Source organism: Megascapheus bottae, chromosome 10 (genome assembly GCF_031878675.1).
Source record: "Megascapheus bottae isolate mThoBot1 chromosome 10, mThoBot2.hap1, whole genome shotgun sequence".
Taxonomy (NCBI): domain Eukaryota; kingdom Metazoa; phylum Chordata; class Mammalia; order Rodentia; family Geomyidae; genus Megascapheus; species Megascapheus bottae.
The window spans coordinates 27,461,212-27,605,390 of record NC_143518.1 but is presented as its reverse complement, the minus strand read 5'-3'; the positions used below and the strand labels follow the sequence as shown (position 1 = coordinate 27,605,390).

The following is a 144,179-nucleotide window of genomic DNA, read 5'->3' as shown; positions in this document are numbered from 1 at the left end:
CTGGATGACTGGGTAAATGCCAAGTAGTAAACTAACTAGGAAGCCTACAGAGTGGGAGAAGATCTTCACCAACCATACAACAGACAAAGGCCTCATATCTAAAATATATCAACAGCTCAAAAAATTGAATCAATCCAAAATTAATCTCCAAAGTAACAACCATCCCATTAAAAGATGGGCCAAAAACTTAAAGAGAGTCTTCTCTGAAGAAGAAACAAAAATGGCCTATAGACACATGAAGAAATGCTCAACATCTCTGGTCATAAAAGAAATGCAAACCAAAGCAACTCTAAGATTCCACCTCACTCCAGTTAGAATGGCCAGGATCAAGAAAACTAATAACAACAGATGCTGGAAGGGATGTGGACAGGAGGGATCACTACTACACTGTTGGTGGGAGTGCAAACTCGTTCAGCCACTATGGAAAGCAAAAGACTAAACATAGAGCTCCCCTATGACCCTGCACATGAACTCTTAAAGTATAGTTTCCAAAACCTTAGACACAACCAAGACTTACAATAAATGAATGGACAACAGATGTCTATACAATGCCTTAGTAGTTAGTAATCAAAGAAATTACCCTATCAAATTACAAAAAAAAAAAGGATGGAGAAAACCTAAATTCATACTTGTAATTGAACGAAACCAGATAGAAAGGCTAAATAGTCTATGATTTCAAAGGTATGCTCATCTGGAAAATAAATATCATACAGAAATCATACAATAAATCACACAAAGATCAGTGACTGTCTAGGGCTCCAGGAGGGGAAGGATGAATTGGTAGAGGACAGGGGATTTTTTTGTCAGTCTTGGAGCTTGAACTCAGGGCCTGGGCACTATCCTTGAGCTTTATCAAGGCTAATGTTCTACAACTGAGTCACAGAAGCACTTTTGGCTTTTTCTTTGTATGTGGTACCAAGGGTTTCGTGCATGCCAGTTGAGCACTCTACCACTAGGCCAAACTCCCGGCCCAGGACAGGATATTTAAAAAGGAAAATATCTATATGACTTTTGCAATAGTGGATTTAAAAAGTATTATACATTTGGCAAACCCCATAAGACTCTACAATAGAGCCAAGTGGCTCCAGCCTACAGACCTAAATTATTCAGGGAGCTGGGATCTGAGAAGCCAGCTCAGGCAGAGAGACTCTTATCCAATAAACTAGCCAAAAGCAGGAAGTAGAAGTACACTCAACCTTGACCAAAAAAAGGCTAAGCAAGAATGCCAGGCCCTAAGTTCAGTCCCAGTACCAGCACTCTAACAGTAGTGTGACCCCTAATGTAAAATGAATGAGTTTCCTGAAGTATTGTAACCAATGTATCATGAACATAAGATGTTAGTAATATGAGAAAATGTGTTGGGGAGACAAAGTATGTAGGAACTCTTTACTTTCTGCTCCGTTTTTCTATAAACTTAACTTTTGCTTTTTTACTTTTTTTTGTGGGTCATGGGGCTTGTACTTGGCCTGGACACTGTCCCTGAGCTCTTCGGCTCAAGGCTACTGCCCTATCCCTGGTCTGGGCCTTGTCCCTGAGCTCTTCAGATCAAGGCTACCACCCTACCCTTGAGCCAAACCCCATTTCCCATTTTCTAGAGGTTAACTGGAGATAAGAGTCTCAGGTCCTTTTGTACCTGGGCTGGCTTTGAACCTTGATCCTCAGATCTCAGCCTTCTTAGTAGCTAGGATTATAGGCGTGAGCCACCATACCGGCAACTTAAGTTTTCTCAAATATATTTTTTGCCAGGCCTGATGCTTGAATTCAGGACTTGGGCATTGTCCTTGAGTTTTCTCAAGGCCAGCACTCTACAATATTGAGCCGCAGCTCCACTTCAGGCCATTTTTTGTTGTCTGCTTGTCTGTTTGGTAGTTTACTGTACATAACAGTGTCCTGGATTTTCTTGGCCACTGGCTGGCTGGCTTTAAGCATCAATCCTGATACCTCAGCCTCCTGAGTAGCTAGGATTACAGGCAGGAGCCATCAGTGCCTTCTTTTTTTGTTATTTTTTTTTTTTTTGAGATAGGGTCTCAAAATAATGATCCTCCTGCCTCAATTTCCCAAGTGCTGAAATTACAGGCATGTATTGCCACAAAAAGTTAAAAATTGAAAGTTAAATAAAATTGTAAATATCCTCAAAACTATTCATGTCCCTTTACTGTTCTACTTTTCTATGTAGTACTTTCTATCTAAGCATGCATGTGTGTTTGTGTGTGTGTGTGTGTGTGTGTGTGTTTCTGTGTGCAGTTTGTTCTTTTCTTTTTATGTACAGAGTAACACTGTGTAACCCAGGTTAGCTTATAACTAATGAGGCAGTCTCCTGCTCTTGCCTCCTGAGTGCTGGGTATTACAATTATACACCACCATGCCTGGCATATGATCTATTTTATTGTTATCTGATATATCACTCACTCCATCCACCGAACTGAACACAGTTAAGTCTTAGTAGGGCAGTAAATTTTTAATATGTTATTTGGGTATAATTTAAATTACAGAAATCTTTTCATAAGAACAGATGGGGAAATTCCTCTGCGTGTGTGTGTGTGTGTGTGTGTGTGTGTGTGTGTGTGTGTTAATATTAGGTTTGAACTCGGGGCCTCATGTTCAGCTCTTTTACTCACAGCTTGCACTCTACCATTTCAGCCATGCCTCTATAATTGCTTATATTCTTTATTTAAATTCTCCAGATACTCTGGGCACGGTGGCTCATGCCTGTAATTCTAACTACTCAGGAGGCTGAAGGATCTGAGGATCAAGGTTCAAAGCCTACCCAGGCACAAAAGGACCTGAGACACTTATCTCCAATTAACCTCTAGAAAACAGAAAGTGGGGCTTGGCTCAAGGGTAGGGTGGTAGCCTTGAGCTGAAGAGCTCAGGGACAGTGCCCAGGCCCAGGGTTAGGGCAGTAGCCTTGAGCTAAAGAGTTCAGGAAAAGCGCCCAGGCTGAGTTCAATCCCCATAACCCACAAAAAAAAAGAGTAATTCTAACAATGAAACAAGTAAAAATCAATTTTGATTGGTCCAGAAAGGCACAAAACATTGCCCTAAAGAATACTTCTACCAACTAAGCAAGCAAAAGTCAATTTTGGTTGGTCCAGTGCCCATCCATACTTTCAATGAATGGGGAAAAAAATATGAATCATTTGGTTTAGAATGTTAATAAGTGAAAAGCCATGTTAGAAGTGGAATTTTACAGTTTGATTTTAAACTAAGTACAATACATTTTAACTTTGAAAAAGGAAAGAATTTTTCCTTTCAATGTCTAATAAATTCTTCAGAGAAACTTAAACAGTCTCAGCAGTTAACAGCTTACTCCAGTTTTCCATAATGAAAAGCAGGGGAAAAGCCCAGCCTTTGAAAATAAATCATTGAAGCGGTAACTCTTTGGGAACCAGCTCCTTAGAAAGCTGGACAGAAAGTTACTAGGCTACTTCTTCAATCTAGCAGTGACAGAGGATCTATGTAGTTATTTCTCACATCCTCTTGGGATTTTTATTAGATCGATAGATAATGACAATAGGTAGCTGACTGAGTGTTAAGTATATTTTCTCATATTTAGAAATTCTTTTGTAGAGAATTTTGCAATTCTTTTTGTGTGGTGTAAATGGTTGCCAGCCAGGTGCTAGAGGCTCACACCTGTAATCATAGTTAGTCAGGGGGCTGAGACCCGAGGATTGAGGCTCACAACCTGGCTGAGCAGAAAAATCCTAGAGATTCTTATCTCCAAATAACTACCAAAAAAGCCAGACAGAGAACTGTGGCTCAAAGTGATAGAATGCTAGCCTAGAACACAAATATTCAGGAATAATACCCAGACCCTACAGTCTAGCTCCAGGACAGACACAATCATTCAGTCAACTGACACCAGTTTTCATAACCTATAATTTGCATCTAGGTTCCTATTTTCTAAATGTTTCTTCATGTCACTCTTATATAAATTAGTATTTCAAGGCCAAAATTTTAGTCCCCCTTATAATAAGAAAGTTTGCAAGCCACACACACACAGTTCTAAACATTTACCATATTAGCATGGTCAAAAGTGGAATTCCACCATGTGTATGCATCACATAGTAGGAAAGTCTGTGTAGGAATAGGTCAGAGTCAACGATATCACATCCAAATGAATGGTTTTACTTCACCAAACACTTTTGGAATAACTAATTTAATTTCTTATACTTCTCCTCAGTAGTGCTGAGTTCCTTTCTAATATTTTTGGCAGCATTCCCTTTACTGGAATTGGTCATTCTTTCCATGAGCATTGTGGGAAATTTGAACCACACTTGTGCAGAGCAATACACAAGGAGTTAACACATCTAAGCTCCTGTTCATTGGGAACAGAGTCAGAGTGAACCATGTTTCACTCCTTAAAGTCTAGGAGCAGCACCATGGTTTTCCACTGAACAGGTTGGAAAAGATGGAGCCTCAACACCCAGGAATTTTATTCTCCCCATTTTTTTTTCATAGCAACAAATCAACTGCTGCCTTCCCAGTTAGACATAGGCACCAGCCTAACACTTTTACCATGCCATTTTTATACACAAACAGCCCACAGGGAGCACATAATAACATCTCCTCCTCTCACCTCCTACTCCTGTCTAAGGAATTAAACACTAAAAGAAAATGAACATGTGGATAAGCTAATTTAAGAAATTGTGGGTGAAGTTTGAAGCCTATTTGGGAATGCAAGAACTTCCAAGCTTGCAGCTTTCCACACCACAGAAAACTATGGTTCTTAATGTGAGAAGTCATGCGACTTGTTTATATTAATCAGATGACAATAGGACTTGCTTAACATTCACATTTTCTTGGTGTTTAAGAAAGAGATGAAAATTCCTTTGTGAAGTAATTAATTTTCAGGAAGATTTGTTTGTAAGTTATGTCTTTACAAATAAGCATGCAATTAAAATAAACGACTGGCTCAAATAATCTAAAGGAAACTTACAAATAATGTAAATAGTCATTAGTAGGTATGGTCACTCTCAGTACCCCCAGAGACTAGTTCCAAGACCCCTCTCTCTCAACTTTCTAAGATACTAAAATATGTGGATGTTCAACTTGCTTATATAAAATGGTAAAGTATTTGCATGTATTTTAAATCAACCAGTGACTGTTCCTAAAACATAGTGCAAAATAAATGCTATGGAATGACAATAGTTATAGTGCATCTCTTAGAAGGAAAGAAAAAGTCCAAACATGCTCAACATAAACACAACTGTTGTTCCAGTATTTTTGATACCAGGTTGGTTAAAGCAACAAACTTAGAAATCTTGAATCCAGAGGGTGCCCTGTCAGAATGAAAACTCAACAATCTCAGGACATTTTTCTCCCTCTTCCTCTGCTTTGCTCATTATTTAGAATGTAATAGGAGTGCAATATTTATTTGTTGAGCAAATAAATATGTTTCACTACCTCAATGCATTTTTTCCTCTCTGAGTCTGTGTGAGCCACCTGAGTCTATCTTTGCCTGCACAATATCTCTAACTGCTTTCCTAATTCACTCCAGCATTGCTTTAGAGAGATTGAACCATGGGGTTCACTAACAAATTGACTCGAAGGTATTCCCCTGGCTCCACTGCTGTGTCATCCAAGTTAGTTATTCCCAAGAGTTTTCAGAGTTTTCCCTTGATACAAATCTACAGCATTTACAAGAGGTGAGTTTACACTACCTGATGACTCTTGGAAAATTTACAAGTTGATAAACTATTCAAACCAATAGTTACTTCTCTCTCCTCTCTCATGGAATCCTCAGTTCACAATATGAGCATCAGCAGATGCACAGAAGCAATGAGCCAAGCTTGTCATTTGTAAAGACAGAGCCAAACAGGATTTTTTCTAAGCTACAGTCAGCCTGGAAAGAGAATCAGACTATTTTAATCTGTCTATTTCATCCTCTCTGTGTCTACATAGTGATTCACAAAAGCAAGAGCGGCTCTGAATCATGGTGGTTCTTAGATGTCAAATCTACTCGTGTGCATTAAACTTCTCTCATCATCAATGTTTCTCACACTCCAATCTTATCCAAACTTCTGAAGAATAATCTTGGTGCCATTTTGACTCAACTTTATTTAAATGGAAATAAAAGAAAGTTCTTTTCCAAACTTGCCAAAGTAGAAATATATGTGTGTGTGTGTGTGTGTGTGTGTGTGTGAATATTTCTTTTTAAATGCACCGTCCAAGAAACTGCAAAATGATCATAGTTATGTAACTCTCCAGTCTCCTGAAAAGCAAATAAGGGAATAAAGAAGGCAATAATACACAGAAACAAATATATGATGTGTGTAATACTTATGGCAACACGATCCACAGTAGTCAAAATATGGGGAAAACACCAAAGACTACTTTAAACAGGAAAAAAAGAAATGGAATAGTAAAATCAGGAGTCAAAAAAAAAAATGGGGGAAAAGAAACCCAAGCATTCAACAACAGATGAATGGAAAGGCAAATGTGGAGTAAACCAATGGAATATTATTCGCTCTTAAAAGGAATGAAATTCTGATATGTACTATAGCATAAATACTGAAGATAGGGGCCGGGAGTTTGGCCTAGTGGTTAAAGTGCTTGCCTAGCATGCATGAAGACCCGGGTTCGATTCCTCGGCACCACATACATACAAAAAAGCCGGAAGTGGTGCTGAGGCTCAAGTGGTAGAGCTCTAGCCTTGAGAAAAGTCCAAGGACAGTGCTCAGGCCCTGAGCTCAAGCCCAGGACTGGTAAAAAAAAAAAAAATACTGAAGATATTACACTCAATAAGCCATATACAAAAGTATATATGTATAATTTCATTTACACAAATTCCCTATGGTAGTCATCATCATAAAACAAGAAGCAGAAGTGTAGTTACAGGGATGGAGGGCTAGGAAAGAAGGGAATGGGAATTAGCACTTAATGGGTAGAGGTTCACAAAAACTATGCATATGGCCATATAGGATAAGGCTAAGCAAAATGATCTCCAAGACAGGGAAACAAGAGATGTATCCGTGTAGTTGTTTTTAATATATGTGAAGTTCTTTCTTTACCCTTTTTTTTCTGTTGTTGTGTTTTGTTTTTGTCCTTGGGGTTTATCTCCTGTTGTTTTTTATCTGAATTTGGTATCTAGTGCACTGTATATACATTTGAATCAGGGAAGGGAAGGGGGAAAACAATGAGACAAAGCACAAAGGGTGAACCTGTGTAACAGTGACATTCACAGGACAATATGTTGGAAATGAACTTTACAACTTGGGAGGGGGTGAGGAGAGGGAGGGAAAATGGAGGAAAACAGGGGAAGGGGTAACAGTGTTCAAGAAGTAATGTACTCACACACAAAAAAGAAGTAATATACTCACTACCTTATGAATGTAACTGTAACCCCTCTATATATCACTGACAATAAAGTAAAATAAAATCAAATGGATATAGTTTCAATATGAAAAGAGGCATCTCCACATATCTGTAAAGTCACTAGTTGTAATAGTTATAAGTGAATGTAAATAATGCTAAATATAAATAATGCTATAGTACTGTAAACATAAACATGATTAGAATCGTGAATAATACATTTTATACTTTAAACATGATTTAAATATATTTTGTACATATTATTTTATAATTATAAGTAATATACATTAAATATACACATATGTACATATAATATTTTCATATATATGTACATATTTATATATTTATTTTTGCCAGCCCTGGGCTTGAGCTCAGGGCCTGAGCACTGTCCTTGGACTTTCTCAAGGCTAGAGCTCTACCACTTGAGCCTCAGCACCACTTCTGGCTTTTTTCTTTGTATGTGGTACCAAGGAATTGAACCTGGGTCTTCATGCATGCTGGGCAAGTACTATACTACTAGACCAAACTCCTGGCCCCATATGTACATATTTATATATCCACGAAGAAGCTCATTGTAACACTGTGTGCCTGCCAACCCAACCACAGTGGTAAGTGTAAGATAGAAAGATCACAGTGTAGGTGCTGGCTCATGTAAAACGAATGACATTTAGCCAGACACTAGTGGCTTACACCTGTAATCTTGCTATGCAAGAGAATGAGATGTGAGGGTCAAGTTTGGAAACTAGCCTGGACAGGAAAGTCCAGAAAACTCTTATCTCCAATTAACTATCCAAAGAAACAGAAGTGAAGCTTGTGTGATCCAGGTGGTCAAACACAGCCTTGAGCACAAAAGCTCAAGGATAATGTCCAGGACCTGGGTTCAAGACTCAGGACTAGCACACACACACACACACACACACACACACACACACACACACACACACACACATCAAAATAAACAGCACAAAATTAAACTGGAGTCATAGCTTAGCATTAGAGCACATGTCTGGCAAGCACATGGCTCTGACTTAAATGCTAGTATTGACAAATAAATAAACCATTCCATTTCAACAAGACTACTTAAGAGATAGTAAGAGCTGGGCATGGTGGCAAAACATGTACTAAAGCAGCTAAAAAGTGCAGGGAATGTGCCTCCCCCCTTCAAAAAAAAAAAGGAAAAACAAATGAAAAGAAAACCAAACAGAAGAAAGTGAAGGGAAGTGGTAAATCTCTTGCCTAGCATGCACTAAGCCTGGGCTTTATCTCTAGCCCTGTGTGAGGAGCAGGAGGAAGAGGAGGGGGAAGAGGAGGTGGTTATTGTAAGAAACATGACTTGCTCAGAGTAAGTAGATCACATTCCTTTTGAATTTTTCCCTGTCAGCAACAGCTGCATTATTCAAATGTGCTGAGCTTGTATGTATGAACAAAGAATAGGAAGTAGAACATCCTTATTAACATTCTACACGTGCTTTTGGAACAAGGCATTATGCAGTAAATGTTTCTACCTACCAAGTGTCATATATTAAAGCCTCAGCCTCTAATTCAGTGGTATTTGCACTTCAGGAAGGTAATTAGATTTAGAGGAGTTTATGGGAGCCCCCAGGATTTGATCAGTGCTCTTACAAAAAGAGACATGATTTCTCTCCTTACTCCCACAGCTGCTAGAAGGAGGGACATTAGCTAGTGACTTGTTGTTGTACTGTCTGTCCTCAAGCCTTGTGAGAAATGAGTATGTTTGTTGTTTAAGCCATCCCATCTATATTTTGTGACAGCAGGATGAGCTCGAAACATTTCTAAGAAAAGTTGTAGGGAAAAAAAAAAGATGTAAAATGTGTTATGGAGAAAAACCTTTCAGAAAACATTTTATTGTGGTAAAGTTTAAAATTCATGAAATGAGAGAATATAATCACATCACATATTTGTAGCCCACTTCAAGTAATTATCAACATGTGTCATCTTGTTGCAGGTGGTTCTGCCTTTTTGTTTTGCTTTTGTAGAGTACTTTTAAAGCAAAATCTTAACATAGAATCATTTTATCTATATTTCTGTAAATATCTTTAAGAGATGAGCCACAGCTGAGCCCTGGTGGCTCATACCTGTAATCCTAGCTACTCAGAAGGCTGAATTCTGAGAATCCAGGTTCAAAGGCAGCCTGGGCACTAAAGTCCATAAGACTCTTGTCTCCAATTAACCACCAGAAAACTGAAGTGGCACTGTGGCTCAAAGTGGTAGAGTGCTGGCCTTGAGCAGAAGAGCTCAGGAGCAACACCCAGGCCCAGAATTCAAGCCCCACAATCGACCAAAAAAAAAAAAAGTAATTGGGCCAGGAGTTTAGCCTAGTGGTAAAGACCTCACCTAGCATGCGCAAAGACCCAGGTTCGATTCCTCAGTACCACATACATAAAAAAAAGCCTGAAGTGGTGCTGAGGCTAAAGTGGTAGAGCTCTAGCCTTGAGAAAGTCCAAGGACAGTGCTCAGGCCCTGAGCTCAAGCCCAGGACAGGCAAAAAAAAAAAGTAACAACATACCATATATCTTATAAAATTATTGACAAATCCTTAAATTAGCTAATGGCTCGTCCCAAAGAACCTTAACTTTGTAAGCATATAGACAAAGGGATTGAGTTGACAAGCAATAATTTTTCAATGAATCTAAAATCTTTTAAAAAGAAAAGCTTAAAATTAATACTTTAAACCCTTTTACTAATTACAATAAAAAATGCAAAAAAATTAATACTTTAATGTCATTTTTTCTATATTGCCCTAAAAATACAAATTGGGTGTTCGAATTCAGGAAGAGTATAAAAATAGGCTGTGAGCCAGTATTATACTAAATGGTGAAAGACTGGAACCATTCACCTTAAAATCAAGAACTAGACAGGGATGCCCACTCTCTCCACTTCTCTTCAATATAGTACTGGAACCCTTAGCCAGAGCAATAAGGCAAGAAAAGGACATCAAAGGGATCCACACAGGGAAAGAAGAAATTAAATTATCCCTATTCGCAGATGACATGATTCTCTACTTGAGTGACCCAACAAACTCCACTCCCAAACTTCTAGAATTAATAAACTACTTTAGCAAAGTGGCAGGATACAAAATTAACCTTCAGAAGTCAGTAGCCTTCTTGTACACCAACAATACACAAACAGAAGGCCAAATCAAGAAAATTATCCCATTCGCAATAGCCCCCAAAAGAATAAAATACTTAGGAATATACTTAACCAAAGATGTAAAGGAATTATTCAATGAAAACTATAAAAGCCTAATGAAAGAAATTAAAGAGGACACTAGGAAATGGAAAGACATCCCATGCTCGTGGCTAGGGAGAACCAACATAGTGAAAATGGCTATACTGCCAAAATTGATATACAAATGCAATGCAATCCCCATCAAAATCCCAAAGACATTGTTTACTGAAGTAGAAGATATAATTCAAAGATTCATATGGAACAAGAAAAGACCTAGAATAGCCAAAACAATTCTAGGCAAAAAGAGCAATGCTGGAGGTATTACAATACCAGACTTCAAACTCTACTATAGAACCATAATAACAAAAACTGCTTGGTATTGGCACAAAAACAGACCAGAAGATCAGTGGAACAGAACAGAAGACCCAGAAATAGAACCACATACCTATAGGCAACTTGTATTTGACAAAGGAGCCAAAGATATACAGTGGAACAAACACAGTCTATTCAATTATTGGTGCTGGCAAAACTGGGCAGCCACATGCAGAAAACTAAAAATTGACCCTAGCCTTTCGCCATGCACAAGCATTAACTCAAAGTGAATCAAAGACCTCAACATCAGACCGGAAACTGCTACATGATAAAGTAGGAGAGACACTGGAACTCATAGGCACAGGCAAAAGATTCCTGAACAGAATCCCACAGTCACAACAGATTGGAGAGAGACTCGATAAATGGGACTACCTAAAAATAAAAAGTTTCTGTACAGATAAAAACGTAGTTGCAAAAGTAGAGAGACAGCAACCAACTGGGAAAAGATATTCACCAATAATACATCTGACAAATTCTTAATATCCAGTATCTACAAGGAACTCAAGAAATTAATCCCCCCAAAACCCAATAAACCATTCACTAAATGGGCAAGGGAACTAATGAGAGATTTATCAGAAGAAGAGATTAAAATGGCAGAAAAGCATATGAGAAAATGTTCATCATCCATGGTCATAAAGGAAATGCAAATAAAAACAACCCTAAGATACCACCTTACCCCAACAAGAATGGCCAAGATTTTGAACTCAGACAATGACAGTTTCTGGCGGGGTTGTGGAGAAAAAGGAACCCTACTACACTGCTGGTGGGAATGTAGACTAGTTCAACCACAGAGGTTTCTTAAAGAACTGAAAATAGACCTTCCCTGTGATCCCGCCATACCACTTCTGGGCATCTACCCTGAACATCATAACCCAAGGTATGATAAGGACACCTGCTCAGCTATGTTCATCTCTGCACTATTCACAATAGCCAGGTGATGGAAACATTCCAGATGCCCTACTGCAGATGAATGGATACAGAAAATGTGGTATATATACACAATGGAATTCTACATAGCCAACAGACAAGACAAAATAATGGCATTGCAGGGAAGTGGATGAATCTAGAGCGAACCATGTTGAGTGAGACAAGACAAGACCTAAGAAACAAAAGGCGCATTGTATCCTTAAAATGTGGCTATTAAATCCAAAGAGTACAAGAGTGAGGACTCAATATATGCATATACAATGCTATGGACATGGTAATGGAAATATAAACATAACTATATAGACATAAAAATCTATGACTCTATAGACACAATGTTTTATTTCATAAATTAATATGTTTCTATGACATACAAACCCTTAGCCTAATTTTGATTAAGTTCTAAATACTAAGTCCCAGTGATTGTAAATAGAGATTCCCTTCATGAACACTCATGTGTTAAACCTGTCATTTAAAATATGATATAAAAATCAACGTTAATAAAGAAAAAAATAGGCTGTGAGCCAAAACCATTAATTATGTCCTATTATTCTTAGTTATCAATTTCTTTCTGATATTTTCATTATACTTTTTCAGGGAAAATGTTGTAGATCAATCATGGAAATTTTTGACCATAAGTGAAAGCTAAAGTGAAAGCAAGGTGTTTTTAAGAACCTGTCTCCATTTCCTTATTTACTTAGTCCTGTGTTGATAGTCTGTCTTATAACTCAACCATCTGTCATAGACATTGTACAAACCAATCTCAGAAACTTCACATCTAAAAATGTAAAAATTACAAAACACAAATGATGGTTGGCAGCATCCCATAGTACCCTCCATACTACAAGTAGACAATAACAACAATTTGAGAGCCCATTGGCTTATTTAGATGAATTTGCAAAGTAAAAATAATTATTTTTTAATGTTTTTATTATCTTTAAGTAGTTGTACACAGGAGTTGCTGTTCAACAAAGTAGTTTATGAGTACAAATGCATCTTGATCAATATCAACCCTTTCAACATTCTCCCATGTTGTACTGCACGGGTTCTTTAAAAAATGGACTGAATTTTATTGGAACTCCAACATAAGAACTAGTAAACACTGACTATAAAATTCATTGCCTGGGAGCTAGGCATTTGGCCTAATGGTAGAGTGCTTACCTAGCATGATCGAAGACCCAGGTTTGATTCCTTGGTACCACATACATAGAAAAAAGCCAGAAGTGGTGCTATGGCAAAAGTGGTAGAGCTCTAGCCTTGAAAGCCAAAGGACAGTGCTCAAGCCTTGAGTTCAGTCCCCAGGACTGGCAAAAAAAATTCATTGCCTGGAAGTGAGTAGGAAAAAGCTTTTCCCTTATTTATACATACTTTTGATCTGCATTCAGTGCATTTCCTGCCATTACACAGTTGTACATTTACACTCAGAATCTTTAAGCTGTTTGGCACTGTGACTAAATGCCTATGATGAATAACTTATAGGAAAGAGTGGGGGAAGGGAGAGAGGGAGGGAGGAAGGGAGGGAAGGAAGGAAGGAAGGAAGGAAGGAAGGAAGGAAGGAAGGAAGGAAGGAAGGAAAAAAGGAAAAAAGGAAAGAAGAAAAAGGAAGGAAGGAAAGAAAGTTAGTTTATTCTGGCCCACAGTTTCAGAAATTTCAATCTATGATCCATTGGCCTTGATAGGTTTGGTCCTATGGTGAGACAGTACATCACAGTGAGAAGGCAAAAGATGCTTATTTCATGGTTGCCAAGAAGCAAAAGAGAAAAAAAATAAAAAGATGTGAGGCCAACGTCCTCATATCTTTTTCAGGGGCCATGTTCCCAGTGACTTCCTTTAGACTTCTCTACCTTTTGAAGCTTGTACTTCCTACCAACAATACTGGATGCAGATGAGCAGGCTTTAATATATGAGCCACATCTCAACTACAGCAAGATTCATGCTACATTTATTTGTGTGTGTGAAGACATCCTGCATCCATACATCACTATCATTCACAAATTGCAGGCAATAAGTCATAACAGGGGCATTTTCATTATGGAAGGGCTCTTCTCAATACTATTTATGTATCAGTGAAGTATAGATTCTTCTGAATGAACAGACAACTTGATAAAGATGTCATACCCATCAAACCTAATGCCTGAATTTGCCAGATCTAAGAAGTTTATGTTATAATATATGTTGTTAATCAATACCAGCTCCATCACCTGGAGCACTGTTCTGTAGGACACTTTCATTCTCAATGATAATAGCATACATAAAACATAGCTGTGGGGCGCTGGTGGCTCATGCCTAGAATCCTAATTACTCAGAAAGTTGAGATTTTAGAATCATAGTTCAAAGTTACCTAGGCAGCAAAGTCTGTGAAACACTTATCTCCAATAAACTACTCAAAAAAAAAATTGAAACAAAAGCCATATAAGGAATGATTGTTGTCCTTAATGTGCTATGTTATCTCTCATCTCCTTTGCTGTCCCTTGGGTATCTCATATTGTTACAGTATCTCACTTTGTTATCTGATATATTGAATTTATTTGTATTTGGTTATTTGAAATTTGATAGGGAAGGGGGGAAAACCAACAAGGGGTTGGGGGAGGGGTGGGGGAGAGTAATGGGTACCAAGAAATGTGAAAGGGTATCAATGTATGTGAATTAATGCACCTTCTATTTGGCAAATATCATGTAACCCTTTTGTTAATTACAATAAAAATTACATTAAAAAATTTTTTAAAAAAGCCTGAAGTAATACTGTGCCTGAAGTGGTAGCATATTATCCTTGAACACTCTCATAGGCCCAGGGACAGTGCCCAGGCCCTGGGATCAATCCCAGAACCAGAAAAAAAACATCAGTTGACCTGTTACATGAAGTTTTAGGTTATCTTTTTCAGCCCAATTTTTGAAGTTAACTTTTCTTTTTTTTTTTTCCTCTGGTTCTGTGAGTCATGGAGTTTGAGGTTGGCCTGGACGCAGACCCTGAGCTCTTCAGCTCAAGGGTACCACCCTACCTCAGGGTCTGGGTGTTGTCCCTGAGCTCTTCAGATCAAGCTACACCCCTACTCTTGAGCCAAGCCCCACTTCCCATTTTCTAGAGGTTAATTGGAGATAAGAGTCTCAGGTCCTTTTGCGCCTGGGTAGGCTTTGAACCTTGATCCTCAGATCTCAGCCTCCTGAGTAGCTAGGATTGCAAGCGTGAGCCAACGAGCCTGGCTAACTTTGTTTTCTTCGTGTCATATTTACTTCTCTCCTAGTCATGTGAAGAGGAATAGAACATTTGTCTTATCAGAATGATTTTTGTGTGTGTGTGTGTGTGTGTGTGTGTGTGTGTGTGTGTGTGTGTGGTGATACTGGAGATTATACTCTAGACCTCATGCTCTTCCTCTTGCTTAGCTTTTTAGATCAGGGATGTTTTTTGTTTTTTGTTTTTTTCTTGAACTATACCTGGATAAGCTGGTTAATTGATAACAGATTATTCTGGGCTGGTTTTTAAAACACAATCCTGGGACCAAGAAACACAACAAATCAGAGAAAGGCTGGATAAGCGGGACTGCATTAAACTGCAGAGCTTCTGTATGGCAAAGGACATAGCTAGTAAATTAATTAGGAAGCCTACAGAATGGGAGAAGATCTTCACCAACCATACAATGGACAAAAGCCTCATATCTAAAATATATCAACAGCCCCAAAAAATGAATCACTCCAAAACTAATCTCCAAAGAAACAATCATCCCATTAAAAGACAGGCTAAAGACTTAAAGAGAGTCTTCTCTGAAGAAGAAACAAAAATGGCCTATAGACACATGAAGAAATGCTCAACATCTCTGGTCATAAAAGAAATGCAAACCAAAGCAACTCTAAGATTCCACCTCACTCCAGTTAGAATGGCCAGGATCAAGAAAACTAATAACAACAGATGCTGGAGGGGCTCTGGCTAGGAGGGATCAATACTACACTGTTGGTGGGAGTGCAAACTCGTTCAACCACTATGGAAAGCAGTATGGCAGTTCCTCAAAAGACTAAACATAGAGCTCCCCTATGACCCAGCAATTCCACTACTAGGCATTTACCCAATCGTCCAGAAACAAGGACATACTAAAGCCACCAGCACAAAGATGTTCATTGCAGCACTATTTAGCATAGCAAGGATCTGGAACCAACCCAGATGTCCCTCAGTTGATGAGTGGATCAACAAGATGTGGTATTTATACCCAATGGAATTCTATGCTGCTGTCAGAAAGAACGACATGGCCCAATTTGTAAGGAAAAGGAAAGACTTAGAAAAAAATCATTAAGTGAAGTAAGCCAGTCTCAAAGGAACATTGGCCCAATAGTCTCCCTCATTTGTCATAATCAGTAGAAACCTTGGGCTCTCCTAGCAGAGATTTACAATAGAACAAAATCTAGAGACATTAGGCCAAATAGTATGACACCAAATGTAAGAAACTCCAGGATAAGGGAACAAAAGCCATATAATGAGTGACTGTTGTCCTTAATGTGCTATATTATCTCTCATCTCTTTTGCTGTCCCTTGGTTATCTCATATTGTTACAGTATTTCACTTTGTTATCTGATATATTGGATATATGCATATTTGGTTATTTGAAATTGGATAGGGAAGGGGGGAAAACAAGATAAGGGGTGGGGGTGGGGGGGAGGGAAATGGGGACCAAGATATGAGAAACGGTATCAATGTATGTAAAGTAATGCATCTTCTATCTGGTGAACATAATGTAACCCTTCTATTAATTACAATAAAAAATATATGAAAACAATAAAAAAAACACAATCCTCAAACTAGTATCCTGTACATGAAGTTGTTTTGCTTTTTGTTTTTGCCAATCCTAGGCCTTGAACTCAGGGCCTGATCATTGTCCTTGGGTTTTCTCAAGGCTAGAGCTTTGTCATTTGAGCTACAGCATCATTTCTGGAGTTTTTGGTTTTGGTTTTTCTCTGTATGTTGTACTGAGGAATTGAGCCCGGGTCTTCGTGTACACTAAGCAAGCACTCTACCACTAGGCCAAACTCCCAGCCAAAGGTTTTTTTTTATTCTTCATATTTGGGGAGAGTGTGTGTGTGTGTGTGTGTATGTGTGTGTGTGTATTCACCAAACAGCCCAAAGAAAACCTAGAGTGGCCCATACCTATAATATCAGCACTAGAAGGCTGAGCCAGAGGAATGCAAGTTATGAGGCAAGCCTGTGCAACACAGAAAAACACCTTCAGAACTTCAGAATAGTCCTCAGAAGAGGTGACCATTTACACTCTTATTAACCAGTCATCGTACAGTGCCTGTCTATGAAAGAAGGCATGACTTTGGGCCTGAAACTACCTCTCCAGGGTGATCCTATTTGAGGGCAGGCCCTTCCCAATCAGCACTCCAGAAGCCAGAAAAATGAATCATTGTTTCCCAAAGGGAGAATTGAGGAACATATCTCAGCTACCAAGATGGTGGCTTTCACACAGACACGCAGAACACTATTTCTCAGATTGATAATATGGAATATTGGAAAGCTGTAACATCAGTTGTTAATAAGATTTTGATACCTACAAAGGAGTCTTTTATAATCACATCATTGAAAGAATAGCTTCCAAGTTTCCTTAGATGATAAGGATGAGGTTTCTATGTAATTAAAACACAATTTGAAGAAGCTGGCTCTGCATACTTATCTCCATCCAGACTTCATTCAACAGCCCCTTCTCTTTCCAGCCTCAGCACTAGTCCTTAGATTATCATCAGAGCCTCCTACTGGAGCTGCTTAGGTCCAGGCAAACCATCTTTGGCATTAGAGCCAAACAAACGTTTCACACAGTTACCCTTTATATCTCCCTCAGCTGGCACAATAACTAATACACAGTGCAGCCTCAGTATCTGTAAGTAAATAAACCATTAAGTACACATAGTAGTATACATTAAGCTATATTTCACATGTAGTATCAATAAAGTTTGGCTAATTTACATAATATTCTAGATAAAACATATCCATTGGCTTTCTCTACTGGAATAAAATATAAATTTAATTTATCAGACTATTCGGACTCTAGTTTCTAACTACCCTTGAAGTTCTTTTTTTTCCCTTTTTCTCCCTTTTTATTTTTCACTTTCTAAACCAGCACTATTAGGAGACTTTAAAATTCTGAAATGCCAGTGCTGGTGGCACATGCCTGTGATCAACGCACTTCAGGAGTCTGTAATGTGAGGACTGTAGTTTGAAGCAAACTCTGGCAGAAAATTTCCCACAACTCTTATCTCCAGTTAACCACCAAAAAGCTAGAAGTGGAGATGTGACTCTAGTAGTGAAAAAGTCAAGTGAAAGCATGAAGCCCTAAGTTCAAGTCCTAGTACAGGTACACACACACACACACACACACACACACACACACACACACATACACACACCACACACACACAATTTGGCTCCTGGGAGTTTTCCAACAAGATGTTTACTCTCTCTAGAACATTCTCAATCCCTCTCTATATACAAACTGCTTCCCTTTCCACCAAACATCACTCTATTACAATCTGCTATATCTGCATGTATGCACGGGCATACAGGCATTCACACACACACACACACACACACACACACACACACACACACACACACCTGGTTTGTTTCTCTAGAATACACTTGACTGGTATCACTTTTATTCATAATTGCTCATGAATTTCTTTTACTTCACACCACTCCCATCCCACTCTGCTATAAACTTCCTGAGAGAAAGAATTCAAATTGTCTTATTCATGTTTACATCTCCCATTGTTGAAACTGGGCCTAGTATACATATCTTCTTAACAAATATTTGTTGAGGGTGAGGTAGGAATGTACCTCAATGGTACAGCAATTGACTAGCATATACAAGCCCTGAGTTCAATCCCTGACATCACCAAAAAGGGGGGGCAGGAGTATTTATTCTCATGAACAAACTTCTAAAAACAACATTTCTTAATGAAAGCATGTACTTCACTGGTCAGCATGAGATCAAAAATAAGTTCAAATGTTTGTTAGAGAAAAATTACATTTGGTATAACATGTATAAGACCTCCATACTAAAAATTAATAACATGCATTTAGGACATATGATATGACATGGGCCACCTGATTAGAAACCAAAATTGATGGCCAATATAAGCCCAAATTCTTTTTAAGTTGATTGTTTCAGACATTCTGTTACAGTAACAAAAAGGTGGATAGCACATTGATCTCACCAGAATAATTCATGTGGCCTCTACCTCTATGGGTTAGGAACGTAGCATCCAGCACTGTAGTTGATGTCATAAGACAGGAGGAAGAAAGGCAGGCCATAGTGAAGAATCTGAGGAGTATGCAGGAATCTTAAAGTAGACCCTGGAGGCTGGGGAGTGGCTAAAGGCATGAGTGCTGTGTGAAGTTAAACCTCAGATCAAACACCAACTATGACACCTGTTACCATCGTGATTTCAAGGCAAGTCACTTAGCCTCCCAAAGCTCAGTTTGATCAGCTGTATTACAAGCTGCAGCACAACCTGCTATGCATTGGGTCATTGGTAACTACAAGGTAGGAGAATCTACAGCAAGTGTAGCCCAGAGGGATGGTAATAGCACTGTGTCACACCATTCCAGGGGACAATTCAAACCTAACTTCTTAGTTCCCTGCAGCCTGCTCCCCATGCTCTCTCTCCACACACACACACACACACACACACACACACACACACACACACACACACACATACACACACACACACACACGCCCCTTCAGGATGAATATCTAGCCTTTCTCTGATACCACAGGGGACTCCTCTTGTTAGTGGTCCCTAAAAAGACCATCTTCTCAGGAAGAAAGGACAAACCAGAAAGGTGAGTTTAATGTGAACTAAGCCTAAGACTACAATCTAGAATTTCCACTCCATTGTGACCATCATAGGGTAACCAGCTGTCTTTTCCCTGGAGCAAAAAGTTTCCTGGATCATGGGCCAGGAGTTTGGCCTAGTGGTAGAGTGCTTGCCTAGCATGCACAAAGACCCAGGTTCAATTCCTCAATACCACAAACATAGAAAGAAGCTGGAAGTGGTGCTGAGGCTCAAGTGGTAGAGCTCTGGCCTTGAGAAAGTCCAAAAACAGTATTCAGGCCCTGAGCTCAAGCCCAGAACTTGTGAAAGCAAGGAAGGAAGGAAGCAAGGAAGGAAGGAAGAAAGGAGGAAGGGAGGGAGGGAGGAAGGAAGGAAGAAAGGAAGGAAGGAAGGAAGGAAGGAGGGAAGGAAGGAAGAAAGTTTCCTAGATCATGGGACCATCTACGTTAACCCAGGGCATGAAAACTTAGATGGACAGCCACTCAGCCATCACTTCTAAAAACTGGGCAAGTGGTATGGTCACATGTAACCCAACAGGTGTACAACTTAATCATTATAGTGATTGAGGCTTCCCAGTTAAAGTTGCACAGAGTAAATTATTATAGCTTACCCAGGTTGTTAAATACCTGAGACACTTTTCAGTGTTGTGATTCCTATTATTGCTCCTACCAAGACAATGTACCATATGGATTTAACAATAGCACACAGGATGGAGTGTTGTATTAATTCCCATCGGAAGCAATTATCTCACCAAGATTCTCAGCAACTCAAAGAAATATTTCTGAAATAACTATTTAATTAACCCCAGCAGAAATAATGGAGAACATAAACAAGCAAACAAACAAAATAGAACTAGGCATGAGCTGTAGGCAGCTTTGTTAACGCTTGGAATTCTCTTTTGCTCAGGTATTATTCAAAATACCTCCTTCCAGTGCTAATGAAGAAATGTACTGCCAAATTTATCTCCCTAGTTTTGCATTTTGAATGTGAATATGTTATATTGGAATGAGAATTATACATTCAACCTTACTTCTCTTATTACCATGAAGCCATAAAAGAATTGCAACTAGGTAATTTCACTCATAATTGCTTGTATAATTGGTTAGGAAGGAAATTAAAAAGTGCCTTATACCTTGAGAAATGTTAGAAGCAACAGCCAGAATTGCAGTTTCAGAAATTGTTATTGAGAACTGGTCATAATTATATAAATCAGCACTATCTGAAGTTTCTATGCTCTGACCTAAAAATTTAACAAACTTTCTATTCTCCTTTTAAACTTTCTTTTTCTGTTCTGCATTTGCTGGACTAGTACTACTTTCCCCTTGCTGAGACAATTAATGACAGACTGGTAAGTAAAAATATTTATCCAACTTCATATTTAGTGCAAGATTTTAAATATAATGACAATCTTGGTACATAATTTCTTACAAGTTGGCAAAAGATACTGACATCACTATCTTCATTTGCAAACTTACCACTTCTGGCAACATTTATAAAACGAGATTATATTTTCTTGCAGTGTTTGGGAATTATGGTGTTCTTTTGGGGGGGGGCAGTAAATCAGAGCCTAAGCACGGTCCTTGGGCTTTCTCGAGGCTAGACCTCTACCACTTGAGCCACAGCACCACTTCTAGCTTTTTTCTATGTATGTGGTACCAAGGAATCAAACCCGGGTATTCATGCATGCTAGGCAAGCACTTGCCCAGTAGGCCAAACTCCCAGTCCCTATGGTGTTCTTTTTTTTTAATATGCCCTTTTTAAAAATTTGTCTTTTTTTTGCAACACTGAGGTTTGAATTTATAGCATCACACTTTGTAAGCAGATGCTCTACCAAGTTTCATTATATCTGGCATATCATGTTTCACAGTAAATATGGCTAACTAAGCCATTAATACGGTGGAATGAAAATTGTTTTGCCTATATAAGCACTTAAGGAGCACTATTATTTGCAATGTAGATGCTAAGGGCTCAGGTCTATAATGCTAGTAGCTACTCAAAAGTGTGAGATCTGAGAATATCAGTTCTTAGCCAGCCCTGGCAGACAAACCTCAGAGACTCTTACCTCCAAATGAAGAAATGGAGGTGTGGGTCAATTGATAGAGCTCTACCCTTGAGAAAAAAAAAATCCACGTGATAAATGAGGTCCAGAGGTCAAACCCCATAACCAGCATACAAAAAAGGAAGACAATGAAAGCCTTTTTAAAATCAGTTGTGGGATTTGAACTCAGGGACACTGTCCCTGTGCCTCTTTGCTCGAGGCTAGCGTGCTACCATTTGAACCACAGTGCCACTTCTGGTTTGGGTACTCCCAAATTGGAGATAAGAGTCTCTGAGTGACTTTTCTGCCTGGGCTGACTTCAAACAGCAATCCTTTGTTAGATGCCAGCCTTCCAAGTAGTTAGAATTATGGGCATGAGCTACAATCCCATAAAATTTCAATGCCTACTGATTCCTATTTATGAAATCAATTCCAAAGAAAATGTAGAATTAAGCCAGGCACAGTAGCTCACTCCCTGAGTAGCTACTCCTGAGTAGCTCCTAGCTACTCAGGAGGCTGAGATCTGAGGATCAAGGTTCAAAGCCAGCCTGGGCACAGAAGGACCTGAGACTCTTATCTCCAATTGACCTCTAGAAAATGGGAAGTGGGGCTTGGCTCAAGGGTAGGACAGTAGCCTTGAGCTGAAGAGCTCGAGGACAACACCCAGGCCAACTTCAAGCCCCATAACCCACAAAAAAAGAAAGAAAAGAAAAGAAAAAAGAAAAGGAAAAAAGAAAATCTAGAATTAGTTAAAAAAGAAAAAAAAAACACTTACAAAGAAGCCCGAGCAATCACAAATAGGTCATACTGTTTAGACTATTAATTTGATCTTGGGAAGAACCTAGTTTGCCTGATTTCTTAACACTAGGTAACAATTTGACAATATTACCCCCAAATTATCATTTAATAATCTGTACTGAAAGTTAACTGGTAAAATTTCACTTAATATGCCATGAGGTATTATTTGTGTGTGTGCAGGTACTGGGGTTGGAATTCTAGGCCTCTCAAGCCTGGAGTTCTAACAATTGATCCACAGTTCCACTTATCACACTTTGCTAGTTCACTTGAGATGAGTCACAGAGATTTTGCTGCTGAGTTGGACTTCAAATAGAAATATTCAGATCAGAGTCTCCTGCGTAGTAAGGATTACAGGCATGAGCTACCAGCACCCAACCCTCATGAAGTATTATTGTATCACATCTATTTCAACTGATGGAGGGTTAGAAGTGGTACAAATAATCTAAGACAACATTATATTTTAAAACATATTTATTTGGTTTTTGATTTTGTACCAATACATGAAGGTTTCATTCAGATTTTTCCCCAAGAAACTGAAAATAAAGGAAATAAGCCTGAGAACTACAATGGAAGATTTTGTACTATAAATAAATGTAGAAATAAGCAAAGTCACATTTAAAGCACAAATTGGCCTGACTTAACTGTTACTTGATTTTTATTGAAAGAACATTGCTAAGAGGTATCCATGGAAACAGAAGAAGGAAGATACACAGGCACCCCAGGACCACTGGCCATCTAAGCGTTGTCAAGGAGAAAAGGAGTTTAAATCAAGAACATAGCTGGAATGTCCCTACAGTATTGGAGATCAATGTAGAAAATTGCAGCCAGTGGAAATTGAGTGCTTATTTTTACCTCTGGATCAAAAATAATCCTGTTGTGAAAATAGGAATTAAAGTCTATTCATATCACTCTACTTATTCTGAATCTGTGCTACCAAGCACCTTTGGATCACACATTTAGTTTACTGAGTAGGTTTAGCTACTCAATAGCTACTCAGATGTCCAAATTATAGCTCTTGGAAATTAACACATAATATACATGCTTGTATATGACAGTCTCATAACTTTGACTAGTCTAGCCAGGAGCAGTAGTTCAAGCCTGTGACTTGAAAGGCAGAGACCAGGGGATCACAGTTCCAGGGAAGCCTTGGTATAAAAGTCTCTCTCAGCCAATGGCTGGGGTGAAGGGGGAGGTGCATCCCTTATCCCAGCTACAGGGTGAACACAATGGCTAGATACAGTAGTGTACACTTGTCAACCAGTGGTGACAACATAGAGAAGCACACACAGGAGGAGAGCAGACCAGGATAGCCCAGGCATAAAAGCCAGACCCTACCTCAAAAATAAGCACACAAAAAGAGGCTGGAGGCATGCATGTCTCAAGCAGAACAGCAACCTACTTGCAAACACAAGGCCCAGTCAATCCTGTGTTGATTGAATCCCACCAAAAAAAGTTTTGCGTTTTTTTTTTTCAAGACTGCAACACTCTAGACCAGGTTCTAAAAATTCATCAAAGTTACTTTTTTGTTGTTCTCTTGGGGACAGACAGCAGACTTTCCCTTGATAATAATATAATACCAATCTGCAAAGCTTTCCTAGTTGCTATGTAGTTCAGGGCTAGAGTACCTGCCTGATGCGCATACAAGACCCTCTAGCAAAATCAACAAAACTAATGATTGCAATATGAATTAGGAAAGGGATGCTATAATCTACCTTTTATCCTCTCTGTCTCCCTTCCCTTCCTCCTCCCTCTCTACCTCCTTTCCTTTTTTTCCTTCCTATTTCCCTCCCTTCCTTTCTATTTTTCAGTACCAGGGCTTGAAGTCATGATCTCATACTCTGACTCATATCCTGCATTCTACCATTTGAGTCACACCACAAACCTGGTATTTTTGCTGGTTAACTGGAAATGAAGTTTCATAGACTTTTCTTCCTGGTCTGGCTTTGAACCTAGCTAGATCCTCCAGTTCTCAGCCTCCTGAAAAGCTAGGATTACAGGCATGGGCCACCAGCACTTGGTCATCTCTTTATTATAATTATTGTTATAACACTTGGTTGCTAAAACTCAGCATGGATGAATCATACTGTTGCTTTCCCTGTAACTAGTAGTATCAAAGAGAGCTAGACATTGCCAAAGAAATCACATTTAAAATATCAGAATGACAAGCCGGTGCCGTGGCTCAAGCCTGTAATCCTAGCTACTCAGATCTGAGGATAGAGATTCAAAGCTAGCCGGGGCATTAAAGACCCTGAGATTCTTATCTCCAATTAATCACTAGAAGTGGGGCTGTGGCTCAAGGAGTAAGGGTGTAGCCTTGAGCTGAAGAGCTCAGAGACAACACTCAGGCCCAGAGTTTAAGTCAGAATGACTTCTTTTTCTCCATAATCACAGATGTCAAACATGCCCTCAGAACCCATTCTACTGCTCACACTGAGGTTACCTTTCCACTGCGAGCTCACCTAGATCTTCACACGTCAGGCCTTCTCAGCCTGCTTCCTACTTCCGTGGGAATATTCTGACGAACTACTGTTCGTAGTTTTATATCAGTTGTCCATTTCACGGAGGCGTACCGATTTGTCATCGAGTTCTAGAACTTTCCCAGGTTAAAAGCTTTGTCCTGCAATGTCTCATCTAGATGCAGGAACTGCCTATTTCCAGTAGGAGGCGCCATTTCCTTCCGTCAGTTCGAGGTTGGGCGGGGAAGGAAGGGCCCGCCACGGAGGCGTCACGTGATCCGATCGCCCCTACGCCCAGAGGGCGGTCTTGCGGAGATGTACTTTACGTACGTGCGCAGCGTCATGACGTAGTACGTCGGGGCTGGCTGGCCGCCATCTTGCTTCTTTTTCCTCGCCCGCTCTCTCCCTCTCGGGCAGCAGCGAAAGTGCTTTTGGCGGTTTGGACGTCCGTGGCCTCGGCTCTCCGAGTCCGGAGGCCCTTCCTCACCACCCTCCACACCTCTTCCCCTCCCCGGCGTGCCCTCCCTCTCTTTCCACCCGAGCTCGGCTAGACCCTCGTGCGCAAGCTTGACACTCACCCTGGCGGGTAAGGAAGGCGCGGGCGCCGGGGCCGTGAGGAGGAAGGGCCCCGTCGAGGAGGGCCGGCGTGGGGCCGGCCTGGGGTCCGGGAGGCGAGCGGGCATCGTCCTCCGGCTCGGGGGAGCCCCGGGAGCGCGAAGGCCGAGGGGGCCCCGCCCCGTGCGCTGTGCGGCGGGAGTCCCGGGCGGCTCGGCCCGCCGGCTCCCACCCGGCCTCCGGACCCCCGGGCCTGGGGCCTGCGGCGGGGGGGGGGGGGGAGGAGGAGGAGGGAGAAGTGGCGGGGCGAGCGGCGGGAGGACTGACCCTCCATCCCGCCCGGCCCGCCGGGCGCGCGGTCTTTTTGTGTGCGACCGTCTCCCTTTCTAGAATGGAGGTACGCGGCTCGAGGGCCCGGCCGCAGGCCCTGCGCGCGCGCGCGTGTGCGTGCGCGTGTGGTTCTCCTTTTCTAGGATGGAAGATTGATCCTGTGAACGAACCCCGCGAGGGCCTAGGCCGGGGGGGGGGCGGGGGTCCTCCTTGTCTGTGCTTTGGTGTGTGTGTGGTTAATGGTGGACTTGCCATGAGCACTAGTACAGGGAATAGAGGGGAGAACTCCAAGTTAAACGCCGTGGTTTGGGCGAGGGAGGGAATCTGAACAAACCCCTCCTTCCGCTAAGGACGGTCTGTTCTCACGCTAGGCCGCTCCATCCCACCCCACCCCACCCCCCTTCCTTGTACCTCCGGGTGGTGAATCCCACTCGGGTCCCGCAGACTGCGTCAGTGTCGATGGCGGAGGAATGGTCTCGCTTCTTGTGCACCGGAGGGACGCGTCTCATGAGGACGCGTCTCATGAGGACGCTTATTTGTTTGGACCTCCTTGGAGGTCTTTCGAGGGTCCGATGTGCCTGATGATTTCTGGCTTCTAAAGCTTCCCGGATTTCCGCCTTGGCCGGTCTTCAGCCCTAGGCTTATAGATTCATACCTAGGCTGAATGTTTGGAAGCGTACAGTAGGCGGCTCTTCTGTAAGATTTCCATTTGGAATGTACCAGAAGAACCGAAGGATGCGAAGGATGCTTGATTAATTCCTGGCTGGATCTCTTCCTCCCCATCCCCCATCTCTAACCCCAGCAATTTAAAAAAAAAAAAGTAGGTTTAACCTCCTGTGTTAGTAATTAAGGTGTTGCTTTGGCGGGAGCCATCTTTAGGGGTGTGTGTGTGTGTGTCAGTGTCACAGACGCACTGCAGCATCCTTTCAGACTCACGCAAATACACAGATTCTCAAAATGTGAAAATGGAATTTGCAGAACGTAGGGTTTTTTGGGGGGGAGGGTTGTTTGTTTTTTTTTTTAATCGTTGATGGGGCTTGAACTCTGGGCCTGGGATTGTCCCTGAGCTCTTCACTTCAAGGCTAGCACTCTACTACTTGAGCCACAGCACTACTTTTTTTTTTTTCTTTTTTTGCCAGTCCTGGGCTTGAGCACTGTCCTTGAACTTTATCAAAGGCTAGAGCTCTACCACTTGAGCCTCAGAACCACTTCCAGCTTTTTTCTATGTATGTGGTACCGAGGAATCGAACCTGGGTCTTCGTGCATGCTAGGCAAGCACTCTACCACTAGGCCAAACTCCCAGCCCCCAAAAGCACCACTTTTAATTGGAGAAAAGAGTCTCACCAGCAAGGACTTTCTTGCCCAGGCTGGCTTATGAGATCCTGAGATCTCAGCCTCCTCCTGAGTAAGCTAGGATTACAGGTATGAGCCACCACACCACACATTTAGGTTTAATTCCGAGAAATCTTAGGAGGAGGTTCTCATCCTTATTTTACAGACAAGGAAATGAATTCAGATTAAAGAAATTCGACCATGGTCATATAGCAGTTACTACTGGTGCTATATACTGTCCAGACCCATAGGTGACAGATCAAACTGCCTCCTTGTTCCTATTAATTTTATATCTTAGTAACCATATGTGCACCTGTATTACTTTCATTATTGCAAAGGTGAACGTGTTTCTGGGTGTCAAAATGGGCTATAATCTACTTTGTGAAGTGTGCGTGTATATATATATATTTTTTTTCTCTATTTCGGCCAGTTGAAGTCTTAGTGATCTACATTGTATATAATTTTAAGAGTTTGAGGTAGTGGTGCCTGAATATTTTCTCATCTGTAAAATAATCCTCAAAGACTTACAGGGCAGGTTAAAATATTATGTATGTAAAGGGCTCATTTCAATTTTAGTACATAGTAAAGGTACTAATAATCAAGGGAGAAGGGCAGAATATCAAAAGATGCATCGCGCACTTTTTATCTTAAAGATTTTTTTTCTTATTCTATATAGGAAATTGGCCTGAGGTCATTTTCGTAAAAGGGGAAAAATGCAGTATTTCTACCTTCAGTCCCTCCTCTTTTCTCTATCCCTACCTCCTGGGTAAAAAATGTCTTTGAAGGTTATGTTATGCCCCCAAGTGTCTCCCACCCACATTGTTCAGTTTGTAAATTTGTTTGGTAACTTGTGTTTTTATACTCTTTATGTCAATATGTCGATAAGGAGTTGATCATTGGTAAAAATTTGTACAGAACTATGTTCATAAAAGGAAATCCAGAAGTTGTGTCTGAATTATGACTAACATTCTTTTTTTTTTTTTATTTTAGTAAAACAAAACTTGTCACTTTAAGCATTGGCTAACAGTGAAAGCTTATCTCAGTTATGACACTTAAGTTTTAGGGCAATACCATTGGTGCATCTTCAGTCACAACATTTTTGTAATTTAGTAGTCTTTGTAGTTTTGTAGTCTGTAGAGAGTAACTTCAGCTTTTTTCCATGAATAAAGACAGAAATACCTTATACTTCAAATCCTGACTTTGCTCTAGATTTATAGAATGTTAGCCATGTTTTGTGGCTTGTGTCTGCATATATTTGTTGCCATGGGCTGAGTTTCAACTGGGAACTTGTTTCTCTTTGGCAGACATGGTTGACATATACTGTCTATGAGTCTGAAATTATTGCTGCCAATATGATGTGCCCATTTAGGGTGGTGTTCTAGGTGCACCACACTAAAAAGGGGTATAATCAACATTTACAAATTACATCTAGTATTTTTTAAGCACTACTGAGTATTCCTGTAGCGTGTTGTTTAGTAATTTTTCAGCTTGCTTTCTGTGTTTCTAAATTAGTTTGTTTTCCTTTACTAAGCTATTGTTTTCATCTTGTGTAGTAATTGCCATATAGAGTTTTTATAGATTATTGAATGATTTCAGGTTTGAAATACCAAAGATCTAATGATAACTAATATTTGTATTGGAGCAAAAGAGCATCTCATCTTGTCTGTTGCTTCCCTTTATTTGCCCATTAAGAACAGTATTGTAGGTATTTGTTGCATATAAATGTGCAGTGAGATTTACTTGCATCACATTTTCCTTAATTTTTGGTTTTATTCGAGGATTAAACATTCTCAGGGCTCTGAGTTTGGCCTAGTGATAGAGTGCTTGCCTAGCATGTCTGAAGACACGGATTCAATTCCTTGGTACCACATACATAAGGAAAAAGCCGGAAATAGTGTTGTTGCTCAAGTGGTAGAGTTCTAGTCTTGAGAAAGCCCAAGAATAGTGCTCATTCCCTGAGTTCAGAGGCCCACAAAATCAGGGAAATAAGGTTCTAACAACATATTCACAGTCTTAAAGGTTAATATTAAATGTTATGTTGGAAGTAGGGATGTTAGAGTACTTACTTGCCTAACATGTTTGAGGGCCTGAGTCAATCCCCAGTACTGCCCTATCTCCCCTCAAAAAAACTTTTGAAATCCTGCCAAAAGATGAAAACAAAGGTGTGTAAGAAGATAATGGGAATTTGGTGAAGATAAATTCATAAGTCGAAAAATGTCTAATAGTTAAAAGAAAGAAAAAGAAAAAAAGGTAGGCCTGGTGTAATCCTAGCTACTCAGGAGACCTTGATCTGAGGATCAAGGTTCAAAGCCAGCCTGGGGTACAAAAAAAAAAAAAAGACTTATCTTCAATTAACCTCTAGAAAATGAAAAGTGGGGCTTGGCTCCGGGTAAGGTAGTAGACTTGAGCTGAAGAGTTCAGGGACGGCAACCAGGCTGAGTTCAAGCCCCATGACCCACAAAAAAAAAAAAAAATTGGTGGCTGAAGGGTAAAAATACTTGCAGTTATTTTTTTGTTTTATTTAGGCTGCCTTGAACTTAGGATCTTGCCTCAGGGCCTCAAGTGTTGGGGTTTTAGGCTTATGTCATCACACCCAGCTAGAAAGGATTTTTAACTCCTTGCCCTCTTGATGTAGATCATCAAAGCCAGAGTCTTGCATAAGCAGCAAATGCTCCGGCACTGGAGTTGAGAATGCTGGAGGGGAGGGAATTATCTCTAAATCTATACTGGAGTATAGATGATGAATTTATCTTATTCCCAGTACCCCACTTACAGACAAATGTAAGACAGATTTAAGTAATGTGATCATGGTTACTTGGCAACTAGCACATGATAGAAGTGGGATAGATTGGCCAGTATTTTTTAAATTGAAGGGATTCACAAGTTTTGCTTATATTCAAAGTCTGCTACTTAATAATTTTCTTTAGTTTCATCTATTAAAAAAATTCTGGGGCCCGGAGTTTGGCCTAGTGGTAGAGTGCTTGCCCTGCATGCACGACGACCCAGGTTCGATTTCTGAGTACCATATACATAGAAAAAAGCTGGAAGTGGTGTGGAGGCTCAGGTGGTAGAGTTCTAGCCTTGAGAAAGTCCAAGGACAGTGCTCAGGCCCTGAACTCAAGCTCAGAACTGGCAAATAAATAAATTCTGGGTCTTACTCTGTGGGTCAGGCTGGACTCTAATTCATGATTGCTCTGCTTCAGACTTCTGAGTGCTAAGTGGTTTGAGTAACCCCCTCCCCATTTCAGTTTACTGTAGCTTAAATAATTTTTTTTTCTTTTACTGGCTTGAGCTCAGGGCACTGTCCTTGAGCTTTTTCAAGGCTAGTGCTCTACCACTTGAGCCACAATGCCACTTTCAGCTAGGGTACCAAGGAATTGAACCCCGGGCATCATGCATGTTAGGCAAGTGGATTCTACCACTTGTCTTTTGTTGTTGTTTTATTTTGTAGGCTACTACTCTATGCCTTGAGCCACAGAGCCACCTCCGTTTCTCTGGTGGGTAACTGGAGATGAGAGTCTCACAGACTTAAGCACCTGGGCTGGCTTTGAATCTCAATTCTCAGATCTCAGCCCCTTGAGTAGTTAGGATTAAAGGCTTGAGCCACCACACTCAGCTTTGATTGTCTTTGAATAGGAGCTGAGCCCTACCATAGCACATCTAAGTGGCAATTTGATCTCTATCAGAACTACATCTTAGCAGTTGTGAAACTGGATAGTTATTATATAATACACCCAATAGTACTTAAGTATTAAAATATATTTTGTTACACCATTTGTTTTTTTTGTTTTTTGGGTTTTTTTGCCAGTCCTGGGCTTGAGCTCAAGGCCTGAGCACTGTCCTTGGACTTTCTCAAGGTTAGAGCTCTACCACTTGAGCCTCAGCACCACTTCTAGCTTTTTTCATGTATGTGGTACCGAGGACTCGAACCTGGGTCTTCGTGCATGTTAGGCAAGCACTCTACCACTAGGCCAAACTCCCGGCCCACACCATTTGTTTTTATTCACTTATAGACCACATTTGGTATTGACATTCTTGACTTTGATTTCCTCTCTCAAAAATGAGAATATTTTACCTTTTTTTTCTTCATCTACCTAAACTCAACTTTTTTCTTTGTTTTAATTAAAGAATTTATTAACATTGATTTTTACATCATATTTCAAATGACGTGTTTAACAAACAAGTATTCAAGAAGGGAATCTATACAATCACTGGCACTTAGATTTTAGAACATAACATTAGGCTTAGGGTTTGTATGTCATAGATACATATTAATCTATGTAATAAAACATGTCATAAATTTTTATGTCTGTGTAGTTGGGTTTATATTTCCAATACCATGTCCATAGCATTGGGTATGTGAATAATGAGTCATTGCTCTTGTACTGTTTGGATCTAATAGCCACATATTAAGGATACCATGAGCCTTTTGTTCCTTTGGTCTTGACTTGTCTCACTCAACATGATTTGCTCTAGATTCATCCATTGCCCTGCAAATGCCATTATTTTATCTTGTCTGTTGGCTATGTAGAATTCCATAGTGGGGGTGTGTGTGTGTATGTGTGCGCGCCACATTTTTTTGTATCCATTCATCTGCAGTAGGGTATCTAGGTTGTTTTTATCACCTGGCTATTAGGAATAGTGCAGAGATGAACATAGCTGAGCAGGTGACCTTATCATATTTTGGGTTATGATGTTCAGGATAGATGCCCAGGAGTGGTATGGTGGAATCGTAGGGAAAGTCTGTTTTCAGTTCTTTAAGAAACCTACACACTGCTTTCAGATAGTCTTAATACTTCAGTGTACAATTTGAAGTTATCTACTATGCCATTATTTTCTTGTATTCTGCTCTTTGATAATACATAATTGCACTAATGTAAATGCTGCATATAATCAGGCAGCAGTTACCGTCATTCAAAGCCAGAAGTGGGGAAGACCTAGATTGATATAGATTCATGAAGCAAGAATTGGCAGTATTGAAATTAGGGCCTTAATTACATACTTAAAATAATCATGCTTATGGTGCATTGCAAAGGAGTTGCTCCTTAGGTAAACAAAATAGATTGCCTATAATAATCTGTCAAGAGAAAAAGTGAAGAAGGGGGCCACTGCAGAAGAAAATAAAAATGCAGTTATTGGAGGCAAATGTAGGAGAATCCAGAAAAATATATACAAGAAGTAATCTTTGAATTTGGCCAAGAGATTTTTGGTGACCTTCAAAGAATTTAGATCAAGCTGTTGATCCTAAAAGGTAGGTTAAACTTTGGCATGTTCAAGGCCAGTCTATGCTACAGAAGGAGAACCTTGTCTCAAGAAATCAAAAACAACATAAAAGAAGTGAGGTAGTGAGGGTAAAAGTTTTAAGGGATGTATCTGCTTAAGTAGTCAAGCTTTTTTCTTTAAATGTGTCAAATACTTGAACTGTGGGTCAGGCTTTTAAAACTTAAATGTAATCAGTTCTGTCAGTTGGTCTCACCTGTTAATCTTAGTGCAGGGCTCTTAGCTTTCATCTATGAAATAAGAAAGATTTGTTTGCCCTACTGCCTAGGATTGCTGCAAAGATAACATTGTGTTTCTCTATCTGGAATTTAATAATTAAGTCTTTGATATCACTTGATATCAAGAAGAGTCTTATTCTTATCCAACTTCAAAGCAGAAGCCAGAACTGTGCAAAAGAAGTGAAAAGATTGCCTGTTACAAAATCCCTCCAGCTAGGTGTTGATGTTCAAGCCTATTTTCCCTGCTTCTTAGAATAAGAGCTGTGTCTTGAGGCCTAGACAGAAAATTGAAAGGGATTCCCATCTTAACAGAAGGAATTAAGGAAAATTGTCTGTGCCTATCATTCCAACTATTATGTGAATCCTAAATATAGTCAGCATATCACCCTGGAGGCTCAGAAAGAAAGCAAGACCCTGTCTCAGAAATAACTATTTGCTGCTGGGTGTTGGTGGTTCACGCCTATAGTCCTACTCAGGAGGCTGAGATCTGAGGATCATGATTCAAAGCCAGGATGGGCAAGAAAGTCCATGAAACTCATCTTCAGTTAAAAACCAGAAAACCAGAAGTGGCACTATAGCTCCAGGGGTAGAGTAGTAGCCTTGAGCAGAAGATCTCAGGGACAATGCACAGGCCCATGGGGAGGAGATAACCTTGAGCTGAAAAGCTCAGGGATAGCACCAGGCCCAGAGTTAAAGCCCTACCACCAAAAAAAAAAAAAAAAAGTAGGGCTTTGAGACATTGTAGAGTTCCTTTCTAGTAAGCACAAAGTCCCTGAGTTCAGACCTCAGTACTGCCAAGAAAGCCTTCCAAGTCTTGAGTCTACAAGAAAGTGAATGTGTGATTATGTAATGGGTATTTAACTTAAAAACTGATCTTAGTTGGTAATTTGAAAATGCAGAACTCTTATACATGGTTATGTGATTTGTGGGGTGCACAAAAGTACTAAACAGGAGTCCACAAGAACTGGAATTCAGCCCATATTTGCTGTGCCCTGGCTTAGGTCTCCCCAGAGGAAACTTCCTCTACTTCCAGACATTAGCTCCTGCCTAGAATATCTGTATCTCCCCTCCCCACCCCCCACCTATCCACCTCCAGCCCTGGTCCTATGAAGGCCAATGTAGTTTATGAGAAAGCTCCTTAGGGAAAAATTAAAAATACATTTAGAATAACACAAAACAAGAAAAACATAAGAGACTGGAGATGTGATCAATAAGGAGCTAAGATTTATTTAAGTATTTTACTTAGATTATAGGTGGCTGAGGCATTGTGAGTTTCTAATGTATCTTAAAGATAACTACTATACGTGATTAAAAATGTTTAGTAATTGGGAAATAGTATACTAAGTACTAAACTATCACATTTCAAAGAAGCAGAAGAACATATGAATGCAGTTAATACAATATATTCTTCAGACAGAATTTTTTTGTTTAGATTTTGTGGGAAATGTGGATATTGTACCTTTGTGTATATTTGAAGTACCTTGACATTAGATTTTAAGTTTTATAAGCCTTAATTGGAAGAGTACAACTTGAGAAGTACAGAATTACTTCTGAAGTTTAGGGAAACAGAGCAGATGGAGAAATTCTAGTTTAAAAATAAGGGAACTGGGAGTGTGGCCTAGTAGTAGAATGTTTGTCTATCATGCACGAAGCCCTAGATTTTCCTTGATACCACCTGCACAGAAAAAAAGCTGGAAGTGATGCTGTGGCTCAAGTGGCAGAGCCCCCTAGCCTTGAGCAAAAAGTGTCCAAGGATAGTACCCACGCCCTGAGTTCAAGGCGCAGGACTGGCAAATAAAAATAAGAAGACTGGTTGAAGCAGTAACACCCACACTGTCCTCGAACTCACTGAAGTCCTGCCTCAGCCTACCCTGTGCCAGCATTACCAGATATTTGTGCCACTATACTTGGCTTAAGGGAAAACCATAGCTGAATGGAGGTTTTGTATTGCTCTATGAGTTTTAAAGTGTGTATTAAGAAAAAAATGGACTCCCTGGTTTTATAGTTCTGCCAGTTTTATCACATGGATTTGTGTAGCCCCCACTACAGTCAGGATATAATATAGGGTGCAGAAAAATAGAACACTTCTCAGCAATTAACCTGTCTTTTTGGCATTTTAAAGGCAGAGAATTTGTTTGCTATTGTTTTGCTTTTTTTTTTTTCCTACATGTGCTGGTGAATTTTCTGACAAGAAAAAGTGAAAAGCTGATGCCTATATTTAAGAAGTCAGTTTTTAATATTTTTCTGTAATACTATTAGTATAGAAGCATTTGACGTATGGTAGTATCTTTTACTTTATTATAGCAGCAGATAAAACCTTAAGACCATTTCACTTTCTGTACACAGAAAGGGTAAATGTTTGAGGTGGTGGTTATACCAGTTATCCTAATAGTCATTACTCATTATGTGTGATTATAAGGTAGTTAAAAATAAATACTTAAAATCCAATTGATGTTAATTCTAGATTTTAGAATTACTGATTATAGCAAAATTTAGAATTACTAATGGATTGTAACAATTAGAGATGAAAGAGACCTTAGTAAGTTAGTGAGTTCAGCTTTTTATCCAAGCAAGTACTATCTTGATAATAGATTAACTTGATTTTGTTTGGGTTTCTCAGGCTCTTCTCCCCCCCCCCCAAAAAAAAATATGGGGGGGGGATCATGGGACTTGAACTAGGGGCCTGAATGCTGGCTCTGAGCTTTTTCACTCAAGGCTAGTGCTCTTCCACTTAGAGCAACAGAGCCACTTCCATTAAGTCTCACATATTTTCCTACTCCAGCTGGCTTTGAACTATATGATCCTCAGATCTGTCTTTCCAGTTAGCTAAGATTATAGGCCTGAGCCCCTGGCCCATCCTTTTTGAAAGGTTGATACTGATAAACTGCCTTCTGAATTCTAAACCTTTTAGAACTATCTATTTGCTTTAAACGCATTGACTTCCTTCTTTGCTCCCTTCATTCTTCTACACTGGGGTTTGAAATCCTGTACAGTTTTAGAGTGCTAGGCAGGCAGTCTACGACTTGAATCATACTAACACTGACAGTAATAGGATTTTAACTCAGGATTTCACACTTTTAGGAAAATATTCATTACTTGAGCTGCACTTGCAAACCCTTTCTTTAATTTCAATGCTTTTCTGTTAGAACTGTATTAAAAGACAATATATACTTTTTGTGCGGAGTTTGGAAAATGTACCTGTTTGTATCAGTTCAGTGAGAACTGTTGAGTTTGTTTTTCTTTTTGGTATTGCTGGCTTAGAGTTAGAGACTGGGTTAAACAATGAAAGGTGTGTGTGTGTGTGTGTGTGTGTGTGTGTGTGTGTGTGTGTGTGTGTGTGTGTGTGTGTGTGTGTGTGTGTGTGTGTGTGTGTGTGTGTGTGTGTGTGTGTGTGTGTGTGTGTGTGTGTGTGTGTGTCCGTGTCCAGTTCTGGGCTTGGGGCTCCGGGCCTGAGCATTGTCCTTGGGCTCTGTCAAGGCTAGAGCTCTACCACTGAGCCTCAGCAACATTTCTGGCTTTTTTCTATGCATGTGGTACCAAGGAATTGAACCTTGGTCTTCGTACCTGCTAAGCAAGTACTCTACCACTAGGCTAAACCCCCTGCCTGGCTCTTTTTAAAGGCTTCCCCCCAAGACTGATTCTGGACTGTTAATAATTTAAATTTAGATTTTTGGGTGCATGGTCAGCAAGATAGTAATCTAGAAATATTGTTAATATTGTATTAGTAAGGAAAAGCTTTTTAAAGGACTATGGTTTCTTTTGATCCCCTCTAGCTGATAAAATTTGAAGTCACTTTGGCAAGCTGAAGACAAATGCTCCTATTGAGTTCATTGTTTCAAGAGTTTTTTAGTGTATTAGCTGTAAGTGAATCAGTTTACTTAAGCTGTGTTTGCTACATTGTGTACAGCCATATATTTAACAGTTGAGATTTTTCTTTTGACCCGTATTTTCCTCCATTTACTCTTGACAGTATTTACAGTAAGTACTAGGGCAATACTCTTTGTTAGCCTAGCAGACGCTTAAGTTTGACCTGTTTATTTTGGTTGCATCTTCTGGCTCTCTTCTTTAGGCATAATTTTTGGCTTTACACTAGATTGAAGTTGGTTTATTTCAGAAGTTCCCAGTTGTGGCTGTACTGCAGATAGACACTGTTGGGGAACTTATTAAAGAATGCTTCTTAAATTATTCTGTCATACTGTCAAGATGTTCTCCCAGAAGTTCTGCTTTGTCTGGCATGGAGCCTTGGAATATATACACCCACACACACGTACACACACACATATGTTGTTGGATAGATCTGTGTTGTCTGGGTTGAGAACTCATATATTTGTTTGTTTACTTTTGGTCTGTCATGGGGCTTGAATTTTCAGCCTGGTTGCTTTCCCTGACCTCTTCAACTCAAGGCTACCTACCTCTCTACCCCTGGAGCCAAGCCACTACTTCCGGTTTTCTGGTGGTGAATTGGAGATAAGAATCTCATGGACTTCCATACCTGGCTGACTTTGAACCATGGTCCTCAGATGTCAGCCTCCTGAGTAGCCAAGATTACAGGTGTGAGCCACTGGCACCCAGCTTCACTTTATTTTATTTTTTTTCTTAATTCATGTCACCTCGTCAGAGAAGTCTTACTGATCTTTACCACCCTATCTACAAAAATCCTTCCCCTTTTTGTGACACTTTACCCACTTTGTTTTTTTCTTTACTTTGTTTTCTTGTTGAAAGTTCCAAATTGCTCTAGCAGGTTTAAATACTTTCATGGCTTAAGGTTGTAGTATCCAAAAGTAACAACATAACTGTAGAAAAGTGTATTATCCTTTAAAAACAGTCATCCATGTGTATTAGGTTTTCATGCCAGGTACACTTAGGCATATGCACCATGATGGAAGAAGAGTTAAAGGCAGTGATAATAATCAATGTTAAGGTAATTGTATGTATGAGTTTATAAATAACCTTTTCCTGTTTTTATTTGTTGCATAAGCATATAAGTCTAAAAAAATAAGTCTTTGCTCATCAACTACCGTCTTGCAACTAGTTGTGGGTGTTTTTGTTTTTCAAATCGCCATGCCCTTAAAAAATTGCAGGTTTGTTTGTCTCTTGCTTTCTGTTATAAAAGCAATGAATAGCTGGGTGGAAAGGCTCAAGCTTTATAGTCCTAGCTACTTGGAAAGGAGAGTTAGGGAATCAGTGAGGCCAACCCAGACATAAAAGTTTGTGATGCTTCATTATAATGAATAACTGGATACAGTTAAGCACCATCAAGTTATGGGAAAGTACAATGGCTGGAGAAAGTGTCCTGTTACCCACAGTAGTTGCTAGGAGGCACAAATGGGGAATTTCTGTTGAAACAAGACAGCTAGAAAGCAATATGCTACCTTGCAAATAACCAAATCAGAAAAGGTGCTGGTGGGAAAAATAGTATGTGCTTGCTGAGATTATAGTGAGTGAGCCCCAGATTGCATTCTCAGTACTAAAAGAAAACAAAAGCAACATGTATTTACTGTATATATTTAGATGTTTCAACAAAGGTTAAGAGTATCTCATAATTAGCTTTTCTTATTAATAATTTGTAGTATTCCCTCCTAGATTTTTTTTATATTTGTCCCATTTATGTATATTTCTTTTTTCTTTCTTCCTGGGGCATGATCTCTGGGCCTAAGCACTGTCCTTGGGCATTCCCAAGGCTAGAGCTCTACCACATGAGCCACAGCACCACTTCTGTCTTTTTCTGTGTATATGGTACTGAGGAATCGAACCCGGGTCTTTGTGCATACTTGGCAAACACTCTACCACTAGATTTTTTTTTATTGTTTTCAAGCTCCAGTTTAATAGCCATGACTGCTTTATTTGGACTATTACACTGTTTGGACTTTTGCATTAACAGTCTATTGCAGGGTTTTGTTGTTGAAGGTGGTGGTCATGGGGCTTGAACTCTAGGCCTGAGCACTATCCTTGAGCTCTTCAGCTCAAGGCTACTGCCCTACTCCTTGAGCCACAGCACCACTTCTGCTTTTCTAGTTAATTGGGGTTAAGAGTCTCACCAACTGTAGTGCCCAGGCTGGCTTTGAATTGCAGCCCCCAGATCTCAGCCTCCTGGGTGGCTAGGATTATAGGCATGTGCCACCATGCCCAGCTCTGTTGATTTTTTTTTTTTTTTTTTTTTTTTTTTTTGCCAGACCTGGGCTTGATCTCGGGGCCTGAGCACTATCCTTGGGCTTTTTTTCTCCTCACAGCACCACTTCCAGCTTTTCTAGGTATGTGGTGCCGAGAAATTGAATCTGGGTCTTCATGCATGCTTGGCAAGCACTCTACCACTAGGCCAAACTCCTGGGTGTTGAAATTTTTTAATCCTTGTAAAATTACTGCCAGAATGGTTTCTTCTTAAAAAAAAAAAAAAAAAAAAAAGCTATGCCTCTGTACTTTCACATCCATGTTTCACTGTGGTACTACTCAAAATAACCAAGCTATAGATGGCCAACAACACATGAATGGATCAATCTGGTATATATACACAATGGAATATTACTCCGCCATAACAAATGAAACTATATCATTTCCATGTAAATGGATGGACTAGAACCATCATAGGAAATGAAGTAAACCATACTCAGAAGAACAAACACATGGATTCCCTCACATGTGAGTGCTATGTGTAAAGTACAAGAATACAGGATTGTGTGTGGGGTGTGAGTCTTAGTATAATATGTACGCATATACGAGGCTCAATGATGTAAGCCCTTTGAACGATTAGCATATATTTAAAAACAGGTATACCTCTGTTCAGAATTCAGTGGTGTCACCTTGCTTTAGAAAATATAGACTATTTGTTCATAGTTGCTTGCTAGTTTTTGAGTTCAACTCCCAACTTCTCAAAACACAAAAGGAACTGAAATTTTTCTCTTTTCATTCTCATTAGCTTTTTTTGTTTAAGCATGATTAGCATTTCAGGGCCTTTGCATTTGCTCTACTTTTGAAGTTGTCCTCTTCCTCTTTCCTTTGAATACACATCATAAAAACCTATTGGGATCTGTATAGTTTAATTCAGCACACTTGTCTCTACCTGAAATAAACTTAGTTAAATCACCACACTAGAAAATAAGACCTACTGGTTTATTAGGGTAAATTTTGTTATCTACTGTCCATGAAAATATTTAATCCCCTCTCAACTACTGGAGAGAGTTCTGAGATCCCTAGTGGGCCTAAAACCTTGGCTAGCACCCAGACCTATAATTTTAGTAATGTATTTTTCATTTTAGCTAAACATGCATAATAAGTACACTGCAGTTTATAGACATGGGCAGTCAGAATGCAATAGTAAAGCTAACGCGTTTCTTTATGCCTTTGTATGATTGTTCTTAATGGAGGTCTTAGCACTTTAGCATAGGATTTTTTTTCATTTTGATAACTATGCAATAGACTGATGGGTGGGAATGTATATTTTATGTAATTGTCAAAGGCATAGTTAAAAATCTTAGGCAATACAGAGCAGCAGGGGTCATGTCACTCAAAACAGCACACAATTTAAAACTTATAAAATGTTTATTTCTGGCATTTCCCAATTAAAAATTTTAGACCATGGCTGGTTGACTCAAGGAAAATAACCTGAGAAAAATAAGCTGTAAGTATAAGTTTACTCCAGCAAGCATGGGGCCAGGATTTTAGTGCCTCCAGAAAAATAAAGAATATAGAAACTCTTAGCTCACAGGCTGTATTTGGCCAGAATTCAATGAAGCTTTCCTGGGCAACTCAACACATAAATTTTATTTGCAAGAATAGCCATTTACATAGAATTAGGTTACAAACATCTTGTTTTAACCACCCTATAAGGCAGACAAGTTAGAGGGTGTCAGCTCTATTCACTGGCCAAAGTGGAAGTGTGAGCCCAGGGCCTCACATACTAAGCAAGCACTTGCCCACTGAGACAACTTGATTTTTTTGTTTTTGTTTAGTTTTAAATACAAATTTGGTGATTTATATTTTTCTGAACACTCCTTGTTTCTTAACCCTTCTTTCTATGTACCTTTTATGTCATCTTTCTAATTAGCTTTGTTTATTATTATAAGAGGGCCAGGAGTGTGGCCTAGTGGTAGAGTGCTTGCCTAGCAAGCATGAAGCCTTGGGTTTGATTCTCTGGTACCACATACACAGAAAAAGCCAGAAGTGGTTCTGTGGCCCAAGTGGTAGAGCATTAAGCCTTGAGAAAGCCAAAGGATATTGCTCAGGCCCTGAGTTCAAACATATAAAAGCTACAATTCTAGTTATAATCATCCTGAGATGTATCCTTGTTACCTATGTCTGTTCATTGTTTGCCAAGATTGTACACAGATCATATGAAAATCAGTTTCATTTCTTTGTAACAGCAATAACCCAAAACTGAAAGTAAAATTATTAAAAAAAAAAAACACTTGGGAATCTATTCTGTTGTCAAGATCTGTATATTAAAAACTACAAAATAATAAGGAAACCCTAGATAAGTGAATGTATGTCCCCATGTTAATGGATCTCAAGATCCAAAATTAAAATGAGAGTTCTTACAAATTTACCTTTAGATTTAAAACAGTTCCCAAAAGAAAGCTCAGAAGAAAAAACTGGCAGAGAGAGAGAGCAGGCATAAAAAAAAGTATGTGGGGGGCAATTAGGTATGTATAATATAGAAAAAGAACTGAGTGTGCATAGTTTGAGAAGGCATTTCATTATATATCTCAGGCTAACAGGTATGTACATCAGGCATGTTTTACTACATGTATTTCAATCTATTCCTGTCTTTTTTTTTTTTTTTTTTTTTTTTTTTTTTGCCAGTCCTGGGCTTGAGCTCAGGGCCTGAGCACTGTCCTTGGACTTTCTCAAGGCTAGAGCTCTACCACTTGAGCCTCAGCACCACTTCTGGCTTTTTTTTTTCTATATGTGGTACCGAGGAATCGAACCCGGGTCTTCATGCATGCTAGGCAAGCACTTTAACCACTAGGCCAAACTCCCGGCCCCTCTATTCATGTCTTTTATATCGATTTTTTTCCCCAGTCCTGTGTCTTGAATTCAGGGCCTACGCACTGTCTTTGGGCTTTCTCAACGGTCACCACAGCACTATTTCTGACTTTTTTCTGTAGATGTGATTTCAAGGAATCAAACCCAGGACTGTTGCATGCTAGGCAAGCACTTTACCACTAGCCCACACTACTGGCCTCTGTATTCGATCTTGTTGGACAAATAGTAGGATGCATTTATAAAATAACATTCCTGTCTACTACTACTTATGGCATCTGCAAAGTTACTGAACAATTTTCATTTGATAGCTCTCTTTGTTTCACACCTTCCTGCTTCTTTGCCTACATGTATTTGTTTTGGAAACAGTGATTTGCTACACAGACTAGTATTCTTTAAATTTGTTTTGGGATACACACACCATTGTTGAATACTCAAGTGTAATTCTCTGCAAATCTGTACCATTTTCTCTTTGGGCTTTTGTAACTTCCTTGCTCTCTCTGAACTGTCAGCTTTAGCTTTTTTTTTTTTTCTTCCAACTTAAGGACCAACCAGCCTTCACTTGTGCCAAACTTAGATAATAAATTTAGGCAGCTGGATGGCTTGACCTTGTTTCCCAAGTATTATTTCCTCTCTGTCCTTTTTTGCTGATGTTCAGTATCTTAACCTATTGGATATATATGCATTTATATATGTGTGTTTATCTGTACATATATATATGAAGTCTAATTTTTGAGTTGTTTCAAAAATAGAGGAAGTCTTCTTTTATACATCTTTACTGAATATATAAGACTATTAGTGTTGATCATTATTAGTTTCTTAGGAAATTCTTAAGTAGCCATGATTCTTTGGTTCATTCTAGGTATCCAAGCAGGAGTCAAATCAAGATAAGCCCTAGTGTGGTATCTTTTCTGAATTGCTTGGATTCTTTTGATAGTATTTCCTACAAGCACTCTTCATTTTTAAAGACTTTGCTATTGTTTTTCACATGTGTAGAGTGAAATTTCCTCCTAATTTAGAGTTTCTGGGTGTTCCCAAGCCTTCCAAAAGGAAGATACCAGAATGGAAGAAGGTTAAACTTGGCTGTAAACTAAAAGCACCCACAACTGGCAAGCAAACCATTATAGTGGAATTGGCCTTTCTCATTTATCCAGTCACATTCTTTTGGGGGGTACAGTAATTCAATAATTCCCCTTTATCTTTGATTGAATATTCTTTTATTTGCACTTGTACTGTGATCATGTGTTCTTTTTGATCTAATCTTTTTCTAGTATAGTAGGAACTGTAGAACATAGCCTCAAAAATCATAAATTTCTCTAGTGTTTTCAGTAGTTGATTTTTTTTTTTGGCCCCCCCCCCCCTTCTCTTTCTGGCACCGCTCGCTCCGGCCCCTTCTTCTCGCTCCGGCCCCTTCTTCTCGCTCTGGCCCCGCTCGCTCCGGCCCCGCTCGCTCCGGCCACCACTCGGTTGGGCTCCGCTTGCTTGCTTTTGCTCTCTGTCGCTTGTTGCAGTCTCGTCTCTGGCACTTCCGGCTTGGTTGTGTCTCGTCTCTGCCACTTCCGGCTTGGTTGTGTATGTGGGATACCGAGGAATCGAACCCGGGTCCTTGTGCATGCTAGGCAAGCACTTTAACCGCTAGGCCAAACTCCCGGGCCCAGTAGTTGATTTTTTTATGCACTTTTCTAACTTTAGACTGTGTTTGTTCATAGTGAAAAGGGAGTGACTTTATAGAATTTCGAGCTGAAACGAACTACTCATCGTAGCATAGGAGCTTTTACTTTGGCTTTATGTAGAACCTTCGTTTTGTGGCTTGTAGGAATAATTGTATGCTCCTTTTTTTTTGTATGCTAATTCCTTATGCTCTATTGAAAACTTTGTTTTGCCCTAACTTTTCGTGTGTGTGTGTGTGTGTGTGATGCTTGAAACACTGTAAAATGACTACTGCAGTTAAGCAAACTAACCTATCCAGGATCCATGGTCATCACCTAAAATTTACTCAACAAAATTGAAGTATACAGTACTCTGCTATTAACTGTAGCCCTTACATTGTCCAACAGATCTAAGTCTGTCATTTTACATAAGTAACTAAGTTGTTTATTGTTTTATAGTTCCGTATCCATCCAAGATTGTGTAATTTTTGTAATGTTCTGTTTGTGCATCTGGTTTGCTTTACTTAGCATAATGTTCATCCATGTTGTTGCACATGGCCATGTCATGGCCATATGCACACCACAATTTTTTCATCCATGAATGGACGCTTAGATTGTTTCCATGCCCGGGCAAATATGAATAAAGCTACCATGAACACGGGAATATTGTGTCCATGAGGTGATAATGTATTTCCTTTTGGAAAAAGGAAAAGGCTTTACCTAGTCATTTAGTAGTTTCAACTTTTTGAAAGCATGCTATACTATTATAATATCAATACTAAAATTACATTGGTACCAACAGTATGCAGAAGTTGCCTTTTCTCCATACTCTCATCAACCTATTTTAAAAAATAATGACTGTCATAGTTGGGTGCAGTGGCTCATGCCTGTTATCCTAGCTATTCAGGAGGCTGAGATTTGAGGATAAAGGTTCAAAGCCAGCCTGGGCTTGGCTTGAGGGTAGGGTGATAGCCTTGAGCTGAAGATCTCAGGGACAGTTTCCAGGAAGAGATCGAGCCCCATAACTCACCAAAAAAAAAAAAAACAGAATGTGTCATTACAGGTATTTTTTAATTGCATTTCTTTAGTAATTGAGTGCTGTTTCAAGTCTATTGGCTACTTATATCTTTCAAGGAAGATGTCTATTCAAGTGTCTTTATTTCTGGACTCTTTATTCTGTATCATTGGTTTTTATGCTAGTACTACACTATTTAGATTATAACTGTGTTATAATTGGAAACTTTCTCTTCCTCAAGATGATTTTTGGCTTGTTACAGTTGTGGTTGGCAGGCTTGGACTGGAGAATTGTTTGTACTCAGGAGTTTTAGAATAGCAACTGGATAACATAGGCAGATGATGATCATTTCATTTGTATCTTTAATTTGTTTAATAATTTTCAGTGTACAGATTTTTCGCTCCCTTTGTTAAATTTGCTGCTATGGTAAATGCAATTGCTTGATTTCAGGCAGTACTGGTAAAAAGAAGTGCAATTGATTTTTGGGGGGTCCTGGTGCCTTACTGAATTTTTATTTATTTATTTTTTTTATTTATTTTGCCAGTCCTGGGCTTGAGCTCAGGGCCTAAGCACTATCCTTGGACTTTCTCAACGCTAGAGCTCTACCACTTGAGCCATAGCACCACTTCCAACTTTTTTCTATGTATGTGATACTGAGGAATTGAACCCAGGTCTTCATGCGTGCTAGGCAAGCACTACCACTAGGCCAAACTCCCCGCCCTGAATTTTTTTTTTTATCTTTAGGATTCTTATGTATTATCTGCAAAGAAACAATTTTGTTTATTTCATTCTGGCTTGTATTATCCCCGCCCCCTTTTTTTCTTTCATTGTTCTTTGTTGAGTAGATATGGTTATATGACATCCTAGATTTATACCACATCTTTTTTTTTTTAATTGTAATTAATAAAAGGGTTACATGATACTTGCCAGAAAGAAGGTACATTAATTCACATATATTGATACCCTTTCACATGTCTTGGTCCCCATTACCCTCCCCTCCACCCACCCTCCTCCCCCCTCCCCCCCCCGCGTCTTATATACCACATCTTAGAGGAATTATTTTGGGTTTTCTAGTCAACTCTGATGTTAGCTTTGATAATTCTCTCATGGTGCCGCTACTTGTGTATCTATTTTGTTGAGAGTTTGTTATGAAAAGATAAGAGCTTTTTGTGCGATGACCAGTATTTTTATCTTTCTGATACATCACACTGATTTTGTTTCTCTGGTAAATCACATCTGATCATGGCATATTATCTAGATATATTGTTGAATTCAGATTGCTGTTGTTTTCTATACCTTTCTTGTTGGTGCCTTCATCTTCCTGAGTTTGGAAGTATACCTGTCCTTTTAATTAAGGGGAGAATTGAAGGATTGGTATTTTTGGCTTACATTTAATTAAGGAAATTATGACAGCTAGAATTAAAGCAGGTACTATATTGTATGATGTTCACATCCTACAAGAAATGACAAACAGGCTGGGAGTTTGGCCTAGTGGTAGAGTGCTTGCCTAGCATGATCAAAGACCCGGGTTCGATTCCTTGGTACCACATACATAGCAAAAAGCCAGAAGTGGTGCTGAGGCTCAAGTGGTAGAGTGCTAGCCTTGAGAAAGTCCAGGACTGGCAAAAAAAAAAAAGAAAGAAATGACAAACAGCCTAATACCTTGTTTTGAATTTTTTTTTAGGTATGAAATTGGTTTTAGTGCATTTGCTTGCTAGTTTTTGTGGTAAGGTATTTAAGATTTAATTATTAGGCCTCTTGAGTGTGACAGGCTGGGGAAGGTATTTACGTTTTCTCAAATGTTTATATTCCCAGTCAGTGGCTTACCATGTTCTTATGCTGCTAGTCAGACTTTGATATGAATAGATGTCTTTGTTCTAGTTCAAGTGAAAATCTACTGGAATTGAAACTGCTACTGATATAACTGCTGTAGCAATAAGGGAAAAAGGAATGATGCAAAAAGTAGTTTATAGATTTGCTCCTAGGAAGTTGTATTGTGATATTGTATCTAGAGAAAGAAGAAAAGAAACTATGTTCCAAGATTGTTGCTTGATGGTGGTGTTAAAAGAGGTCCAATGTTGAATAATTTTTAGTTATTAACGATCAAATGAGTGTTAATAGAGAGGGCTAAAAGCAAAGTTGACTTTTTCTTGATGCATTCTTTTTTTTTTTGTCGGGGTAATGTATAGAGGAGTTACAGTTACATTTGTCGGGTAGTGGGAGCATTACTTCTCGAACATTGATAACCCTTTTCTGTTTTTGTCCCCCTTTCTTTTTCCTCAAAACGCTAGCACTGTACTAGTTGAGACAGCTCCTCTTCCAGCTTCTTGGTGATTAGAGATGTCTTACAGACTTTCCTAGCTTGGGCTAGCTTCAAACTGCAGTCCTCAGATCTCATGCCCAGGAAAAACAAACAAGTAGGGCTGGTAGTGTGACTTAGTGGTAAAGTGCTTGCCTTAGCATGCACAAAGCCCTGGGTAAGATTCCTCAGTACCACACACAGAAAAGGCCGGAAGGGGCTCAAGTGTTAGAGTGCTAGCCTTGAGAAATCCTAAGGATCATGCCCAGGTCCTGAGTTCAAGCCCCAGCACTGGTATAAATAAATAAACAAACATACATACATTTATTTATATTTATAAGATGGAAATGTAACTCAGCAGTAAAGTGCTTGCCTGGTTAATATGCACAAGAGAGTCCCTGGGTTTTAGGACTTGTTCTCTGATACCTGATTTATATTTTGTATGATTTTGAAAGATGTATATGTGGGGGCCAGGAGTTTGGCCTACTAGTAAGAGTGCTTGCCTAGCGTGCATGACGGCCTGAGTTTGATTCCTTGGTACCACATACATAGAAAAAGCCAGAAGTGATACTGTGGCACAAGTGATAAAGTTCTAGCTTTGAGAAAGCCCAAGGACAGTACTCAGGCCCCCTGGACTGCCCCCCCCCCCAAAAAAGATGTATATGTGGAAGTTATACTATCTTTAGTTCTACTTCTATTGTCAATGTCTTTACTGATGGTTTCAGTGGTGGAATTAGCCACTTATTTCATCTGTAATCGCCAGAGCAAATGCTTAGGTTGTAGGAAGTAAGTCTGTATGGATTCGGTGTGTATATGTAGGCTGATGGTGCCAGTCATTACAAGCCTCCTAAATTGTATTAATCTTTATTAAGTAGACAGTCTCCACAAATTCTGTATATATGAAGCATTCATTCAGTGTTCTCTGTGGTGTCATTAAGTGTTTACAAACTAGATAGTATGCTTGTGTTTAGCTGTTTATGTTTATTAACTTTGGCACATACTAAAGAGGTTGGTGAGGGGCCGGGAGTTTGGCCTAGTGGTTAAAGTGCTTGCCTAGCATGCATGAAGACCCGGGTTCGATTCCTTGGTACCACATACATAGAAAAAAGCCAGAAGTGGTGCTGAGGCTCAAGTGGTAGAGCTCTAGCCTTGAGAAACTCCAAGGACAGAGCTCGGGCCCTGAGCTCAAGCCCAGGACTGGCATGCATAAATAAATAAGATAGATAGATAGATAGATAGATAGATAGATAGATAGATACATACATACATACATACATACATACATACATACATACATACATAAAGAGGTTGGTGAAATATTGATGTTAAATTACTGAAGATTGGTACCTTCATTTCTCATTTCAAGAAATCTGTTCACAAATGAATATATTAAGTCTTTACTCAGCTAATTATAAAATGTTTCTTGCTTTTCTTATATATGTATTGAAGACTGATTTTAAGGGGTGTGTCAGAAGGTTTTGGACTCGATGAGTTTCCACCGAAATGTCGGAGAAGTCAGGCCAGAGCACAAAAGCAAAGGATGGGAAAAAGTATGCAACACTCAGTTTATTTAATACTTACAAGGGAAAATCATTAGAAACTCAGAAAACTACAGGTGAGTAAAATCAAGTGGCATTTAATGTTTTTCTGTGCTTTTGTTACGGTAGATGGCACTCTGGAGCTACTTATTAGAAGTTGGGGTTGGGGAGCCTTATTTACATGCCTTTTTATGAAGGCATGCAGTTTTCAAGAGATGAATTGAATATCTTAAAATTGAAAATTTATTCTGCCATGGAGCCTTTTTTATTTCTCTCTTTGTTGTTAGTAGAAATTAGTAAAACAATATGATTCCAAAGTGTAATTCAATCCACAAGGTTCTTAGACACTAACTATGTATTGGTAATTATTGTCTGTCAAAAGAAAAAACAGTAGGGACTTTGAAATAGTCAAAATGACTTGTTTTATAAGCATTTTCACTTTGACTTATGTCACAGGTTTGTAAGCTGAGTCTACAGATCCTTGTCTTAGTACTAGGAATAACCACCCATTCAAATATTTTGTTAATTCTTAGTGTTCTATACAATTTGAAGAATGAAACAGATAATAAAATAGACGTTCTAAGAAAATTGATGTTACTGATCTTTTAGTTGCAGCTCGACATGGGCTACAAAGTCTTGGGAAAGTTGGTATTTCACGGCGTATGCCTCCACCAGCTAACCTCCCAAGCCTCAAAGCAGAAAACAAAGGCAATGATCCTAATGTGAACATTGTGCCTAAAGATGGCACCGGATGGGCATCAAAACCAGAGCAACATGAAGAAGAAAAGTAAGTCTAATTCTTACTCTGGAGTGAAACCTCCTTTCTTTGTGGGGAACCTTAGGTTTCCTAAATGTGCTAAATTGTTGTGTATAACCATAGTAGCTTTTGATTAATTTTCCCTTTAGTAATAATATCTTTGTCAGGGTAGAATAGATAATACAGTTGCTAATCAACTTTGCTTACCATAGCCTATATCAATCTCTCCTTTTTCATTAAATCAGGTGATTTGATATCTGGTTCTTTCTCTAATATGAAACAGTTCTGTTAACCTAAATTCATTGATGCTAAAGACTTTGGCCTGCTTGGTTCACTGTATATCTTTATCATTGACATTGTACATGAAGCATTAAAAATACTCTTCACTGAATATAGAGCAAGAAAGCTGAAATCAATTTTGTAGTGTCTATTTTATCTTAGTCATGATTCATTGAAATAGTTATTCCTTATCAAGCATTATGCAGAACTTTTAACAACCCAGCTAAATATTAGCAATTTTATTTTTTTTTATCAGCTGTTGGATATTTGATGGGGTTTGAGGGCTTATAAATATCTATTATCAGGCCCGGTGCAGTGGCTCATACCTGTAATCCTAGCTACTCAGGAGGCTGAGATCTGAGGATCAAGGTTTAAAGCCAGCCTGGGCACAAAAATACCTGAGACTCTCCAATCAACCTCTAGAAAACAAGGAAGTGGAGCTTAGCTCAAGGGTAGGGTAGTAGCCTTGAGTTGAAGAGCTCAGGGACAGCGTCCAGGCCGAGTACAAGCCCCATGATCTCTCCCACCTCACACCCCAAAAAAAAGAAAATAGGTTATCAGATTCCTGCCTTGATTATCTAGTAAATTTGATCACCTGTGTAGAAGTTTGTGGACTTGATTTTTCTCTGAATTTTAGTTGTAATAGAATTATTTTATAGTAACTAGTCTATTGTAGGTCTGAGTATACTAGAACAATATTAATATTTGAGTCTCTTAACTATTATTTTTAAGCATTACCACATCACAAGGATTTAGTAAAACTGTAGGCCATTTTAAGTATCTTTTCCTCATGTGAATGGATCTGGCAAGTTGCTGTTACCAATTTGAATTATAGTAATAAGTATAGTGGTGAGCCAGTTGACTGTCAAGTGGAGAACTTGCCTAGTCTTAGCCTCTGCATAATTGTACAGATTGTATGAAAAAATGTATATGCACATAATCATATGTAATTATTTATGTATACTTATTTCTGTTTATCATTATTTACTATGGCTATTTTTAATAAGAATTCAACAAAATGGAAAACAAAGCTGTTGTTTTTACCATTATTCAATGGTAAAAGACAAATAGGGACAAAAACAGCATGGTTTTAAAGAGATATTGAAGAACAAAACCATCTGTAACTTAAATACTTAGCACACAAATTACCTTACATATGATGTTGATTTTATTTCACTTAAATATGTAATATCTGAAATAATGGATTCACGTTTCTTTAAAGAGCACCAGAAGTATCACCAGCACAGCCAAAACCTGGGGTAACAGCTCCCCCAGAAGTAGCTCCTGCTCCCAAATCATGGGCCAGTAACAAGCAAGGTGGGCAAGGAGATGGTAAGTGGACATTAGCTGGGGAATATGGTTAGGTTTGATAGTTACTGAACAGCCATGCAGAAGATTAGGTGTAAAAATCAGTCAACAACTATATTCAGATCTTTAAAAAAAACTATAAGTAGTTGTGTAAAGGGATTTCAGATCGTTAAAAAGGATCTTGGGGAAAAAATGGCTCAAGCCTGTCATCCTAGCCACTTAGGAGGCTGAGATCTGAGGATTACAGTTCAAGGCCAGCCCCAGCACTAAAAAGTCTGTGAGACTCTTATCTCCATTTAACCACCAGAAGTGGTGCTATGACTCAAGGGTTAGGGCAGTAGCTTTGAGCTGACTAGTTCAGGGACAACACCCAGGCCCAAAGCAAGCCCAATGTCCAAACAAGAAAAAAAAAATCTCTTGAGGGTAGCAGTTTGCCCTAGCATACACGAAGCCCTAGGTTTGATTATTTGATTGCCATATATACAGAAAAGTCCAGAAGTGGTTCTGTGGCTCAAGTGGTAAAGCACTAGCAATGGAAAAGGCAAGAACAGTGTCTAGGACCTCAGTACAAGTCCCGGGAGTGTCTCCCCTCCCCCCCCCCCCAAAATCTCTTGAGCTAGTTGCTTCTTAAGACACATACATGATCCAGTGAGAGTGCTGTCTTCTGCTTTAGTTTCTTATCTTCATTCCTAGGTAGCAGGAGAAAGCCTATACTATTAATACTTTGACACATACAGGTAACCATACATTGTACTGATTATTCAAAACCATGTTCATTCAAAGCCAGCCCAGGCACTAAAGTCCATGACTCTTATCTCCAATTAACCACCAGAAAATCGAAGTAGTGCTGTGGCTCAAGGGGTAGGGCAGTAGCCTTGGGCTGAAGAGCTCAAGGACAGTGCCTAAGCCCAGAGTTCAAGTCCTACAACTGATACCACCACCCCCCCCCCCCCCCCAAAAAAAAGAAAGAGTTTATTTCTATGTGTGATCTTAAGATCTCAAACATTCTGTCATGAGTGGAAGAGCTAGAGAGTGAACACATTTGCCTCTAGGGAATGGTGAAACTTAATTTTCTCACTTGCAAAACAAACTCTCTAAAATAGAATTTTATGGAAGCTAGTGAAATTACCTATTTTATAGAAGTATAAAAACAAGTACATAAGTGGGGTTGAATAGGTTAACAGTGAAATACAAGTAGTTTCTTAGTGGTAAATTAAAGACATTTCCAAATACCAACACAAGGCTATTTCAGTAATATAATTTAAATTAATTGGAGATAAGAGTCTCAGACTTTCATTCCCAGGCTGACTTTAAATCACAGTCCTCAGATCTCAGGCTCCTGAGTAGGTAGAATTTGGAGGCTTAAGCCACGGGGGCTCAGCTTGTTATGATTTTAGTAAAGAAAGTTGGCTTGTGCTGAAGTGTCAAAAAAATAATAATAAAAGATGGTGAGGAAAAGCCAAACTCTGCTTACATGACTGATAATCTTGAACAAGTCCTCTAGGATATATCTGACAGTTTCCTTAGGTTTATATCTCCTCATGGCTGTTCAATAACTTTGCAAAAGATTTGAGATAATTTTTTATGGAAATGAGCAGTCTTGAAATAAGGAATAATTTATAAAGAAGAGTCAAGAAGCTATCCTGGGAGGGTTGTTTGAATTACTGTTAGTATAAAAGTTACCTGTAATGTGTTTTTGAAAAAACCTGTAGGTATCCAGGTGAATAGTCAATTTCAGCAGGAATTTCCTAGCCTTCAAGCCGCTGGAGATCAAGAAAAAAAAGAAAAGGAAACAAATGATGACAACTATGGACCTGGACCCAGTTTACGACCACCAAGTAAGAGTGTACTTTGTACCTGCAACTGCAGAATAAAATTGTACTGTTGGATGTTGGATGTACCTCCTAAATGTATGACCTGTCTAGTGTGAAAAGACAGACTACCACTATACAGATTGCTACTAGTACTACTGCTGCTGCCACTACTACGACTACACTTGCTACTTGAGCAGGTTGTTTTGTTTTATGTGTCTGTTCTGAAGCTTGAACTCAAGAGCCTGTGTACTATCCTTGAACTCCTTTTGCTCAAGTCTAACACTCTACCACTCGAGCCATAGCTCCACTTGGGGCATTTTCATAACTAGCTGGAGATGAGTCTGATGGACTTTTCTACTGGGCTGGCTTCTGACCATGATCCTCTGATCTCAGCCTCCTAGCCTCAGTGACTAGGATTACAGGTTTGAGCCACTTTGAATTTTTTGTACCAAAAGTATCACTGTAGTTTGAGAACTTGCTAGAACTTTGAAGCTTTATACCTAAAATTAACTAAAACGAAACTTAGATTTTATTGAAGTGCTCAGATAAATTTTGTGTATGGAAATATCTGGTTCTTTTAAGAGTCTACATTTCTTATCCTACCTCAGCTTCTTCAGTGCTGTGGTAATGGAAAAACAGTATACACTCTTGTGTCTGGCCATATATTCGATCCTTTTTGTATTAAGTTCTGAACAATCTCCATTAAAACTGCTTAGAAATTTTGTTCATTGCCCATTTTTCCACTATTAATAATCAGTGATTCCTTGGTTTCTGAATGAAAACTAAACAAGGAAACATTTGGGGTAGTGCAGGAAACTGTGCATTGCAAAGTAAAAACTAAGAACATAAATACAAATCATTACCAAATTTCTGAAATAATCTTGTCTGTGTACATGAATAGGTTTTTGTACATATTTATAAGTGAATTTCTAATAATCTACCTTTCACCTTTCTTTTGGCACACTTCTTATCAGATATGAGTACTTTTTAAGCCTTCGTAATGTAGTTGTATCAACTGAGTGTTTTTCTTATTCACTATTAAGTTACCTTGCTGCATGAAAGAAACATTGATGGGTATGGCTAACAGATTCTTACAGGCTGCAAGCTAATAAAGCTGTGAGCTAAGGCTGTCTTGAATGAGGATGGACTTCTTAGATCGCATGTGTAGCTTTTAGCCCCTTTTACTGGGGATCTTCAAACACAGCTTCCATAAAATAAGTGAAGAGAGACAGATATCCCAGACCCCAAAAGAACTCCATTGTTTTTTGATTAACCTAAGTTTGAAAGGGGTACACTCTTACTGGAGCTTTAATTCTGCAGGTTTATAGACCAAGCCTGGTATACTGTAAGAGAGGCCAATACAAAATGAGTGTGAAGTAGAGGCCACTTAAGCCATCTTGGAGGAGGTTGGCTACCATATAGGGTTTTGTAATATCACATAGTGATTTTATTTGGTTAAGCCAGATATTACTAAAACTGCTCACCTGGGCATATGATAACTAGCAGTTGAGTGAAAAGTAGATGGGTACGAGCATTACTAATGACTCTGCACTGGAAAATTCTCACATTCCTTTCCTTCAGAGATCTCATGAGCCCTATCCTGAAACATGACCATGTAACACATGAATCGGATGAGAACAGTGATTTTAATCTATTAAACTTTGATACCATTTCAGAGAAGGAGGGCACCCTGAATTTTACTCTGATTTGGAAGCCACTTCTCTAGACTACATTAGCCTTAGTAGGTCTCATTAAATAAACTAGCCCTGCTTCGTTATGCTGCTTTGCTAATTTCCTTGAAAGATGCTTAAGTTCACATTCATTATTTTCTTATTCATTTTTTTTCTCTCCACACCAGATGTTGCTTGTTGGAGGGATGGTGGTAAGTCTGCAGGCTCATCTGATCAGGATGAAAAGCTTCATAACCAAGATGAAAACCCAGCTATACCATCAGAACAAAATGATATCCTCAAGGTTGTGGAAAAGAGAATAGCTTGTGGTCCTCCTCAGGCTAAACTCAATGGACAACAACCATCCCTTGCTTCCCAATACAGACCTATGATGCCTCCTTACGTAAGTATGTTAGTCTACTATTAGGAGAAAATTAGAATGGGGCAGGTTTAAGTCTGTCTTAGTAATATCTAACTGAAAAAACATTAACTTTTTTTTTTTTTTAAGTGTGGTCTAGTGGAAGAATGGTTGCCTAGCATGTACAAAGCCCTGGGTTTGATTCCTTGGTACCACGTACACAGAAAAAGTTGCAAGTGGTGCTGTGGCTCAAGTGGTAGAGTGCTAGCCTTGAGGAAAGCCTGAGGACTCTGAATCCAAGCCCCAGGACTGGCTAAAAAACAAAAATAAAAAATTGTGAGCGTAGTAAATAATAGTAGTACATCTGTGTATCAATAATAGAAATCACAAATATTTCAATTTCATATTACAGTCAATGTTTCTTCAAACAGTTGATCCTACATAGACTATTGTTTATTTTATGCATGTATCACAAATTTTTATTTTTAAATAGTTCTGTGATAATAGTTTCAGTATAGTTTTTTTTGAATTGTTATATATTTTAGGTAATGAATGTAAAACATTTATCTGAGAAGTGGTCTGCATGGCTAGCAGATTGCCAAATGAATATTTCATGGCACAAAATGAGCCAAGTGCTTTAATTTTGAAAGTTTTGTTTTGTCAGTGTTTTGAGACTGTGGTGAATAGCACAGGTTGTCTTTGAACTTGAGGTCCTTATACCTCAGCTTCTTGAATATTATGGGGGAGAGGAGCTATCTAGATAATTTTTTTACTTTTCATTATGGAAATTTTGTCAAATTATCTTTAGTTGAACAAAAGTGTTTCAAGGCTGAGAATGTGGCCTAGTGGTAGAGTGCTTGCTTTAGCATGCATGAAGCCCTGGGTTTTGGTACCACATACACAGAAAAAGCCAGAAGTAGTGCTGTGACTCAAGTGGGAGAGCTCTAGCCTTGAGCAAAAATGCTCAAGGACATTGCCCAGGCCCTGAGTTCAAGCCCCAGAACTAGCCAAAAAAAAGGAAAGGGGTTTCAAGTCAGCATATTAGTTTATAAGTACAGTGCATCTAAACTAGTATATAAATACATAATGCCATTAACACATCTACAAAGAAAATAATTCCTCAACATCAGACTCAAAATTCTGAAGGCAATGCAAGAGAGAGTAGTGGGAGAGACATTAGAACTTACAAGGATAGGTAGTAACTTCTTTTCTTTTCTTTTCTTTTCTTTTCTTTTCTTTTCCCAGTCCTGGGCTGGAGCTCAGGGCCTGAGCACTGTCCTTGGACTTTCTCAAGGCTAGAGCTCTACCACTTGAGCCTCAGCACCACTTCTGGCTTTTTTCTACGTATGTGGTACCGAGGAATCGAACCCGGGTCTTCGTGCATGCTAGGCAAGCACTCAATCACTAGGCCGAACTCCCGGCCCTGGTAGTAACTTCTTGAATAGAGTCTCAGAGGCACAAGAGATAGGAGAGAGACTCACTAAGTGGGACTACATTAAAATAAAAAGTTTCTGCACAGCAAGGAAATAGTTAAATAAACTAGAAAGATAGCCTACCAATTGGGAAAAAGATCTTTACCAGCTATACATCAGACAAAGGCTTAATATCCCATATATACAAGGAGTTCAAGAAACAAGCCTTTCCCAAGCTTAATAAACCAATCACTAAATGGACAAGAGAGCTAAGGAGAAACTTTTCAGAAGAGTTAAGAATGGCAAAGAAACACAAGAGAAAATTTTCATCATCTCTGGCTATAAAGGTTTTGCAACTCAAAAAACAGCTCTTGAGATTCCATCTCACCCAGTAGAATTGGCCAACATTTTGAATTCATATAGCAACAAATGCTGGCGGGGATGTGGTGGAAAAGAAACCATACTGCACTGCCGGTGGGAATGTAAACTAGTGCAACCACTGTGGAAAGCAGTCAGAGGTTCCTCAAAAAAACTAATAAACCTTCCCCATGCACCTGGATATAAGGACACCTGCACATCCATGTTCATTGCCATACTACTCAAAACAGCCAAGAAAGGGAACCAGCCCTGGTGCCTCAATCTCTGAGTGTGCACATGTCTTTCTAATATGTGGAAGTTAGATTTTAAAATGTGCTGTGACAAATTACACAGGATTCTAGATACATACAATGACACCAAAAGAGGATGGTCTTAAGAGAACACCTCTTCATATTTGTCAAAATAATATACATACTGAAACAAATTCATAAGATACAGAAACAAAAGACTTTTTAATTTGTTTTTTTCTTTCTGATGATTCTGCATCTGTTCATGGTGTATTCTTGGTATATCTGCAGGAGGGCATGGGGATGGACACAGAACTCAAAAAGAGAATAAAGGAATAGGTGAAAAAGAAAATACTTAAGAATAGGTACAATGACTTAAGCCTAAAATCCTAATACTTAGGAGGGCATTGGTCTTGCAATTGCTTGCTTTTGTAGGTTATCTATACCTAGTAAATAAAATGACCTGTAAATACTATTTTTATTACTAATTCCATAAGTTATGATTTTGCAATAGTCAAATTGAAAGTTTCTACAAGTTACCAAATTTGTTTTTTCTTCTTTTAGATGTTTCAACAATACCCAAGAATGGCATATCCTCCTCTTCATGGTCCCATGCGGTTCCCACCTTCTTTATCTGAAACAAACAAGTAAGGCTATTGAAAATCCAGGCTATAGATATTGCTCAGTGGTACAGTGCCTCTCTGGCGAGAGCAAGGCCCTAGGTTTTATGCCTAGTACAACTAAAGCAACAAAAGTCTAGATTTCCATATGCTCATTAAACTTTCTGAGTGTTATATGGATTATGATGATAATCTTTTGTGTTCTCATGAGTATAGTTGATGTTTATGTTGTATAATAATAATAATATAAAGCATCATTGTTTAAGAAGTTCACTTGTTGAAGAACTTTAGTTGTTGACAGGCTCTCGTGGCTTATGCTTACAATCTCTAGGTACTTGAGAGCCTGAGATTGTTAAAATATAGTACCAGGCCTACATAAGCCAGGAGAAAAAAAGTTTGTGAGATAACTTCTCAAGGAAGGGCAAGAGCCTGTTGTCCTACCTACCTGGAAACCTAACATAAGTGGATCCTGTCCAGGATAGGAATAAAGGCCCTGTTTCCAAAATCACAATAAAAAAATCAGGACTGGAGGCAAGGCTCTCTGATAAGAATGGATGTCTAGCAAGCACAAGGACCAGAGTACAAAGCCAAAGTAGCGTTTTTTGTTGGTGGTGGTGGTGGTTTTTGCCAGTCCTGGGCTTGGGCTCAGGGTCTGAGCACTGTCCTTGGACTTTCTCAAGGCTTAGCACACTACCACTTGAGCATCAGCACCACTTCCAGCTTTTTTCAAGGTATGTGGTACCGAGGAATCAAACCCGGGTCTTTGTGCATGCTAGGCAAGCACTCTACTACTAGGCCCAAACTCCCAGCCCCCAAAGTAGTGTTTTTAAAAACCAACAACAACAAAATTCTGTCCCAAAATTGATAGCACTATTTTATTCTCTCCATTATATTGTCCCTTCTTTTTCCCTCCCTCCTTCCTTCCCTTTCTCTTTCCTTTTTTGCTGAAAAAAGAGTTGAGCTTTAATTTGGTAGTGATCTTGATTTTATTTTTGTGTAGTGTGTAGTTTGAGCTCAGTGCCTCAAGCTTGCTTGTTCAGCTGACACTTGAGCTACGCCTCCATCACTGGTTTTTGGCTGGTTATTTTTAGGGTGGGTTTAAATTGTGATTCTTGAGATCTCAGCCTCCTAGAATTACAAGCATGAATACCAGCATCAACCTTGAAGACCACTTTTCTTTTGTGTTAGGCCTAGGGTTTGCACTCAGGGCTGGAACACTATCCCTGAGCTTTTGGGGTTTCCCCCCACCTCTCCCTCTTAAGGCTAGTGCTCTATCACTTAAGCCACAGTCCCACTTTTGGCTTTTTGGTGATTAATTGGAAATAAGATATATCATGGACATTCCTTGCCCAGGCTGGATTTGAATTTCAGTCCTCAGATCCCAGCTTCCTGAATAGATAGGATTACAGGTGTGAGCCATCAATGCCCAGCTTTGAAAATCTTAATGGTAGTTTTCCTTATTAAAACTTCATATTTTGAAGTTTAGTTTAATATTATCCTTTTAGCATATTTCATTTTAGTCTAAAGAGTTTTTTAAGTTATAAGCTATTTACATAAGAATTATGCACGATTGCATTTGTGTGCCAATACTAATTTCTTAAACATTAAATTCCTATCTGTAAACTTTTACCTAACTTTGTATAATTGAAACTTCATCTTTTTCCATTGCACCCTTTCATTCTTTAGAGGAGTTCGAGGAAGAGGCCCTCCTCCTTCATGGGCCTCAGAACCCGAACGCCCATCCATCCTTAGTGCATCAGAACTGAAGGAACTTGATAAGTTTGATAACCTAGATGCTGAAGCTGATGAAGGTTGGGCAGGTAAGATGCAAATTAGTTAAGTGTTTTAAATAATTGATTTTTAAGCAGTTAGTCTGAGTTTTCCTTGATTTTTTTTTTTTAAAACAGGTGCTCAGATGGAAGTAGATTATACAGAACAACTGAATTTCAGTGATGATGATGAACAAGGAAGTAGCAGTCCTAAAGAGAACAGCAGGTAAATTGTGATTTTTTTTTTTTTAACCAATAGTAGTAAGTTGTTCATACAACAACTTCAGAAATACAATGTCTTCATTCTTCAAGGAGTTTTTACTGCACTGGGAAAGTAATTAATGACTCAAATATTATGCAGCTAATGAACTGTAAGCAGGGTAGACTTTTCATAGGATACAACATTTTCTAAAGGGTATTTGGATATTTAACTGGAAATGTTTTGATTCAAGGAATTGGGGACCATTTTAGATTTTTACTTGGAAGACTACCATATTTGAAAAAATCCTTAGGTTACTATTAGCTGCTTCAACTTCTTGATTTCTTTTTTTTTCCTTTCTTTTTTTTTCTTTTTTGCTTTTGTTTTTGTTTGCCAATCCTGGGGATGAACCTGCACACTGTCCTTGAGTTTTTTCATGGGGGGTTCTTTTGGCCAGCTCTAGGGTTTGGACTCTGGGCCTGGGTGCTACCCCTGAGCTTCTTTTTGCTCAAGGCTAATGCTGTACCACTTAGACTATAGTGCTACTTTCAGCTTTTTCAGAGTAGTTTATTAGAGATACGAGTCTTAATGGACTTTCCTGCCCAGGCTGACTTCAATCCACAGTCCTCACATTTCAGCCTCCTACTGAGTAGCTACAATTGCAGGCATAGTACCTGGCAAGTTAGGCTTTTAAAATACTCGAGATGCATATATTGGTATACTTACTAAACCATGGCATATACAATTTCTGTGATTTATTCAGATTTTTTAAACTATAAGTTGATTTATATTTTTGCATCAGATCAATAAATTTAAATGCACTTAATATTACTTAAATAATGGGCTTTTATTCCTTTGTACTACGTGTGAGTAATGTCACTAAGCCATACCCATCTCACTTTTACTTACAGAACCATACAGAAAGTATTTTTTTCCCTGGGGGGGAAAATGTATTTGCTTATACTATCCTTCACTTTTACTTTCTTTTTTTTTTTATTGTAATTAGTAAAAGGGTTACATGATATTTGCCAGATAGAAGGTGCATTAATTCACATACATTGATACCCTTTCACATGTCACTTTTACTTTCTTATTTCTTATGCACTTTGATTCTTCAGTGAAGATCCAACTTCAAAAACCTCTGAAAACACTGAAAACCGGAAAGAAGCAGAAGAAGCTTGCAATACTAAATCACCTTCCCAGATACCTGCCCAGCCACCAGTGGCAAAAGGACCATATGGGAAAGGACCTACATTTAGTCAGGTTTGCTGAGCTCATACACGTCTTCTGTCATTACTGATAATGTGGATTAATTAGTTTTGTTATAATTAGTTTTGGAAGGCTACTTGTAAAATCAGGACTTTATTTTTTTAAGTGTATTAGGGTTCCCCCCCACACCCCTGTTTTGTTTGTTGTTGTTGCCAGTCCTGGGGCTTGGACACATTTTGCTCAAGGCTAGTGCTCTGCACTTGAGCCACCATTTTCAAGATTTTTCTGTGTATGTGATACTGAGGAATCAAGCCTGGGTCTTTGTGCATGCCAGGCAAGCACTCTACCACTAGGCCAAACACCGGCCCTAATCTCTCCTTTTTATTACACAAAATAGTGGCTAAAATAAGCAAAGCATAAAGTTTCCTCATCCTTTTCATGTCAGATATATCCAACTGGAAGGATAATACTGTTTTTCTAAAGTAAAGGTGAACGTTTATCCATTACTGACTTAGGTTGTACTATGTAGTTGGATCTACATGTGAGGTGATGTGCTATCTTTGTAGGTAAATGACATTGCCAACTGATAATGCATATTGAAAAAAGAAGGAGAAATATGGGGAACCAAGTACATTTGATTCTGTTTATGTTATAAAGGTTAGCAGGAACTGGTAGTGAAGGGATATCTTCAAGAAAGTTTACTTAATTTTCCTTAAGGAATCATAACATAATTGGCATATAGCAAGTATAATATATCCCTTTGGGAAGGTAAAAGATGGTATCTGAGAGTCTAAAAGAATAAAGAACCAGGAGTTTGGCCTAGTGGTTAAAGTGCTTGCCTAGCATGCATGAAGACCCGGGTTCGATTCCTCGGTACCACATACATAGAAAAAAGCCAGAAGTGGTGCTGAGGCTCAAGTGGTAGAGCTCTAGCCTTGAGAAAGTCCAAGGACAGTGCTCAGGCCCTGAGCTCAAGCCCACGACTGGCAAAAAAAAAAAAAAAAAAGAATAAAGAGCAGCTAATAAGCGTGAATATTTAATTCAATATGCTACATAGTATATTCACAGTCTGATGTGATTCACAGAGTTCACAGTGTCATGTCTTAAAGATTATAGTTCAGGCAAAGGCTTTGCAAAGGACTTAATACTTGAGCCAGTTCTTCAAACATTAATTATCCAATAAACAATGGTAAGAGTGTGATTTCAAGTTCTAGAAAGAAGAAAGTGACATTTAATTCTCAGTAGTTTGATATGTGACATGGATATAACTACTACTTAGTTGGAGCTGAGTTGTGTAAATGAACAGTATTAAGTTTAGCCAGTATGTGGAGGGGCCTGAGCTCATTCCCAGCACTCAAAGAATAACAGAATGCTATAAACAGAGTTTGAATTTTATTCCAAAACTGTTGGTGTATCATTGAAGAAAAGCAACTCTTATTAAAGGAGGATTTTTAAAATAGTATTAAAAATACCATTTTGTATGACTGGCAATTAGGAATGTGAATTTCTTCATGAAAGAATGGAGGGTTACATAGAACTTACATAGTATCTTGAATTTTCTGCCAACACTGGTGTTTAAGCAAGTAAATTTACTGTGTGTTGTATTTAGGTCTTACACATTTTATATATTTCTTCAAAAAACTCATTTTAATTTGGTATTAGGAATGAAGTCTATGAAAAAAAATTTTGCTTACACAAAAATAAAATCATGATTAAAAGTATATCTCATCCAGGCCTGAATTGTTACATTAGATTCCAGTATTTGCAAAGTGAACTGGAGATTCTTTCCCTAGTATCATCAGTGTGCCTTTCCTTGGCTCAAAAAAGAGAAGAGGACAGGGGCCGGGAGTTTGGCCTAGTGGTAGAGTGCTTGCCTAGTATGCACGACGACCCAGGTTCAATTCCTCGGTACCACATACATAGAAAAAAGCTGGAAGTGGTGCTGAGGCTCAAGCGGTAGAGCTCTAACCTTGAGAAAGTCTTAAGGACAGTGCTCAGGCCCTGAGCTTAAGCCCAGGACTGGCAAAAAAAAGAGAGAGAGAGAAGAGGACAGATGGATTTCACTGTGCTGTTACTGAAAAAATAGTACAATCAAAAATGCTTAAATAGAGCCAGACACAATGGCTCAAGCTTGAAATCCTAGCTATTCAGGAGGCTGAGATCTAAGGATCAAGGTTCAAAGCCAGCCCGGGCACAGAAGGATCTGAGACTCTTATCCAGTTAACCTCCAGAAAATGGAAAGTGGGGCTTGGCTGAAGGTAGGTCAGTAGCCTTGAGCTGAAGAGCTCAGGGATAGCTCCCAGGCCAAGTTCAAGCCCCTCGATACGCGCACTTGCGCTTAAATGGATACCTTTTTTATTGCCTATATTTTTTAATGATTCTGTCTTTATGATAGGAGCGCGGACCATCGTCACACCTACCACCTCCTCCAAAATTGCTTGCACAGCAGGTAAGTTTTTTTTAGACTGATTTATGTTATTTAAGAGAACAGTATATTTTAGATAGGCTTTTCTTGGTCTTTCAATCTAACCATAGAATTGTCTCTTCATTGATTTCTTTTTTGGTATTACTAGCAGTGCTGTGCTTCCTTCAGCTTTTTAATACCTTTATTTATCTGATTCTTCCCCACTGTTGCATATTGACCTTCCCAGGGTTCATGTGCTGCCACAGTATATTTTTCCAGGTGCTAAAGTACTCATACTCCTAAATATCCTTCATCTATGTATAAATTTTTCTTTCATTTTTTTCATATCTGTGATAGCCAGCAGTGGTCAGATGGTCAGAGTTCCTCATTGTTCTCTAAAATCTGAATGTTTCAGCATCCACCTCCAGATCGACAGCCAATATCTGGAAGACCAGGCTCTTTTCCTCCCAAGCAACAAGTACCTGATGAAGATGAAATATGGAAGCAAAGACGAAAACAACAGTCTGAAGTTTCTGCAGCAGTAGAACGTGCTCGTAAACGACGTGAAGAAGAAGAACGCAGAATGGAGGAGCAAAGAAAGGCAGCTTGTGCAGAGAAATTGAAACGGTTGAATGAGAAGCTTGGCATAGTGGAAAAGCAACCCTCTCCAGAAGAAATTAGGGAAAAAGAGAGAGAAAAAGAACGAGAGCGTGAGAAAGAACTTGAAAAAGAACGAGAAAAGGAGCGGGAAAAGGAGAAGGAAAGGGAAAAGGAAAGACAGTTAGAAAAGGAGAAAGAGCTAGAGAAAGAGAAAGAACAGGAAAAGCAAAGAGAAATGGAGAAGGAAAGAAAGCAAGAAAAAGAGAAAGAACTAGAACAACAAAGGGAAAGGGAAAAAGAACTACAAAAGATTAAAGAACAGGAAAAGGAGAATGAATTAAAGAAGGAAAGGGAGAAGCTGGAGGAAAAAATGGAACCCAAAGAATCTCCTTTAGAACCTGTGGCAGAAAAACAAGAAAGTGAAAACAGCTGTAATAAAGGTATTGTTGCTTATTCGCTGTTTTTATTTTGTTACATTGCTAGGATTGAAAAAAGACTAGACAAATAGTTTGCTAATGACTATATCCAGCCTATCTTTTTTTATATAAACCTTATAAATACATAATTAGCTCACCAAATGTAGTACAAAATAAGGGATTACAGCCATATCTTCTAATTTTACATATATGCAGTGTTTCTTAAAGTCATATGTAGTGTTAAAATCATGAAATGAGCTTCAGTTTTGTCTGCAGAATACAATTGGTTTTATAGTCAAATATATTCATTTTTTTCCCATTTTTTCTTAAGATATTTACCTTACAAAATTACATTTATTGACTTTGATTCATACCTTTAAAACTAAAACTAGAGGCTGGGTGTGGTAGCTCACACCTGTAATCCTAGCTACTCAGGAGGCTGAGATCTGAGTATCATGGTTTAAAGTCAGCTGGGGCACTAAAGATCTGGAGACTTTTATTTCCATACCACTAGAAAACCAGAAGTGGCGCTGTGGCTCAAGGGGTAGGACAGTAGCCTTGAGCTGAAGAGCTCAGGGCCAGCACCCAGGCCCAGAGTTCAAGCCCCACAACCAACCCACTCCCCACCCCCCCCCCCCCCCCGAAAAAAAAACTGAACTGGAAAAACCTTTCATAGAAATGTTGCATTCTCCTAATTAAATGATTACATCAGTTTAGATTTTTTTTTTAGTACTTTAGATATACTAGTTTCTAAGCTGTAGCTAGCTAGTGCTGTTAAGACTGTAATTTTAATTTCTGAAATTATTATACTTGTTAAAAGTCTTAATAGAATTAAAATATGTAAGATCATGGCTGAGTTGTAGTGAAGCTAATCTGTAAGGGTAGTCTTAGGTAGGATAAAAACATAATTTTGTTTTAGAAGTCATTTGTTTTTGGAGGGGCCAGTACTGGAGTTTGGGCTCCTGGCTTCACACTTGCCAAGCAGGTACTCTGCCACTTAAGAGTCTTGACTTTGCTCTTCATTCCCCTCTTTTCTCCAGCCTGGTTTGGATTTTAATCCTATTTTCTGCCATAAATAAGGGTGACACGCAGAATTTTTTGTTTTGTTTTTGAATATTTTTTACTCAAACTGGCCTTCAACTGTAATCTTTCCAGTCTCTACTTCCCAAGTATCTGGGATTATAGACATGACTATTAGTCATATATATATATATATATATATATATATATATATATATATATATAATTTTTATTTTTTGCCAGTCCTGGACTTAGGCTCAGGGCCTGAGCACTGTCTTTGGACTTTCTTAAAGGCTAGCACTCTACCACTTGAGCCTCAACACCACTTCCGGCTTTTTACTATGTATGTGGTACTGAGGAATTGAACCCGGGTCTTCGTGCATGCTAGGCAAGCACTTTATCACTAGCCCAAACTCCCAACCCTATATTTTTATTTGGAAATAGACTTAGATATTAATGTTGGCTTTCTGTTACATATCATATACATAAATGTATAAGAAAATTGCTCACAGCACCAAAAAAAATTAAATGCAACACAACAAATATTAGTAACATTGTTATACACTCAATAAATTGTATAATCAGCCTTTGGGAGTCTGATTTAGTCATGAGAAAACTGAAATATAGGAAATTCATGTTTTAATTGAATTCTTGATATTAAATGATACAAAAAATATTTGTGATTCTTTGCAACATTTTTCATTGGAAAAAGTAAATTTCCTTTTAACAATCAGTAGTCATCTGAGAAAAGAATTCACAACATTTTTGCAATGGTTGTAGGACATGCTCTAGAATTACAACTAGTTTTCATTAGGATAAAAATTTGTAATGTGTGTGCATATGTACCCGTTTCTATATTTCTCCTTTTGTTACACAATAATTGAGTAGATACTAACTGTAAAGAGTGCTTAAACTATTAGAAGATAGTTGTTGGCACTCTTGTCTTCATATACCAGTATGCCATACATACACACGTAACACATACACACACACACGTTCCAGTTTTCATACAGGTCCTACTAAAGTATTTAATTGATATTTGTGGAAATAAATGGAAAATAGAAACTGCATAAGTATTTGTGCATTTAAGTTTTTTGTACTTTGTAAATCTAAGGTTTTGATGACATGACTTTCAATGTTAGAATATAAAGAGATAAAGTGTTGTAGTTTTTTTATTAGATTTTGTTGTACTTCAATCTGATCATTTAGTTGACACATTTGACAGTATTTTCACCTTTTCTTCAAACAGAAGGGGAGCCAATTTTCACTAGACAAGACAGCAATCGCAGTGAAAAGGAGACCACCACTCAAGTGGCACATGAAACAGAGCCAGAATCAGGGTCTCAATCCCGCCCTGCTGTATTATCTGGTTATTTCAAACAATTTCAGAAATCATTACCACCAAGATTCCAAAGGCAGCAGGTAATGATATAAAAAAGGCATTAAACATGAATGTGTGGGATTGAAAAGGCTTATTGTTTTAGACTCTCTTGTCTCATTTGTAGTTAATTTTAAGAATGATCATACAGTGTAAGTGTTTTCACCTGGCCAAGTTTTTTATTATTGTCTTTTCCCTCATGAATTGATAAAGGCCATTATTTGTGATGTAAATGATTGTATTCATGATCCGTTACTAGAATCCCAACATGTGAGGTCTTGTTTATTCAGGAACAAATGAAACAACAGCAGTGGCAGCAGCAGCAGCAGCAGCAGCAGCAAGGTGTAATTCCACAAACCGTTCCTTCACAACCATCTAGTAGTGCTGTTCCTCCTCCACCACACAGACCTCTTTACCAGACCATGCAACCTCACCCTCAACATTTGGCCTCCATGGGTTTTGATCCAAGGTGGCTGATGATGCAATCCTACATGGATCCTAGGATGATATCTGGAAGACCTGCTATGGATATACCACCCATTCATCCTGGTTAGTTAAAATTGACTGCTAAGCCTTACAGTTTTGTAGAATCAGTGTTTTCTTGCCCTTCTCTTGCTCATTTTTATTCTCAATTTTAGAGTTGTAATCTTTTTTATTAAAGAATTTATTAACATTGATTTTTATATCTTATTTCAAATGACATATTTAACAAACAAGTATTCAAGATAGAGTTGTAATCTTGTAAGAATTTAAATAGGAGCTCTAGAATTGAACAACTCTTGACCCAGAAATAAAAACCATGTACTATATCAACTGTATGGCAAAACCAAAATATGAGTTCCTTTTGTTTTATGAATATTGTTTAAATTTTTATAATGGCAGCTAGTCTATGTCTTCTAAATGCCTGCCATTGGTTACAATGGTTTAATTTTAAATCTAAGTGGTTCTGAGATTTGATCTGAGCTAGGCAAGTAGTCTTCCACTTCCCATTCTTTTAGTAGTTCATTATTCACATTTTAACTATTTCTATAGGCAAGAGCCCCCAGCTTCCAGCTTCATACCACCTATTTTAATCCTATATTATTTACCAGCCTAACACTGAGTTATTCATAAGTTAGCCAAAATAATTACTACCTTTATGACATTAGAATAAATCCAGATTTTCTGTTATCAGAATGATACTGAGGAAAGTTAAGTGCCATAACAAGCTGATCAGTAATCAACTTGAACCAGGCACAAGGTGACCTACACATGCAATCCTAGTACTCTGGAATCTGAAGCAGGAGTTTGTGGCTAGACAAGTAACATAGCAAAATCCTGTTTGCTCCCATCCCCACTGTACTCCTAAAAAGAATCATCCTGATAGTTTATAAAATGGCATATTAAATAGAATTTGCTATATTTAATAGCTTTCTCTGGAAAATTATCCTGTCGGTATAATTCTGGTATTTTGTATTAACATACTTAGAATTACAGTACTCGGTATCTGTTTTTATGCGTGTTTTTCCCCTTGAAAGTAAATAGGCTGTTGTTACAGGTTTCAGTATTTTCAGAGCAATAATGAAATCAAATTCTCAGAGCAGTTGTTTTGTTCTGTTTGTGGTGCCAGTCCTGAGACTTAACTCAGAGGCTAGGCCCTCTTTCCCTGGGCTTTTCTGCTCAGAACTAGTGTACCACTTGAGTCACAGCTCTACTTCAAGCTTATAAGACAAAAGTCTCAAGCTTGCTTTGAACTGTGATCGTCAGATCATGGCCTCCTGAGTAGCAAGAATTTCAGACGTGAACATGTGACTCCCAGCTTTTATACAGTTTCCCACCAACCATTTGTTTAGCTTTACTTGAAATTTAAAAAAATTTTAATTCCAAAGACTTAATGATGTATGTTTTTGTCTATAATTCTTCTGATTTATCTCTTGGTAAACCTCTGTTACAGGAATGATTCCTACTAAGCCATTAATGAGAAGAGACCAGATGGAAGGGTCATCAAACAGTTCTGAGTCATTTGAACATATAGCTCGATCTGCAAGAGATCATGCTATTTCTCATTCTGAGCCTCGTATGATGTGGGGGTCAGAACCCTATCCTCATGCTGAGCCTCAGCAGGCAACCACCCCAAAGGCTCCTGAAGAACCTGAAGATGCAAGGTTATAAATTGTTAAGAATATTAAAGAAAATTTTAATTGACTAATGTATTGTGGGGATAATGGAAACCTGTGCTGTCCTTAAGATCATTCTGAGCCATAAGTAATTTCTTATGTTTAGTTTCTTGTTTTTGTTTTTTATTCCTTTATCGTATTTTTTCCTTCCTCCGTCCATCCCTCCCTCTTCCTTTTAAAAATTTCTATGTAGATTAAAGCTTTTTATGAATTAGATGCAGAAGTTTAGCATTAAATATTCAAACCAACTGTATTATAGATTATATGTAAAGACATTTATTTGTATAACCATGCTTATCCAACCTGGCTAAAATGTTGATAACAGTTCTTCCAGTGAGAGAAATGGTGGAAAATTGATTGTCAGTACCTACAGGAAAATTACTGAAAACACAAGTTAAATAGATGTACTGATGCCGGGCATGGTGGCTCATGCCTATAATCCTAGCTGCTCAAGAGGCTAAGATCTGAGGGTGGTGGTTCAAAGCCAGCCCAGGCACTAGAGAATGTGAGACTCTTGTCTTCAATTAACTACTAGAAAACCAGAAGTGGTACTGTGGTTCAAGGGGTAGGGTTGTAGCTGTGAGCTGAAGAGCTCAGGGTCGAAACCCAGGCCCAGAATTCAAGCTCCATGACCAACCCCACCACCCCATCCCCCATAAAAAGATGTACAAGTTAATAGTTACAATTGGTGGTAACCTCTAGTAATGTAGAACAATGTAATTATTTTATGGAGCTTCTAAAGTATGATATTTTATAATGACTTGTAATTGATTGGGAAAGACAATAATCTAAGTGGAAATTATAGTCTTTTAAGCTTACACTATTTGAATATTTTCTATTAAAGGAGTTAGCAGATATTTGTCCTTAGTATCATATGATAAGAGTTCTGTGATGAGAGTTGGGGGGCGGGGTTCCTAGGGCTTGAACTCAAGGCCTAGGTGCTATCTCTGAGCTTTTTAGCTTGAGCCACTACCACTTGAGTCACAGCTCTAGTTCTACCTCTTTGATAGCTTAATCAGAGGTAAGCCTCTCAAGGATTTACCTCTCAAGCTTACTTCAATCCTTAATCCTCAGATCTCAGCCTCCTGAGTAGCCAGAATTATAGGAGTAAACAACTGGCACCCAACTTTATATCCCTGAGTTATTTTAACACTAATTTCATGTTATATAACTTTTCTGTGTTCTTTCATCTGTAGCTAGACATTTAATCCATATCCACTTGCTAAATTGAGTAATGATACACCAAATTTTTTTTTAATCAAAAGGTCAAAGATACTCTTCATAGTTATAGACTTTAAATTTGAGCTGTCTTTCTGTATATTTACATGTACGTGAGATTGTTATGTCAGTTAAATTTTTTAATTGCTCCTATCGTAGGCCTGAAACTGCATTAGAGCAAGAGCAAATTTCTGCGTCTTACCCTGTGGAACATGGTCAATTGGAAACACATCCAAAAACAGACTTTGTCAGACAGCCAAATGACACAGAAGTACATAAGTTTTTAAGCAGATCAGTGGAAGACATTAGACCTCACCATACTGATACAAATAATCAGTCCACTTGTTTGGAAGTACCTGATCAGAAGACCTTACCTACTCCTACAGATGAGAGGATTTCAGCACCAGATAGCCAACCTGCTCGGAAAAGAAGTGTTTCCCATGGATCTAGCCATACACAAAAATCAGAGGAGCAAAGAAATGAGCCATCATCTGTAAGCATTCCTAAAGTAACTAGTAGATGCCTTGATTCAAAAGAGTCATTAGAAAGACCAGAGGACAAGCCAAGGAAGGATGGCTTTATTCGGTCTTCTGAGGGACCAAAACCAGAAAAAGTATATAAATCTAAATCAGAAACTCGTTGGGGCCCAAGGCCATCCTCCAATAGAAGGGAAGAAGGTAATGATAGACCTGTAAGAAGATCGGGTCCCATTAAAAAACCTGTACTTAGAGATATGAAAGAGGAACGAGAGCAAAGGAAAGAGAAAGAAGGAGAAAAAGTAGAAAAGTTTCCAGATAAGGTTGTTAAACCTGAAAAAATAGAAAAGAAAGATCTTCCTTCTCCCCCATCACCTCCAGTGCCAATTCCACCACAGTCGGGTCCACCAGTGCAGCCAGAACCAGAAAAAGAGAAAGTTCCTTCAACAGAAACTTCAGCTTTGGCTCCAAAGCCTTCTCAAGATACTGAGAAGCCTTTGGAATCTGCAGCTAGCGTTCAGGTAGAGCCTACAGTTAAACCTGCAAACCAGCAAACTGTAACAGCACCAACCACCAAGGAAGAGAAACAGCCTGAGAAAGTCATCAGCAAAGATATAGCTACAGATAGACCTCGACAGGACTCAAGACCAGTAGTTAAAAAAGAATCCACTTTGCCCCCTAGGACCTATTGGAAAGAACCTAGAGATAGAGATTGGTTTCCGGATCAAGGATACAGAGGTCGAGGACGAGGTGAATATTACTCTAGAGGTCGAAGCTACAGAGGCTCTTATGGAGGGCGTGGCCGGGGTGGTAGAGGGCATGCTCGAGATTATCCTCAATATAGAGACAATAAGCCCAGAACAGAGCATGTGCCCTCAGGCCCGCTCAGACAGCGAGAAGAAAGTGAAACACGAAGTGAGAGTTCTGATTTTGAAGTTGTCCCTAAAAGAAGAAGGCAGCGAGGTTCAGAGACTGATACAGACAGTGAAGTTCATGAGAGTGCAAGTGACAAAGACAGTTTAAGCAAAGGCAAACTTCCCAAAAGAGAAGATCGATCTGAAAACAAAAAATCTGTAAAGCCCCAGTCTTTCAAACCTGAAAGTCATGTCCGAGTAGATAATAGGCCACTAGAAAAGCCGTATTTAAGGGATGATGATAAACCTAAACCAGGCTTCTTACCTAAAGGAGAACCTCCGAGGCGAGGCAGGGGGGGTACATTTAGACGTGGTGGAAGGGACCCAGGAGGCCGACCATCACGCCCATCTACCTTAAGAAGACCTGCTTACAGGGACAATCAATGGAATCCAAGACAAGCAGAGGCTCCTAAACCAGAAGAAGGAGAGACATCAAGAAGACATGATCAGTTTATTCCTATAACAGCAGATAAACGGCCCCCAAAGTTTGAGCGAAAATTTGACCCAGCTAGAGAAAGGCCTCGAAGGCAACGCCCTACCCGACCACCAAGACAAGATAAGCCTCCTCGATTTAGACGGCTTAGAGAGAGGGAGGCTGCTTCAAAAACAAACGAAGTTCTGGTGCCCACAAATGGCGCAGTTAATAATGTAGTTCAAGAACCAGCTAATACTTCTGGGGATATTTCTGGGAATAAGACACCAGATTTATCTAATCAAAACTCCTCAGATCAGGCAAATGAAGAATGGGAAACAGCCTCTGAAAGCAGTGATTTCAATGAGAGGCGAGAGAGGGATGAAAAGAAAAATGCTGATTTGAATGCACAAGCAGTTGTAAGGACTGGGGAGAATGTTGTCCCCCCAAAGAGAGACATAGCAAAGAGGAGTTTTTCCAGTCAGAGACCTGGAGTAGATCGCCAGAATCGACGTGGAAACACTGCTACACCCAAATCAGGAAGGAATTTTTCAGGTCCTAGGAATGAAAGAAGAAATGGCCCACCATCAAAAAGTGGGAAGAGAGGGTACGTACTTTCTTTTAGATATAAAAATTTACATTATATTCCCTTCTGGAAATCCGACAATATCTAACAAGAGATAAGCCCAGGAAACAAATCCACCCAACCACCATGACCACCAGTATCAATGGATTTTTTTTGTTTTTAGGTTGCTAAACTTCAGTGTGGATTGTAGGAATAGGAGGCATTGCAAACTTTACACATGATTGTTCATAATGGCTCTGTTGAAATCTGGACTCTGGTACTTAGTAGTAAATTACAGAACAAATAATAGTGTTCATAAAGCTTTAGGAAGAATATCAAGATGATTATTATTGGTACACCTGTAGTAACACCTAGCATGTAGTAAACCATTATGGTAGGTACTACTTTTATAGACCAAAATGCTTAGATTTGCAACCAGAGCTGATGAGTTTGTTTATAAAATACTTTAGTTTGCATTTCTTAATTACACATACTGGTCATGGAAAGTACTTTCACTTTTCTAAAGAAAGTTCAAGCCAATTATGTTTCCTGGGTACCTGATTACTTAAGAATATACACATCCCTAAAGTCTGATTGATAGCAGGATAATACATGTACTGAGACATACACCAGTGACTCATATCTTAATCCCTACATGCCCTGGAAGACACAGTCTGTAGAATGCAATTTGAGACTATAGCTCATGTAGAAAAGTTAAGGAGATTCCATCTCCAAAATAATGATCCAAAAGCTAGTTTGGCTGCATAGCTCAAGTAGTAGAACAATACTCTAACAAGCACAAGATCCTGAGTCCGAGTTCCACAAGAACAAAACAAAAAATACAAAACAAACCCCCCCCCCCAAAAAAAAAAAACTGAGTTAGGTGGCTTAGTGCGCACTTGTGATAAAGTTGCTCAGCCAGCAAGATGGATATAGTGGTATGTGCTGATACTCCAAGCTTTGAAGCTGCCTGAGTAGTAAAAGCAAATGGTTCATAAGAATCCTAATTAGATGATACTAATTCATTTTACTATGTAAATCCAGTTGAGCTTTTAAAAATACATCTGCACACATTCTGTAAACAAAATGCTGTTTTGTTAAGTTTGGTGGGGTTTTTTTGTTTTTTATGTAGCCCACCTTTCGGGAAGATCCAGTCCTAAATATATCAGACTTCATAAGATCACAGGAACTTTGTGCTGCAAACAATGCTAAATTTTTATTTATAATAAAAATGAATGTAATGCAAAAATCTTCTGAAGTTAGAATTCTGGAACTTAGCCACTGAAAAGAACTATAAAAGTTGCCGTGACTTGTTAATTTTAGACTTGGTTTATTAGCCCATTGGAATCTACTATCCCAGTGCTGTTTCATCTTACAATGAACTTAAGGAACCATCAAGAAGAGCATTTCCTCTTGTTTCAACTAATGTCTCATTTTTTTGTAGGCCATTTGATGACCAGTCTGCAGGCACTGCTGGTGTTGATTCTGTCAATGGCAATTCTTCACACCACCAGGAAGGAACACCTAATGGTACAGGCCAGAAGAATTCCAAAGATGCTATTGGGAAAAAAAGAGAAGACACCAAACCTGGTCCTAAAAAACCCAAAGAGAAAGTAGATGCTTTATCACAGTTTGATCTCAATAATTATGCAAGTATGTCATGAGTTCATTTCATTAAAGTAGATACTGTAGGGGTCAGGAGTTTGGCCTAGTGGTAGAGTGCTTGCCTAGCATGCACGAAGACCCGGGTTCGATTCCTCGGTACCACATACTTAGAAAAAGCCAGAAGTGGTGCTGAGGCTCAAGTGATAGAGTTCTAGCCTTGAGGAAAATCCAAGGGCAGTGCTTAGGCCCTGAGCTCAAGCCCAGGACTGGCAAAAAAAAAAAAAAACAATAAAGTAGATACTGTAAGAAGTAGTCATCCAAGAAGACAGTGATATAAGCTGATTAGGAGACATTAACTGATTTAACTCAAACTAAAATATAACTTTTAATGTAGCCTTGATGCTCAAAATTTCTGTTAAGAGATAATTCCACAAGCATGGTGCAGTAGCTCACGCCTGTAATCCTAGCTACTCAGGAGGCTAAGATCTGAGGATCAAGGTTCAAAGTTAGCCCAGGACAAAAGGACCTGAGACTCTCACCTGTAATTAACCTCTAAATAAGGGGGGTGTAGGGCTTGGCTCAAGGGTAGGGTGGAAGCCTTGAGCTGAAGACCTCAGGGACAGCGTCCAGGCCAAATTAAAGCCCCATGACCCACCCAAAAAAAATAGTTCCACAAGAGGTTTTGTTTGTTTGTTTGTTTTTTAATGAAAAATTTTATTAGCCCATCCTACCTTGCCAAACGAGTAAGATAAAACACAAAAATAGCTTGAATATCTGTATTATTTTTGAATAGGAAAGAAATGTTAGCCAGGCACTGTGGTTCATAATCCTCACTACTTGGGAAGTAGAAAATTTGCTTGATGGTCAATGCTTGTCATCCTAACTTATAAGTAGGAGAATTATAGGCATATTTGCTAAATTCTGTTTGAAAAGTGAACAAAAAAGGGCTGGTGGTTTGGCTTAAGTGGCATATTTCTTGCTTTGCTGTAGGCACACCTAAAACCCTCAACTTCCAGTACTACTACCAAAAAGGAAAGAAATATTAATACAGTAAATTGTGTGCTTGGTAAAATTAATTTCTAAGATAATAAGGAGAATAAGTAATAGAATAGGAAACAATGTTCGTATTGATAAATAATTTAGGAAGGTCATGAAATTGTCAAAGTTGAAGAATAAGAATATTTGATGAGAGCTGGGTGCTGGTGGCTCATACCTGTACCCCTAGCTGAGATATAAAGATTGTGGTTCAAAGCCACTGAAGTCCATGAGACTCTTATCTTCAGTTAACTACCAGAAAACTGGAAGTGGCACTGTGGCTCCAGGGATAGGGGAGTAGCCTTGAGCTGAAGAGCCCAATGACAGTGCCCAAGCCCAGATCAAGCCCCAAGACCCCCCCCCCCAAAAAAAATGGTTGAGTAACTCTGAAACATTTTTAGTTTTCAGAAACTGATGTGCTGTTAACATCTTAGGCAAGTTAGCAGTACTGTTAAACTTCTAACAGTGATGATCTTTAAAAATGTTAAGCTAGGACCTTCATTGGAATGCACATTTCTTAGCTAATTGTTGTTTTGGGGGTTTTGTTTTTGTTTTACCAGTCCTAGGCTTGGGCTCAAGGCCTGAGGACAGTCCTTGGGCTTTCTCAAGGCTAGAGCTCTAACACACTTGAACCTCAGCACCACTTCCAGCATTCTTCTATGTATGAGGTACCAAAGAATGGAACCTGGGTCTTCGTGTATGCTAGGCAAGCACTCTACCACTAAGCCAAACTCCCGGCCCCTCATAGTTAATTTTTTTAAAGGATTTAGAAGCAAAAATATATCTTACATATTATAATCAATTGGCCACTTTCGTTTTAAATCAAGGTTTATTAGTAAAGCAATAGGAAAGAAAATTATTTTTCATTCTCCTTTAGTCTTTACCTGAATAGATAGATAGACAGACAGACAGATAGATAGATGGTTTTTAAAGAAAAAAAGTATAGCTGGGTGCTGGTAGATCACACATGTAACCCTAGCTATTCTGAAGGCTGAGATCTGAAGATCATAGTTTGAAGCCAGCCCAGGCAAGAAAGACCTGTTAGACTCTTTAATTAATCATCTAAAAAATTGGAACTAGAGCTATAGCTCAAAGTGATAGTGCACTAGCCCTGAGTAAAAAAGCTCAAGGAAGTGCCCAGGTCTATAAATTTCAAGCTTATGAGTAGCAGCAAAGAAAAAAAAAAAATCTTCTGGATTATATAATCAAGCATATAGCCAAAAATCATGTGTTAAAGTAGACTGGTTTTGTTTGAAATATTTATCAGGTTTAGAATTGATTTATTGATTTGAAATGAACTCAAGAAATCTTCAGCCTTCTAGGAACTCAAATACTCAAAACATTTGCACCAATCCCCCCCCCATCAATTTACCATGATTAAGTTAATTTTAGCTGTTTTGTTGTTGTTCTTGTCCTTGTTTTTGTGTGCCAGTCCTAGAGCTTGACCTCAGGGCCTGGCCACCTGGGCTTTCTCAAGGCTAGTGCTCTACCACTTGAGCCATAGCACCACTTCCGGCTTTTCTATGTATGTATGTGGTACTGAGGAATCGAACCTGGGTCTTCCTGTATGCTAGACAAGCACTCTACCACTAGGCCAAACTCCTCACCCTAATTTTAGTTTTTGTACATCTGTACCACTTTATAGTGACATGTTTTAACAGCTACACATTATACAGGGGTCACTGTAAATACAAGATTAAAATTTATATGGGCGCTATCCTAGTGATCCTTACCTTTAACAAATCAGTTTCTCTAGAGCCTATTTTTCCTTTGAAAAAAAGGAACAAACTATCTATTAGAATAGTAATATGTGAATGTGATGAAGCACTAGAGAATTTTTTTAGGTCTGAGGTTGAAAAGGTAAGTCATGTGATAATTTGGGTTTGGGATATTTTATTAATTTTTTTTTCTGAAGCATTTTTATTGCTTAAGGAAAAAGCAAAATGTCATTGAAAGCAAATAGTTTCAGGATTTAAGAAACTTTCCAGATCTTATTACCACCTATCTTACAGAACAGATGGTACATTATTATATCGCCAAATTATAAGAATTAACTTCTACTTTTACTTTAGCTACTGGGCATTTTACTTTTAACATGAGGAACCTGTTACTTAACTTGCTTTTCCCACTGACAGGTGTTGTTATAATTGATGATCATCCTGAAGTCACAGTAGTTGAAGATCCCCAGTCAAATTTGAATGATGATGGTTTTACTGAAGTGGTATCTAAGAAACAACAAAAACGTTTACAGGATGAGGAACGTAGGAAGAAGGAAGAACAAGTCATACAGGTTTAAAGTTTGTTTTTTCTTTTTCCCCCCAGATTATTCTTCACAGGAAATTATGGCAAATAATTCAGGTTTTTGTGTTCATTAAAGGTACTCAGTGATTTTTTTTCATATATTTTTTATTGTAATTAATAGAAGGATTACATTATGTTCACCAGATAGAAGGTGCATTACTTCACATACATTGATACCCTTTCTCATGTCTTGGTCCCCATTTCCCTCCCCCCTACCCTCACCCCTCATCTTGTTTTCCCCCCTTCCCTATCCTATTTCAAATAACCAAATACAAATATATCAGATATATCAGGCATCAAAGTGAGATACTGTAACAATAAGAGATAACCAAGGGACAGCAAAAGAGATGAGAGATAATATAGCACATTAAGGACAACAATCACTCATTATATGACTTTTGTTTCTATATCCTAGAGGTCCTTTCATGTAGCATCATACTATATGGCCTTATGTATCTAGGTTTTGTTCTATTGCAAATCTCTGCTATGAGAGCCCAAGGTTTCTATTGATTATGACAAATGAGGGAAAATATTGAGCCTATGTTCCTTTGAGTCTGGCTTTCTTCACTTAATATGATTATTTTCTAAGTCTTTCCATTTCCTTACAAATTGGTCCATGTTGTTCTTTCTGACAGCAGCATAGAATTCCATTGTGTATAAATATCACATCTTGTTGATCCACTCATCAACTGAGGGACATCTGGGTTGGTTCCAGATCTTTGCTATGCTAAATAGTGCTGCAATGAACATCATTGTGCTAGTGGATTTAGTGTGCCCTTGTTTCTGGACGATAGGGTAAATGCCTAGTAGTGGAATTGCTGGGTCATAGGGGAGCTCTATGTTTAGTCTTTTGAGGGGCTGCCATACTGCTTTCCATAGTGGTTGAACGAGTTTGCACTCCCACCAACAGTGTAGTATTGATCCCTCCTGGCCAGAGCCCCTCCAGCATCTGTTGTTATAGTTTTCGTGATCCTGGCCATTCTAACTGGAGTGAGGTGGAATCTTAGAGTTGTTTTGATTTGCATTTCTTTTATGACCAGAGATGTCGAGCATTTCTTCATGTGTCTATAGGCCATTTTTGTTTCTTCTTCAGAGAAGACTCTCTTTAAGTCTTTGGCCCATCTTTTAATGGGATGGTTGTTTCTTTGGAGATTAGTTTTGGAGTGATTTAATTTTTTGAGTTGTTGATATATTTTAGATATGAGGCCTTTGTCTGCTGTATGGTTAGTGAAGATCTTCTCCCACTCTGTAGGCTTCCTAATTAATTTACTAGCTATGTCCTTTGCCATACATAAGCTCTGTAGTTTAATGCAGTCCCACTTATCCAGCCTTTCTCTGATTTGTTGTGATTCTTGGTCCTTATTAAGAAAGTTTTGACCTGTGCCAAGGAGGCCTACTGTGTCTCCTATTCCTTCTTGTAAAGTTGTCAGTATGTCAGCTTTTACCTCAAGGTCTTTGATCCATTTGAAGTTAATTCTAGTGCAGGGTGACAGAGAAAGATGCAACTTTAGTTTTTTGCAGGTGCTTAACCAGTTCTGCCAGCACCACTTGTTGAAGAGGCTTTCTTTCTTCCATTCTATTTTTTTGGCTCCCTCGAAAGATTAGGTGGTTTAATATCTGGGTCCTCAGTTCTATACCATTGGTCTTCAGGCCTGTTCTTGTGCCCAGGTACTGAGTGATTTTTATACTCATAATTTAAACTCATAAATAGTTATGTTTTCTGTTATTTGCTCTATAATTAGATAACTTTTGATGACCTTGGAAATCTACTGAACATAAATGCTGTGAGCTACTAATGGACTGCAGATTCTTAGTTTATGAAAAAGTTCTCATTTAATCTAACTTAAGTACATAGCTTAGCTGGTTACTAGTGGCTTGCTCCTATAATTCTAACTTCTCAGGAAAAGCCAGAAGTGTCACTGGCTCAAGTGGTAGTGTGCTAGCTAGTCTTGAGCAAAAGTTGCTCAGAGACAGCTTAGGGTCCCACAGTTCAAGCCCCAGGACCAGCTAATAACAATAATCATAATAATCATAATAATAAATGCACAGCTATTTAAATGCATACCTGCATTTAATTGAATTTAAAATTCTTAGAATTGGGTACTTTAAGAATGAGTGAATGAAAGTTATTAGCACATGTACTCTGTAGTAAAACACCAGCCATACTCTGGAGTTGATATTTTTGTGGCCACATTTATTACAAACATCCTTTTATCTAACTCAGAATTGGGAAAACAACTAAATGTATAATATATTTGTGGAGGGTTTTTTTTTTTTTCACTCTGTTAGCTTGGATTCTTGTAGTTCAGGTATCTCTGTAACCTTAACAGTCTTGCTTTATGAATATCTAATACAAGTTAAAAAGTTTGTAAAAAGTTCTGTCAAAATACTGTATGCATGAACTGTTATTTACTTTCAGATAGATGATTAACCTGAATGATTTTCACCAATTTTATAGGTCTGGAACAAAAAGAATACAAGTGATAAAGGAAGAAATCAGACTTCCAAGCTTCCTCCAAGATTTGCCAAAAAACAAGCTACAGGAACCCAGCAAATCCAGTCTCCTGTCCCAGCTGTAGCCACAGCTCCAATTTCAATGTCTACTTCTGCTTCAGTACTAACTCCACCTTCAACTTCTGTTCCAACCTCAACTGCAGCTCCAGTGTTAGCATCATCTTCAGTTCTAGTTCCAGCCTCAACCCCACTTCCAGTTCTGAATTCAACCTCAGCTCCTGTTCCAACCTCATCCTCAGCTACAGCAACCTCCACTTCAGCTACGTCGGCAGCCTCTTCCTCACCTCCAGCTTCAGCCCCAGCTTCAACCCCTATTCCTTCCTCAGCTTCAACTTCAGCCTCTGTTTCAGTTCTTGCCTCATCCTCAATTCCTATTCTTGCTTCAGCCCTAGCCCCAACTTCAGCTTCACCTCCAACCCCTGTAGTCTCAACCCCAACTGTGCCAACCATTTCAGCTCCAAGTACCCCAGCTTCAGCCCCCACAACCTCAGTCCCACTTCCGCCAGCATCAACTGCAAGCCCTTCCCCAGCTACAGCTCCACCTGCTCCAGCTCTGACTCAGGCACAGACCCACAAACCAATTCAGGGCCCACTACAAACTTCAGCAGCATCTACAAAACAACCACCACCTTCAATTCGATTACCTTCAGCTCAGACATCCAATGGTACAGATTATGTAGCTTCAGGAAAATCCATTCAGACTCCACAGTCACATAACACTCTTACAGCTGAATTATGGGATAGCAAAGCGGCCCCTCCAGCTGTTCTAAATGACATCTCTAAGAAATGTAAGTGCAACCCAGAATTGTGGGGTAGGTAATGGCATGGAAGTATTGAGGTAGTTTGTTGTCATTGTTGTTTTTCTCATTTTAGTTAGGAAGCATTCATAGTGAATCTTCCTTTGGCTTCTTTGTTAAAATCCTTGTTTCTAAAGTAACTTTGTTTTTAAATAAGGTATTTTATAAACACATTTGTGTGTTCATAAAAAGTACATTAGAATGTATTTTTTTGATCTTTATAAAACAACTTGGACAAGGAACTTAATTTGGTTTATAAGAACTTCTTTATGTGTGTCATGAAAGTATTAAATGGAATGGAGGTAATTCACTTTAAAATTTTAATGGCCACATTTTTTTTCCAGTAGGTCCAATTAGTCCTCTGCAGCCACCTTCAGTCAGTGCATGGAATAAACCCTTAACATCATTTGGATCAACTACTTCATCAGAGGTAGGAATTAGACATAATAGCATTTGGAAGAGGTGAGAAACTATGCTGATTAAGAGCAAATAATCTAAGTAGAAATGTCATATAAATGCTAAGAGTCAATAGTATAGAAGGAATAATCGATCTGGAAATAGGAATTTGTAAATCATCAGCATCAGTGCTGCTTAAAGCAGCGGAATTGGATGAAACCACTGAAAAAGAATGAATTATGAAAAATGTCAGTGTTGGGGTTTTCCAGCTCAGTTATAGGAGACAGATTGGCTAATGATTGGCTAAATACCCTAGAAGCCAGTTTCTCTTTAAAGCAGAAAGATAAATTTAAGAGTACATCAAGAATGTCAAATGCTGCTGGTAGAGGTCATGTGATAAAGTCACTAGATTGAGTTGACTGTATAGAGTTCACTGGGGACATAGTGTGTGGTATGATCATGCACTACATAACATTTTGTTCAAAATTATCAGTAATGGGCCATTGGTACAATGGTGGTCCCGTAAGATTATTACCTAGTGACATGAGATTTATTTGCTTTTATGTAAGCACAATATGGTGCTTGTTAAATTCAATGACCTCAAGTATGTCTTGTGGTTAGCAACACATTGTAGTTAAGTACTGCAAAATTAGCCATGGAGATAGACTTAAGGCTTTGTTTTGTTTTGTCTTTATAGAAAATGATATTGAGCAATGTAAGCCAGACCCAAAGAAACATAGGGTTGAATGGTTTCCCTCATTTGCAGTAGCTAGCATGTGCCTATAAATCAACAAACACAGTGAATGGTTTTAAAAATACACTGGGTCATGATAAATAATACAGGTTTTTAGGCATTGACACACAGTGAGACCAAAGGAGGATGTTCTTAGGAGAGAAACACAAAGGCATCTGTGCATCTGATCATATAAAATATCAAAATGAATTCAGGAAGTGATGAAAACAGGATTTTTTTTTCCCATTGCTGTTTTTGTTTGTCTTTTGGTTTATCTGTGTTTGGGGAGGGTGGAACACAGGGTGATCAAATGTCAGTAGTGGTATTCAGTAGGTACCATATTGAAAATGAACTATATATCTTTGGGGGTGGCAACTAGGAGAGAGCAAAGGAAGGGTTAATATTATTTTAAAAGAAATGTACTCTTAGGCACAGTGGCTCATGCCTGTAATCCTAGCTACTCAGGAGGCCAAGATCTGAGGATCAAGGTTCAAAGCCAGCCTAGGCACAAAAGGACTTCTAGAAAATGTGAAGTGGGGCTTGGCTCAAGGGTAGAGCAGTAGCCTTGAGCTAAAGAGCTCAGGGACAGTGCCCAGGCCAAGTTCAAGCCCCATCACTCCCCTTTCCCCCCCCCCCCCAAAAAAAAAAGTCCTCTTGGGGCTACAGGCCAGGAGTCTGGCCTAGTGTGGTAGCGGGCTTGCCTAGAATGCACAAAGACCTGGCTTCATTCCTTAGTATCACATACATAAAAAAGCTGGAAGTGATGCTGTGACCTATGTAACAGTAACCCCTCTGTACATCACATTCATAAGTATAAGCAGTATTTTGTTTTTCATGCTTTTGTTTTGTTTGTGGGTCGTGGGGCTTGAGTTTGGCCTGGGCACTGTCTCTCAGCTCTTCCGCTCAAGGCTACCACTCTACCCTTGGTGTTTTTAAGATGGGTGTGGGAAGTCTGGCCATCGTGGCTCACACCTGAAAATACTAGCTACACTGGAGGCTGAGATCTGAGGATCAAGATTCAAAGCCAACCCAGGTACAAAAGGACCTGAGATTCTTATCTCCAATTAACCTCTAGAAAATGGGAAGTGGGGCTTGGCTTAAGGGTAGGGTGGTAGCCTTGAGCTGAAGAGCTCACAGACATCACCCAGTCCCAGAGTTCAAACCACCACCACCACCACCCCCCAAAAAAAAAAGATGGGTGGAGGAAAAAATGTTACTGCTACTCCATCTGCCACTCCAGTTTTCTGATATAGAAGTTCCAGAGTAAGCTTTACTTGTTTTAATATTTCTTTATTTTTGCCAGTACTGGGCTTGAGCTCAGGGCCTGAGCACTGTCCTTGGACTTTTCTCAAGGCTAGAGCTCTACCACTTGAGCCTCAGCGCCACTTCCAGCCTTTTTCTATGTATATGGTACTAAGGAATCAAACCTTCATCTTCGTGCATGCTAGGCAAGCATTCTACCACTAGTCCAAACTCTCAGCCCTTAAACTTCTTTAGAGAACTCTATACCACCAGTATCAAATAACTGGACTTAAATAGTAAGAAAGAAGTAATTTTTCCTCTAGTTATTATTGGAATTATCATTAATTATAGAGACCATGCCTTTTATTCAATATTTAGCATAGTTTGTGCTGATATAAAGGAAGGTTGTTTTTCTACAGATTTTTCTTGCAGATATTCTGCAAGGTTATGATACATGGTATCTATATGTCTTCACCTTTAGTCATTATGGAGCCTAGGTATTTTGCAAGTATTATTTTTTCTTCATCTTTATGATCAGGAGATGCTTTTTTTTTGGTGAGTCATTTGTTCTTGTTGGAAAAAAAATCCCTGTTGAAATTTCAAATGATCAAAGTTGCCATTTTAGAAGATAGAAAGCATTTTTAACAGGACTCTTTTGAATGACTCTAATGAAGTTGTGTCATTATTTGTATTGTGTATACTTTATAAACATTTTGGATATTTTTTGTTTTGTTGTTAATCATGGGGCTTGATCTCTGGGCTTGGGCACTGTTCCTCAGCTCCTCAGCTTATGGCTACCGCTCCACCCCTTGAGTCCTAGCACCACATCGACTTTTCTGGTGGTCAGTTGGATATGAGTCTCATGGACTTTTGTGCTCAGGTTGGCTTTTGAACTGCTATCCTCAGATTCCTGAGTACCGAGGATGACAGGCATAAGCCCCTGGCACCTGGCTTATATATACTTTTTATTTCAATGGTTATGCTGCTCTTCTTCAAACGTTATCTTAGTAGTCACTAAATTGGGGGCCGAGAATATATCCTAGTGATAGAGTGCTTACATAAAGCCCTGGGTTTGATTCCTTGTTACCACATACACAGGAAAAAATAGAAGTGGTGCTGTGGGTTCAAGTGGTAGTGTGCTGGCCTTGAGGAAAAGAAACTCAAAAGAGAGTACCTAGGCCCTGAGTTCAAGCCCCAGGACTGCCCCCCCCCCAATAAAAACAGCCACTCTTTTTCTGTTTATGATGTGGTCTTATTTTGTCCATGGTTAGTAGCTTTCATAATCATGAATATACTCTTTAATACTAATGTACTTACTTTTACCTGAGTATAGGATTTTTAGATAATATTTGCTTATATTTGAATGTGAGTTAGTGTTAAGTAAAACTGTTAGACTCTAATGTAACATCTAACCACACTAAGTTGAAGAATACCAAAATCACCAGTAGGCCGAGACTATAGTTGAAGTGTGTAGGTAGTTTAATCTATAATTAAGCCACATGTCATCCATCTTCTCTCCTAATGCTCCTATGCTTCGTTAGTTATTAATGTTCCTGTATCTGACTTTAGTCTCTTAACCACTTAAATTGCCTAGCACAAAGAATATACTCAGTAAATTAATTGTTGAATTGATTTAGTCTTCCAAGGTGTAAATGGCACTGGTATTGCTTGCTTGATTGCTTTTCTTCATTGCTTTGTCTGTTTCATAATATCTTTACTTGTTGCTTTTACATTTTTTTAAGTGATGAAATAACTTGAAGCTATGATTTATTCATGATCACACTTAAAAGATCTAAAACTCCCCTAATTAAATGTCAGTTAATCTCTTAATATTTAGATTAGCCTTCTGCTATACTGTTTTATGTGGTATTACATGAACCATTTTCAGTCAAATCAGAACTCTGCTTTGATAACAAATTTTAAATACTCTTTTACTAGGGGACAAAGAATAATCAAGAGAGTGGTGTTGAAATAGGAATTGACACAATTCAGTTTGGTGCTCCAGCTTCAAATGGAAGCGAAAACGAAATTGTCCCTGTGCTTTCTGAAAAATCTGAAAAAATTCCTGAACCTAAAGAGCAACGGCAAAAACAGCCACGGGCAGGGCCTATTAAAGCCCAGAAGGTAAATATAATTCTAAGATATAATTGTAGCCAGGCATTGTGACTCATGCCTGTAATCCTAGCTACTCAGACTGAGATCTGAGGATCTCGGTTCAAAGCCAGCATGGGCATGAAAGTCCAGGAGACTCTTATCTCCAATTAACCACTAGAAAACTGGAAGTGGCACTATGGGTCAAGGGGTAGGGTGACAACCTTGAGCTGAATAGCTCAGGCCCAGAGTTCAAGCCCCACAACTGACCCAAATAAAAAGATATAATTGTAGGAAAACTGCTGGCACTTACAGAAAGCAAATAATTTTCAAATTGAATTTGGTTTTTAATAAATGTTTTCATTGTGGTCCGTCTTATGATAAATATTGACTTTAGCTTCCAGATTTGAATCTTGTAGAAAACAAAGAGCATAAACCTGGTCCCATTGGAAAGGAACGTTCACTAAAAAATAGAAAAGTAAAAGACACCCAACAGGTGGAGCCAGAAGGGCAAGAGAAACCCAGCCCTCCTACAGTCAGAAGCACAGATTCTGTCACAACAAAGGAAACGAAAGCAGTCTCTGAAATGTCTACTGAAATCGGAACAATGATCTCTGTATCATCTGCAGAATACAGTGCTAATGCAAAGGTAAGCCTTATGCAGAGATTACCAGTTCACTAGATGTACAAGTTATGTCTAAAATGAATGAGAATAGCAGCAGTGTACTTTTTTTTGCTGAAGCAGATGCAGACTATGAGGTTCTGCTGGGTAGGTTTTCTTTTATTTGGCGATGGAGGTGAGTAGGGGAGGTCCTGGTATTTATTCCTAAACTTGGGGCCTCACACTCTTCCTTAACTTTTTTCACTAAAGGCAAATGCTCTACCACTTGAACACGTCTAGCTTTTTGTTGGTAATTAGAAAGAGTCTTAGATTTGTTTGCATAAGCTGGATTTGAACCAGGATCCTCATGTCATCCTCTTTGCCTTCTGAGTAGCAAAGGTTATATGAGCCACCAGTACCTGAATACAAAATAGATTTTCATGGTGTCCATATGTAAATGTGTAATCGTTTATAGTACTTTCTTTTTTTTTTTCTTTTTTTTTTTTGCCAGTCCTGGGCTTGAGCTCCGGGCCTGAGCACTGTCCTTCGACTTTCTCAAGGCTAGAACTCTACCACTTGAGCCTCAGCACCACTTCCGGCTTTTTTTCTATATATGTGGTACTGAGGAATCAAACCCGGGTCTCCATGCATGCTAGGCAAGCACTTTAACCACTAGGCCAAACTCCCAGACCCTATAGTACATTTTTATAGGAATTCTTTTGTACTGAATTGCTTAAAATGGAAAATGTCTACATGAAATTGGATTCTTTTTTGCTAGATTTGTAGACCTTGCTAGAATGACTAAGCATTTTTTATTTTGCTAAAAGTAAAAGGGCTAATTTATTGACCACCCAGATAGCCAGCTGTTGATCAAATAGAACATCACATTTCTTTGGTTGAACACTAAAATGTTGTTTGGATCTATGAGCCAAATTGAATAAAGATAGATTTCTTTTAATATGTGGTCTGCCCTCATCTGTGAGCTCACCATCCATGTATTACCCACTCTATCCACCCCCCCTCAAAAAAAAAAAATACGTGGATCTGTATTAAGCGAAAACTGGGTTGTGTCCTCTGCCCTTTTTTCTTCCCTCTCACCCCTCCACCCCCCCACCCCCGGTCTCTTTGGGAAGGGGCAGTCCTAGGGCTTAAACTCGGGACCTCAGCACTGTCCTTGGGCTTTCCTCAAGGCGAGTGCTCTACCACTTGAGCCATAGCACCACTTCTAGATTTTCTGTGTATGTGGTACCAAGGAATCAAACCTATAGCTTTCATGTATGCTAGGCAAACACTCTACCACTAGGCAAAACTCCTGGCCCTCTGCCCTTTTCTTAACTATTTTCTAAACAAAATAGTGTTAATGTAATGTACTCTTGAGTGTAGATATGGGTGTGATTATATATCAGGCATCACGGGTAGTCTGTAAAGATTTATTCACAGTATACCTGAATTTGTGCATCAGTTATATAAAAATAGTGCCCAACTCTTATAAATGTGATGTACATGAAAATATTTGGTGCTATTAATAACTTCTGGTGTAGTATGTAGTGCATTCTTAAATATGCTAAAGCTCAGTAATAGGTAAAGTTATTCATCATGTGAGTATGTCACCACTGATGTTTGTGAATTAAGTTTAGAATGAAGTCTTAACCACTTTTCTTCCGTTGCTTTCTTTCAAAACAATTTTATTTACCATTAGGGCTATCACTAAAAAGTGTTTTATTCACTTCATAAAAAAGTTCTTTTTTTTCCCTCTTACTCCTCTACAGGAGTCTGTAACAGATTATACTACACCTTCTTCTTCTCTGCCTAATACTGTGGCTACTAGTAGTCCAAAGATGGAGGATACTTTGGTTAATAATGTAAGTAATCACTTGAGATTTTAACTAGCTTGTTTAGGAATCTTGATCTTACCTAGTATATCTTTTACTTTATTTAAACAGTATTGAGGATTGAACGCTAAGGCCTGCTTGTTAGAAAATTGCTATACCTTTTTTGCATGTCCCAGGAAAAAACTAGACTTCTACTTTTCAAAACTACTTCAAAGCTCCCAAATGTTCTAATATTAGGTGATGTTGAATCGTGTTGTAAATTAAACTATTTATAAACATGTTAATAGTTGAAGATTATGTTAAAAGCTAATACAACAAGGAACTAGTGACTTACAGGTAGTTGAGATCAGAGGATCAGGGTTTGAAGAATCTCAGGGAGGAAAATATGAAACTCTTATCTCCAGTTAACCACCAAAAAGCCAGAAATGGAGTTGGGGCTCAAGTGGTAGATCAGTAGGCCTGAGCATAAAGGCGTAGGAACTCTGCCTAGGCCCTGAGTTCAAGCCCCAGGACCAACACCAGAAGATAAATAATATAATTTATTTTCATTTTGTCCAATGGCACTGATAGATGAAACAAAGTATCTTTTGTATGTAAATATTTTAAGATTTTTCACAAAGAACTTATAACTATCATTTCTAATACAATAATCTTACGTTGGGTCTTGTATTTTCCCTATGCTGTCTAGTCCTTCTAATATCAAATACATGGAATTTAGAAAAATGATGTGTATTGGAAGTTAATGAACTCTGGTTTAAGACTCCATGGAATGGAGAGGAATGGGTGATACTTTCTCATAGTGTTAAGAGCAAAAAGAGCCGTCACATTTCTCCTAATGTTTAGATATTAAACCTATCTGTGGTGGAAAACTAGGAAATACCTACATTATTTTAAAACAAACAGTAAAATTTTATTATAATTCATGTCTTTTTCTCATTTACTTTTTTTTTTTTTTTTTTTTTTGCCAGTCCTGGGCTTGAGCTCAGGGCCTGAGCACTGTCCTTGGACCTTCTCAAGGCTAGAGCTCTACCACTTAAGCCTCAGCACCATTTCTGGCTTTTTTCTATGTGTGTGGTACTGAGGAATCAAATCTGGGTCTCCATATATGCTAGGTGAGCACTCTACCAAACTCCTGGCCCCTCTTTTCTCATTTTAAAAATATCCAAATGCTTGAAGCATGTTCAGTTTACACAAAACAAACGAAAACAAAGTATATGATGCTTTATTAAAATGTGGGCATAGCTGGGCACTGGTGTCTCATGCCTATAATCCTAGCTGCTCACAAGGCTGAGATCTGAGGATTGAGGTTTAAAGCCAGCCTGGGCAGGAAAGTCCATGAGACTCTTCTCCAACTAACCACAAAAAGCTGGAGGCAGAATGACCAAAGTAGTGCAGAAAAACTTGGGAACAATGTCTAGGTCATAACTAATAAAAATACTTTTTTTTTTTTTTTTTTAGTATAGAAGAAAATAGAACCTTTAAAATTTTGTCTTGAAGACAAACACATGATCATTTTAATTGTTTTTGCTTTTTTTTTTTTTTTTTTTAAATGTATGCTTTATACACTGAAAACTACTGGAGGGCCAAGATCCACTCTCATGTAAAATAGTCTACAGTTTAATTACTTGCAGCCTATTCAGGATATATTTGAAAAATGGAACAGTAAGTTTCCGTTTTGGGACTTCATAGAATTATTTTCATTTTTTTCATTTGTGCCATATTAAATGTAGTGTTCAAAGAAATGTTTTTCTTTTCAATTTTATGCATGAAAGTTTGGTTTTCTTTTTTGTCGGTCGTAGGGCTTGGAATCTTGGTCTGGGCACTGTCCCTGAGCTCTTGATCTCAAGGCTACCGCCCTACCCCTTGAGCCAAAGCACCACTTCTGGTTTTCTAGTGGTTAATTGGAGATAAGAATCTCATGGACTTTTCATGCCCATGCTGGCTTTGAACCATGATCTTAGCTCCTGAGTAGCTAGGATTACAGGCATGAGCCACCTTGCCTGGCTAAAAATTTTGTTTTCTTAACTAAATAAAACTTCAGTTTATTTCTGTTACTGGTGCCTGATAACAATTTTTTCTCAGTCTTAATTCATATTTACTGGATAGTATTACCTAATGCTATTTGTTTTGGCTTTCCTGAAGATTTAAAAGCAAGTGGCTTTTTTTTTTTTTTTAAATTGTAATAGAGCATAGCCAAGATATATAAAAGAGGCCGGGGAGGTGACTTTGTAGTAGAGTACTTATCTAGCATGAAGCCCCAGGTTCGATTCCTCCGAACCACCACATAAACAGAAAAGGCTGGAAGTGGCGTTGTGGCTCAAGAGGTAGAGTGTGGCCGGGAGTTTGACCTAGTGGTTAAAGTGCTTGCCTAGCATGCATGAAGACCCGGGTTCGATTCCTCGGTACCACATACATAGAAAAAAGCCAGAAGTGGTGCTGAGGCTCAAGTGGTAGAGCTCTAGCCTTAAGAAAATCCAAGGACAGGGCTCAGGCCCTGAGCTCAAGCCCAGGACTGGGGAAAAAAAAAAGGTAGAGTGTAGAGTGTGCTAGGTTTGAGCAAAAGAAGCTCAGGGCCCTGAGTTTGAGCCCTGGGGCGGGCCAAAAAAAGAAATATAAAAGAATCTACATTAAGAAATCCAGTATGAAAGATTTCTAAGATAATCCATTGTATCTCAGAATGATAATCTTAAAAACCATAAGCAACCTTTTTTCCCTTGAATAGCTAAGTGAGCCAAAAACACACATAAGATTAATAAAATTCCAAGATAACAGAGGCTACAAGGGGAAAACCATATATGGCTAGTAAGTGGGTTTCCCATAATAATTGCTGTTATCAATTAGTATAACAACATTATTTCATGTAATAAGGTAGAGGCAATAACTTATACTCCAAGAACACTTTTGTTCTTAAGCATAGCTATTAGAAAGTAGCATTTTAAGAAAGATAAATATCATGTATTTCCAGTGTTAAGTACTTATGACAGAACATGTGCATATATGGTGAAAATTGTATTCCTTAGACCTTTGCTTCGAACTGGCCTCTGGACTGGTAATAGCAACATTCCCCTGGGCACTTGTTTGGCATAACAGGTTTCAGATCCTAACCCAGATAAGCAGAATCAAAATTTACATTTTAACAGCAGTTTTGGGTGGATCACTTACACATTAAAATATGAGAAGCATTTCCTTGTCTGCTAATGTTTGCATAGAAAGACAGTGTTTCTCTTTATAACTCTTTTATAATCATAATTATTAACCATAGATAATTATGCCATAGATAATATAAGTATCCCTATTGGCTCTGATGAAAACTTAAATTCCATACCACCAACCTTAGCATATTTTAGCAATCTCATTAGTGCGCATTTGTAGCACGCTTAGTTAGATTGTGATATCTGTTGCCTGCCTTTTCAGGTCCCCCTGCCCAACACTCTTCCCCTCCCTAAGAGGGAGACTATACAACAGAGCTCCAGCTTAACTTCAGCTCCTCCCACTACTTTCAGCCTCACCTTCAAGGTATGTACGACATACATCTCTAAGGGTCCTTAATTATTGCATGCAACAGTACATAAAAAGAATTTTCAGAGAATCAAATTATACTTTAAAATCTTACTCTTAATGCCATTTAACAGTGGTTTGTTATCCTCTTGTTTAAAGCAAACCCTGTTCTGCTCTATCTTGAAAATAAAATTCTTTAATTTTTCCCCCAAAATCTCAAATAATAATGGTAAAATGTTGGTTGTTTTGTTTGTTTTGGTTTTGGTTGGGTTTTTTTTGGGGGGGAGGGCAGTTCTTTTCTATGAATGAATTGAAGTGAATACAGTATAGTGACAAATATTAACTGAGAGGTCAGTTAAAACAAGTGCTTTATAGGCAACACTCATTTTTATTAGTGCGTAAACAGATTGAGCACTTTTTTACATAGCTGTTTTTCTGTTATGGTTAATTCTTGGAATATGTTGATCCTTTACGAGTAAGGTAGTTGAAACTTAAATTATTTGCCTTGGGATTCCTTAATAGCTTAAAAGAGCAGGATTTGAAGTGCTTTGTGGTATTTGTTCATAATCTGAACAAGTATAATATGTAACTGCTGCTAAAGTAGGTCTTTTTAATCACGTGGACATTGTGGTTTCTGTACTCTGTTTGAGTCCTTAGCCTCATAATCACTTTTCTCTCTTGCCCTTCAACTTCTTGGTAGATTAAATACAAGTTTGGGGGTAGGTAATTTTATATAGCAACTTGCGCTTTTTGTCGTACCTGTTAACTGTTTGCTACAAACTCCAATTTGCTTTTGCTGTTGTTCTTCTAGTTGAATGAATGTCTCCACCTGTGGTATTTATCTTATAGTGTATATGATTTTTATTATTATAGTAAAATGCCACAGTATCTTCTGTGGTTATTTATAAGCCAGCTAATTCGATAAAATACCTATTCAACTTTGTCTTTCACTCATTTGGTATTACTCCTAGGTACTCTTAACTCTAATGTGCATTCAGGTGACAAATTTGCATTACCTAAAACTTTCTCCAGACACTGGTGACTCACACCTGTAATTGTAGCTACTCAGGAGGCTGAGATCTGAAGATCGGGGTTCAAAGCCATCTCAAGCATTTTCATGAGACTCTTATCTCCAGTTAGCCACCAGAAAACTGAAAGTGGCGCTGTGGCTTGAGTGGTAGAGTGCCTTTAGTTGAAGTGCTCAGGGATATCGCCTAGGCCCAGACTTCAAGCCCCACGACTGACACACACAAAAAAATCTTTAGTCATTTATTTTTACTTTTTCTGACATCTCTCTGAGAAGTAAATAAATAATTAAAAGGTTTTGTTTGGATTTCATGGACTGTATATGCAAATAGATGCTGTAGTTTTCTTGAAGCCAGAAATTGGCATTTTTAGTTTGTTGTGACTTAAGAAATGAATTTATATCAAATATTTGTGGCCTGTGTATATTAGGTAACATTAATTTAAAAATTCATTTGCTTCACTTTTCTTTTTTTGAATAGTTTTAATTTTTGCCATGTTAGGAATTGGACTCGATGTCTTGTGCTTACAGGCAGGTACTTTACACCTTTAGCCATACCTCTCACCCTAGTCTTTTTGTTGTGTTATTTTTTGTTGTGATAATATGGAGGGGTTGCAGTTGCATTTGTTGGGTAATGGGTACATTATTTCTCCAACCTTGATACTCATGTTTTTGTCTCCCTTTCCCTCCCCTCACCCTAGGCTTTTAAACATAAAACGTCCTATATTTTGAATATAATATATATTTGAATGTAATTATGGTAATCATTAAAAGGATAAATAGTACATTTTTTACAAGCAATAAAATATATACTATTTTGCAAATTTTAAAGTAGGTTCAAACATTAAAAATATTGTGCCTCACTAGTACTATTAAAAGTCCCAGAGGGCCTAGTGGTAGAATGCTTGCCTAGCATACACAAGACCCAGGTTTGATTCCTTGGTACCACATATATAGAAGAAGCTGGAAGTGGTGCTGTAGCTCAGGTGGCAGAGCTCAAGCCTTGAAAAAGCCCAAGGACAGTACTCAGGCCCTGAGTTCAAGGCCCAGGATTGGCAGATGCCAATGACTCATACTTGTAATCCTAGCTACTCAGGAGACTGAGATTTGAGAATCATGGTTCAAAGTCAGTCTAGGCAGGAAAGTATAAGGTTCATACCTCCATTTAACCTATCAAAAAGCTGAAAGTGGAGCTGTGGCTCAAGTGATAGAGCACTAAAAGCTCAGGAGTAGCACTTAGGTCCTCAGTTCAAGCCCCAGGACCTGCACTGGAAAAATCAGTGTAAGAGATTAGACTACTTAGATTTATCTTTTAGCCCTGTGTTTACACTGGTTCTGCAAAAACTTCAGAGTACACATGCTGTTCTTTTCTTATTAAAGTAGGTTGGTACTGATGAGTTTTCTTGTATGCTCTTCAGTTCACTCTCAAATTAGTTCACTCTCAAATTAGTTCACACCTCAAATTAGACATAGTTCAAGTGATCAGTCTAATTTGAGGTGTGCTATAAGAACAAAATAGAGTTGTGGTTCAAGTTGTAGATTATCTCAATTTGAGTAAAGGAGCAGGTGAAAAATGTAAAAGCGTTAGATCTTGTTTTTTTAATCTTTTGCATTTATATTTTATGTTAACATTGTTGGCTTTCTTGTTTTGCTTTAGTAAATATCCATTTTATTACAGATGGAGTCTGCACGCAAAGCATGGGAGAATTCTCCAAACGTAAGGGAAAAGGGGTCTCCAGTAACGTCCACAGCACCTCCAATTGCAGCTGGAGTCAGCAGTAGTGCTAGTGGACCAAGCACTGCTAACTACAGTTCATTCTCTAGTGCATCCATGCCTCAGATTCCTGTTGCTTCTGTCACTCCTACAACATCACTATCAGGTAACACTTTTTTTATACCCTTAAATCTTCTGGGTTTTTTTTTTGGGGGGGGGGGAATCCTAGGACTTGAACACTGTGTTTAAACCTGTTTTTAAGTTTTATTTCTCAAGGCTAATGTTCTACCATTCTGAGCCACAATTTCGCTTCCAGCTTTTTGGTCTCGTGGATTTTGCTGCCCAGGCTTCACACCTCAGTCCTCTGATACTAGCCTCCTGAGTAGTTAGGATTACATTCATGAGCCACTGGTGCCCATGCTTAAATATCTTTTTATGGTGCTAGAGATTACATCTAAAGGTCTTAAGCATTCTAGGCTTACACTCTACTACTGAGAAACATTCTCAGCTTAAATATCTTATTTAGTATTTCGCATAATCTTCGTCAAACACGAAATAGTTATCATTCCTTTTAAAAACTAACTGCCCCTGTTTGTCCTCTCAAAATTTGGGTTTAGTGTGAAAAGTGCTTTATTGGTAGATAGATTTTGCTGGATCCTCATGCACACTCAGATACTAGAGAAAAACCATCATAAATTCACCTTTTTGTTTTCATATTTACATATATTCAGCTACTTAGATCAGTTGAAGAGTCACAGAATGGCACAGTTTTTAAAATATTTTATATCTATTAAATTTAAAAGCACCATTTGCCTAAATCTGTGAAGGTAATTTTTTTTTTAATGTTTTTTAGGTGTAAAGTAAGGTCTGGTAGTGTACATGTATAATCCCAGCTGGTCAGTGAGGTGGGACTGAGAATATAAACCAGTGTAATCGCTTTGTCTGAAAATTCCAGCCATGGAAGAAGAGCCCATTAGAGGATCACAGTCCCAAACCAGCCCTGGAGCAAATGGGTTAGAGTTAGGGATTCCTACCTGAAAAATAAAGCCAAAAATGTATTGTGACTGTGGCTCAATGGATGAAGCACTTATTTGGCAAGCTTAAGACCCTGAATTCAAACCTCCAGTATCACCTGAAAATAAAGATAATTTTTGTTTAGTTGTTTTTTAGTTTGTTTATGTTTGAGGTATAGGTTTGTTTGGTTTGATTCATTTGTTTACTTCAATTTTCAGTTTGTTTTGGTTTGGTTATTTATTTTGATTGTCTTACAGTGGCTGAAGTTAGTAGGTACTTTCTTGCCTGTTTTCTTAAACTTTCACTAATGTAAAACATTTTCAAACTGTCCATTTGGAGACCTCCCACTTTTTGTACTTGTCGGGATAATGTATAGAGGGGTTACAGTTACATTTGCCAGGTATTAGGTGCCTTACTTCTCACACATTGGTACCCCTTCTCATGTTTTTGTCCCATTTTTCTCCCCTTACCCCCTCCCTCCACTTCTAAAAGAAGCAGATTTTTCTAAAATGCTTGACTACAGAAATTTGCACCCTTTTGCTCTACTTTATATATAACCATGTTTCTTATAAAATAGCTAAAACAAATTTTAGCTGTGTACCAGTGGTAGCTGTATTATAGTATCAATTAACAATTTTCAGTTTGTTCTATTTCTGTTACTGTAGTCATTGTTTAACAAACTTAATTGGATTTTTAGGGTCTAAATTTTAAAATTTCACCTCAGTGTGCATCTTTATTTGTATCTAAGATACATCAGTTTTTGCAGGGAAAAAAGTGTAACTTTTATTTTGGTCAGCTGTGGGGCTTGAACTCTGGGTCTGGGTGCTGTCCCTGCTCTTCAGCTGAAGGCTAGCATTCTACCTCTTGAGCCACAGTGCCACTTCCAGTTTTTTGGGAGGTTAGTTGAAGATAAGAGTCTCATGGACTTTTGTTCCTTTGCTAGCTTTGAACCATGGCTCTCAGAACTCAGTCCCTTGAGTGGCTTGGAGTACAGGCCCCAGGTGCCCAGCAAAAAATCTAATCTTAATAAATGACTTCCTTAGGAGTAACTGTGATCTCTCAAGGCCCATGTATAGTACTCTACCACTTGAGCCACAGCAACACTTCTGGCTTTTTTTTCTATGTATGTGGTACTGAGGAATTAAATCAAACCCAGGTCTTGGTGCATGCTAGGCAAGCACTTTACCACGAGGCCAAACTCCCAGCCCACCACTCTGTGTGTGTGTGTGTGTGTGTGTGTGTGTGTGTGTGTGTGTGTGTGTGTGTGTGTGTGTGTGTGTGTGTGTGTGTGTGTGTGTGTGTGTGTGTGTGTGTGTGTGTGTGTGTGTGTGTGTGTGTGTGTGTGTGTGTGTGTGTGTGTGTGTGTGTGTGTCATGGTGCTTATACTAGACTGGGCACTGTCCCTGAGCTCTTCGGCTCAAGGCTGCCGCCGGGCCCAGGCTGGTTTTGAATCTTGATCCTCGGATCTCAGCCTCCTAAGTAGCTAGGATTACAGGAGTGAGCCACTGTGCCCAGCTACCATTTTATTTTTGATGAATGAAAAGTGGATGGTAGTTTATAGGCTACAAAGAACTATGTAGCTGCTTAGCCTTCTTTACTTTGTTTCATATTTCCTTTTATTTCTCATCTTAACTTCCTGTTTATATATTTTCAGATTTGATACTTAGATTTACATTTGACAAGTGTTTCTATTTTACTTTTCTTGTATCCACTTCGGCCTAAGGCAATTTGGGGATGGGTTCAGGTCCCAGCTCCAATCATACTAAAATTTGTATCCTCAAATTACACAATAAAAGACCATAATTTGCATATGTCCTGCATACAAATATTAGCAGAAGGCAGTGGTACTCACAAGACACTACACTGATAATGAGCTATACAACTTGTGGGCAAGGATGGGAGGGAAACTACTGGGAGAGTAAGAGAAGGGCCGACATTTTCCAAAAAGAAATGTACTCATCAAGAAATGTACTCATCACCTGACTTACATGACTATTATTCCTTTGTGTATCACTTTTATAATAACAAATTTAATTTTTATAATTGCAAATGCTATCTAGTGGAAATATTGTAGTGGTAATAATAGAAAATAAGAGTATACATGTTCAATACAGACTTTTTTTCCCCTTGTCCCTTCACCAAATGCAGGAGCTGGTACATACACTACCTCTTCTTTGAGTACAAAATCTACAACCACATCAGACCCTCCTAATATTTGTAAAGTGAAACCACAACAATTACAGACAAGCAGCCTGCCTTCTGCAAGTCATTTTTCACAGCTAAGCTGTATGCCTTCTCTAATTGCCCAGCAACAACAGAGTCCACAGGTTTATGTGTCTCAGTCTGCAGCAGGTAATATTATAAAGAATGTTAAGAATGAAATCTTTTTTTAAGATTATTTTTGTCTTAGTTAATGCTTTCAAGCATTTTTTCATATTCTTTTGCCAAGAATATTCTTTGCATCCCTTTATAGAGTTTAATTGTATTCCTCCGTAACAAGAATGCTTGGGCTCTTAGATATTGAGGTATATGTGTGGCTATGTACCAATATTTCTTGTACATGTATGACAGATTAGTATCTAATAACTTGCCAAGTAATATGAACATGACATTTCTCCAATTAAAGTCTAAACATCTGACATTTCGTAACAAATTTCCATACAAATAGCAAAAAAGAAATAGGTTGCAGGGTGAGGGTAAAGTATTTGTAGCTATTGAACATCACAGCGTTCATATGTAATACTTGAAGTAACTAAACTCAGTCATTTAAATTTAAAATAAAAATAGGTCTATTTTATCTCGCATAAGATTAACAAGTATCATCTGTTAATATTCATTACCTGTTGAATATTATCTGTTTATACCAGACGGTATTAATAATACTATTTTTATATTGGCATAATTATTTTTTGAAAAGTGTCTTAGAATTTTATGTGTATATAATCACTATATTAACAGTCATAAGATTCCTCTCTAATAACTTTAAGGAGTTATAAGATACATAGAAAATTGTGTTAAGTACACTATATTCTTAGGTTTCTGGTGAATTGTAATGAGAATATTTAAAATAGAATGCATTGCTTGTTGAATGTTGATTTAACTTTTTTGAATGGTTACTAGCCTAGTACATTCATACTATATGAAAGAATATTTTGCTGGTACTATTATTTGAAATCAGGTCCAGTACTTCCCCTGCTTTCTTTCTTGGCTGGTATTCCACCACTTAATACTTGCTTGGAGCCTGGCTTTTTGCTGTTAATTTGGAGACAGTCTCGTGGACTTTTTACCCGGGTCAGCCTCCTGAATAGCTGGAATTACAGATGCAGCCCACTGATGCCAGCTCATACTTCACATTTCCTTAATTTACATGTAACCTCTATTTAAAATGTTGTATGATTTTTGCATTGGCATGTTTTCACATTTCTCATTCTGTAGCTGTATTTACATATTTAATTTAATTTAATTTGAAATTTAATTTAATTTGAAATGAAATAAAAATGAGGAAATGAATTTAAAACTTTGTTTTTAGTTACTATTTGAAAATGTTGAGATCTAAACACTTACCCTTTTTCCCCCCTGATGGTCTGCAGCTCAAATCCCAGCTTTCTATATGGACACAAGTCATTTATTCAGTACTCAACATGCGCGATTGGCTCCACCATCCCTAGCTCAGCAGCAGGGCTTTCAACCAGGTCTCTCTCAGGTAAATCTCAAATACTTTTGTTCTATATTTGTTTATTGCTACTTTTATGGTTTTAATATTTTTATTGAATGCACACAATAAGTTTTCTGATGTTATATGCTACCTGTAATTACCTTGTATAAGGTACTAGCAGAAAGTGTTAAATGGAAAAATTTATTTGAAATAAATTAACATGCTATTCTCGTGTCTCCAGTTTTTTTCTGAATGTTCTAATTTGTGTGGTGCTCATGTTACATGAATATACCATTTATGAATGCATGCACTTTCTTTTCATTATATTGCAGCCAACTTCAGTTCAGCAGATTCCAATCCCTATTTATGCACCATTGCAAGGGCAGCATCAGGCCCAACTGAGTTTAGGGGCTGGACCTGCTGTTTCCCAGGCTCAGGAATTATTCAGTTCTTCACTTCAACCATATAGGTAATTTCTTTCAAAGTTGTTTACATTTAATGAAAATAAGATAGTTACTGATTCTCCTTATTATAATTCCAACATCCCCCCCAAAGCTGGGATGACCTTTTAATAAACTATATTAAATAATTCAAGCATCTTAGTTACATGTTGTGAGTCTCAGTACCTGATAATTCAACCTCAGATTATCTTGATAAAGTAGGCGATGACTGCCCCACAGCATTTAGAAATCATAAACAATAGCTTAAAGATTTACTTCACAAATCTCTATTTAAACCCGAGGCATGGCAATAACTACAGTGTATTAGAAGCAGAGATCAGAAAAGGAGGGAATAGAATGTCAGATAATGAACAGAAGCATTAGTGATAATGGTGATCAAATAAGCTCTGTCATATGGAAGAACAAAAGTTAGATGCACTTATTTATCATTGAAATTAGGAGAATAACAAAAACATTATTAAATGTTTCTTACATGCGGTAACTGTCCAGCCTCTCACATATAGTTAATTGAATGGTTTACATTTGATATCAGAGGAACTTTTGAACATCAAGATGTAGCATTTTAACCCCGGGTTACAATATAAGGGGCTTGAGCCTTGGTTCAACCCCAGGTATCTATGTATCTTAATAAGAGTGAGAATTGTTCTGTTAAGAATCAAATGGTAGGACAGAGCACTATGACATAAGCTGCTGTTAATATGTATTGAAAGATAAATTATACTCAGTCATTTAGATTATAGAAGATTACAGAGCTGTGCATTTGCCTTTAGGAATTTGTTTTCTTTTATCTTTTTATGCATGGTTCCAGATATAATTTCTGAGTTTAGCATCAGTTGGTATACTTTGTCTCTTAGATAGCCTGAAGAGGAGAATCAAATCTGACTGGGACTTAGAGCTCAGTGCTACAGTGCTAATCATGGAAGATCCTTTTGTTAACCACCTTTTCTGTGTTTTGATTAAAAGCTTTTAGTAGAATCAAGTATGTCTGAATTACATGTATAATACTTTTTTTCTGGTCTGACTTTTATTTAACTGGGCTATTTCTTATGCATTTTTCAGTGGATGTGAAATTATTTACCTTCAGAGAAGATGAGAATAATTTCTTTCACTCTCACAAGTCACTTTTGTTTTTGTTGTTGCTGGAAGTCAAATCTAGTACTCAGTAGAGTACTACCCCATCCAGTATGATTCCTTTTCATTGATACTGGCTGCTTGAAACACTGCTTGAAAAGCTTCCATTCTGCAGTTTTGTCAAAAAAAAAATACAACTAGCATTATCTACCATAGCCATGGAGCATATGGTAGCAGTTCCCTTATATACATATGTAATTGTGGCGGGTGCATACTATATACATACTGTATTTGAAGGCACAGTTTAGATTTTTTAAATACTATGTCCCTAACCATTGTTTACTTTGTTTTCTTTGGTTTGGGAGATTTTCGTTTCTGTGGTACACTTGAATCACACCCCTATTGTTTTTTTGCCTTTCTCCTAGGATTTCCTGTAGCCCAAACTTCAGGAGTGAGCAACCTCATTCAGCCACTTTTTGCTTTCTTTATAAACACATCAGCATAAGAAATCACTGAGTTAATTCATCAAGGACATGGTAGTTTTTAACCAATAGTATGTTCATATTTTTCCCACATTTAAAACAAAGTATTAAGTAGACAGTATAAAGATTGCTTGTTATCCAACTATCTCAGTTGCTTAAATTAATGGAACAGTTAAAACAAAGGATAGTATTTTAATTCATATAAAATTACCTTAACATCTTAAAAGGATAATCTTGGAATTTCTTTCCCAAAACTGACAAGTAAGTCTGGAGTTAAATTCCAGTGTTATGTTTTTAGAAAGGAAATCAACTTTATGAATATAATGTCCCAAAGATAAAAGTAAATTTAGTTCTCAGCTTCACAGTAAACATATAAAAAGATAAACATTATCATAATTCAAGAAGTAAACCATTTCTTGGGGCGAGCAGGCTTTTTTCCAGAAATTTATGTGTAGAATTTTGTTTGGTGCAGATCTCTAAATCTTGAAACAATAGGTACAATTTATATTCTCTGCCTCAGTTCTGTGCTAATTACAGTAGTTTGTCATCTTAAAATACTCAGGTTCCAGATAAAATGAATTTGTAATACAAACTTTTCCTCTTTAATGCATAGGTCTCAACCAGCCTTTATGCAAAGCAGCCTTTCCCAGCCATCTGTGGTCCTTTCCGGTACTGCTATCCACAACTTTCCAGCCGTACAACATCAAGAACTTGCTAAGGCACAATCAAGTCTTGCCTTTCAACAGACTTCAAATACTCAGCCTATCCCTATATTATATGAACATCAACTGGGGCAGGCATCAGGACTAGGAAGTTCCCAATTGATTGATACACACCTTCTCCAGGTAAGATAGGCCAAAAGAATATATGCAATCATTGTAGTCCTATTTCACAATACATCCAGGTTATTTTAAGAAAACATTTTTGAAAGAAAAATTAATCTGCCTGACACCGATTGCAGGTACCTATAATTGTACCTATTCAGGAAGCTGAAATCTGAGGTTCCAAGTTTGAAGTCATCGGAGCAGAAAAGTCCATTAAACTATCTTCAGTTAATCAGCAAAAAGCTAGATCTGGAGGTCTAATTCAAATAGAAGATTGCCCAAATGACCACCTTGTATTGAGGCCCCAGTGCTGGCTAAAAACAAAAAAGAAAGAAAAAATCCGTAATACATAGATATTAAGACATACTAGAGCTCTACCACTTGAGCCTTATCCACCAGTTTAGGCTTTTTCCTATTTATGTGGTACCAAGGAAGCGAACCTGGGTCTTCGGCATGCTAGGCAAGCACTATACCACTAGGCCAAACTCTTGGCCCCGAGTAGGTCTTTTTATCTAATGCTAGTATTAGTAGTTTCCTTTGTAATTGTAACTTCTAGCTATAAATTAGCTTTTGTAAATTTTCAGCCATTTTGTTTTTGTTTTCCTCTAGGCTAGAGCAAATCTTACCCAGGCCTCAAATCTTTATTCTGGACAAGTACAGCAGCCTGGTCAAACAAATTTTTATAATACTGCCCAGTCACCAAATGCTCTCCAGCAGGTAAACTATGGCATGGTAAATTTCCTCAATTTTCTTTTTATTCCTATTATTATTATTACTTAAGTAAAGTTTGAATAGTTGTATAGAATAACGGTAAAAAAAAAAAAATCTTGGGAATTCTATTGGGTTTCTACTAGGAATGAAGCAAGTATTTCACTCAATCCCATAACTCTAATCTCTCCATTCTTTCCGAGAGCCCTTACTTCAGGCAATTTCGGTTTCACCTCTATTTAAGATAAATTTCAATACAGTAGTTTATTTTGACAAAAAAAAAATAGATGAACATGAAAGTTTGAAAACCATTGTTTAAGTATAAATATGATAGATAAAATATCCATTTTTCTTAAAAGTAAAGGAAGACTAAAGGACGTCAGGAATTTTAATAATACGTTAGGCAGAATGACAGAACAAATAACATAAGTATATGGATGCAATAATAATAGAGTATTTTTCACTTTTAAAGTGATGGATTTTTTAAAAATTGTTAATGGTCTTAGGCTTTGAAAGCTGATGAGGTGCTGACCAAAGGCAAGCTAATAAACCTATATGAGAATCTGATGTTGGTTATTTCAGTTGTGCTTTATTTATTCAAGTATTCTGTAGTTATTTAATATATACTGTAGACAACTTAGTCATAATTAGTTCAGAACTATAGTCATGTGCCACCTGATGTACTGGATGCTGAAGTGGGAGAATGTGAACTTGAGCCCAGGGCCTGAATACTGTCCCTTGAGCTTTTCCTCGGGGCTAGTGCTCTACCACTTGAGCCACACCACTTCCGGCTTTTCTATGTGTGTGGTACTGAGGAATCTAACCCCAGTCTCTGTGCGTGCTAGGCAAGCACTTTAACCACTAGGCCAAACTCCCAACCCAGAGCCCAGGAGTTTTAAGACCAACCTGAGCAATATTACACACCCTGTAAAAAGAAAAGACTTTCTGAGTTCCTACTCATCTTTGTAGAAGTAGGGTTTCTCAGGTTGCATGCTGATGAAATCACCCAACTAATACCACGTTTCCCATTATTAAGTAATACATGAAATTTATATCTTTAAGATAGATCAGTTGTACCTATAGTGGATGCATATATGTGTGTGTATATATGCAGTCATTAGCAAATTGCTACAATTTTTGTTTGATTGCTTTCTAGGTTACAGTACCTTTACCAGCATCCCAGCTTTCCTTGACTAATTTCGGATCTACAGGACAGCCTCTGATTGCTTTGCCTCAGACTCTTCAGCCCCCATTACAACATACTGCTCCGCAAGCACAGGCTCCAAGCCTGAGCCGTCCTCCACAAGTAAGCCAGCCTTTCCGGGGATTAATCCCTGCTGGAACACAGCATAGCATGATTGCAACCACAGGAAAAGTAAGTGAAGAGAAATTTGGACAGCCTATTTGAAATTTTAAAGCAGAGTGTTGTTTATACCCTCTATGGAGACTATAAAAATAAATCACATTAGTTTTTAACCACCCTGCAAAAACAAGGGGGGGTTCTTAGATCCTAATACACTTTTTTCCTTTGGTCATTATTTATTTTAATGTATTTATTATGTTCGATCCTTGTTTTTACCTAATCGCAGAATTAAGACATGTTGTGGAGAACTTAATTTACAGTCACTTATTTAGTTATAAAGTCTTCTTGCCTTATTGATTCCATATAATCTAAAGCCTAGTTACAGAATTGTCTTCCCTAAAGTCTTTAGCCCTTTTCTAGATTGAACCTTTGTATTTAAAACATTAAGTACTGCACTTAATTCATGAAACAGAAGAAATTTTAAGTTTATTTTGTACTTTTTCCTTAGATGTCTGAAATGGAACTAAAAGCTTTTGGAAGTGGCATTGATATAAAACCTGGCACACCTCCAATCAGTGGTAGAAGCACCACACCAACTTCTAGCCCCTTCCGGTAAGATGGACATTTAATGTTTCAAAGTATAACGGATCACCATTTGTGGTTAAACACTTAATGTAAATGTATTACTATAGATCTAACAGCATTTCTCATTTGGTACTACTATACTGACCAGTGATGGATTCCTTCCAAGGGCTACTTCAACAAGTCCGAACAGCCAGTCCAGCAAAATGAACAGCATTGTGTATCAGAAGCAGTTCCAATCAGCCCCTGCCACTGTGAGAATGACACAACCATTTCCTACACAGTTTGCTCCCCAGGTAGGCAGATAAAAGAAAGAATGAATACTGTTTACTTGGATTTGTTTGTTAATCAGAGTAAATGTCCAGTTTTATGATCTTATGTTAGTCAGTTACCAAAGGCTTTTGAATGAAAAAAAACTCCTGGTTCATAGATACTTATGGCATTCACATTTATTTGCTAAACAGGCAGTAATGATTATTTAGTTTGAAAGCAGGCAAGTAAAATACTTAGAAAATTCCCCACACAGCTCTGAGCCCTATTCCTTTTATCTTTTTTTTTTTTTTTTGAGGAAGTTGATTTTTCAGCGAAGGGTCCCAGTGCTTACAGTTTTCTAGGCCCAAAGTGGTTTTATATACTACAGAGTTTTTGTGCAATTTAAGTAAAATTTTGAGGAAGATGTTTTCAGTAGATGTGTATTCTTCTCTTCGTTGATCATATTGAAAGACTAACTGGTAAAAATATTTTACAAACTTGAAAAACACAATTGTTGAATTAGATATTTATTGTCAAATTATATTTGTTTTAGATGTAGATCTCTTCTGAACTCATATCTTTCTTAAAGATGACCTAATTAATAGCCTTTCTAACTAATTATTTAGGGTCTAGCAGAGAAGTTAGAACCAGCTGAAGTTGCCATAGCATATTTTGCCTAATTTTTCTGTTAAACTTTCCAAGCATGGTCAGTTTGTGCTTTATCCTTGTTAATGGAATAGCACAATCCATAAACTCCTCCCTTTCATTTGGCAAAATGGGCAGATTTACTCTAGGGTAAGCCGATCCGGTCTAATTGGCAATTTTTTTTTTTTTTTAACAGTTGAATGTTGTATGTTTTGTTTTTTTCACTCAGATTCTCTCTCAGCCTAACCTGGTCCCTCCATTGGTAAGAGCCCCACATACTAACACCTTCCCAGCGCCTGTACAGAGGCCACCAATGGCACTGGCCACTCAGATGCCTCCTCCGCTGACCACAGGCCTCATGAGCCATGCTCGTTTGCCACATGTAGCCAGGGGCCCTTGTGGATCACTATCTGGAGTCAGAGGTAATCAGGCCCAGGCTGCGTTGAAGGCTGAACAAGATATGAAGGTTAGTACAGTGTTAACAGCCAACAGATCAAGAGTCTGTCTCTGAACTGTCTTAAAATGCCTTGGGACCGGACCCATAATCATATATCCAGGCATTCATTGTGTTAGCAGATTTAACCAAGCTAACTACTTTTATTTATTCTTTTTTTTTTCTACCTTGATTTTTTTTTTTTTCTCTCACCTACCCTTATCTCCCCCCTCCCCTGCCCTTTTTTTTCCTTTTTGTTTTTTGGTTTGTTGAATTTGGGGTTTGGGGTGTTTTGTTCTTTGGTTTGGGGGGTCTGGGTTTTTTTTCTTCTTCTTTTTTTTTTTTTTTTTTTTTTTTTTTTTTTGCAGCTATAGTCAGCAAAATTAACATTTTAAACTCTGTGGCCAAGTGAATTGCTTATAAAACAAGTATTTGAGGGAGATCTGAGTTCAGGTGCTATATTTTTTTGGAAATAACAGAATACTGTTGGTTTTATAAGCTTCCTCATTATTTTTTCTTTTTCTGTATTGTTTTTCTTCCCTGCTTCTTCCCACCCTACCCCGACCCCAAAATGTAGCCTTAATATGGTTATTTGAAAACTCTGAAATGGGTAAGGCTTACCTATCTTGATCTTTCTTCCTTTATAAGTCATTTGATTAGTTTCCTTACACAGTTTTCACATCCTTTTTTGCCCACCACTTAAAGAAGCCATATTCTACCATTTGCAGTTGTACATGAAGAACTTAAAGCACTTTGGGATCCTTCACGATGAAAGGCACAAATAAACATGAGGTTTGCTAAAGCAGAGTGCCTTTGGAGTCTGTGTGGGGACAGTTCTTGGAGCATAAGCCTTACCTGTCTGCCTGTACAGCCAGTTGCAGTGTATTTCTGTGTTTACTTAAAATCAGGCTTAAGAATTTTAGTAATGATTTTGCCTGTTCTGCCACTATGTAAACCAAGCTCTTTATTATAAGAACTTACAAACGGGAGTATATACCTCATGACTTTACACTAAATTGTAAAAATATATGTAATGATACTCTTAAAGAATTCAAATGGCAGAATTTCTTTTAGGTGTTGACATCCTTTGTATTTCTGATGATGAACAATCATTTTATCAGATTATAGACTACCAGAGACCTTAATATCTTTTATTAGTCCATGTGCCTCCAATTTTTTTATTTATTTTTACGGAAAATACAGTGTGCTAAAATGCTTTGGAGGTAATTTGGCCTTGGTTCCAACTCCACTCCTAGCTATTTTCCATTTGATTTTCACACATTCCTATTAGAATTGACATTACAGTTTAGTAATTATAATGGGGTGGGAGAGGATACAAATTTCTTACATTGCTCCAAATCTTTGGTTAGTATAGAACATAAAGATTTTTTTTGTTATATGAAACTTAAGATTTAATTGTATATATTACGCTGTATATAGTAACGTAAGTATAATCTTTTGGGCACATAGTCAATGAAACTATTTTACCAGCTCAGAATTGTGGTAGGAGCTATCAGAACTTAGTGATCAAGTGAAGTTGTAGTTACTAATTTCTGATGCTCTTCCCCTGCAGAAGAGAGCTGTGGGAAGAGGACTCAGCCACAAGACATTTGGTCCTAGGTGTTGGTAATGCCACAATATAAGTGCTTCCTTTTCGTTTTATTGTAGACCACATATTGATAACTAGAAGTTTTAAGTGATACCTGTATGTTTTCAGACTTGCAAGCAGCCTCCTTGAATAAAATCTACCAATAAGCTATCCCAGAAAAGATACAAACCAGCAGCAATTTGTATTTTATTTATAAGAGGGCAGGCTCTGGAAAAATGGTGGGAGGTGGTCTTGTTTCATATGTAAAAATAAAAAATCACAGGGAATATTTCAAAGATAGGCAGAAATCTATACATTAAAAGCTGAAAGATCAGTGAGGTACTTTTGGCTTGGGCCAAGCCAACATAGAGAAAAATGATTTGTGATTGGTAAAAAGAACTTGGACTGAGATTGATTTGACAGGCTTTGATAATGTGAAGTATTTTCAATTACTGTTTCTCATCTTTTTAAGGCAAAGCAGAGAGCAGAGGTTCTTCAGTCCACGCAACGGTTCTTCTCTGAACAACAACAGAGCAAACAGATAGGAAGCAAATCCCAGAAAGTGGACAGTGATTCAAGTAAAACTCCTGAAACACTGACCGATCCTCCTGGTGTCTGTCAGGAAAAAGTAGAAGAAAAGCCACCCCCTGCACCTACCATAGCTAACAAGCCTGTTAGAACTGGACCAATCAAGCCTCAGGCAATCAAAACTGAAGAAACAAAATCATAAAGGCTGTGGTTTACTGCAGGGTATTGAGGGAGTGGGGAGGGAGAATGAAGTCTGATAACGCCAGCAGCCACAGAGGTAAAATGGTCTGTGACATTATCTTGTGTAGAGCTTGGAGAGATGCACATGGGACATAGGAGCAATTATATTGACACATAGCTGCTGTACCAGTGAAAATGAAGCTTTGCAAGCTATCACCTATATAACATTCGCTCCGTTGATGGACATGCATCTTCAGTCAGAATGTATATATAGATATATGCACGTAGTCCTTAAGTGCATACAACTTAGATCTAAAAATCTCTGGTTAGGGGAAACAGCAAAAATAGGAAGAAAGTAACACCACAGAGGAATAAATAGTTCAACCTGAACAATGTGTTGGTCCCAGCTAATACATCAGAATGCTGTTTCTTTACCTTCCTTGCATTCTTTGGATATGGTTATGATGTGTCTGCCTTGGAAGTGAACTAAAGATAAACTGGTGCTGGGTAGAGGAGCCTTATTTTTTATTATGGCAGCTTGCTATTTTTGTAACATGGTAATTGGATTGAACACAATCAAAGTACAGTAGTAACTGATCTCCCCTTCCTGGATGAGTGAACAAATGATTAAATATTAATGTCAGCATCCTTGAACATATCCAAATGTGCATTGTCTGACATCTCCTGTGTGGAGCTCTCACCATTCAAACATATTTGGTAAAATATTATTAGGTTGAGTCCTGCTTGCCTTCATTCAGTCATCTTTGTATGGAACCAGTGGTTGTGGGTATGGTTTGTTTTGTTGTTTGGGTTTTTTTTTTTCTTCTTGCTCCTACACCTTCATTTTCAAATGGTTTATAGCTGATAGAGTGAGTTATTAGAACTGTGCCACTAATGGAAGGAAATCCTATCTAAGAAAGTGCATTTCTTTACAGAGCTGTGTCATACCATCCTTTGGACCTTCTGCTGGAAAAATAGAATCAAGTCTCAATAATGCCTTTTTAATTGTATCCTCTAGTATTATAGACGTAGGACAGTACTGTATCATCCCTCTGTGAATATAAAATACCTTGTACCTGCTTTATGATACGTAGTAGTGACTGTGCTTTATCAGAGCTGTTTTTAATGATGTTACTCAAGAATGTTTTCTTTCCAGATGATGATTGAGAAGCTAATAAAAAAAAAATGGTGCCAGGTACCACAACAGTAACAGAACTTCGCATTTTTCTGGGGTTTTGTTTTTTATCTTTTTCTTTTTATTAATGGAGTGTGCTGGATGTCTAATTTTGTTCAGATGACTGCAGAACCTGGAAAAGCTGTTGCTGCTATCGATGCATAACATACTGCTATTATTGATCTTTTTATATAAATATAAATATATATATACATATATATAATTTGAATTTTTGGAAACTTTAGCTGTGCTGTCAACTTTGGAAAAAAGTATCCCAGTTTACCGTGTTGAGTTGGCATTGTACAGAAATTAATAGCCATATTGGTCTAGAAACGTTAAACTTTTTTTCATTTGTACAGGGGTAAACACACTGTATTAAATATGTAAGGTCTTATCTACGTGGGTTTGATTACAGAAACTAATAAAGTATTCTCTAAATAATAAATTTTGGTGCTTCTAATCCATTCCTGAAATCTGAAGTTTATAGATACCAAAAATAATATATAATCTGTCAAGGAGGGATAAATGTAAAATAGTTTCCCCATTTTTCTTGGAGAGAAATTGAAGGATGCCTGGTGTAGTGGTTCATGCCTGTAATCCTAGCAACTTAGGAGACTGAGATCTGAGAATCACAGTTCAAAGCCATCCCAGGCACTAAAGACCAAGAGAATCTTATCTCCAGTTAACCACTAGGAAACCAGAAGAGGTGCTTGACTCCATGCATAGGGTGGTAGCCTTGAGCTGAAGAGCTCAACACCCAGACCCCACTAATACCCCCCCAAAAAAATATTGAGGGACCGAGAAACCAGAAACACGTATTTTCACATTTGTAATTTTCATAATTCTGTACAAAAAAAGTATGATAGATAAGGTTGGCACTGCTGACTGTATCAAAGAGCCTTGGTCACTTCAGATATTTACCTTTCCATGCCATTTCTGTTGGCTGTCCTTAAATTAGACTAGTCTTTAAATTACTCCTAAGCTTTGGGATTTAAAAGGTGACCCAGTATATTGTGTATATTTATATAGAGAGCACCAGGTATAGGTACTCAGTTGTATTAATTCAAAATACCACTAATAACTTTGCCTAATGAAAAAGTGATGACAAAAACCTATCCAGTGAAAGTACAGTATTTGAGTGTTTTGCTTTACTCACACAGGTCTTGTCTTTGGCTTCTTTAACATAGACCGAGATAATCCAAAAAGTAGTTAGCAGTTGGTCCATCTAAATGTTTCCGTGATACAGAAAATAAAACTGAAACCAATTCTTGACTAGAGGCAAAATATGTCACAGCAAAAGGAGAAATATACTATAAATTAAAGAGAACTGAGGGGGCCGGGAGTTTGGCCTAGTGGTAGAGTGCTTGCCTAGCATGCACGAAGACCCAGGTTCGATTCCTGAGCCCTGAGCTCAAGCCCAGGACTGGCTAAATAAATAAAGAGAACTGAAAGTGTAGACTCTTTGAACCTAAATGCAGTAGTATTTCTTTATATATATTTTTTTTTCTTTTTTATTTTTATTTATTTATTTATTTTTTTGCCAGTCCTGGGCTTGAGCTCAGGGCCTGAGCACTGTCCTTGGACTTTCTCAAGGCTAGAGCTCTACTACTTGAGCCTCAGTACCACTTCCAGTTTTTTTCTATGTATGTGGTACCGAGGAATCGAACCCGGGTCTTCATGCATACTAGGCAAGCACTTTAACCACTAGGCCAAACTCCTGGTCCCGTAGTATTTCTTTTATAGGAGGTCAGTATTCTTCCAAGTAAATGGAGCCCAAAAGAGAAATTGAGTAATAATACCAGATAACAAGCCAAATCTAGAAGATAATCATCACATACAACAGTCTATCAAGAAGAAATACCACTGAACTAATAATCAGCTGTAGACTTAAGAAAGGAAGACAGGAGAAACTGCAAGTAGTATAGATAGATCATAGAACCAGCAGCCCACAGAACTTTCTCCAAAATAGGTCACGCTTTAGGCCATATAACAAGCCTTACGAGGTACCAACAAATTTTTTCTTGTATCCTAAAAGATCCAAAAAGAGTAAAAGTCAATAGCAAGTGAAACTAAGGAACTATACAGATAGACATTGAGGACTACAGTAGAACCATGCCATCTAAGTATATGATTCCAGGAAGCCTATCATTGAAAAATTACAGTGAATGCTCCACATACAGGGATTTTTAAAAACAGTTGATGGTAACACAGGACTGAGGGCTTCTCTGCCAGGTGCTAGTGGCTCATGCTTGTCATCCTAGCTATTTGGGGCTGAGATCTGAGAATCAGTTCAAAGCCAGCCTGGTCAGGAAAGTCTGAGAAAGCCAGAAGTGGAGCTGTGGCTCAAAGTAGTGCTAGCCTTGGGCAAAAAAAAGCCTAGGGACAGAGTTCAAGCCCCAGGACTGGTCAAAAAGCATAATGTTGACCATCCTTTGTCAAGACTATGTAAAGCATACTTCCCGCATGCTTTTGAATCATTGAAAATACTAACCACAATCTGTGGGATACAGCAAAGAGTTCAAAACAAAGTCTATGGGTATGAGTACTTAAGAATTCAGATTTCAAAGAACCTATAAATGCATCTGATGATGTAGACAACTTAAAAAGAAAGCCAGGATTGGTGGCTCCAACCTATAATCCTATCAGCTTATGGGGGGTGGGATCTGAGTGTAATGTTCAAGGATAGCTGGAACATAAAAGTTTGTGAGACTGGAGCTAGGAGTGTAGCCTAGTGGTAGAGTGCTTACCTAGCAAACTGAAGTCCTGGGTTCGATTCCTCAGTACCACATATTCAGAAGAAGCCAGAAGTGGTACTGTGGTTCAAGTGTCAGAGCGCTAGCCTTGAGCAAAAAGTGTCCCAGGACCTGAGTTCAAGCCCCAGGACTGGCAAAAAAAAGTTATGAAACTCCATCTTGACAAATGGCTGGTTGTGGTGGCACTTGCTTGTTGTGTCAAGTACAGAGGATGCAGAGGCACAGATCTGTTCATCTGGAGTGATTCAGGTCAGCACAATGAGACCCTTCCTGGGTCCCAGTGCTGTTTCCAAAAATAATAACAGAAGGAAAGATGATTAGAGGTAAAACCAGTGAAACAAACCAAAAGCAAATTAAAAGAGTAAAACAAAAAGTGGGTTCTTTGAAAAGATAAACAAGATTGACAAATCCTTAGCCACATTGACCAAGACAATAAAATTGTGAGTGAAATAGAATATTACAACATAAAGAACTAACCCTAGTGCTTCCCAAACAATTCCATCATCTAGAAAGAAGAGGAATATTTCTAAACTCATTTTATAAGCTCTCATGAAAACGATAAGAACACCAGAAGAAAAACTGGACCAATTTTCCTGATGAATAGGGACTCAAAATTCCAATGAAATTCTTACAAAGTAAATTGAACCACACATTGAAAAGCTCCTCCACCATGACCATGTTGATTAATTTCATACCATGGGTTCGGGGGTAGGTCAACATGCCCAAGTCAACAAATGTAAATGGAATCAAGGCAGACAACTGCTGATCAAAATGCAGTGATTGGCCAGCAAGTAAGTTGTATAGCTTCTCCATTTAACACTAATGAGAGGATTTTCTACCTGGTTATCCAGTGTTTAAAAATACAAAGTATGATAAGAAAAAATTTTCTTTGAGAATTTATTTCCTTAAACCTCTGCTAGTACCAATTGTATTACGTCAAGTTCTCTAGGAAATAAAGACTGCGCAGAAAGTGTATTAAAGGTATGGGGGTGGAGTGGCTCCGTAATCTGTAGGGGAAGGAAATAGGATTGGACAGAACTGAATTGTAGTGCAGTTATAGCTGACATGACAGGCAGCCATGGAGTTGAGAGAATCTTCAGAACATCTCAAAATAGTGCAAGGGCATAGAACCTTTGAACTGGTTCACGTGGAGTCACTGGTTGCTAGCTATCCTTTGTCTCTGAGGGAAGGGTATAAACCTGGTTGAGGCTGGTCTTCAACTGAGAGAATGCACTCAGATGAGAAACATCAGCCTGCCAGGTGGAGAAACTAAGTGCCTCAATCAGAAAGGGGACTTGGACAATTCACACTATTGCAGCCTTCACTCTGACATACCAGGCACTCTGTTGAGCTAGCTAGATATAGCAAAGAATGCACATGCCTCTACAAACTCCACATGCCTCTACACTTTAAATGGAGCTATCAGGGAAGGCTTCACTGTGTAGACTATAGATTCAGTGAAGACTTGAACAGAGAGAGGGATCATGCTGTGCATATATTTGAAGAAAGTGTTTTTCAGGCTACGGTAACGGCAAATGTATAAACCTAGCTGGAAGGGGCAAAATCCCTAGCCGTTTGTACAACAGTAATGAGGCCAATGATTGGGGCAAAGTTGAAAAGGGAGAAGATAATAGAAGTTGAGCAGTCAGAGAAATTGGTTGTAAAGAAAAGTCATCATATTTGGCTATATGCTTTTTGGCTTTTCCTCTGAGTAAAATGAGTAGTCATTAGTTTGGAGCAGAAAAGCAATATTACTGGACACATTTGTTAAAACACATTTGTTGTGGCTAAAGGAGAGGCACTGTTAAATACAGGGCCAAAGAGGAAGCTTTCGGTTCATCCACGCCAAAAATGGTGAGCTGGACCAAGTGCTAACAGTGGAGGTGGTGAGAAGGGCTGGGTTCTGGAAATTATTTGGGGAGAAAACCTGAAAAAAAAAATCTCCCAGCTGATGGACTTAATGTGTGGCTTGGGGGGCGGGGGAAGAGGGAGACAGGGAGGAAGAGAAAACAAAACTAATTGAATTGAGGCTTGATAGGAGTCACCATGAACAGAAATGGGAATGACCGCTGGTGGAATGGATCAGCTACACCAATAGCCTGCATGTTGGTCTTGGCATTATATGTATATGTATACATATATACACACACACATATATATGCATTTATACACACAAATGTTGATAGATGTATATCAGAACCAACCAGTCTTTTTTTCTCAAAGCCCTAAATTTCTGATTTCCATTTAAGTCTTTTATATGTATTTTTACTTCCAAGTAGCAAAGGACTATTATTTTTCCCTTTCACTATAGATCTGTAATATATGGATACTGCATTTCAACAGACCGTATTGCATATTTTGACAATTGCCTTGTTTTGTTGTGAACTGACAACACATACTGTTGATATACCTTCCAATGTGTATTTAATAAGAATGATAGGAAAAAAAAACCTTGAAGTGACACAATTATCTTTTCTAATGTCAAAGCCAATATGCCTGCCATCTCAGCAGGAGTGCCATGAATTATCAGGAAGGGGTGGGAACAATAATTATGCAATTTTGAAAATGTAGTCTGTAGACACAGGTCAGGATTTCATGCTTATCAGTGACTGAGTGAGTGCTTTCTCTCCATTGCCTACGTGACAGAGAAAGCTTTTTTCTGCTTTTTGCTCAAGATGTGATTTCTCCCTTCCATATCTGGGGAAAGGGTATGTGATTGGGGATAATTTGTATCAGCTGCTTCTATCTAAGGATGCAAATTGATCCTTTTCATTCAAGTTTCTAAGAGCAGTTGCCTCTAAGAGATAAAGTCTGAAGGAAAGTAGTTGATGTTGGTCATTTCTTAGACTTCACCCTTCCCTTAGGAGATGCAGTAGCTATATATAGGTACCAGGTATAAAGACAGCATTTCTTAGCAAAACCACAAGCCAAAAAGAGTGGAAGTGTCCATATACCTAGGCAGATCTAGGATTAAAAGGTGAGTCCTAAGAGCAAAGGCTTCTAGCTGGTAAGTGCAGGTCATTGTAATTTTTGCATTATTCGTGGTGGTAACCTAAGGGACAGGAATGGAGATTTATCCCCTGTTTTGTTTTGTTTTTTCTTTGTTTGGTTTGGTTTGGTTTTGGTTTGGGTCATGGTCATGGGGCTTGGACTCTGGGCCTGGGCCTGAGCTCTTCAGCTCAAGGCTACCACCCTTTCCTTTGAGCCAAATGCAATTAGTGGTTAATTGGAGTCTCACAGTCTTTAGTGCCTGGGCTGACTTTGAACCTTGATCCTCAGATCTCAGCCTCCTGTGTAGCTAGGATTTACAGGCTTCATCCTCTGTTTCTTTAGAAGGCTTAGCACCAAAGCAGAACTTAAGGTCATTTAGCTCCGTGGCAGAGAGAAGGGAGCCTATGAAGCATGCAGACTGAGGTTCTATTGTTCCTGGTAAAGCCACCTAATGTCTCTCCTGCCCAGTTTCTCCATTTGTCTCCTGAGAGGTGGGAGGAGGGTAATGATAGTACAAGCAGAGTCCCTGGGGTTAACATCATAGCCACAGTGTCTACTTTGAAATAGGTGTTTGTCATTGCTTATATCATCAGTATCAAGTCTTAGTATTGATAGCATGTGCGTACTTGGAAAGTAGCCTGACTCCAAGCCCCCAGCTTTGTCTTGTTCCTTTTCTACCCTGTAGAGAGGAGTCTAGGAAGAAAGCCCTGTGAGGAGAGGGCATCCTGGTGGCATTAGAGAAGCGGCAGCATCGGACAAAGCCAGCTGTACATTCTGTGGGGAATCAAGATGACCTCTCTTGGCTTCCAGTTCCCCAGCCCTTAGATGGGGATAATAATGATACATGCCCTCTGCTTCTTCATTGTGTGCTTGGGATAGCCATGTCTGGTTTCTGTAAACAGCCCTGAGGATTATGAGCATGCCCTTTCCTTTTCCATTCTCCGAGGCAGTTGTTGAAGGAAATAGCTGCCTCTTGACCGGGGTGAGGAGACAACAGACCCCCATTATGCTGGCTGGAATGGAGCATTTCCCTGACACCTGAAGCCCTTTTGTGATGACTACAGGGCTTGTTTTTTTGTTTTGCTTCACAGCTGCCACGAATCTGAATTCCTCCATGCTCTGAGGGCGGCCATGGCTCAGAAGAGTTCCATACTCACTGACATCAGCCTGCTCTACAGAGACCTGCTGTCTGAAGTGTCCAGGCGCAGACTTACCATGGCCTCGAGGTACCCCAGACCTCTTCTTTTGCTTGCTTGCTCATGAATTTGGAATAGGGAACAACAGTGAGCCTTAGCAGGAGTGTGAGAGTACAGGAGACAAGGTTTATGTAACTTTATTCCTCTGCTTAAACAGTGGCGGAGGAATAAATTTACTTGTAGATGAGCTGAATGTTTTGTCACCCACCATAAGAAAGAGAACTTTCTCACAAGGTCCTTCAAAGAGCAATGTGTGTTATTTGTTCAAGTTTCTTGTGATAGAATGAACTCTTTTGTGTGTGCGCCCGCATGTGTGCCAATCCTGGGGCTTGAACTAGGGACCTGGTTATGTCCCTGTGCTTTTTTTTGGCTAGTGTTCTACCACTTGTTCCACAGCTCTACTTCTGGCTTTTAGGTGGTCAGTTGGAGATGAGAATCTCACAGACTTTCGGGCCCAGGAATGCTTTGACTCATGATCCTCAGGTCTCAGCCCTTGAGTAGCTAGGATTACAGCATGAGCTGCCAGGGTATAGCCATATCAGTAACTCTTAATGGAATGTGAGGATCACTTTGATGCTTTGCTACTGCAGTGGCAATAATGATATAGCCTCTTAGGATGAAAATGCACACTTTTACAAAGTTTGGGAGCAACCTAGACTTCTTGAAAGCTCACCCCCATTTCCAACAAGGCTGTAGGCTTCCTGTAGGCAGGGACTGTGTGTGTCTCCTCTACCATTATATGCCTGGTACTGGCACCAGGCCTGTGGATCCTTAGAAAGAGGAGACATCGAGGGCCGGGAGTTTGGCCTAGTGGTTAAAGTGCTTGCCTAGCATGCATGAAGACCCGGGTTCGATTCCTCGGTACCACATACATAGAAAAAAAAGCCGGAAAACCTTGATACATAAGGACATATAATGTGAAGCTAATTGAAAGGACCTCCAGGATAGTGAAACAAAAGCCATATAATGAATGATTGTTGTCCTTAATGTAGTATGTTGTCTCTCATCTCCTTTGCTGTCCCTTGGTTATCTCATATTGGTATAGTATCTCACTTTGTTATCTGATATATTGAATTTATTTGTATTTGGATATTTGAAATTTGATAGGGAAGGGGGGAAAACCAAGACGGGTGTGGGGTGTGGGGGGGGAGGGAAATGGGTACCAAGACATGTGAAAGGGAATCAATGTATGTGAATTAATGCACCTTCTATCTGGCAAATATCATGTAACCCTTTTACTAATTACAATAAAAAAATGAGAAAAAAGAAAAAAAAGCCGGAAGTGGTGCTGAGGCTCAAGGGGTAGAGCTCTAGCCTTGAGAAAGTCCAAGGACAGTGCTCAGGCCCTGAGCTCAAGCCCAGGACTGGCAAAAAAAAAAAAAAAAAAAAAAAAAAGAGACATCGACCAGCTTGCTGGTCTGGTCTGAAGAGAAGGTTTGTCTTAGGATGGGGAATGATGCTGCCTCTGCTGTGCGTTTAAGTCCTAAGAGGCCTCAAATACCTGGGACCTTCTTAAAATGAGTGATAGGCTTGCCATAGAAAATAGAGGAAGCTTGTTTAATGTACAGTATTTGAAGTATAATTTTTTTTTTTTGCCAGTCCTGGGCTTGAGCTCAGGGCCTGAGCACTGTCCTTGGACTTTCTCAAGGCTAGCACTCTACCACTTGAGCCTCAGCACCACTTCCGGCTTTTTTCTATGTATGTGGGACTGAGGAATTGAACCTAGGTCTTTGTGCATGCTAGGCAAGCGCTCTACCACTAGGCCAAACTCCAGGCCCTGAAGTGTAAATTTTTTTGCCAGTCCTGAGGCTTGAACTCAGGGCCTGAGCACTGTCCTTGGGCTTTCTCAAGATCTAATGCTCTACCACTTGAGCCACAGCACCACTTCCAGCTTTTCTATGTACCAAGGAATTGAATTTGGGTCTTGATGCAAGCTAGGCAAGTACTCTTACTACTAGGCCAAATTCCCGGCCCAATGTGTAGCATTTTTGATCTATTGGAATGTATTCATTGTTTACCTGAAATGTAAATTTAACAGGCACCCTCTGTTTTTATTTGCTAACCTTGGCCTATCAATGGTAACCACTGTGGGACTACCCTCTTTTCTCTGGTCTGATCAAGTTTTGTGTCTAAATCACTCCATAAAAGCATACAAAGGCCGAGCACTGGTGGCTCACACCTGAAATCCTAGCTACTCAGAAGGTTGAGATCTGAGGATCATGGTTCAAAGCCAACCCCAGGCACTAAAGTCTGTAAGGCTCTTATTTCCAATTAACCACCAGAAAACTGGAAGTGACACTGTGGCTTGAGTGGTAGAGCAATAGCCTTGAGCTCAAGAGCATAGGGACAGCACCCCAGGCCCAGAGTTCAAGCCCCACATCTGACCAATTTAAAAAAAATATGCATATAAATAAAATGGTAGGACTCCAGCTTATGTTAAAAACCAACTCTGTTGGAATTACCAGTCGGCTTGATCCCATACCCTTCCTGTGTGTCAAATCTGTAGGTTCTGATCCTCCTGATAGGAGGGAGCTGCAAGGCTGGAGGAAGTTAAGGACCGCCTCTTTGCTTACTTTTCAGTGAATGCTAACCTGCTTACTTGAGTACTTGCCTAGATTTACAAGCCATATAATTTAGTCTTGGTTAATGTAACCCTTAAAAGAAATATGTACTCTAAAAGAAATATCTCTGGCAAAAAAGCCCAGGTTATAATAATTCTAACATTGCAATTGCAATGAACTGCAATAATTCATAGACCTGTCACTTCTAGTTTAAGCTCTTTGTCCAACATTATTTAGCTTAAAAATAACAATCTTAGGTGTGGGCCAGGAGTATAGCCTAGTGGTACAGTGCTTGCCTAGCTTGCACAAAGCTCTGGGCTTGATTCCCTATTACCACATACATAGAAAAAGCCAGAGGTGGTGCTGTGGTTCAAGGGTAGAGTGCTGGCCTTAGTGCTCAGGTCCTGAGTTCAGTCCCCAGGACTGGCAAAATAATAACAGCAATAACAATCTTTTTTCTTTTTTGCCAGTCCTGGGCTTGAGCTCAGGGCCTGAGCACTGTCCTTGGACTTTCTCAAGGCTAGAGCTCTACCACTTGAGCCTCAGCACCACTTCCAGCGTTTTTGTATGTATGTGGTACCAAGGAATTGAACCCGGGTCTTCGCACATGCTAGGCAAGCACTTTAACCACTAGGCCAAACTCCCGGCCAGCAATAACAATCTTATTGGGCACTGGTGTCTCATATCTATAATCCTAGCTACTCAAGAGATTGAGATCTGAGGATCACAGTTCAAATCCAGTTTGGGAATCCATGTTCCAAGAACATAGAACAGGAACTGTGACTCAAATCACAGAAAAAAAAAGCTCAGAGAGAGCACCAGGCCCTAAGTTCAAGCCCCAGGACTGGCATAAGAAAATGTATTTGTCCAAGAAGTAAAAAATACTGAATTTTTTATAACATTCCCTTAGTTTACAGTTTATTGGGATGCAAGATAGGTTTATTACATACATGTGGATATGGGAAACCTTTGCTGACAGGCACATAGCCAATTGACATCCCTAGACCAGGAGGATACATTGTTTCCAAGAGACTGTGATCAGAATGTCTATGGCCTTTCCTAGCCACCAAGTAACACTGTTCATGTGAATTCATGTCTTCTCAATGATAGGAGGTAATCAGTGCTTACTGGAAGATGACCACAGGAAATTTTACAGCCAGACTAGATCCTAGTTTTGCCTTTTACTATCATGTCCAGGGAAATTACCTTCTGTCTCAGATTCTCAGCTGAAGGACATAAGATTTAGGATTATGGGGCATGGTTGAGAATCTATATGCAATTCATTCATAGTGTAGAGCTATTCTTTAGAGCCTGGAGCATAGTAAATGTTCAAGAAACCATTAAATCTGAATCTGACATGCTAGTCCCGCCCGGTCCCTGTGTCCATCCCCTGAGCAGGATGGCAAAGTCCTGGTCTTCTAGGATCCTTAAATCTTGAAGGCTGGAGAATAGGGAAAATCAGGAAGAAAAAAAAGGTATGAACTAAGTCTAAGACTGGTCTTGTGAATAGCTAGAATACAAATGAAATCTTGAGAAAGAGACAGGCTGAACTTGATAGAGAACTGGTTTGAAGGGATGGAGAAAGCCAGATAGTAGGAGAACTGCTTGTTCTAATCCCCCAAAAAACTCTTGTGAAGATGGAGAGTGAGGCTGCAGAGTGTGTGCTCTAGCTCTGCTGGTTTCATTGGAGACAATTGATTGCCTTCTGAAAGGAGCTGACATGTAACTGGAGTATATCTCAGTTTTTCAAGGGAACAGCTCTATACGTGTAGATAGAAAAGCACCCCCCGCCCAGTGTTAGATACTTCCCCCGAGCACCTGGGAGACTAAGGCTGGAGGTATGTAAGTTCCAGACGAGTCTGGACAACAGTTCAAGGCCAGCTTGAGCTATGGGGTGAGACCCTGTTTAACAACAATAAATCCATTTGGTCCTCTTTAATTGTTGATATCCAAGCATTTCTTCCTGTCTTTGTTTCTGTTTTGCTTCTGTTTTGTCAGTAGTGGGGTTTGAACTCAGGGCCTTGTGCTTGCTAGGCTGGCACTATACCATTTAAGCCACACGACATCAAAGCTTTTTGTTACTCATTTTGGAAGATAATCTGGAGGATTTTTCTGCCCAGGCTGGCCTCAGAACACTATCTTCTAGATCTTAGACTCCCAAGTACTTAGAAATAAAGGTATGAGATACCAGCACCCTGTTTATCATGATTTTATTTAAATGGGATTTAATTGCATATAAGGGAATGAATTGCATATAATGTGTGTCTTTCTCTCTAGAGAAGAGCTGATTATCATGGAAAGTGATGAAATGAGGGAGATTTCCTTCCATTTGGACACAGAACAAGAGATACCTCCCAGTGAGACCTACTGGACCACACCTCCTGCGCCGCCTCCTTCTCCGGTGCAGGAGTCCATAGACCCTCAAGCAAGTACAACTTAAATTACATGAAACTCTGGGCTTAGTGAAATTTGGGAGCATAATTTTTGAAGACTGTCTTATATATCTTAATTCTTCTCTCTTTTTCTTTTCCTTCTAGAGTGGCTGTTGAACTTACCCTACTAATGTACATATCAGGATTTTTCTAACCAAGTTTCTGGTCTAGCTATACATAAATCTGCATTAAATATGTGTATATATACATATATAATACACGTAATGTTGTAGAGCACTTGTGGTACTCAGCTGTATTTCAATTAATATATATATATTATATAGTTCATATACATCATATATATATGAAAAACTATGCCTTGAAAATGCATAGGATGATTTAGTGGAGAGAAGTCCACTTCTTGGTCCCTTGTAAAGACTTGGAGGGCTCCTCCTGTTGGTTTGAAGCTATCAGAAATGTGATCTACTTTGGTCTTTAAGTTCCAGATGTCCTTTCTGCTCACTCATCTAATATTTATTTGTTCTCTGAGTTCCATTGAGTACCTACTGTGGGAAGGATATTTTGTTATATGGAGCACATTCCAGTGGGAAAAGACTAGCAAAACTTATTACATGTTGTGAAGTTATGAGTATAATGGGAAAGAAATATTTAAAAAATAATACAACAGGATAAGGCAGGTTAGAGGTGCCCCAGGAAGCATCAGGTTGGTTGCAACCTTAAATAGGGTGGCCTGGGAGGCCATTTTAGGAAGGTAACATTTGAGTAAAGGCTTGAAACCAGTTTTGATGTGCGGGGAGGTGCCAGAGGGAAATGCCAGTGTAAAAAGTCTAAAATGTGGCTGGAATAGTGCATCAGGAGATAAAACCAGAGGTGGCTACAGGAAGTTGGTCCTACGTGTCTTTATGAGGATTCTGACTTTGAATGAGACAGGAAGGTACTGCGTGTTACGACAGAGGCATGACATGGCTTGTATCCTAATGGAATCATTTGAGCTGCCTCATGGAGACTAAACTATGTGCGGTGAGGAGAATGGAAGGATTTATCTACTATTGTAGTAAACCTGGAACAAGATGGCCATTTCAGGGTGATGAGAAAGGTGGCAAGCTTCTGGATCTTCATGTTTGAAGTCATAGCCAACCAAGGGTACTGATTGATGGGCTGGAAGATATGGGAGCAGGAAGGAAAAGGACTCAAAGATTTTTGGTTTATGCAATTGGGAGAATAGAATTCCATCTACTAGAAGAAAGACAAAATTGAGTAGGGAGCATAGCCTAGTGGTAGAGTGCTACATAGCATGCATATAGCCCTGGGTTCAATTCCTTGGTACTACATACTCAGAAAAAGAAGTGGTGATGTGGCTCAAGTGGCAGAGTGCTAGCCTTGAGCAAAAAGTGTCCAAGGACAATGCCCAGGCCCTGAGTTCAAGCCCCAGGAGATTGTTGAAAGAAAGAAAGATTAAGAAAGAAAGAAAGAAAGAAGAAATTGCAGGCTCTGGTGGCTCACACCTATAATCCTAGCTACTTAGGAAGCTGAGGTCTGACAGTTGTGGTTCAAAGCTAACCTGGTCAGGAAAGTCCATGAGACTCTTATTTCCAATTAACCACCAAAAAATCAGAAGTGGTGCTGTGGCTCAAAATGGTAGAGTGCTAGCCTTGAATGAACACGCTCAGGGGCAGCACCCAGACAGAATTGATGTGTGTGGAGGGAAACTTGCAAATTCCATTTTCTTTTACTTCAATAAATGCCTTTAAAACATCTAAGTAGAGATGTCAAATTGGCAGATGAAGACAGTAAGCCATCCTTAGTCATGGATTTGTTATATGAGGTTTTGACAAAGCATGGCCTAAATAAGTAAATAAATGGAAATATATACCAAAAATTTCTAAAACAAAATTCTTTAATTCCCATATGTAGTGTGCAGTCAGTAGAGGTGGAGAAGTTCTGGCAGTTCTGCATTGTTGTCATTATTCTGTTTAAATTGTTGTGGATCTGCTATTCCCTGCTCTTAATTTTGGGACAACATGCCTCAGTGTGAGGTAATGATTAATATGCCTAACTGATATGATACAGTGAAACATGTTAGGTGTGTTGTTTGTTGAAAGGCAGGATGTATTTAGTAGAAGTTGGGAAAAATGAATCAAATGTCTTCTGATTTCTTTGTTTAAGTTTTAATCCTAATACAAGTTCTTTTTTTTTTTTTTTGGTGGGGGGTGGTGAGTCATGGGGCTTAAACTTGGCCTAGGTGCTGTCTCTGAATTCTTTAACTCAAGGCTACCATCCTACCCCTGGGCCTGGGTGTTATCCCTGAGCTCTTCAGCTCAAGGCATCGGACCTACCCTGAGCCAAGCCCCACTTCTGAGTTCTAGCAGTTAATTGGAGATAAGAGTCTTAAGTCCTTTTGTGCCCAGGCTGGCTTTGAACCTGGATCCTCAGATCTGAGCCTACTGAGTAGTTAGAATTACAGGCATGAGCCACTGCTAAGAATTATCTTTTTAAAAAAAAATTAACTTGTTGGGGCCGGGAGTTTGGCCTAGTGGTTCAAGTGCTTGCCTAGCATGCACGAAGACCCGGGTCCAATTCCTCGGTACCACATACATAGCAAAAAGCCGGAAGTGGTGCTGAGGCTCAAGTGGTAGAGCTCTAGCCTTGAGAAAGTCCAAGGACAGTGCTCAGGCCCTGAGCTCAAGCCCAGGACTGGCAAAAAAAAAATTAACTTGTTAGAATTATCTTTAAAGCCAAGCTTTGTGCTTGTTTTATTTTAGACAATGTAACCTTAGATATCTCCAAACTCAAAATCCTCCTATCTCAGCCTCCCAAGTGCTGAGATTACGGCACTTGGCAGACCTGTACTTCCATGCCAGAGCCCATGATTGTGACTTTTTTGTTTGTTTGTTTGTTTTTCCAGTCCTGAGCTTGAGCTCAGGGCCTGAGCACTGTCCTTGGACTTTCTCAAGGCTAGAGCTCTACCACTTGAGCCTCAGCACCACTTCCAGCTCTTTTGTATGTATGTGGTACCAAGGAATCGAACCCGGGTCTTTGCATGCTAGGCAAGCACTCTACTGCTAGGCCAAACTCCCAGCCCTGACTTTTTTTTTTAAACTGCCAGTTATTTCCTTCTTTGGAATCAAAGGGCTATTATTGGGCATGGTGGTAAACAGGTCCTAGAACTTGGAAGCCTAGACCAGAAAGATTGAATTTAGAGTTTCCAGACTCTTATCTCAAAAGAAAATCAAAGGGCTTCATTCTGGTCCTATGAACAGTAACCATCACTGCAGAATGGATAGTCTGAGAAAGCAAGAGATTTTGCAGAGAAAGCAATAGGTGCTGTAGGGATCCTGGCAGGGCTCCCCATTCCTGATAGTTTGGGCCATATGAAAACAGAGGTGCTCATTCCCAGGTAAAATGTGTTAGATAGGTAACCAACCTCCAGCAGAAGTGGCCCAGCACCAGCCAATAGTAAAGGGGAGCCCCTGCTTCTGTAGAGCAGGGCCACTCCTGAGATGTCCCCATGTTCCTGGGGGATATACAACAGGCTGGACAAAAGCAACTGACTTGAGAGGTTCAGCCATGAGAAGGCAAAGGATGCTCAACCTGGAACCGGTGATGGGGACACTCATGTCTGTAGCAAACACTGGACTCTGCACTGATGGCTCAAGTCAGGCGTAAGAAACTCCACCTGGATCCATCCCCTTTGGTGCCAGAAGATTTTCCCTATCCTACATCTCAATCCCAGGTGCCATCTCAGAGAGAATGAGGGAGACTGAAAAATGGAATTGACTGATAGCACCTAGATGGAAGAGAGTCCAAACTGAATTGGCAAGGTAAAAGGAAGTAGTACTACACATAACCAGGAAGGAAATCACACTCGGTTATTTAAAAGCAATGATTGAGGGAATGGAAGAAGGTAAAATTATTAAGTGAGTGGAGAAATTCAGGGTTTCTGTGTGTTGTTTTGGTTTTCTTTTAATTCTGGTCCTGGGGCGTGGATTCAGGACCCAGGCTCTGTCCTTGAATTTTTCTTGCTCCAGGCTAGTGTGCTGCCACTTGAACCACATCTTCACTGGTGGATGTTTTTTGTGTGTGTGATTAATTGATGATAAGAATCTGAGGGCCATTCCTGCCTGGGCTGAGGTACAAATTTCAGTCCTTAGATCCTAGCCTCCTGAGTAGCTAGATTTACAAGCATGAACCAAAGGAATTCAGCTTAGAATTTTGGATTTCTAAGAGGGAAAAAGTTCTGCAGATAAGATGATAATAGTTACATGAAACAATTTAAGGATGGGCCAGGAGTTTGGCCTAGTGGTAGAGTGCTTGCCTAGCATGCACAAAGACCCAGGTTCAATTCCTCAGTACCATATACATAGAAAAAATCCGGAAGTGGTGCTGAGGCTCAAGTGGTAGAGCTCTAGCCTTGAGAAAGCCCAAGAACAGTGCTCAGGCCCTGCGTTCAAGCCCAGGACTGGCAAAAAAAATCAATTTAAGGACACAGAACTGTGTGTTTAAAAGTGATCAAGATAATTGTGTGTGTATGTATGTATGTATATGTATGTATTTTGTACTTTTTAAAAATTTGGAAAATGCCATGTTTGGTCACCTGATATTGTGGCTTGGGAAACTGATACCCATGGAAGCAGGTAAGATCTGAAGTGGATCTAGAGAGAAAGGAGGATGATTCAAGAGTGGGGAAGGAAAGATGTAAATATTGTTCAGAAAAGAACACCAAGAGATGGAAGTGGGAAGGTGTGGAATCCATTGCCCTAATGTTAGAGTGAAATCTCAAGACCGGGTACAGACCTCTGTTAAACACACACACACTCACTCTCTCTCTCTCTCTCTCTCTCTCTCTCTCTCTCTCTCTCTCTCTCTCTCTCTCTCTCTCTCTCTCTCTCTCTCTCTCTCCTCTCTCTCCTCTCTCTCCTCTCTCTCCTCTCTCTCCTCTCTCTCCTCTCTCTCCTCTCTCTCCTCTCTCTCCTCTCTCTCTCCCCTTTAACATCTTGCAGTGGTTAGTCAAGCCAAAGGAATTTATCTGATGGCTGGAGTCTGCACTCTTAAGCAGAGACTTACAGAAAACTCAAGGAAGATAATATTGAGTAAAATAATTTTATTTCACTGGGCAAAGGATTATATAATACCCAACTAAATTCTGTGATCTGAAGCATTAGAAACTCGTTACAGTAAATGCATCTTGTATAAGTTCAGTTCTGGCTTCAAATAGCTCTTCTTCCTTTTAGGAGCCTTGCTTTTTATCATGGTTTATGATAACCATATGACTTTCAAGAGCAATGATTTTATGAAGAAACTACAATAGTGTCGAGCTTTTGTCCCACATTGCCAGAAAACCTGAACTGTTCTTTTTTTTAAATAAGCATTCCTTTAAAAAAGCCAACAGAAGAAAAGACTTATAATCCTAGGAAATGGTCTAAACCCTCAGATTGCTAAGCCTGCATTATGAGATGGTGACCCCCACACATTGTCTTGAATTAATGACAGTGTAGGATGCAGAGTCATGCTGGTTGGGGCTGGCTGGCCTGAGCATTGACTCCTCTTGCCTGCCTGGCTGGCTTTAGGGGTGTCTCCCCTCTTGGGAAAGCTTGATGTCATAGGTGACCATGTTGAAGTTGTCCCAGGCAAAGAGCTTTCTCTCCAGGGGGTTGTAGTCGATCATGCTGCTATACTTGTAGCGGTTCTTGAATGGGATGTTCAGCGTTGTGCTGATCCCCGTGCCTGTGTCATACGCAAAGTTGACAGTCGTGTCAGTGGAAGAATAGCTGCTTACGGTGTACAAGGTGCCACAGATGACAAAGGCATTGGCCACTGACTGCTTGCGGATGTTCGTCTCCCAGGTGTGTTCAAGTTCCAGGTTGTCTGGGTTCAGTTTGGAGAGGACGATGGCACCTTTGGCGTCCTCGGTGCTGTAGATGACCCAGAGGCCCGTCTCATCCACAGCTAGGTCAATGTCTGTGTAGCCACCCCAAGAATAGGGGAACTGTCCATGGTAGCCGGCTCCAGGGATTTCCTTCTCTGCCTTCACTGTCTCTGTGCTCAGCTCATATCTGAACACGGTTCTGGAGTCAGCCCCCTGGAAATACAGGCTCCCCCGATACACCACAGCTCCCGTGCTTTCCAGTGGCCGAGGCAGCACATACACCTTGGAAGGATAACCCTGCTCAAACTGGCTGCTGAGGCTGTACTCAAACACCTGGCGGATGTCTGTGCCCACTGTGTCAATTCTCCACGTGGTTTCCTGGGTGGAGGGGCTGATAGGCTTGGGGTCTCTCATCCACACGCCATACTTGCCTGTGATCGTTTCAGCCGTCCTCAGAGTGACAGGCTCTCCTACCCAAATGAGCACTCCGCATCCTGGTGAATCAAAATACCACATAGCTATACTGTTTTCAATGTGTTCGCAAAGTGAAGCAGGTATACACAAGGGCCCTGTAGATGTACTGCCTGCGTATAAATGCAGTCCCTGCTACTTTCAAGAAGGTATCTAGCTTGCTATAAGTCTCACTTTTCCCATTTTCAAAGGGAGGGTTAGTGGGGCTGTTATATATAGACATGTTAAGTACTGTAGAGGAGGAAATGTCCAATAAATGTATGTGATCCATCTGTGATATGAATGGAACTATTAGGGAAGAGTTGTAAATAAAAAAAAGCTGTGTAGGTGGCTTCAGCTGTATTTGTACTCTACTGGAGTCTGGCAGGGACTCACATGTGCTCATTAGCTTATCCTTTATGACTTTCCAGGCATAGTGGCTCACACCTGTAATCTGAGCTACTTACTCGGGAAGCAGAGATGAGGAGAATCATGGTCTAGGCCCACCCAGACAAAATTTGGAGAGGGACCCATTAAAAAAAAATAACAAATCAAAGGAAAAAAAACCTCAGGGGTATAGTTCAAGTAATAGAGCACCTACCTGAGAAGAGACAGAAATAGAGACAGAGACAAATACAGAGTTGAGAGAGATGGAGGGGAGTTATCAGTTGGGTGTGTCTGTGCATACCCACAATTCCAGGGAAACTGAGGCAGGAGAATTAAGAGTTGGAACCCAGACCATAATAGTTACTAAGAGCAAGGTTATGGATTCAATCACCAGTACCACAATAGAATAAAATGAATAAAATAAAAAGAGAAGCCACGGGGTAGGGTGATAGAATACAGGGCTCTTTTGGTACAAGGCTGAAGAGCCTGCAGACCTTCCCTTGTGGGGGCAGAAGAGGACACTCTGTTCCTAACTCCCTCTACCTTTCTCTGCTCCCAAGGATGATTGACATTCACCCCATTTCAACTCCAAGCACAAAACAAGACACAGAAAAAGACCATGGGGACTTAAAAGGGAAGACATCTAACTTCATACCATTGCTTCCCTCTTTACTTCTGGGATGTCCAGATGTACTTTCCTTCAAGATTCGGGAAGCAGGAACCTCCGTTAACTCTGACTTCAGTTCCTGGAAAGCCAAAGTGTCCAGATTCCATGGAGTAACTGTATTAAATAAAAGAGGCAAAATTGTTGTGAGGAGAGATGGTCTCAGGATTGCCTGTGTGGAGGGAGGCATGATTTAGACAGATTGGGTGCTGGAGACCTGCTTTAAGGTAATGATAGGAAGAGGATGTGTGGGGCTAGGACCGGACCATACTGGTAACTATTGAAACTGGAGTGACAGCTGTATTGGGATTCATTCTTTTTGCTAGTATTTGTTTTTATTAAGTTATCATATAGAGAGGTTACAATTCCTTAAATTAGGTTATAAATACAGTGTTTCTTGATCAATGCTACCCCTTCCGTTATTCCCATTTTTCTCCTTCCATCCTTATCCAAGATTCATTCTTTTCTTCCTTTTTTTTTTTTGCCAGTCCTAGGGCTTGAACTCTGAGCACTGTTCTTGAGCTTTCTGAAGGCTAGCACTATACCCTTGAGCCACAACATCCGGCTTTCTTTGTGTATGTGGTACCAAGGAATCAAACCCAGGGTTTTGTGCATGCTAGGCAAGCACTCTACCACTGCGCCACATTCCTGGCCCCTGAGAACCAACTTTTGTGAGTTAATATTTCTCTCGATGAAACTCCCTGGTTTAACTCACTGGGTGGCGTCTGCCTTCTGCAGGAGGCTTCACGGAGCAGTTCAACCCTTGCTGGGTTGTTCCTAACTTGTGGGGCTGAGCTCAGACCCTAGCAGAGCTCATCTTGGCTCCTTGCCCTTTGCAGGAACCACACCTCCTGGCAGTCCTCAGGGTACACAAGAACCCCAGTGGAACATGATGTAAGGGATGGGCTGGCTTCCAGGGTGAACAGGAGTGCGCTTCCTCTTGGCAGGTGTGATGGATGGATTAGGAGTCCACTGGCTGCTGCATGAATGTATCAGCCAGGAGCATCTGGACCCATTCAGGCCCTCAGAGTTGAACCATCTGGCAAGAAGATGCGAGGCGTGGCGGGGTCCTGTATGGAGCCAGAAATTGTAATTCCCTAATTCAGTTCTATCTTCCAGCTGTGTGACTTCGGGCAAATGGTTCAACCTCCCTGTGCGGGTTGCATAAGAAACTATCAAAGCTGGGCATGGCGCCTCACGCTGTAATCCTAGTTACTTAGGAGACTGAGATCTGAGGATCATGGTTCTAAGCCAGCCTGAGCAATACAAAGCTGTGAGACTCTTATGTCCAGTTAATCACTAGAAAATGGGAAGTGGGGCTATGGTTCAAGGCTAGAGTGGAAGTCTTGAGCTTAAGAGTTCAAGGACAGTACCCAGGCCTAGGGGTAGGGTGGTAGCTTTGAGCTGAAGAGCTCAGGGACAGGGCCCAGGCCAGAATTCAAGCCCCATGACCTCCCCCGCCACCCTACCCAAAAGAAACTATCAGAGAAATGGTCCTTTGCAATGATGTATTCAAGCTCAGATTTTTCTGGAGTGTTTCAAAAATGAATTTTGTTATGAATGTAGAGGAAAAACTAGAAGAGATTGCAAAAATGATTAATGACTATATTGGACCAGATAAGAAATTTAGAGTTTAAAAATTTGTTTGGGTTTTTAATATTAAAAGTAAGTCATTCTGTGGCTCAGAAGTTCATGTCTGTTACAAAGTTTTGGCAACTTTCTGCCTGCTTTGCCCTAACCTCTATTTGTCCATAAATGATATTGTAATCGTTTCTGTATTTATTTTCTATTACTGTCTGCACTCTCGGTCAATACTATTTGTAGGAAGAGAATGAGGAAAAGGAACAGTGCTATTATAACCCATTTACAGTGGTCAGCAGCATCTGGGAACTATCCCTGCGCAGACTGTCCTTGACTACATGTCTGATAGAAGTAGTAAGTACGTGTTGATACTTCCATCACTGAATGGTGTCTTAGACCTGCAATGAACTCAAGCAGAAGCTTTCAGTAATTAGGACTTGTTTGGCATGTGGCCACTCAGCCAGGCCTATCCTGAATCCTTCTAATTTGCATAATGATGCCTATAAGAGGTCAGTGTCCTGGTCCTGGGGTGACAGCTAAGAGTCTACAGCACACCTCTGCTGTGGGGGTATAGTCTGTCTCTGTTTTCCCTCATACATTTAAGTATATATGTTAACACAAGTGAGTTCTATCACTCCGACTTTTTTTTCATGAAATAATCACATGATTAAAAATATAAAAGTAGTGAAAGCCAGGCATGGTGACTCATACCTGTAATCCTAGCTATTCGGGAGGTTGAGATCTGAGGATCAAGGTTCAAAGCCACCCAGGCACTAAAGGACCTGAGAGTCTTATCTCCAGTTTACCTCTAGGAAACAGGAAGTGGGGCTTGGCTCAAGGGTAGGATGGTAGCCTTGAGCTGAAGAGCTCAGGGACAGCGCCCAGGCAGAGTTCAAGCCCCATTACCCCCCCCCCCCAAAAAGTAGTGATGAGAAGTGTACCTCTCAACCTTTCCTTCCTTGCTCAACTTCAAATACTCCACACTTCAGTTCCCACTGCCCCTTCCCCTCCCCACCCCTGCTTTTTTTGAGCTAGGCAGGCACTCTATTACTTGAACCCAAGACTTCAGTTTTTTGTCATTGTCATTCCTTTTACCCTTGAACTCCAGGCTCTCAAAGCACTTCCGAGCCCCAGATCTCAGAGCATGAGACCCATCTCTGTTCAAGCATAGCTGGGGCTCTGGTGGTCAGTGACTCTCAGGGGAAGATGACAGAATTCTAGTTCAAGTTCTGCCATCAATTGGGTAAGTAGGCCTGGGCAAGTTGAGTAGCCTTTTTGGGCCTCAATTTCCACATTTGGAAAAATGAGCCTGGATTCCTGGATGCTTGTTGATCACTTTCCAATCTTAACGTTCATGAAATAATCCAATACGAGAAAAGAAATTCCAACTTTGGGAGCTGTTGCCCTTTTTCCAAACTAGAGCAGCTGGAAAGGACTGTAAAATAAAATGAGAAAATACATCTAATAATTTCCCAAAGATGTGTTAAGTGACCACAAGACCATACAAAGGCAAAATCTTGCCCCTGTTTATCAACAGTTTATCTATTAATGCCGCATACTACTTTTGTTAATAACAAACTTTCATTTGCTCTCACAGATTCAAGTTCAACTCCTAGCTCTACCACTGAATCCCCAGGCCTGTGTAGCCATGGGCTACTCAGTCTGTTAACGAGCTCCCTTTCCTTCGTGGAAAAATTCAGAACTCTTCCAATTCATTCTGACAACATAGAAGTTGCTTTTTATTTTAACCTTTTACCTCACATAGTTATTTGAGGTGAATCTCATAGAAATTATAGCAGGGATTTTCTTTGTCACATTAGGGATGTGGTGCAAGTTACTTTGCCCCAGGCCACACCCAAGCATTGACTTTAGCTTTGCACCTGTTCAGATCTTGTCTTCCATGAAGACACCTTAAAAAAAAAGTTTTCCCATTGATTTATTTTGGAGATCTTCATGTCTATAGAAACACTGAAAGAAAATTATGATAATGACTCCAAGTCCTATCGAAACAAACAAAAAAGCAAAAATAATGTACCCCATGTACCAGTCATTTCATCAATGTTCTTAAGTTGTTATATATTTTCTTCTTTCTTCCCATTCTCTCTATATTTATATTTTGCTGGAATGTTTGGAAGCAAGCTGTACACATCTTGATACATCAATCTTAGGCACTTAAGCATATGTCATCTTACAGCAAGTATATTTTTCTTTATAATTATAATGCTATTATCTCACTCCTAATGTGGAAAATTATATGACAGTATAATCCAATGAGCAGTTTCATGTTCAAATCTTCTCAGATATCCCCAACTTTCCCCTTATAACATGCTTTTTCTCCACGAAGGAACCAATCAAGCACTGCCCATTCCATTTGGTTCCCTTGTCTCTTAGTCTTCCTTAACCTAGAGCAAGGCCCCTCCTTTTATTTTCATAGTGCTAGGAATTAAACCCGTGATTTTCACATGGCAGGCAACTGATCGACCACTGAAATACAGCTCTATTTTTTTTTTTGTCCTGGGGTTTGAACTCAGGGCCTGGGTACTGCCACTAAATGTGTTTGTGCAAGGCTAGCATTCTATTACCAGAGCCACAGCTCCACTTCCAGTTTGTTTACTTACTTATTTGTTTATTTTTCCAGTCCTGGGGCTTGAACTCAGGACCTGAACACTGTCCTTGACTTTCTCAAGGCTAGATCTCTAGTACCTAAGCCATGGTACCACTTCTCATTTTTTCTATATATGTGGTATTGAAGAATCGAACCTGGGTCTTCATGCATACTAGTCAAGCACTCTACCACTAGGCCAAACTCCAGGCCTCACTTCCAGTTTTAATTAGAGATAAAAGTCTCAAGGGCTTTCTAGCCTAGGCTGGCTTCCAGTCTTCATCCTCAGATCTCAGGCCTTTGAAGTATGACTACCTAGAATTAAACATGAGCCACTGGTTCCCAGATGTAGCTCTTTTATCTTTTTTTTTCTTGACACTACTACCTTTAGAGAATCCAGATTAATTATTATAATTACTATAACTGAATTCAGTTGCTAATTTTTCATGGAATAAGAAAAAAGATAAAAGTTACTAAGCAATGAATTTTTGGGGAGCACACTTTTATGCAAAGTAACATAAATACTATCTTCAAGTAAATTGGAAAAATGTGCTTTGTCCCCTAACACACACACACACACACACACACACACACACACACACAGCCCCATCTCCAAATAAATGAGTGCTCAGATGGACAGCAGAACCTCTCAGAGAGAAAATGCCACCTCACAAAGTTGTCTGGGAAAATAAAAGTGGAGGTTCTCGAAGCAGCATATTTTGCCAAAGTAAGATTTTTTTAAAAACAGTAGAAAGGACTTTTATTTACTTTTTTATTTCTTAAGCCTTTTGTCATCTCACAAATTGGAGTCATTTTACCACCATAAGGTAGGAGTCATCCCTTCTGACCAAAGACTTAAGAGCATAGTTTTCCAAAAAGGAGAGTTGGCACCTTTTTTTTTTTTGGTGGGTCATGGGGTTTGAACTCTACCTGGGTGCTTTCCCTGAGCTCCTCAGCTCAAGGCTACCACCCTACCCTTGAGCCAAGCCCCACTTAGAGAGTCTCCGGTCCTTTTGTGCCCGAGCTGGCTTTGAACCTTGATCCTCAGATCTCAGCCTCCTGAGTAGCTAGGATTACAGGGGTGAGCCACTGAGCCCGGCTTATTAGGCAACTTTCTATCATTCACACACTGTGTTTTTCTCACCTGGCCCTTATATTTCTTTTTGCTGTGGGATGAAACAGCTTGGTCATGGATGAGCACAAGAACTGGATGTCACTAACCTTATAAAGCTCTCAGGAGCTGAATCCCTAGAGCTATGTGAAAGTGTTTGCCTTGTTTTCCTTAACACAGCCTATCCAAGATATGCAGCTCTGGGAGAAAAGGAAGGCAGGGGAGGTAGAGGAGAGCCCCAGGTACCTGTACCAAGTTATCCCAAACATCTTACCTGCTGGGCCAGGCACAGCCTCCACCCTGCATTCTTACCTTCCCTGGAGTCTGGCAGCATGTCTCGGGAGGCTTCCTGGGTGTGAGGACACTGGCCCCTTCTCAGCCTCGCTGCCTCCTGGCTGCTGCTCTCCAACCTCCTGGCCAGGTCCTCGTTCTCTTGTCCTAGTCGCCTCTTCTCTTCCTCCAGAATGGACTTATCTCGGAGGAGGTTGCTGTAGGCTACCTCTAGCTCCCTGGTTTGGGTCTCCAGCTTCTCCTGCTCTTTCCTCAGAGTGTCCAGTTCTGTCTGCAGCCCCTCCTGGGCTACTTGGGGCCCTGCAGCCTGACCTAAGATCAGGCGGTGGAGAAGACTCTCCAGGGAGCTGAGTCGAGCTTTGGTAGAGTCCAGGTCTGTGCGCTGGGCGCTGCTGTCTCTCTGTAGGTCCTGGATGGCTAACATAGTCTGGCCCTGCTCGGGGCAGCTGGCTTCATTGGGACTGGCCACAGTGAAAGTATACTGGCATCGGCCGCTGCGATCACTGGCCTTCCGGAGTTGGGCTGCCCTGGCCCCCGTTCCCCACACTAGGCAGGCCAGAAGCAGCAGCTGGACAGCTGGCATGGTGGAAGTGCACACAGAGGCTGGTGAGGCTAGACTTCCTCTGGAAAACTCTGCTGTGCTGTAAGGTGTCTGGATGGGTGGGTCTGCTGGCTCCTGCCTGAGCTCCACAGGGGTTTATATAGTGGGGAGCCAGCCGTGGGTGGGGAGAAAAAAGATGCGGCCACGTGAGGCTGGGTAAGGCTATGAACTGGGGGATGGGGGCTGCTTTCATAATACTGGCTGGAATTCTTAGAAAACAACCTCCTAGTAGTCTGTCTTGAGGGGGGGGGCAGGCAGGCAGGCAGGCAGGCAGGGAGGCCCCCTACTATATATACCCCAACAATCATCCTTGTATTTCAACCCTGCTTTGTGTGTGCACTTCCTTACACAGGCTCACCTCAGTCAGCAGGATATTTGAAGGATGTGTATTGACTTGACTTTTTATTTCTATTCACTCTTCAATTGCACTATATAGGCACTCCATGGCAGTGGAGATATAAACATAGCAGGGACAGGGACAAATCAGTCACCCAGAATAGGCAAGTATCTTACCAGGGTTCAGAAGCTCCTGAAGAAGTAACTGGAAGCAGCATTGTTCTTCCCTTGCCCCTAGTTCTAGACTCTTTAGAGATAAGAGTCTCTTGGACTGGCTCTGAATGGTGACCCTCAGATCTCAGCCTCCTGAGTCACCAATACAGGGCTTGGCTTTACTCTTGAGTATGTTTTCTTTCTGTGAAAAGGGTTAAAATTATTCCTGTGCTGCTTTCTTCATGGAGGAAAAAAAAAGGAATTCCCTGAAAAGAGAAACTGAAGTAGTCTTACCCTCTCCATTTGATAATTTGTGACTTTCCCCAGATTTCTTTGTTATATGTTTCCTGACTTCTGTCCATGTATCATCCTGCTTTCCATAGTCCAGGAGTATATGATCTATTATCCCTCTGGCCTTTCTAGCCCATTCTCTCAGCCCTTCAATGAATTGTCTTTTTTCATTTACAACGATTCCTCTTCTTTTTCTCTAAGCTACCAGCCAGCCTGTTCCATCCTGCATTGTCAGAGGTGAAAAGTTTAGCAATCCCTGTCATTCTCTCTTGCTTCAGCCCAGTTTTTTTGGGGGGGTACCAGGCAAAAGCTACCACCAGACACCCTCAAACGTACATATCCTGACCTTTTGTATTCTTCAAGAAAAAGACCTGGTAGTTGTTTAATTCATGAAGCCATAATCAGCCATTTGTGGCTGCTGGGATCTGATGTGATGATAAGAATTGAGGTGAACACTCACGTTCTGCCTCCTCCTGATGCTCTGTCACTTTATTATGCCTCCCCCTGGGGACCTAAGTATCTCCCTCTCAAACAGAGTCATGGGCGCATGGGTCCACTAGAGCCTTTACAGATGACAACCAAGGCCTGGGGTCAGGAGAAGGACTTGCTTGGGGGGCAGAACCAGAAAATAAACCTCTCTTCCTGGTACCTAGGTTTTCCATCTTCTGCCAGTTCTCCAATCTGCCCTTACTTGGCCAGAAGGCATGAGACTCATCAGTCACTTCTTCCACACAGCAGGACTCCAGGAAATGAGCTCTTTTCTAATAAAGGCCTTCAGTGAAGGCAAACTTTTACACAGCCTTGAGGTATTAACCGCCGATTCTCTGAAAGTGCATGCTTTCATGAAATAGAATGATTCTCCTCAAAGCCGGAGAAAAAGCCTCGCGGGAACAAGGAAACTCCCAGCCCTTCAAGCAGCAATAAACATCTGGTCGGCTTTAGCCTGCCCTTTTCACCTTCCTGTCTCTCAAGGCCAACACCCCACTCCCTGCCGCCCCCCACCTCCTGGAGTTGTGGACAGGCAGTCCCTTCTCCCTCTGAGGCAACACTGTCCACACCAGCTTCTCCGTGAAGACTATTAACACTGTATTCCACCTCCATTTCCTCTCTGGAGCCTGCAGCCAGGGAGTCTCCGCCACACATGTGCCAGGAAGATGCTCATGGGACTTGTCAGGCCAGCTGCAGGAGGAATTGTTGTTGGTTGTTTGTGCAGCCTGGGGCTTGCAAGGTGAAAGCAGCAGGGGGCGCTGGGGAGGCAGCATTGTTCAGAAATGTATTCCCTTCTTCCTTGCCTTCACCAAGGTTTGAACTCATGGTCCTACATTTGCTGTGTAGGTGCTTTACCAGATGAACCATACTTATTTTAAAAATAGGGCCAGTGTTCGTGCCTGAGCTGGTCTAGACTTCCATCTTCCTGTTTACAATTTCTTCATGGTTGCAATGGCTGACTGGCATCATCACACCCAACTTTTTATTGGTGGAGATGGGAGAGAAAGTCTTGTAAGAAGGATAGAATCTGTTTTGCTCATTTATCCTTCAAGTTCACTTGGAAATCTCTTCCTAAGGACCAGATATTTAATTATTAGTGAAACATCTCCCCCCCCCCGTGCTGTTTTCCTTTTTCATAGTTGATTCTCATCATTTTTCCCCTCTGAAACTGACAACAAGGAGCAAGCTTAATTTTTCTTCATTATTGGATGCCCTGGAGAAGCATTTATCTTGTTTTCTGATTATTAGCCACTTCCTGATGGGTTTGCCATAAGGAAAGTCATGTGTCCTAAAGAATGACCTCTGCCAGAAAAATGACATGGGCAGTAAAGGGTGAACCTGAGAACTTGCCTAGTGCTGACATTTCTCCTTCCTGATTCAGTGTCACCCTGACACAGTCACATCTCCTGTCCCATTCAATTTTCACACTAGCCTTGATGCAAGCTGGGAAAAGGTCATAATTCCTCCATGGTGAATGAGGAAACTGAACAGTGATTTGTATTTATTCTAAGTTATATAGTTGTGAAAGGTATGCATGAATACAGGTGTGTATATGTATATGTATGCATATATGGGGGAGCATATAACTTAATGCAGCTTTGTAACTCCATTGGATTTCTGAATTTTATGTGGTTGTAGGAAAACCCACAAAAATGAATTTAAGCTGGGTGTTAGTAGCTCTTGCCTGTAATCCTAGCTACTACTGTCTCCTAGGAGATAGAAATCCAAGGATTTTGTGGTTCAAAACCAGCCTAGTCAGGAAAGTCTATGAGACCTTTTTTTTTTTTTTGTCAGTTGTGGGGCTTGAACTCAAGGCCTGAGTGCTGTCCCTGAGTCTCTTTGGGCTCAAGGCTAGCATTCTATCATTTGAGCCACAGTACCACTTCCAGTCTTTGAGTGGTTATTTGGAGACGAGAGTCTCACAGGGCCTTTACTGGGGCTGGATCCAAACCAAGATCCTCAGATCTCAGCCTCCTGAATAACTAGGATTATAGGTGAAAGGTTTCTCCATGAAAATCACTTGGACACATACAAAGGAAAAGGATTTTAACGTCAGTAACCTGACAGGCTACCTTTCAGGCAAAGGGTAGCAGCTGGGTGGGGCTACCAGCACAGTTCTATAGGGCTAGGTTCAGGAGCAACCTGAGAGTGGGAAATTGCCTGGTGGAAGGGATTAACATGTACAATTGTAGCTTCACAAACAAGGGAGAGGGAAATTGCATCAGGGAAGAGGCTGCCTTTGAGATTACAGCTGTTTTCAGGGAAAGTCACCTGACTGCAGGGAAAGACAGTTTTGTTTTTGCCAAAGGTCTAAGGTGGCAGACTGAGCAGGAAGATGGAGATTGTTAGGCTAGGTGGTTAGGTGTGAGCAGGATGCATTCCTTCCTGAGGGATGCATTCCTCACCCCAAGAATTAACACTTGTCTGACAGGATGTATGCCTTCCTGAGAAAAATGCCTCTCCAAACTTAAGCAACCTCCTATCCAAAGTGCAGATAACATCTCAAGGATGAGGATCTGTTTTATGGTGGGATGCATTCCAGAAACTAAAGGGAAACTTCACAAACCCTCACCTGCATCTGGTGACATCAGGATTTGAGCTTGCACTGGCTAGGCAAGCAGTGAATCACTTCAGCCAGGCCCTAAGTCCCTGCACCATCCAAGGACTAGATTTGCCTGAACATATGCAAGACGTCTGCTTTGGGCTAACGGCATAGAATGATCTCACGTGTCTTACGTTGTGTACAAACAGCTGAGCAGCTACTGGGTGACCTGCGATAGATGTGGTGTAGTTTTGGATCAACCTCCAGGAGCCTCTAAGGCTCCTTCTGCAACACTGCGAGACGGATTCCCTTTTCCTTAGGCTGAACTTAGAAAAGAATCATCCTGTCTTAGATTCTCGTTAACGTTTCCTCAAGAGAAGGGGAGGGAGATGCATGCACATGTGCATGTGAGAGGAGGGGTTTAAAAGGCTGGTGCAGATTGTCCTGAACTGGAACTGGAAATGGCATTTTATTGAAAAAGACAAGCCCACTGCTCACCTGCCTCTCAGGAACTGTGAAGTGTCACTCAAGGCGGCCATGCTTCTGTTGGTGTCACTGTTTTCTATCCCTTCCTGGCATGTCTGCTCACTCCTGCTTTAGCCCTCTTCCTTACTATGGAGCCCAGCTGCCAGCAGGTGGCGCTTCACCCCATTGCCTCTGCTTATTGACATGGTCTCTCTGCTTCCCACCTTTCAAACACATCTAGCCAGCTTCATCTTCAAGTGAACACAGCCGTTAGAGGAGGTTGGTTGGCCAGTAGACAAAGAAAGTGCTATCCAAGGCCAGGTTCGGTGTCTCACGCCTATAATCCTAGTTACTCAGGAGGCTGAGATCTGAAGATCAAGGTTCAAATCCAGCTGGGGCACAAAAGGACCTGAGACTCTTATCTCCAATTAGCCTCTAGAAAATGGGAAGTGGGGCTTGACTCAAGGGTAGGGTGGTAGCCTGCACGGAGGCCTAGTGCAAGCCCCGTCACTCACACAGGAAAAGTGCTGTCCAGGGGACAGGAATTCTACCTCAGTCCATTAAATAATGTTTGTAAATGAGGCAAGGATCTGGCTTATGGAACTGAAAGACTCCTAAGAGATACTGGTTGGCAAGAGATATGCAGCAACTTCCATTCAGTGCCCCAGTAATCTCTCCCTCACCTTGTTTCTTCCCGTTTTACTGTTGAAGGAAGAATGTGGCTACAGTCAATTGGCAACTGCTCTGGGGTCTTCTGTGTGCCTGGCACTGTGCAAGGCAGATGTTTCAAATCTTGTTGGTTGTTGAGTCTACTTGAGTAGATGTTACAGCCTGGAGTTAATAGCCTAGGAGTTCATGTGTGGATGTGTATTTTTTTTTCAGTTAATATACATCAAGCCCAATAGCTCAAATTACTTAAGAGGCTGAGATCTGGTCAGCCAGGGCAGACAAATTCTAAGAGACTCATAGCTCCAACTAACTAGTTGAATGGGGGCTGGGGGGCTAGTTGTGTCTTCAAGTGGTAGAATGCCAGCTGTGTGAAAAATCCCAGGAGAGAGTGAAGCCCTAAATTCAAACACCAGTACCAGCATACACAAAAAGGCCAGTGGCGATTCAAGTGGCTGTGAAATACTCTGATGTTTAGGATAGCTCTGCGCACATTAGATGGTATACATTACTGATCCAGCACAATTGGCTTGCTATTATAGGTATGGAATCAGAGCCACCCTTGATCTATCCTTCACTCGCTGGTCAGTAGATGCATTGTCAGAGTCTCAGAAAGCCTCATTGCACAAGAGCCACACATTGGAAAATATGCCTAGCCCAGAGCTGTGGAACAAACTTGGATGTGTAAAGATACGTATATGGAAACTTGGCTTGTGAAAAAAAATCTCTTTATGAATAGTCTCTTAAACATACTTTTGCATTATGAGTTTTACCAGCACATTTTCTTCCTTCCTCCCCTCCTATCCTCTCCTTTCCTTTCTCTTCCATTCCCTTCCTTCCTTTCTTTCATTCTTTTGGCAGCACCAGTGTTTGAATTCAGGGCCTCATGTTTGCTAGGTATGTACTCCCCTGCTAAGCCATACCTCCAATCTTTTTTTTTTCTGCTTATTTTTGAGATAAGTTCTTTTTTTTTTCTTTTTGCCAGTCCTGGGCTTGAGTTCAGGGCCTGAGCCCTGTTCTTGGACTTTCTCAAGGCTAGAGCTCTACCACTTGAGCCTCAGCACCACTTCTGGCTTTTTTCTACGTGGTACCGAGGAATTGAACCCGGGTCTTCATGCATGCTAGGCAAGCACTTTAACCACTAGGCCAAACTCCCGGCCCCTTTGAGATAAGTTCTTGTTTCCTTCTCTGGGTACATGCCTGGACTTCCATCCACCTATTTTAAGATTTCTGTCATCATTGGGATAACAAGGAGGTGCCTGAATCAGTACTCAGATGCCCTTCATTGACATAGAATCTCATGAACTTTTATGCTTGAGCTAGCCTACAACTGTGATTCTCCCAACCTTGGCTTTCTACATAGGAGAGCATGACAGGCACATGCCACTGAGCCCAGCAATCGGCGGAGGCCAGTGCCAGCCTCAAATCATGATCCCACCATTCTAGTTAGGATTACAAGCATGAGCCTTACTTATGATCAAGTAAGGTAACTATCACTAACTCTCATTCTTCATAGAAGGAAATACTATTAAGCAAGTTGTTAATCCGTCTATGGGTTAGGACAGAGTAGTAACAATTGTCCTATAGAATATCTCATTACCTAGGTCACTTTCTTTCCATAATATAAACTTAAAACTCTTAGCCCTGATACATATTTTTATACTAGTTTCCACGGGAAAATTAAGCATTATTTTCAGAATGACATTTCTGAATATTTATAGGCAAGTAGAATATTATCCATAGTTAGTCTGTTAATGTATAGGCTACATCCCTTACATGCTTCTTTGGGGTCCTCTTTGTAGCCCAAACATGAGATTCCAAATGCAGGGATTATGGGCATATGTCACACAGCCAACTAATATACTCTATTTTTATGTTTTTAGTCTGAGTGGAGGGTTAATAATAATCTAATTCTTACCAGCCAACCTGAAGTTATTTTAATTGAATATTAAATAATTTACCATAAACTCTGTTGTGTGGTACTGAAGTAGTTTAAGATTTTCTTCAGTTCTCCCCATCTCTTATGCTTCTGCTTTACTGGGAGTAGTATGCTAAGCAAAACAAGAGGGAGGCCACGACCTTCCCATTTCTGATGTCATTAAGGGTACAGGTTGACTGATCAGGCCTCAAGTTTCTGCAACTATAAGAAGGCTTAGAAAGTTCCTGTATTGATTAGATGCCAAAGTGGGGTACTGCCCTCTGTGGTCTGTGATAGGATGGTTCTTGTTTATTACAGCTCATCCTGCCTCCTTTAAAAAGTTCAAAGCCATGTGCAGGGGTGCATACCTGTAATCCTAGCCCCTCAGGAGGCAATGAGAATCCTAGTTCAAAGCTCCCTGGAAGGAAAGTCCATGAGTTTCAAATCCCCAATTAACTATCAAAAAGCCAGAAGTAGGCCAGGAGTTTGGCTTAGTGGTAGAGTGCTTGCCTAGCATGCACGAAGACCCGGGTTCAATTCCTCAGTACCACATACATAGAAAAAAGCCAGAAATGGTGCTGAGGTTCAAGTGGTAGAGCTCTAGCCTTGAGAAAATCCAAGGACAGTGCTCAGGCCCTGCGCTGAAGCCCAGGACTGGCAAAAAAAAAAAAAAAAAAAAGCCAGAAGTAGAGCTGTGGCTCAATTGGTAGAGTGCTAGCCTTGAGCACCAAAGCTTAGGGACAGTACCTAGGCCCCAAGTTGAAACCCCAGAGCCAGCACCACACACTCACATACACACATGCACACATGCACGCATGCACTGAGTTCAAAGGAAAAGAAAGCACTGTCTTAACAACAAAAGCCTATTATTTGTTTATGTTCAACTTTATATTAGATGATTTACACAGAGCATATCATTCTTTCATCAACTATGTTAGATGGTTAACATTTTCTTCATGCTAATACTGCAGAAATTCATTTTTTTAAAAGCATGTTAGTAAATATAAAAAGATTTTCCCAACTTTTCCCCAGGGCCTGAGCTCTATAAACTACCTAAGTTAAGTAAACTTGCCAATAGGTAATACCTCCATGTGACATGATTTATTAAAGAGAAGGGTTTCATTGCTGGAATACATTTTATCTCTTCGTTTCCTTTCTGAATTCTAAAATTCAGAGGAGAAAAGGGAAAAAAAAATCTCCACAGATCAGTTAAATCCTAAAATCACAGATTTCAGTAAGCATGACTCACAGGATTTTTAATTAAGAAAGCATTATCATGTATTTCATTTTTTCTTTCAAGAGGAACTGTGACCTCCCACTGGCAAAATCCAAGTGATGAAAGAACTCTGAGAAGCAGGCACACACAACATTCTAAGTCAACAATTTGGCTTTAATCGAGAACAGCTTGTCCTTTTAAAATCGCCTTCTGGGAGGTTGTATCTAATTCTCAGGGGAAGCAAATGGTCTTCACAGAGCTATCTTTGTGGCTTTTGGTCTTTGCAAAAGTGGAAAAACATCAGATGTGGAAAATGAGATGTCTTTATGTCAATAATCCCTTGGCACCCTCTAGATTACATGTTCTGTCTGTGGATAGCTCTTAGACTCTCCCTGACCTGCTAGGGAATCAAACCCAGGGCCTTGCATATCATAGCTAAGCACTCTATTCCTTATACATGCTATATAAGCACCCTGAGAATTGGACTTTTGTTTTGTTTCAGATATCAGTCCTAGGGTTTGAGTTCGAGGACTGAGCATTGAGCTATTTTTTTGTTGTTGTTATTGTTCTAGTGTTCTACAACTTGAACCACAGTTCCATATCCAGCTTTTTAGTGGTTAACTGGAAATAAGAGTCTCACAAACCTTCATTCCCAGGCTGGCTTTGAACAACATTCCTCAGATCTTGGCTTCCTGAGTAGCTAGCATTACAAGCATGAGCCACCATCACCCAGTCCAATCTCACTGATTTACCTAAGTTTTAGGTAATTTGTTACATAGATAAAATCACATAATCTATTCATATGTCTTAAACCATAACCTCCCAGTGTATTCCCTGCTTTAGATTTCTCCATTGCGTAGTAATTCCATGTGCGTAACTGCCTAACATTTCTGCCAGTATTAGAATGTAATATTCTCATCATTTCCCATTCCCCACACAGCTAAAGTCCTTTCCAGACTTCTTCCTGTACAAGGTATCTTGAGTTCTAGAAGGGTGGGTGCTACTTTCTTTCTGGCCATCTAGCCAGCCATTTGCTATCCTTGAAATTTCTTTGTCTTTATGAAAAGTTGAACTCAAGGCCTTACCCTTGCTCAGCCTGCACTCTACCTTGTCTCTGGCCCTGCTTTTTGCTGATTATTTTGGAAATCGAGTCTCATGGACATTTCTCCCCAGGCTGGCTTCAAATCACAATCCTTCAGATCTTAGGCTCTGGTGTAGCTAGAATTACAGGCCTAAGCAACTGGTGCACAGCTAATTGTCACTATTTAATGTCTATGCCTTCAAAATTCTCCCAACATTCTTTCACTTCAGTGTGCTTCAGCTTCTCAACAGCCCTTCTCAGCCCCATTCTGCGTCTCTTCACACATAACCTACAAATTACTGCCAACTAATATTTCCTATGCCCTACTTTCCTCCTAATGTCTCCTTTTCCAAAAAAAAAAAAAAATCCACAGAGTTCCTATTCCTTAGGAAATGGAACTCTAGCCCTAAATTGTAGAAAGTCACCTAGACTCAAAGTCTGAGCTCTTGTTGAGAGAGATAGTTTTACCACTTCTGCAAGCTAGAGGGCCTTAATTCAGTTCATCGCTCGGACTCTTTCTTCCTGCCTGTGACAGAAGCCATAATCAGCCCTACTGTCTCTTCTATAGGGTTGTGAGTCCCAAATGACAAAACGAACTGCAAAGTCCTTTCTCTGAGGTATGTCGTCTTGAGTCCTAAGTCCCATCACCACCACCGATTTTTTTAGAAACCCGGAAACGATGAACACTACTCCACCATCCACATCCTTGACTCCAGATAAACCCTCTTGCCTCTGGCTGCAGTCAGCCTCTCCCCTACCTCTGTCCAGCCCATAGTCACTCTTCAAAGCTCAGCTCCATTTTTAACTGTATTCTTTTGTCTTTTTTTTTTTTCCTTTGGTACTGGAGATGGAACCCAGGAGGTTGCACTTGCTAGGCAAGTGCTTTGCCACTGAGCTACATCCCAGCCCTAAGTTCCATTTTTTAACCAATGGACAACTTGTTCAAATGAGTCAACATGAGCATTCTTTCTGTGTTCTTAAAGATGGTGTCAAACAGATCTGCAGTTGTTCTGGAGACATTTTCAGCAAATCGTTGATCACCGTGACTAGACACATTTGATATTTCAGATGATGATTATTTCATGTTATACATTAACTGTGCTACATCACACATGCTGCGGGGTGCTGTGCCTGCTTCAACCTCACTGTACAATCTTGTCATCCCTACCTTATTGGCATGAGTCAGCTGAGATCAGAGAGGGCAAAAAAAAATTAGCTCAAGATCATATCTAGAAAATAGAGAACTAAGAACTCATGCTCTTCTACGCCAGGCCCTTGCTATGTCCTTGACTTGTCCCTAGTATTTGACCTGGACTGTGGCTGGGTAAACATTATCAGCTCCTCAAACCTTCTTCTAGGCTGTGTGTATGTTGTTGAGGACAAAGGTAATACATGAGTTGAGAGAAGTAAAAAGGGAGGAACAGAAATACAAGTTAATACCTAAGGACTATTATTTTGTTAGGCTAAAATAGCTTAATGTGTTTATATGCAAAGGGAGAAAAGTCAAGAGAGCAGCAGAGGTGCAGATTATAACAATAATAATGAAATCTGACATTTATTGGATATATCCATGTGCTAGGAGCCATGCTAAGCACTTTACCAGACTTACCTCACTAATCTTCCATAAAA

General features: G+C 39.6%; 3 protein-coding genes across 17 annotated transcripts; 2 read left to right on the top strand and 1 right to left on the bottom strand.

Annotated features, from left to right (window-relative positions):
- Positions 1–25,299: 25,299 nt before the first annotated feature.
- Prrc2c (proline rich coiled-coil 2C) lies at positions 25,300–107,426 on the top strand. Of its 15 annotated transcripts, XM_090340455.1 has the most exons (36): positions 25,300–25,498; positions 48,016–48,181; positions 48,714–48,891; positions 50,363–50,472; positions 52,161–52,286; positions 54,121–54,335; positions 56,872–56,954; positions 58,614–58,747; positions 58,835–58,922; positions 60,014–60,158; positions 62,500–62,553; positions 62,924–63,548; positions 65,794–65,966; positions 66,213–66,471; positions 67,856–68,066; positions 69,456–71,705; positions 73,108–73,316; positions 76,439–76,593; positions 79,063–79,906; positions 80,260–80,345; positions 84,225–84,410; positions 84,775–85,026; positions 86,748–86,840; positions 90,225–90,326; positions 93,011–93,212; positions 96,209–96,412; positions 97,651–97,763; positions 98,048–98,184; positions 100,343–100,574; positions 101,163–101,285; positions 102,418–102,636; positions 103,073–103,176; positions 103,298–103,442; positions 104,273–104,509; positions 106,050–106,102; positions 106,537–106,701. In XM_090340455.1, the coding sequence occupies exons 2-36, from the start codon at positions 48,070–48,072 to the stop codon at positions 106,607–106,609; spliced, it is 8,532 nt and encodes a 2,843-aa protein (XP_090196581.1). In that variant the 5' UTR covers positions 25,300–25,498; positions 48,016–48,069; the 3' UTR covers positions 106,610–106,701. The 15 variants fall into 15 exon arrangements, with proteins under 15 accessions (XP_090196581.1, XP_090196579.1, XP_090196576.1 ...); XM_090340453.1 differs by lacking the exon at positions 106,050–106,102 and having other exon boundaries at positions 48,720–48,891; positions 101,163–101,270; positions 103,316–103,442; positions 106,537–107,426; XM_090340450.1 differs by lacking the exon at positions 106,050–106,102 and having other exon boundaries at positions 48,720–48,891; positions 101,163–101,270; positions 106,537–107,426.
- A 7,395-nt stretch (positions 107,427–114,821) lies between these two features.
- On the top strand, positions 114,822–119,887 carry Myocos (myocilin opposite strand). The gene is made up of 2 exons (XM_090339780.1): positions 114,822–114,916; positions 119,725–119,887. The coding sequence occupies exons 1-2, from the start codon at positions 114,822–114,824 to the stop codon at positions 119,885–119,887; spliced, it is 258 nt and encodes an 85-aa protein (XP_090195906.1).
- Positions 119,888–124,936: 5,049 nt separating this feature from the next.
- Myoc (myocilin) lies at positions 124,937–133,449 on the bottom strand. Its single transcript, XM_090339779.1, has 3 exons — positions 132,814–133,449; positions 127,199–127,324; positions 124,937–126,200 (listed from the first exon to the last, which is right to left on the bottom strand). The coding sequence occupies exons 1-3, from the start codon at positions 133,373–133,375 to the stop codon at positions 125,404–125,406; spliced, it is 1,485 nt and encodes a 494-aa protein (XP_090195905.1). The 5' UTR covers positions 133,376–133,449; the 3' UTR covers positions 124,937–125,403.
- Positions 133,450–144,179: the final 10,730 nt, after the last annotated feature.

Coding starts and splice junctions, on each gene's coding strand:
- Prrc2c (XM_090340445.1), top strand. CDS start 48,070: ATGTCGGAGAAGTCAGGCCAGAGCACAAAAGCAAAGGATGGGAAAAAG. Junction 50,473..52,160: donor GCAAGGTGGGCAAGGAGATG/GTAAGTGGACAT, acceptor AAAAACCTGTAG/GTATCCAGGTGAATAGTCAA. Junction 86,841..90,224: donor AGGATACTTTGGTTAATAAT/GTAAGTAATCAC, acceptor CTGCCTTTTCAG/GTCCCCCTGCCCAACACTCT.
- Myocos (XM_090339780.1), top strand. CDS start 114,822: ATGGCTCAGAAGAGTTCCATACTCACTGACATCAGCCTGCTCTACAGA. Junction 114,917..119,724: donor AGACTTACCATGGCCTCGAG/GTACCCCAGACC, acceptor CTTTCTCTCTAG/AGAAGAGCTGATTATCATGG.
- Myoc (XM_090339779.1), bottom strand. CDS start 133,375: ATGCCAGCTGTCCAGCTGCTGCTTCTGGCCTGCCTAGTGTGGGGAACG. Junction 127,325..132,813: donor GCTGCCAGACTCCAGGGAAG/GTAAGAATGCAG, acceptor TATTTAATACAG/TTACTCCATGGAATCTGGAC. Junction 126,201..127,198: donor AAGTAAAGAGGGAAGCAATG/GTATGAAGTTAG, acceptor TTGATTCACCAG/GATGCGGAGTGCTCATTTGG.